We start from the raw sequence: 144,179 nt of genomic DNA, 5'->3' as shown, positions 1-144,179 counted from the left end.
TGAGAAACCCCCTATTTTCTTGTTCCAGTAGTATAGTCTGAGACACCCCCTTTATTCTTGCTACAATGGTACAGTCCTTAAGCTTGTCACATGGTATCCAGCCATTTTACAGTTCAAGCTCCATGAGGTTAGAGAGAAGGTAAAGGCTTTGAGGGCTGGAGCAATACAGTTTTTGACCGTGTTCGTTTAAACGTGTTTTGCTTTGTAATTCTGTTTGTAAGGTGTTACAGTAAACAGTTTAAAGACAAAGTTACGTTTTAGAACGTTTTATTTCGACACGCGTCTACTCGTTGTTAAAAGCCTCAAAGCTCAGTGGCTGCATGTTTGGAAATTATGAAGTGCCACTACATTAGTCAAAAACTAGCTCCCTAAGAAGGAAAGGACGGAATTGTCGGCGAACGTATACATGAATGGTCACGGAGCCAGACGACAATATAAGAAAGCGAAGGTACAGTGACTGTTACTTGCCTTGTTCATTCTATTGAGAAGCTAAATAAGAGCTGCGGGTAAAATGGCCGAGGCCTTATGGAGCCGTGAGGAGCTTCCCCCAGCCAGAAGGATTGTTGGCCAAAAGAGGGAAGTAAAGCTCACCCCAAAGGCAATGGAAGAGAAGTTACATAGAAGAATAGGTGCAAGGAGGGCTAAATTAGCTCAGATAACTGGAAAAATGAAGATAATTGATTGTCTCATGAAAGATAATGCTAACATTAAGAAAGTTGAAGACATAATGCATTATGATTTCTCCAAGTTGCATGAAGAATTTAATGTACTCAATGAAGATGTATTAGCACTTCTGTCTGAAGAAGAGGGAAACGCTGATCAGCACAACTGGTTTGATCTTAAATCATCCAGCATTAAGGACTATGTCAAGGCCACAGAACAGTGGATGTTAAAGATTCATCAAGATGCTGATACAGCAGAGAAAGATAAAGATGACGATGAAGTCAGACCAGATGATAGCATTTCAGAGACTTCAGCCAGACTGAGCAAAAATCGAAAAGAAGGTAGCTCTGTTTCTGGACACAGGTCAGTCGCTTCTACCACATGCTCGTCGCGACGCATGAGAGAGGAGGTTGAACGGGCAGCGTTGATGGCGCGCACAGCATCTTTAGTGGAGAAGCAAGCTCTTGAACGGGAAGAGGCCCAACTGCAGGCCCAACTGCAGGCCCAACAGGCCCAACTGCAGGCCCAACAGGCCCAAGTGCAGGCAAAGAAAGAACAGCTGGAGCTAAAAACAGCTATTGCGGTCTCAGATGCCAGGTTGAGTGTGTCTGAAGATTATGAAGGCTCACAGGATGGCATGAACGAATACTGCCAGTCAATGTTGTCACACAGAGTTGGATCCAGGGCACCTTCAAGAGTTAAAAGAGAGTCTGAAGGCCATCTCCTGGCATTACAGCGTGGAAGAGAGGCCTCTCCACTAACAGGAGCACGTGATGCTACCCCAGACGTCAGACGGTCTAGACTAGACCCTGCTGATGACCACCAGAGGCCTGAAGACACAGGGAGAAGCCTATACCGAGTGATGCAACGTCAGAACGAAATTACAGAGATGCTTGTAAAACAACAGAATCTGTTTCGACTCCCTCAAAGACACATACCAGTGTTCCAAGGCAACCCACTCAAGTATAAGCCCTTCATCAGATCCTTCGAACAAGCCATTGACTCCAAAACAGAGAGCAGCAGTGATAAGTTGTACTACCTGGGGCAGTACACCAGTGGTAAACCACAAGACCTGGTCAGAAGCTGTGAACACATGAGACTGGACCGGTGATACATAGAAGCCAGGAAGTTGCTGCAGGAGCACTATGGTAATGAGCTGAAGATAGCCACTGCATATATTGAAAAGGCTACCAAGTGGCCACAGATCAGATTGGAGGACGGGGAGGCACTGAACACATATGTTCTTTTTCTCATAGGATGTCGCAACACCATGGAGGATGTTGAATTCATGGAAGAGATGGACAATCCTATGACTGTGAGAATCATCATCTCTAAGCTTCCTTACAGGATGAGAGAACAATGGAGAAGAACAGCCTTTGAGATAATGGAGAGACGGAAAGGTAGAGCCAGGTTTGCAGACTTAGTGAATTTCATAGACAAACAGGCTAAAATTGCTAGGGACCCATTGTTTGGAAACATCCAGGATGTCAGCCCGACTACTGATGGAAGAGTGAAAGCCAAGCCTGCTGAATCAAAGACTCTCAGGAAAGGTGGTTCCAGGGGAAGCAGCTTTGCAACTACCGTCACTCAGGCTGGGGAAGAAAAGTCTCAGAACTCATCTCCCAAAAAGAGCAGCACAGTTTCGCCTGCTAATGCCTTTCAGAAACCATGTTTATTCTGCCAGAAGAATCATACATTGGATTTCTGCAGTGACATCAAAGCACAGCCACATAAAGACAGAATCGAATTTCTGAAGTACAGTGGCCTATGTTTTGGCTGTCTCTCTCAGGGGCACCTGAGTAGAAACTGTAAGCAAAGAACAACATGCAGAGAGTGCACTCGGAAACATCCCAGTCTGCTGCATATCCACAAAGAAGAACAAGTCTCTAAGAAGAGTGAAGAAAACAATACCGACGAGAAGGTTGTTTCAAGTGCTCTGGTGTCGCTGGACCAGAGACTTGTGGATTCACTGGGGCCGGTGACAGTGATTGTATTCTTGCCATCGTACCTTTAAAGATCAAGTCTAAGAGGAGTGAGAAGTTTGTGGAGACTTACGCCTTCATGGATCCAGGTAGTTCAGCAACGTTCTGCACAGAATCACTCATGCGACAGCTGAACGTTAGAGGCAGAAGAACAGAAATCCTATTACGCACCATGGGTCATGAGAAGTCAATGCAAAGTTATATCCTGTCAGACTTAGAAGTGTGTGGACTTGAAGAGAAGGACTTCATAGACCTGCCTAACGTTTTCACACAGAGGGAGATTCCTGTTAGAATAGGGAACTTAGCCCTGCAGAAGGATGTGGAGAGATTGCCTTACCTGGAAAAGGTGCGTCTCCCATATATTGAAGCAGAAATTGGCCTATTAATTGGAACCAATGCCTACAAAACTATGGAATCATGGCAGGTGATAAACAGCAAGGATGACGGACCCTACGCAGTCAGGACAGCCCTTGGATGGGTAGTCAATGGACCGGTAAGGAGAGATGATGGCAACAAGTCGAACAAGGAGGAACGACAAAATGTCACAGTTAATCGCATCTCTATCGCAAGCATTGAAGAGCTGTTGATACAGCAGTTCAACGCAGGCTTCTCCGAACGCAACTGTGAGGAAAAGACAGAGATGTCACAAGAAGACCATCAGTTCATGGATTTGATGACAAGGTCTACACAGTTCATTGATGGCCACTATCACATTGGTTTGCCACTGAGAAGACAGACCGCGAAGATGCTGAACAATCACTGCATAGCAGAGCAGCGCACTATCAGTCTAAAGAGAAAGCTGAACAAGAACCCCGACTTTCACGAAGACTACAAAGGCTTCATGAGAAACATCATAGCGAAAGGCTATGCTGTAAAAGTGCCCGAGGAACAATTGAACAGAGAAGATGGAAGGGTCTGGTACATTCCTCATCACGGGGTGTATCACCCAAAGAAGAAAAAGATCCATGTAGTGTTTGACTGCGCCACCTCATTCAGAGGAACTTCACTGAATGACCAGCTGCTTCAAGGTCCTGATCTTACTAATACCCTCATTGGCGTCTTGACGAGGTTTAGACAAGAGCTCGTTGCCATGATGGCAGACATAGAATCAATGTTCTACCAAGTCAGAATCCCTGACGAAGATACTGATCTTCTGCGTTTCCTTTGGTGGCCAGATGGCGACGTTAGTCAAGCTATGGTGGAATGTAGAATGGCTGTACACTTGTTCGGAGCCACATCATCTCCCAGCTGTGCAAGCTACGCTCTCAGAAAAACTGCAGAAGATGGCAAAGGCAAAGCACCATCAGAGGCTGTGGAGACAATCTTCAGAAACTTTTACGTTGATGACTGTCTGAAGTCCGTGTCAACAGAAGACGATGCCATTGCACTGTCAAGAGACCTTAGAACTCTGTGTTCGAATGGAGGATTCCATCTGACTAAGTGGATAAGCAACAGCAGAGCAGTTCTAGCTTCTATCCCAGAAAAGGAAAGAGCCACTGAAGTCAAAGATCTGGACCTGAGCCACGATGTCCTTCCTATCGAGAGAGCTCTTGGTGTACAATGGTGCATTGAGTCAGACACATTCAACTTCAGAACAATGGTGAATGAAAGACCATCCACAAGATGAGGGATTCTCTCCGTGGTCAGTTCCATCTACGACCCTCTTGGATTCCTGGCACCACTCATTCTGCCGGTGAAGCTGATCCTACGAGAGCTGTGTAGAGACAAGAGAGGATAGGATGAAGATATCCCAGAAGGTCAAGCTCAGAGATGGCTCAGACGGTTGACAGATTTGCAACAACTTTCTAGCTTCAACGTCAGTAGATGCATCAAGCCTGTGAGTTTTGGAGTTACAAAGATGGCTCAACTACATCATTTCTCGGACGCCAGTGAGGACGGCTATGGCACGGCTACTTACCTCTTGCTGACAAATCAACAGGGCCAGAAACATTGTGCCTTCCTCATGGGGAAATCCAGGGTGGCCCCACTGAAGCAGGTCACCATCCCGAGACTGGAGTTGACGGCAGCGGTTGTTGCAGTTAAAGTTGACAAGGTGATGCGGAAAGAGTTACAGCTCCCACTAGAAGAATCTGTCTTCTGGACGGATAGCACGACGGTGCTGAAGTATATAGAAAATGAGAAGATACGCTTCAAGACCTTCGTAGCAAACAGAATTTCATCCATTAGAGAAGCTACACAACCATCTCAGTGGAGGTATGTAAACACCTCATTAAACCCAGCAGATCAAGCCTCACGGGGATTGAAGGCTGAAAACTTCATGAGGAGTGAAACTTGGATACAAGGCCCAAGTTATCTGCTGGAAACAGAAACATCATGGCCAGAAAGACCAGATATGCCAAGTCAGATTGCTGAAGACGACGTCGAAGTCAAGAGATCAGTCACAGCAAATCTCATAACTACGAAAGAGAACTTTGACACAGTGAACAAGCTTGTTAACCATTTCTCAGGATGGCACCAGTTGAGGAAAGCAGTTGCATGGCTTCTAAGGTTGAAAGAGTTGCTGCTACACCTGAGCGGTAAGAGAAAAGAGTATCGAGCCACTATCCATCAGTCTGAAAGTAACCCTGATAAGCAGAGAATGCTTCTACAGCAATATATGCACCAGCACAAAACCACATTGGGTAAGAATTCATTGACCGTGGAGGATTTGGCCAAGGCTGAGATGGAGATAGTTTGCTTCAGTCAAAGACAAAGATATCCAGAAGAAATCGAAGCTTTACAGCGAAATACTCCAATCAAGAAAGGTAGTCATATCCACAAGCTGGACCCTACACTGCAAGATGGAGTACTGAGGGTGGGAGGGCAACTAAACAAATCTGCTATGCCAGAGGAGGCCAAGCATCCTGCTATCCTTTCTAAGGACCTCCGGGTTGCTACTCTCATTCTTCAGCATATACACCAGAGTATTGGACACAGTGGGAGGAACCACGTGCTTGCAAAGCTAAGACAAAGATGTGATGAAATATTCCATTCATCACTGCCTGTGACTGTGGTCGGTTTCAGTGTCATTTCCCTTCCCCCAGTCCTCATTGTATTGTTTATTGGAATGTGCTGGAATGTGCTGTGTGTGTAGGGCTCTGCCCATACCTGGCCCCTTTTGTAAGCTAGCTCAGTCTGGCCTCAGTCTCCAGAAGGAAGATACCTCTCTCTCTTACGTGTTACTTTCTAAGTTAATAAAAGTCTTGTTTTGTTTCGCTAACATCGAGTCTCGGAATTATTGAGGCACATCAAAAGATACTGGATTCCAGGAGCTAATTCTGTAATAAGAAAAATACTCTCTGAATGCATTGTTTGCTGACGGATACACGACCCTGGAAAGACCGATCACAAAGCTCTGCCTGCTACAAGAAGCAGCGTGAAAGGTTCCTGAACAAAAGAAGTGGACATTTATATTGTAAATATGTTGAACTCATTAGTTTATGACTCTTAAGAATGTTTGAGTAATTGATATGCTTCATGTGCCTAGTCAATTAGGGGCCGGAATGTAAGAGTCATGAAAGTTTAAGAAAGAAAATACTTTAAAATATTGGTTAAATAGTATAATACAGTTACTTTACCTGACTGACTTATTGTATTGAGAAACCCCCTATTTTCTTGTTCCAGTAGTATAGTCTGAGACACCCCCTTTATTCTTGCTACAATGGTACAGTCCTTAAGCTTGTCACATGGTATCCAGCCATTTTACAGTTCAAGCTCCACGAGGTTAGAGAGAAGGTAAAGGCTTTGAGGGCTGGAGCAATACAGTTTTTGACCGTGTTCGTTTAAACGTGTTTTGCTTTGTAATTCTGTTTGTAAGGTGTTACAGTAAACAGTTTAAAGACAAAGTTACGTTTTGGAACGTTTTATTTCGACACGCGTCTACTCGTTGTTAAAAGCCTCAAAGCTCAGTGGCTGCATGTTTGGAAATTACGAAGCGCCACTACAATTACCTATAATATTTCATTTCAATTATTTCAATCTTTACTATATTTGCTACTGCATACTAGTTTTTTAGAAGTAATTGCAGTATATAATTTAAAGCATCTGTTATTTGCACCTAAGAACTCAAAAAAAGATCAGTAAAGTAGATAATGTGCAGTATAATCACAGATAAGTAAAGTCCTCAGTGTCTGTTATTATTGAAAAGGAATTATGTGTGATATACATCAGTTCATTAATGATATAGTAATAGATTTTCCACACATATGGCACGTTCTCAAACAGCTGCACAAAGGATCTTTCATCACACCATTAATTTGATAGGAAACTTGGTAAATAAGACCTTGGGATTGAGTTTCCACTTGTTTGCCTGAGTAATATCAGTGCAATCTGGGTGGACTCGGCTGAACCAGTGCAAAAGATGGGGGAATTTTAGACGTAAGTGCATTGCGCCCAGAACCACTTACATTCGTGTTTCCCCCAATCTTTTACGCTGGTTCCAGATTCAATTCGCCCAAAGCAGGCCCTGCCCACACAGGGCCACGGCCCACAGTTCGAAATTGTGAGATTCCGCCAATTGTGCTGGCTCGGGAAGGCTCTTCAAATTGCACTCATTTTCTTAGATGCACCAGCACGAGTAGGCACGTCTTAAAGTTTTTTATATCAAAAACTGACTAGTGTAAACCAGTGAAACTATTAAATGGGTCACTATAGTTTTTTTTAAGTCATGTTCAGTGATTTTAAATCAGGTTACTCACAGGTGGAGGACTGGACACCTTTATTAAATTTAATGCTTATTTTTGTTGATAAACCCATTTTCAGCTGTATTAATAAAACTACACCAGGTTACCACTCTTAAATACATCAAGGAATGCTTTTTAATGGAAATAAAATAAATGATTATGTTCTGTTACGCTGCCTGATTGTGCTGGTTAATGGAAGGTTTTACATTTGTGATTATGCAAATGAGTTTTAGCGGAAACTTAAACTGTAACCTAACCATCACAATTAAAGTGCGTTTTGGGTACAATTTCTCCCATGTCTTTATTTTTTTTGTAAACACTTCTAAGTAATAGAAATTGAGATCTATGAGGAACGAAAAAAAATCCTTCAGAACTTCATTTTAAACTTATATTGTATACAACATGTTCCTCTGGAGACACGAGGGTGAATGAGGATGTATCTCTCACTAGTACAACCCTGGTGCTTGCTGAGAGAGCTGGACTGGCATCTTAAAACTGCCTCTGGTAAGGCATAGGAGGCTTGTGAACAAAATTGGGGTGCACAATATATAAGGGAGGATGACAGCATAAGTAGGAATTTGGTTAAAGGACAGAAAACACAGTGGCCTAGAAATTCGGTTGGTTGCTCCAGCGATTAGCGCCTAAAGAGCCCGAGATTTGGGGCGTTACCCAATTTTCGGACGTGCGCAGTGATCCTAGCGCATCCTGCCATATTGAGTAGCCTGTTAGCGCTGGTGCTAAGTCTTTGTGCCCGCTTGTGGGCGCAGCCAGATAATTACGTCATTTCATTGTGCAACGCCTTTTTGGCGCCCCGTACCGGGAATTCAGTGGCGCCCCCCTCCGTTCCGCCTGGCGCTATTAGTGACAGTTGGATGGAACGTTACCAGGTCCTTCTCGGACTCGGGGGGCGCTCTTTAAAGGGGACAGCACTAGTATAAAACCGGCAGCCATTTGGCTTGGCCATACTGCTCGCTGCTGGAGAGAGTTGCAGACCTTCAGTTACACAGACTTGTTCTTATTGAGCCAGAGGAGCCTTGGGACCTTCAGCCCTGTCCAGAACAGTTGGATCCAGAAAGCTGACTGCGTCTTACTCGTCGGCCAGAATAATGGGAGCTGCTTTGGAGAGGAACGTCATCCTGGCTGAACAACTGGCAAGGGCACAGAGACGGAGGGAGAGAGGGCCGGGATTGGCCAGAAGGAGGAGGGCCAATGGACGTCGCCAAATCCGACCATACGCTGCCAGGGTTTTCAGGCAGCAGGTCTCCTACCTTACCATGTTGGAGGAGCAGTGTCTGCGAAGGCTCAGATTTGGTAAGGATGTTGTCACTGAGCTGTGCCACCTGCTTGCTGGGGATCTGCAGCCGCGGATACGGTGCAGGACCTCTCTGTTGGTGGCCGTGAAAGTCACTGTTGCGCTAAACTTTTACGCCAGCGGATGATTTCAGGCAGCAGCTGGGGATATATCAAATATCTCTCAATTTGCGGTGCATTGCTGCATCCGACAAGTGACAGCTGCCCTCTACAAAAGGAGGCGCGAATTAATCACCTTCCCTGTGACCCTGGAGAAACAGGGGGAGCGCGCACAGGGCTTCGCGGCTATTGCGGACTTCCCCATGGTGCAGGGGGCCATTGATTGCACACACGTGACTTTGTGGGCGCCATTACAGAATCCGGTGGAGTTCCGTAACCGAAAGGGGTTCCACTCCCTTAATGTGCAGCTGGTCTGTGATCACCGGCAGATGATCATGGAGGTGAACGGCAAACCTCAGTGGCTGACCTTTTTGAGGCCCCGGCTCACCCACGAGGCTGGCTTCTGGGCGACAAGGGCTATCCTCTCTGCCCACGGCTCATGACCCCGCTCCATTTGCCCAGCACCCCGGCAGAAGAGCATTACAACAACAGCCATCAGGCCACCAGGAACATTGTGGAGCACACAATTGGTGTGCTGAAGCAGCGTTTCCGTTGTCTGGACCATTCGGGGGGCGCCCTACAGTACTCGCCGGAGCATGTGGCGCGCATCGTTGTTGTCTGCTGCATGCTCCACAACCTGGCCATTCGACGCACCCAGCCAATGCCAGCCGACCCTCAAGGTCCAGCAGAGCAGGCGGACGAGGAGGAAGAGGAGGAGGAGCATGTGGGCGAGGAGGATCAGGAGGAGGAGGAGGAGGAGGAAGATGGGAGGGCTCCAGAAACTGGAAGGGCCGTTCGTCAGAGGCTCGTAAGGACTCGGTTCTAGGCCCCTCAGACGGAATGGTGGCTGTGATTCGAACAGCGCCCTCCGGTTAGCTGTAAGCCTATGAAGGCCTCGATGATTGTAAATAGTGTACAGCTCGATTGTAAATAAAAAGTTTTCTTTATTTTCAAACAAGTGCTTCCTTCCAGCATGACAACGTAATGGTAACAGAAATCATAACTAACAAACTAACAGATAACTGTCTGGCAACCCGACGAAACTAACCAAACCATAACAAACAAACACAGCAGGTGTGGACGGCCTTAAATCCGGAAAAAGAGACGTCTTAGCACCTCCCTCTACTGGTGACCCCTTGATGGAAACCGACTCCTCTTAAGAGGTCGGCCCCTTCCCTCCCTGCAGCTCCTCCGTAATTGGAACCCAGTGGCTGCGTCAAGGCTGGGGGACGCCTGCTGAGTGTCTGGAAGCACTGAAGCCCCTGAGGGACGGCCTGGATGACCTCTGGGCTTGGAGGTCCCGCAAGCAGGCTGCTCCAACTGGGCATGTCTGCTAGCAGTCTGCCGCGCAGGTGGTGGCAACTGCTCTGCTGACGTGCCAGCGGTGGCATCAGGACTGCTCACATGCAGAGAGAGGACACCTGCACCATGGTCGGCCGAAACACTAGCACTCTGACGGGGCCGCACAGGATCATACGCCACAATCGACTGCTCCACAGATTCATGGCCTGCTATGGTGCTGCAAGGGCCTGGGGTGATCCTGCCTGATGCAGCTAGGGTGGCAGCAGAGAGTGTTCGTGTGGCCTCAATTTGCGTGTGGACGAGGCCAGCAAGTGACTGCGTGGCAGCAGTGAGGACCTGCGTGGCAGGTGCCAGTGCTTGGGAAAAGCCATGGACAGTCCTTTCCACTGCTTCGGACAAGGCCTGGATAGACCTTTCCACTGCCTCGGACAAGCCCTGGACAGACCTTTCCACTGCCTCGGACAAGCCTTGGACAGACCTTTCCATTGCTGGGCCGAAGCCCTGGACAGACCTTTCCATTGCTGGGCCGAAGCCCTGGACAGTCCTTTCCATTGCTGCCCCAAAATCCAGCACACTCTTTCCCAGTGTGTCGATTGACTCAGGCAGCTTCCCCACTGCAGCCATCAGCTCAGTGTGCCTGAGCCGGGCCTAGGCGCTCATCTCGGCAAGGCTACGCACCTCCTCTGCACTCTGTGCAGCAGTCATGGTGGCCTGCCTCGCCCTCCAGGGAGACGGCCCCCGAGCGTCCCTACCCCCCGCGCGTTGCTGCAGGCTGCTGGTTCCTGCAACTGGCTCCTCATCAGAGCACCCCCCCCTCCCCTCAAGGGAACTACTATCCCCAGTCTCCAGATGTGGTGGCTCCCCTGAGGCTGGCACGGATGGTCCGGCTTCCTCCTGGTCGTCGCCTCCGGAGGCACTGGCACTGGCAGCTTGAGGGGCCGGCTCCCGAGCTTGTGATGCAGCATCTGAAAGCAGGGAGGTTGAAGAGTGGCTTTAGCAAAAGGACAGTTTGGCAGCATGGGATGCAACAGTGCGGCAATGCTATGACATGGCTCCACATTGAGAAAGCATGCTGGCGGGGGAAACAACTGGAAGGTGACAGCTGTAATAGTAGAGAACCTTACCATTGCTGTGGACAATGGGGTCGGCAGCTGCAGTGGTGACAGGACCACTCAGGCGTCCTCCCACAATCTGGTGGACTCTCTCCTCGAGATCCATCAGAGGCTCCAGTTGAGGACGGCCTCCTCTGGTGCGAAGCTGCTCCTTGCGGTTTCTCGCCAGCTTGGCCTGCAGGGCAAAGGACGGGAAGTGATGTTACATGATGCCATGAATTATGATCTCATGCCCCCCATGGTGGAACAGCCCTTACATGATGCCCTGGGTTATCATCTCATGCCCCCCATGGTGGAACAGCCCTTACATGATGCCCTGAGTCAAATGTGCATGTGTGTGACCAGAAAGGGCCATGGGTGCTTGCTGACAGATGGCCAGTGGGGCATAACGCACCCTGTAGCCATAAAGTCAGGTGCTAATGGAGGGATGCATAAGTTTACATTAACTCCACTCACCCTCACGACCCGAGTGAGGTCGTTGAATTTCTTCCTGCACTGCACCGGGCTCCTGGTCGCCATGCTGCTGGCGTTGACCCTCTGAGAAACATCCCTCCAAGCTCGTTGGTAGTCCTTATGATTAGGCCTCCTGCCATTGTCGGGGTAGAGGACATCTCGCCGGCGCTCCACTGTGGCCACCAATTCCTCCAGAGTCTCATTGGTGAAGCGCTCTGCTCTCTGCCTCACCCTCTCCATATGCTCCAAGTTTTTTGCACCAGAGAAGGGCCTGCGCCGATTTGCAGGCCTACAAGGCGCAGACTGTGGATGCTGGAGCTGCCTGACCCACCCCTTTAAGAGCTGGCCGGCGCCTGGAAGTCTCGTGGTCATGGGTAATTGAGAGCACCTGCGGCTGGACGCCCCGATATTGGGTGTCGAGAAGTTGCGTCTGGCTATAAAATTTGCGCTCCGCCAATTCTAACGCCCCAAGCGGGGCTATACCCAATTTCTAGGCCAGTAGTTTTTAATGGGTCTTTTTCAGGAGGGGCATAAACAGTGGTATCTCCCACCTTTGCTGTTGAACCTGATCATGTCCTCATCCAACATTCAAACCTGCACCCTTTCTAGAAAGAGTCACTGGATAGAAATGCTGGTTGATTTTTTTTACCCCCTCCCTTAGCCCAGGGACACTGAGGGTTGTACCACCAACTGAGATCCAGTAACTCAGCATAGCATTTATACCTGTGAGCACTTCGGTTGTGAACATATAGGCCCTGAAATTCCATGGAGGTGGTCCCCGTCTCCCGCCAGAACTTCGGCAGGAGACGGGCAGAACCGCCAAGGAAATGGTGTAAATGGCTGTTAACACTGTATCCCTGGGGGTTCGGCCAGTCTTCCACTGAAGTCACAACAGGCAACCAGGAAAACCTCTAAGGAATTACATGGCCAAACTCTCAGCTTTCTATAATTACTACTGCGTACCAGCTTTTATATAATGGAAAAATATCAGAATAAGCTTTCTTTATGTGTTTTAAAAAATGAAAATGAATTAAGACATCAATTAGATGAGAAGCAGTATAAAGAGGATAGAATTTTGCTCCTTTTGGAAGGGAATGAAATGTATTAGCCGTTGGTTCATTAACAATAGTAGATATCCCGGACATACGGTTCTCAAATAGCTCTGTAGACAGATTGAAATATATGTGGCCTTTTATAAATGACTAGATGTTTTTCTTGCGCAACATTTTCATTAAATAGAAGTTAGGAACTCTTTTACACAGTTTGCAATAGCCCAATTCCTGTCATTGTTTATTCAACATATTTTATACAGACCCGTCCAAGTTTAATTTATGTCACATATTCACCTCCATGCAGAAAAAGGGTTGTATGATAGCAAACATAATAAACAGAATTTAGATGGGATTATTCGACTATACCAGCTCAAAGGGCCACTTTATGTCTGCTAATCTAAACTAACTACTAATGAATGGAGTTGCAAATGGGGGCGGGGGGTGGGGGATGTAGAGATGACTTTCATTTACTGAATTAGAGTTGTGTGTTCTAATCAAACAGTCCATCAAATAAAAAATTCCGTCCTAAATCTGCCCTGCCAACACCAGATGTCAAACTTATACACGGACCATGGGCCTAGAAATCTGCTCCCGTGTGCCCACGGCTTGGGTGTGTGCCAGGTGCAGAGGAGGTAAAAAAAAACAGCGGCAGTGATCTTGTGCCCATTGTGCTCTGATTTGAATCAGCCCGATGGTTTCAGATGGGATTGCACTCATTACATTCTGCACTTGGGGGTGTGGGTGCTTGTAGCCCCAGGAATTCTGAGTCTTCGCTCCATTGCTAATGCTGTGCGCCTTTAAAAGTTGGAACAACGCACACTTCATTGCACTTTTGGTGGCTTATTGTTTATGTGGATTTTTCAATGGTTGTATTTTCTTTGTTTAGAATTGAGATTTTGCTCCCCTACCATTGAAGATAGTTTGCTTGAAATAGGCAGCAGCACCCCATTGGTAACATGGGCATTCCTTTCAGGATTTCCCTGTGCCATTAGGGAGACAGTGGAGGAGGTGGAGGAGGAGTTTTATAGCCTGGAGCAGAGGCAGATGGTACTTCTCTGATGAGGACTTCAGAATGGCAGGCCAGTACGTCCAGGGAAGGTTCTGCCAGGAATTCCAAGGGTTTGAGATCTGATGCGCCTCCTCCAGCTTGCCAAAGCTCCCTTCTTGTCCAACATCCAATACTGGATGAGCAGAAATTTCCTCCAGCTAAATATTGGGAAAACCGAAGCCATTGTCTTTGGTCCCCGTCACAAACTCCGTTCCCTAGCCATTGACTCCATCCCTCTCCCTGGCAACTGTCTGAGGCTGAACCAGACCATTCGTAACCATAGTACAGGAAACTTTGGTTTATCCGGAGGTTGTATGGCCGGAAACTTTGCTCTAACGGCAGAAATCAGCAGCCGTTTTAGTTAGTTTTTTTTTCTTCTCCTAGCATTCTGTTAACAGGCAGGCTCTGGAAAGCGTCTTTGTAGCTTAGCAACAGCTTCAGAGACGCTTCAAGGTACGGGCCGAGTGTTTACGAGCTGTTGCTGAGCAACAGTGTTTGTTGTCAAATATGCTTCAACGTTGACTTTGCATGTCCGGCACCTTTGATAGATCGGCAACACGCCGGTCCCGTCTGTAGTGTATGTACTTTGCAGAAGGAACTATACTCTGCAGCCCCTGTATACTGCAGTACCAGTAGTGACCACCCCTGTATATAAGCCTGTGTAGTAACTTTGCATAGTTAGTTCCAGTTTGTCTCCACTCAGTAAAGAACTGTTATAACCAACTCCTGCAGTCCGTGTCTCAATTACACACGGACATAATACTGGCGACGAGCAGATCCGAACTTACCTACAGTCTGCACCACCTCATGGGGATCCATCCCTGAAGCGAAGTTGTCAGAGGTCGAGGCCAGAAGAAAGAAAAAAATAAAATAAAACAATCAGAAGAAATGGGCGTCGACCGTGGGCAACCGCCTCTGATTCATTAGAGTGAAAGATTTGCAGGAGAGGCTGTCGAGAGCGGGGCTTGGTTATCCTGTCGATGGTGTTCCAGCTAATCGGGCTGGTGGCAGGTAGTACACTGATCCTTCCTGGGCTGTGGCGGGCTAGAGCTCAATCAGGTGGCTTTTCAACGGGGCCGAGCAGCGTTGTCGGGAAGAGGAGAGAGAGAGAGAGAGGGTGGAGCACACAGGGCGCGGCCGGTGCTACAAAGCCGGGCAGCGTACAGACCCGAGAAGAGGGAGGAAAGTGTCCCGCAGGGTTGCTCCGACGACGGGGAAATAAAAGAAATTAGAAGCGCAGAAAGCCGCGAGGAGCTGCAGTTTGCCACGGGAACCACGGAGAGCGGCGTTAGCAGCAGCGTGGGGGGAAGTGCGCGAAGACCATAGGGCGTCACCATCAAGGCATAAAACGCCAGCAACAGCGCTAGCAGCAGCGGAGAAGACGGAAAGCGCGGGAGGCGCCATTTTGTTAAATCGGGGAAGAAGGCAAAGCACGGGAGGCACCATCTTAGATTTCCAAGATGCTGAAGACTGGCAATATCACTGCCTTCGATAATGCAATAGAAGACTGGACCACGTATGTGGAAAGAGTCGAAGTATATTGCGAGGCAAACGAAGTAGCCGATGAGAAAAAGGCATCGGTACTATTAAACTTAATGGGCGCAAGAACGTACGGCCTATTGCGGAACCTGATTACTCCAGCCAAACCGATGGTGAAGAGTTTTAACGAAATTGTTGATATCCTACAGGAACACCTAAATCCTACACCGCTGCTGATAGCAGAAAGATTTAAATTCCACAGGAGAAATCAGCATAAAGATGAGAGCACTATATAAATGCAAGTTGTTGTTGTTCTATTGTGGGCTTCAATTACAAAGAGATTGCTGAAATCCTGACTGCGTCCTAAGGCCTGCCGTAGCTACGCTTTTGGCCACCATGCTTCCCATGAGAAGAGTGCAAGCAAACAGTGTGCAAAGTGGGTATTGGGGGAGTTTTAATAGCCGTGCCCGCCGTCTATGGAATGTTTCCTCGGAAGGTGAAGGGTGTGTCTTGCATGAATCGGGATTGCCTTGTGCCCGAATTCATTGGCTGTAAAGCACTTTGGGATGTCCTGAGGTCGCGAAAGGTGCTGTAAAAATACAAGTCTTTCTTTCTTTCTTCTTTCAAAGGGTAAGGAAACATCCCCTGTGAGTGTGTGGTGGGTAGAGTTATGTGTGTGCTGCAGGCATGCCACTGCAGCACAGTCTTAATAGGTAAGTGTAGGGCTCACTTACCTTGGCAAATTTCATTGGGGTGCTGAATTTCTCCCTTGTCTGGGAGGACGATTTCTTTACTGCTGAAACTGCACTTCTTCCCAGGCAACCCTGACTGAGGAGGGAGAAGCACGCAACCAGAAATGGCAGGTTCTCCTTGTCATCACTGCCCCATCAGCATGACCTGCCAGGCTCCCTCAGAGAAGGGAGCTGTCCTTCCTCTCCACTGTGAATTGTCTGACTCCTAGCTTCTCTCAGCAGAATATGGACAGGAAAGAGCAGAATTCAATCATTTGCAGACAGCAGAAGATGCTGGTAGAGCTTTAAGGAGCTGCGCTGGGACTTTTACTGTGCTGCGTAGGAGATCCTGCTCCTTCCCCCACACAGCCCTTCCACCCCCCTCACTCGCCCCCTGCAGCCACTGTGCTCCTCGTGCTTGACACAAATTCCACTGGTAACACATTTGTGTGAAAAAGCGGACAGTAGATTAACCAGAAAGGTCCCCTGTGTGGGCCAGTGATATGCCAGAAACAGAATAGATCTAGTTAATAAAATATCTAAAATTCAGTGAATGCACAGGATAGCATAAAATGTATAAATTATCTCAAAAAGTTGAAGGTAATTCAATTCCAAAGTGCACTGAAGAGGCTTTGATGGAAAAAGTGACCTGAGCAACTTAAATTAACTGGTTTTAGAGTGCCATCTGGTGGTAGTTTTAATTAAATACCACACGTTTGGGCAGAGACAGCATTTTAAACTTTAGTGAATTTTATGCTAATCAAAGCGAAGGGTATTGGGGATTGGAACACTCTCTAATTCTGGCAGCCAGTGCCAGTAACCAGTACTCCCAGGTCAAGTATTGCTTAATTAGATGGAAAGCAAAGCTCTCTCCACTTTGCTTGGACAACATGCCTCAGCATCAACCTTGGAAAAGCACCCAAAATGCACCGTTGTGACATTTTACCAATTAAAAATGAACTTGCATTTATATAGCGCCTTTCACGACCTCACGGCATCCCAAAGCACTTTACAGCCAATGAAATACTTTTTTGAAGTGCAGTCATTGTTGTAATGTAGGCAAACACGGAAGACAATTTGCGCACAGCAAGGTCCTACAAACAGCAATGTGATAATTGATCAGATAATCTATTTTTTAGTGACGTTGGTTGAGGGCTAAATGTTGATAAATATTGGCCAGGCCATAGGAAATGAAAATCGGGCAGGGTGTACAATGGACGCCCGAGCAGCTCCCGCCCGTCTTCTGCCGCTGCTGAAAGTTAAAATCAGCCCTATAGATACTTACTTGGGAAGTGAGGGTATTAAAAGATATGGAGAAAGGGTAGGAAAATTAGATTATAAGATAAAGAGCTGCTGTGGCTAATAAAGTGACAGAGCAGGCTCGATGGGCCGAAAGGCCTGCTGATGGGCCTATGTTCCTATGAAAGGATCTGTAGCAAGATGGATTTTCACAGCCAATGATTCGACAAAAAACACATCAACATGTGATTTGGGTTCACTAATAGATCCATTGGTGGAGAAATTCAGTACCGTAGCACCTCGAGTTAGTGCCTGGTGGGGGCACTAACGGGGCGCTGAGGCAGTAGCGCTGCGGCGAGATGAATCTAATGCCGCCACTATGAGTTAGAGCCGGGGACTTCAGTGCCAGGCAGATTGTGACGTCAGTGAGTGTGCAATGCTCACTGGGCACCCGATCTGTAAAATTGATTATCGCCCCATGCCTTAGCGCCTTGCCCCGACAGTGACAGGGAAAGGAGGCGTGAAGCAGTTGGTAGCTGGCTCCAGGGGCGCTACTTAAAGGGACCATGAGTAATGAGTCACAGCTGTCAGGTTAGTGCTGTTTCATTGCTTCCTTGTCAGTTTGAGATTGTGCAACAGTTTAAATCAGTCATTTAAAGGTTGTTTAGTATCAGGAGTGTTGTGGCTACTAAAAATTAGTTACATTTATTATCACAACATATCAAAGTTCTACACTTAGTTACATTAATGGGGGCTATACTGGCAGTAGACCTCACCCTCCAGGATCTACGGCAGAGGGAGCGCAGGCAGCAAGAAAGACTGGAACATGTGACCAGAGGGAGGAGGAGGGCCATCAGGGCTATCAACAGGAGATCTTACCCTCCGAGGGTATTCCAACAGCACTTCTCCTACCTTCAATTAAGCGAGGAGCAGTGTATTAGAAGGCTTCACTTCACCAAGGACGTGGTCACAGAACTCTGCCACCTCCTGCAACCAGATCTCCAGCATCAGACCAGGGTGACCATGGCTCTCTCAGTGACAGTCAAGGTCACCGTCGCCCTTAATTTCTTCGCCAGCAGATCCTTCCAGTTTGCAACAGGAGATATAGCTAACATCTCGCAGTTCGCCGTCCATCGCTGCATCCGGGAGGTCACAGAGGCTCTCTACAGTAGGAGAAGGGATTACATTTCCTTCCCCATCACCAGAGAGAAGCAGGATGAGCATGCATGTGGCTTTGCTAGGATAGTGTGCTTCTCCACGGTGCAGGGCACCATTGATTGCACCCACGTGGCTTTGTGGGCACCGTATAACAACCCCGAGATCTTCCATAACCGCAAAGGCTACCACTCACTTAATGTGCAGTTAGTGTGCGACCACACACAGTGAATTTTCAAAGTAAATGCCCACTATCCTGGTAGCAGCCATGATGCCTTCACCCTGCGCCAGACCGGTGTGCCAGCACTCTTTCAGCCACCACATCAAGCTCGCGGCTGACTGGTCGGAGGCAAGGGCTATCCACTCTCCACCTGGCTCATGACTCCCCTCCGCAACCCTAACATACCTGCTCAGCACTCATATAATGACAGCCATGCTGCCATCAGGAACATCATCGAGCAGACCATCGGGGTGCTCAAGCAATGGTTCCGCTGCCTTGATTGCTCGGGAGGAGCCCTCCAGTACTCGGCTGAGCAGGTGTCCCATTTCATTGTGGTCTGCTGCATGCTCCACAACTTGGCCATCATGAGGCCCAGCCTTTGCCAGCAGGGATTGCGAGACCGCCTCAGGAGGAGGAAGAGGGAGAGGAGGAGGATGAGGAGGAAGAGGAAGACGAGGAGGACGAGAATGAGGAGGAGGAACAGGAGTGAGGGAGGAGAAACAGGAGCGAGGGAGGAGGCAGCCACTCAATCGGCCTTCCAGAAGAGCTGTTCCTTGACCGCCTCATCAGACTGCAATTCCAATAAATTAAACCCCAGATCCCCATTGCTCATCACATCCCCATCACCCCATCCCTGTCACAAGCCATATCATAGTGCAAAGCTGAAATGAGAAACACCACAAAATCATCCAAAGCCAATTAATAAATGTATCAAAAATCAGTTAACTCATATTTACAACAATATTAACTATTCACTCTTGTGCAATCCCTTACTACCCCTCGTTACTGTGTCTTTGCCTACTCTAGTGCTCCTACGAAGTGTTGGCCCAGTGGCTGCAGCAGGGCTGGTGGAAGGCTGCAGAGTGTCCGTGCGGGAGACTTCAAATGGCCTTGCGGGACACCCTCGACCAGCTCTAGGCCTGGGAGGCCCGGCTGTAGACTGCATCATCTCAGCATGGGCGGCAGCAGTCTGGGATGGCTGGATGACAGGCAGACAAGGGCAATGGCAGATGGCAGTGGTGGGAGCAGGAATGCTGTCATCCTGAGAGAGGACAGCAGTTTCCTGCTCCACTGACCCACTGCCACTCCCCCGTGTTGCTGGCCTGCTGCGACACCGTGAAAGCCCCGGTCGACGGTGGTAGACCCAGCCACGATGGCAGCAGTCGGAGCTTGTGTTGCATCAAGCTGAGACAGCATGAGAGCAGTCTGAGATTGGATGGCACCAACCATAGACTGTATTACAGCACTAAGACGTTGCGTTGCTTCCACCTATGCTGCAATGGAAGCTGCCAGATCACCCATCACATGCAGCATCAGGTCTGGGTCGCCACGGTTTCTCCAGCACTCTATTTTCCAGCACAGACAGTGGTTGGGTGTCAGCTTGTCCCCTGCCTGTGCGTTCCTGCACCCTCCTGTTGTGAGCCACCTTGGCCTGTAAGAGAAAGGAAAGTTTGTGAATGAGTGTGGAGCAATGTGTTTGGGTGATGTGCCTGCCATGATTGTGTGCAAGGTGTGAGATGTGGGTGTAAGCGTTGGTAGGTAGAGATTGTTGGTGGGTGAACGCTGGGGGTGTGATGCTTTGGCCAGTGTGTGCAGACTGTGGTTCAGATGGTGGTATGTAGCTTTTGTTGAGGCTTTGACTCACCCTGACCACCCGAGTGATATCGTTAAATTTCTTCCTGCACTGTGTGTGGGTCCTGGTGACCACAGTGCTGCCTGAGACATGCTGGGAAGCCTCCCTCCACATGGCACGGAAGGCTTGCGGCGAGGACCTCCTGCCACTTGCCGGGTAGAGCATCACCCTCCGTCTTTCCACAGCTGACACCAACTCCTCCAATGCTTGTCCAAAAATCTGCGGAATCTCTCCCTAGGGCGTGGATCTGTCATCATGACACATGCTTGAGTCATCCAGCTCCTTCGGCTTGGCCTGCTCCTGCTTGCTGACACAGGTTCACAGCTAGCAATGCTGAGAATGAGGATCTGCAGCAACAATGAACCTCCCCTTTAAGAACTGGAAAGAGCCTGTGGCAAAGATGACTTGCAATTAGACTGCACCTGATATTGGTTAGCGCTTTGAGTGTAGCGCCACTGAGCTAAGCCATTAACGTTTGCTTTAGCACTCCAATCCTTTCTTTGAGCGATGATACTTAATTTTGCGTGCAGCGTGATTCATTAGTGCCTGGTGCTAAATCTCAAACTTTTCTGAAGTTACCACCTATTCCTGGGCTATAATGAATTTCACCCCCATTCTCTCTACTACTTATGTAGTAATAATGTTGTGAAATGTCAACACATTCATAATTTTGTTAAAGTTTTAGTCCGGCTATTAACTTCTGTTTTTGCAGAATGGTCCTGACACAATCCAGTGATGTTAGTCACTGAAGGCATTTTGGTCTTTTCCTGCATTGCGACATAACCAAACCGTCACATTGACCAAATTACAGAAGTTACAGGGCTACTTTTATCATATTAACGTCAGGAAATTATAGGTCATTTATACTACAGCCTGCATCAGTGCCAAGTGGTTTCAGCTTCACTTTGACAAATGCCGTGATTCAAGCGTGAAGCCACCCCAAGTATAGTTAGGCTGGAGCTATATTGCACTTGATGCAAACTCAAACTAATGTGAGACATCCTCCTAGAGAGGAGTTCACACCACAAAGATTTATGTTCTCTATGGCATCCCATGTTATACCTCCACAGACATTGATGCATACTCAGAATGCTTCACATCATGTGGCCACCTTGGACAAGAGTGTGAGACCACCAGCACAAGGTAGTCTCGCATTGCTTAGGCTTCACACCCACTGCAATACAACTCGAGATTGTGCGAAGTAAAATTTTAAAAATCTCGATTGGCCTGTCCCAGAGATTCCATTTTTAATCTTAGAACTAAAAAAAAAGTTGGCTCTCTAACATTAAAATTTAATTTGTTTAAATGCCTGTGAGCAGAATTCTGGGAAAACATGCAATGTACAGAGCATGTTTCTTTTGGCTAGAGAGTGACATGGAACAGGTATAACTCCAGTCTGCCAACCCCACATTGCTCTCGATCGGTATCAATTTCAAACAGGCCCTGTACTATAATGGTGCCCTTATATAATTTGATTGTCAACCATACAAGGTTCAAATTGAACTTCTAAAAATTACATTTCACTTGAACTTGAAGGTGACATTTAGGATTTGTAGAATGTGCTTTCACCCAGTGAAAATGTTTGCTGTCGCGTTCTCCAGCGTCACGGGTATTTTTTTGTTGAGTTGAGATTGAACCACTTTCAGTGTCTTTGGAGCTTTGAACGCTGAAATCAATTTGCTTTCTCGCAGTTCCTTTTGAGGTTGGTAATATGATATTCATAGTCCTGAGCCATTCAATAATTTTCAACATTTTGTTGATTGTTTTGCTATCATGGTTTATATAGTATTGTCCATCTGGAGTAAGTAACATTGTTTGAGTTCAGAAAATGTTGCATTGCATTTTAAGAATTGTTTAAGTGAAATAACTGGTGCTCAGAGGTGTGCAGGAGAATAATTTCCTTTGTGTGCTGTGCTCCGATTCTGGCCTCTTGCGCACCCTTGATTTCCTTCACTCCACCATTGGCAGCCGTGCCTTCAGCCGTTTGGGCCTGAAGGTCTGGAATCTCCTCCCTAAACCTATCTGCCTCTCTCTCCTTCTTTAAGTCGCTCCTTAAAACCTACCTCTTTGACCAAGGTATCTGTCCTAATAACGCTTTGATGTGGCTCGGTGTCAAATTTTGTCTGATTACACTCCTGTGAAGCACCTTGGGACATTTTACTATGTTAAAGGCACGATATAAAGGCAAGTTATTGTTGTTGTTTATAAAGAACAAGTTTACATTTTTGTTACATGTAAGGAAATATTTCCCTGTGGTTATCTCTGTCACCTTCTATCCCCCATTTTATTCTTTTACTTCCTGTCGCATATCATCCTACATTTATTTGTATTTATTAGCATAATAGACTTCATTGAGGTACTTGCTTTGAATAACTTTAACTTTTAAGTGGGTGCCTTAGCCTATCACAAGTTATATGAAATTACAGTAGTTATCTTCTAAAAACAATGATTTCCTGAAAGTAGATATTCCATTCATTAATAACTCACATGCTAATCATAGAATCATACCAGCACAGGAGGCCGCCATTCGGCCCATCGTGCCTGTGCTGATTCTTTGAAAGAGCTATCCAATTAGTCCCACTCCCCTGCAAATTTTTCTTTTTCAAGTATTTATCCAATTCCTTTTTGAAAGTTACTATTGAATCTGCTTCCACCAGTATTTCAGGCAGTGCATTTCAGATCAAAACAACTCGCTGTGTAAAAACATTTCTCCTCATCTCCCCTCTGGTTCTTTTGTCAATTACCTTAAACCTGTGTCCTCTGGTTACCAACCCTCCTGCCACTGGAAACATTTTCTCCCTATGTACTCTATCAAAACCCCTCAAAATTTTGAACACCTCTATTAAATGTCCACTTAACCTTCTCTGTTGGAGTAGGCCTTTGGCGTAGCGGTAGCATCCCCGCCACTGGGCCAGAAGGCGTAGGGTTTCGAACCCTGCTTCAGACAGTCCTGGCAAGTGGAGTCGAAGCTCCGGCTCTAAATTCTGGGTTGACATCCAGCGGGATACTTGCGTCCGTGGGTGTGGGTGGCCCCCCCCCTCGTATGGGTTGTGGGAGCCTGTAAAACCCTCCCGCCATAGGACTAACCATCCTAATGGCTGGTACAAAGATGGTTACAGTCACGGAAGGAGTGTTAATCGTGGCCAGAAATCCTTCCACCACTTCATACAGGGAACAGTGTGAAGACACATATAACAACAACCGTCTCTGCTCTAAAGAGAACAATTCCAGCTTCTCTAGTCCCTCCAGATAACTGAGGTCCCTCATCCCTGGTGCCAGTCCAATAAATTTCTGCACTCTCTCCAAGGCCTTGACATCCTTCCTAAAGTGTGTTGCCCAGAATTGGACACAATACTGCAGCTGAGGCCAAGCCAGTGTTTTACAAAGGTCTAGCCTAACTTCCTTGCTTTTGTACTCTATGCCTCTATTAATAAACCCAAGGATTCCATATGCTTTTTTAACAGCCTTACCAACTTGTCCTACCATCTTTGAAGTTTTGTGTACATAATGGAAGTCTCCCTCTACCTTCTTCCATTTCTTTCACAACCATCTGTGAGCCATTGACATTTTGCTGTATTTTTCCACTGCTTTAGTGTAAGTGCCTTGGCCCAATGAAATTGTTCCCTTTATTTTCACTTCAGTGTGTTTTGCTATTGGTGTTGAATCAGAAATCAGATCTCTGCAAATGGATGGAAAGCAGCAATTATTGATCAACCAATATTAAGAAAGTGCATGGATAATATAACCAGTCTGAGAGATGGAACAAGTAGGAAGACAGGAATGTAGAGGTATGTGCCAGATCTTCCCCATACTTCAGGGGCACATGGCTTACATTGAACATCAAACCAGTTCTTTACATGGTATGCCTGTTCTACTACTTTATTTATGCCAATATAACACTTTCTTTGGGAACAAAGTTTCAAGCTTTCACTGCCTTATAACAATGATGAAGCTTGAAACTTAAATTACCAATGTTATCACATCCCTAAGACACAAACAAGTTCAGAAAAGGTCATAGAAGGGTTATCCTGTTCATAAAAGATGTGGTATCTACTTAAGGAGAGACTGGTGATGCTGAACCCATGAGCATATCTATTGCAGACTTCAAATTTGTAACAGACTAAAATTCAGACACTGCCCTGTATTTTATTTCCCGTCTTCAGTCAAAAGCAAAGTAGTGAACACTCATGTTGCAGAACCAAGTCATTGCTTTCAGTTAAGGATAAAACAATATTTAGAATCTTAATTGGTAGAATGTAAGAAATTGAGGACTTGAAATTATGACCCTATCAAATACTAAATGTGTTCATGTGAAATTCCATCCTCTACTAATCTGTTTTTAAAAAAGTGAGTTAAAGCCTCCATTAAAATAGCAGAGAAAGGAATTTCATGTTAAGCATCCACGCACTGGTATCCTATAATGTAACAAAGCCAGAAATTAATGGGCCTGAACTTGCGGTCAGCAATGAAGCCAAGGAGTACGCCGCTGACATTGTAAGTAAATCCACACCTAGCTCGTGTGATCTCCCCTTTGAGAACTTCCTTTAAAACGCTGCAGAGTTCCGTGCAGCGCTCTCCCCCACAGAGCCCAGGAGCACACCATTGTGCGTATGCGAACCTGGGATCATGTGGGGCGGTGGTTCTTTTACTTCTTGATTCTTAGCAGATGAGCTTTTCTATAAGCTATTCATTTGGGTCTCACCAGCTGGTGTTTCTGTGCTTAGCTTCAGCTAGCAGCTGACTCTGATGGCAAAAATTAACCAGCACCATTCGATTCATTTGATCTACACCACTAGACAAAGTGGCTGACATAATCATTGCCAGAGCCTGTCTCAGCACTGTAGCGCGCTGACATTTACTAGTGTTTCATACGGCAACGCATTCTGCAACCAAGATTTGTACACGCACGGAACTGCATTAATCATCATGCTTCACTCTTGAACGGGGATAGGAAACGAGTTCATGTTCTGGCTGGGAGTTAATGACTGACTCAAGATCATTCTGTGACATGGTTGTTACTGTAGATAGAGAGACAGTCACTCTCCTTGGTGGCGTATATTGTACAAAATATCTAGGTCAATTTCCTCAGTAACTACAGCACTAAACATAGCACCTGGTGACACATGTTTGGGATATCAAAAATAAAAATGCTTCCGTTCTTATTATTTAAATTGAAATAAAAATAGCAATCTACAATGATGGTTCTAAATTGGCATTTGCTGATTGTAAGCCATTTTCTTGCAGGATACACAGCCTTACAGGGCTATGTACAATACACAATTGATAATACCTACTAATTGTGTTGTGTGTGAGAATTTCACTCCCAATAAAAAACCTTTTCTCTGGTCCCCTTACGCTGTGCAAACAGACTTCCTGACCCTGCTTGCACAAGACTTAAAAATTGAAAGCGTAATTACTTCGGAGTAGGTGGGCAATTAGCCCAACTTTTCGCCAGCATGGTGATTTCTATCAGGAGGTGAAAGACGCAGCGAAGCCTCTGTGTATTCGTAACTTGACAGATCACAAGTTCGGGATTTAGCGCATGAACTTGCAGTCAGTTTCAAAGACAGTATGACAGCGAACGCTAACAGTTTGCCATCATGCTGTTCGCAATTTCAGGGCCAGTGTGTCTACTAGTAAGAAACTTAATTAATTTGTGACACTCCTCAACCACATTTAAAAGGTGTAGCTTTAAAACTCCCCCAAAGGGTGACTAAGTCCTACAATGTCAATTCAGATTTTGTGACATCTACTTGTCACAAATAAAGATCTAGGTGATTCTCCAAAAACAAGTTTTTTTCTCTCATATATGTAATAAGTTTATTTCAACAGCAAAAATACAAGTTACACACTAAAGACAATACAACATAAATTTGTGCATATATTTTTTACAGAAACGTATTCTAGCTGACAGCACAAGTACAAAACTAATTCTTGCCCTGGTGACAGCTATTGCCAATTTTCCTGCAGTAACAAATGGCATTAAAAAACCTGCAGTAACAAATGGCACATGGATCACAGCAAGGCAGAGTATGACCGAAACAGGACTCCAAGTGTCGGACACATCTCCTGGGTGAACGCTCTGATCTGTCTATCTCCAGTGCATTGGGTATTACCTGCAAGGGAAAAACAATTAAATTTAAAGATTAGGAAATCACAGCTACATACCATTTCTTCATATTGCAGCATTGGAGTAATTAATAAACAACTACATTTAATAGTTAAACACTAAGGGGGAAGAAATTCGGTTGGTTAGCGCCTCCCGTTAGCACCTGGCGGGGGCGCTAACAAAGTAGCGCCGGGTTGAGGCGAATCCAGCACCGCACGCCAAATCCGGTCGCCCCTTAGCGCCGCCGCTAACAATTAGCGCCTGGGACTTTAGCGCCAGGCAGATCGTGACATCAGTGAGTGTGCAACACTCACTCAGCACCCAATCGGCTAAATTGAGTTGATAGCAAAATATTATATTTTGCTATACAAAGCTATACAAAATACCAGTTCTGATGAAAGGTCATCAACCTGAAACGTTAACTGTTTCTCTCTCCACAGATGCTGCCCTGGCCTGCTGAGTTTTTCCAGCATTTTCTGTTGTTATTTCTGCTAAATTGATTATTGCCCCCTGCCTTAGCGCCTTGCCCCGACAATGACAGGAAGAGGAGGCATGAAACAGGCAGATGGCAGCTACAGGGCCGATATTTAAAGGGATCAGTCGCAGCTGTCAGGTTAGTGCTGTTTCGTTGCTTCCTTGTCAGGTTGCGATGGTGCAAGAGTTTAATTCAGTCATTTAAAGGTTCTTTAGTATCAAGAGTGTTGTGGCTACTAAAAGTTTGTTACATTTATTCTGACAACATTTCAAAGTGCTACACTTCCTTACATTAATGGGGGCTGTACTGGCAGTCGTCCTCGCCCTCCAGGATCTACTGCGGAGGGAGCGAGAAGGATTGCAAGATGTGGCCAGAGGGAGGAGCAGGGCCATGAGGGCTCTCAACAGGAGGCCTTACCCTCCGAGGGTATTCCGACAGCACTTCTCCTATCTTCAATTCAGCAAGGAGCAGTGCATTAGAAGGCTTCACCAAGGAGGTGTTCACAGAACTCTGCCACCTCCTGCAACCAGACCTCAAGCCTCAGATCAGGGCGACCACGGCTATCTGCGACAGTCAAGGTCACCATCACACTCAATTCCAGCGGATTCTTCCAGTCTGCAACAGGAGATATAGCTAACATTTCGCCGTATATCGCTGCATCTGGGAGGTCACAGAGGCTCTCTACAGTAGGAGAAGGGACTACATTTCCTTCCCCATCACCAAAGAGAAGCAGGATGAGCATGCATGTGGCTTTGCCAGGATAGCATGCTTCCCCACGGTGCAGGGCACCACTGACTGCACCTATGTGGCTTTGCAGGCACCTCATAACAGTCCCGAGGTCTTCCCTAACTGCAAAGGTTACCACTCACTTCATGTGCAGTTAATGTGCAACCACAGACAGCGAATCCTCAATGTGAATGCCCGCTATCCTGGCAGCAGCCACGATGCCTTCATCCTGCATCAGACCGGTGTGCCAGCACTCTTCCAGCCATCACTTCAAGCTCGCTGCTGGCTGGTCGGAGACAAGGGCTATCTGCTCTCCACCTGGCTTATGACTCCCCTCCGCAACCCCAACACTCCTGCTCAGCACTCAATGAAAACCATGCTGCCACCATAAACATAATTGAGCAGACCATTGGGGTACTCAAGCAATGGTTCTGCAATCTTGACCGCTCGGGAGGAGCCCTCCAGTACTTGCTGGAGCGAGTGTCCCATTTCCGTGTGGTCTGCTGCATGCTCCACAACTTGGCCATCATGAGGGCCCCGCCCTTGCCACCAGGGATTGCGGGACCACCTCAGGAGGACGAGGACGAGGGCAAGAAGGAGGAACAGGAGCGAGGGAGGAGGCAGCCACACAATCGGCCTTCTGGAATAGCAGTCCATGGCCACCTCATCAGACTGCGGTTCCAATAAATTAAACCCCAGATCCCCATTGCTCACCACATCCCCATCATTCCATCCCTGTCACAGGCCATATCACAGCACAAAGCTGAAATGAGAAACACCACAAAATCATCCAAAGCCAATTAATAAATGTATCAAAAATCAGTGAACACATATTTACAATAACAATATTAGCGATTCACCCTTGTGCAATCCCTTAGTGCCCCTCGTTACAGTGCCTTTGCCTACTCTACAAGGTGTTGGCCCAGTGGCTGCTGCGTGTCCATGCGGGAGACTTTGGATGGCCTTGCAGGACGCCCTCGACCAGCTCTGGGTCTGGAAGGCCCGGCTGTAGACTGCACCATGGACGATAGCGGTCTGGACTGGCTGGATGACAGGCAGCAACAAGGGCAATGGCGGAGTGCCAGTGGTGGAAGCATGAATGCTGTCATCCTGAGAGGACAGCAGCTTTCTGCTCCACTGACATTCCCTCGGGGCAGCACCTCAGCATCACTACTAATCTGCTGAAGCACAGATTGCTAGCCTGCTGCGACTCCGTGAAAGCCCCGGTGGACGCTGGTCGACCCAGCCATGATGGCAGCAGTCAGAGCTTGAGTGGCATCAAGCCGAGACTGCATGAGAGCAGTCTGAGATTGAATGCCACCAATCATAGACTGTATTACAGCACTAAGACATTGCGTGGCTTCCACCTGTGCTGCAATGGAAGCTGCGACATCGCTCATCACACACGGCATCAGGTCTATCTCGCCTCAGTCCCTCTGGGAGTCCACCATCCTTTGCAGACTGCTAATGATGGGCTCCATAGTGCGCGCAGAGCTCTGTGCAATGTTGGAGGTGGACTCCTCCACGCTCCTTACCATTGCAGAGTGGCTCTCGGACACCCTTGCCATTGCACCAATCATCTCCATGTGCATGCCCATCGCCCTTCTTCTAAAGGCCTCCCCATCGAGATCCTCATCAGAGTCCTGTGCAGCAGCACTCGCACGAGAACTCGTCCTCCAGGGAGCTGGCTCCCGAGCTACCCTTTCCCCCTGGCCTTGCTGAAGTCCACTCATCCCCAGTGCATCACACTGTGCAGATCCCGCTACTATACTAGCCTCAACGCGTAGTGCCAGTATCTGAGCTGGTGCCTGCGGGTGAGACATGCAGTGACGCAGTGTGTACCTCCTCCTCCTCTTCTCCCGCCTCGCTCTCTACAGTGCCCTCAGGGACAGGCTGCTCAGGTGCTTGCTCATTATCTGAAAGCATAAAGGCATAAGATTCGGGTTAAGGTGAGGGGAGGGGGCAGGAAGGGAGAAAGGCATGCATACAGCATCATTAGCTGGAAAGTACGAAAGGCTGGTGGGGTGAGGGGGAAGTGGAATGTGAGAAGAAGGAGTAGGGATGAACATATCGTTGTTGTCCCCAAGGGGGTCAACGTCGCCGGTGGCCATGGCGCCGACCACCTGGCGCCCAATGATTTGCAGCACTCTTTCCTCCAGCTCAGAAAGTGGCTAGCTGTCAGGTTGTCCCCCTCCTGTGTGCTCCTATTCTTTCCTGTTGTGAGCAACCTTGGCCTGCAAGAGAGAGGAAAGTGTGTGTGTGAGTGTGGAGCAATATGTGAGTGCTGGGGGTGTGGTGCTTTGGGCAGTGTGTGCAGACTGAGGTTCAGATGATGGTATGTAGCAGTTGTTGAAGCATTGACTCACCCTGACCACCTGAGTGAGGTTGTTAAATTTCTTCCTAAACTGTGTGGGGGTCCTGGGGACTACAGTGCTGCCCAAGACCTGCTAGGCGACCTCCCTCCACACAGTGCAGAAAACTTGCAGCAAGGGCCACCTGCTGGGTAGAGCACCACTCCCTCTTTCTACAGCAAGGACCAAGGCCTCCAATGCTTCACAGAATCTGCGAGCTCACTCCCTGGGCCGTTGATCTGCCATAATGACACCTCTCTCCTTGGCCTTCTGCTGCTTGCTGAGACAGCTGCAGAACTAGCAATGTTGAGAATGAGGTTCTGCAGCATGATTGAACCTCCCCTTTAATAACTGGAAAGAGTCTGTGGCAATGATGACTAGCGATTAGACTGCACCTTTGCTTAGCGCTTTGAGTCTAACGCCACTGAGCTAGGTCATTAGCATTTGATTTAGTGCTCCCATCCTTTCTTTGAGCGATGACACTGAATTTTGCATGCAGCGAGATTCATTAGTGCCTGGCGCTAAATCTCAAATTTTTCAGAAGTTAGCACCCATTCCTGGACGATAATTAATTTCACCCCATATTATATACATACACACACAGCATACAAATATACAGGATCGGAGAAGATCATTTTGGTGCATCTAGTCAACCTCAGAGTTAAAAAAAAGCACACAGTTCACTACCTATATCCCGGAATTCTCGCCAAATGCCCGACTGAATCACTCTTTAAATTACTGATGTTAATCAGCCTTGATTGCCTTCCAGGGCAACTATTCCAAACATTTATCACCCTCGGTAGTTTTTTTAACTATCTGATCTGTCCACTTACTTCCCTCCTTCCGAGTGCTATTACAGTAAATAGTCATTCAGGGTTCAACTTGCCAATACCTTTAAGGATCTTAAATATCATGTTTCAGGATTTTGACGATTTTTCCTCACAGAAAACAATTGGAAAGAAAAGTTACTTTTAATGCTGGGTTGTCACCTATTTTATGCTTTTCTACCTTATTGACCAACCTCCTTTACTGCAATGTATTAAAAAGTCTGAATAAAATGTTCACTGTGGTCTTCCCTTTATCCAAAAGCTCTGATACCTCCTCAAAGAATTCTAACCGGTTTGCCAGGCATGTTCTTCCTGCTACAAGACCATGCTGACTTGCCCGGATTATTTCATACTTCTCCAGGTGTTTCACTATACCCTTCCTCAGGATCGTGTCTAAAATTTACACAGTACAGATGTCAGGCTCATCAGCTTATAACTTCCAGGACAACCTTTAGCACTTTCTCACCAATCGTTTGGTACAACTCTCAATTCTATGATTCCCTAATGATCCCCACCAGAATGTAATCAATTTCATTGGCGGTTTCCTTAAGTGCCCTTGCGTCCAGGCTAGGGCCCTGGGCCTAATCCTCTTTCAGCACCTTCACTTCCCTATCAGTAGTCACTATTGTCCTTAACATTTCCTCCTCATTTCTCTATAAATCAATCCTCACTTCCAGGAGCGAGTCAGTGGCTTCTTCCGTGAACACAATTATTCTGGATAGCTGCCATATCCTGGCAGCCCGATACCACATGCCCATTGGTACCTCTCAATGACTACTATTTCCTTGGTGCTGTTGACTCCAGATGTATTTGTACAAGCCTTTGAATTTGCTTTTATATTCCCTTCAATCTTTATCTATTCTTGCCTGTATAATTAGGCACACCATTAGGCTCCTCATCCACCAGCTTAAACATCCACTCTCTCCACCACTGGCTTACCGTGGCTACAGTCTGTCCTATCTACAGGATGCACTGCAGCAAGTTGCCAAGGTTTCTTCAGCTGCACCTCCCAAACCCGCGACTTCCACCACCTAGAAGGACAAGGACAGATGGTGCATGGGAACACCATCACTGCCAAGTTCCTCTCCAAGCCACACACCATCCCGACTGGGAAATATATCACCATTCCTTTATCGCTGTTGGGTCAAAATCCTGGAACTGCCTCCCTAACAGAACTGTGGGAGTACCTTCACCACATGGATTACAGCAGTTCAAGAAGGCAGTTCACCATCGCCTTCTCAAGGACAACTAGGGATCAGCAACAAAATGCTGGCCTTGCTAGCGACGCCCATATCCCAAGAATGAATTAAGAAGTGTTTTTTTAAGTCTTCACCCTATCCTTGCACTCTACCACTGAATCCGAAGCTCTAACTTTGAAGAGTGCATTCCTTTTTGCCCTTATTCCTTATTGTTTCCCACAATATAGGTTTCCTTTGTAAATCCTGTATTGTGTATTTCAAAGCATCTAGTTCCTGAATATCTGACTGTAGACCTCCAACCCACACTTGCCTAGCTCATTGGTTACCACGTGACCCACAGCCACTGGCTGCTCCACCTCCCTTGCCAAAACTTTGTCTGGATTGTTTACTTTCAATGCTGAACTTGCTCTATCTCCTACTTTTGCCATTTATAAATTTGATAAAAAGATTTATAAACAATTACATAGAATATTTAAACATGATCCTTTGGAAAACTGTTCTCTCATTAATCAGACACACCCCATTAAAATCCACCCCTTTTCTAATATAAAGAAAGAGAGAGTCTGAAAATGTTCAGTTGTTCGGCTTGAAAGTGGCACCGTTTTTAATTTTGTTTTACTTTCAACCAAAACGGCACAGCTTCGAGAGAAATTACTATTTATATTAACAAAATTTAATATTGAAACATCACAAAAATGTGTACCCTGTTGGGGGAGAAAAAAGGATAATGGAAGAATTTCACAAGACCTTACTCTGTGTGCTGATCCTTTACCTTCCAATATAAATAAGCAGTGTGTATGAAATTTTTAAAACTGCAATTTGTTATGAAAAGTCTAAATTTATATGTAATAAAAATGGAATCAGTTTATTATACAGCAATGGTTGCAGTGTTTTGCTTTGTTGATGGGTTTACCTCAGGATCCAGCATGATGTTCTCCGACACATGATCCTCCTCAACTAAATCTACAGCTCCATCCAATGCAGGCCCTGCCAGTGGACCTGGGTTACAAAATCACAACGTTAAAATCATTTGTAAAATCCCCTATGTTGTTGTTTGTGCAAACACAAATTATGGAACATGAAACTTTAATTCGGTCGATTGTACTAAATCTTATTAAAAATAAAAACTGTCTCACAAATCATTTTTTTTCCTACCAGAACAATTAAGTTGTAGCTTAAAATAATGAGAGCCAGTTAAAAGAAGTGTTCGAGACCATCAGCATCTTCCCAGCAGAATATGGGGGGGGGGGGGGAAAGAGAGAAGCGGACAGAAGGGAAATCACAAAACATGACTAAGAGAAAAGCAACAAAAAAAAGATAGAGACAGAATTTTAAAAATCTGACAAAGTAAACCAGAAGAGCAGAGAGACAAGAGAAAGACAGCACCCTTCGACTGACTGTGAGCAATAACATAGGAGAGCCACTAGCCGGTAAATTGAAGTTTAAGGGTTAGTTGTCAGTTGATATATTTGAAGCTAATGTTGTACAAAAATAGTACATTTTTAAATCTGGATATCAGAATGTAAAGTTAGGGACATCCAAGGTAAGTTATATATTGCTATTTAGAACACAATGCTCCAACGGTCGACCTACCTGCAAGCGGTGAGAAGGTCTGAGTTCCTCTAAATACACAGAGCTACAGGTTCAGTTCCTCCTGTTTGAAAATGATTTCTAATGTAAGCGCAAGTTCTTTATGTGGACTCGGTACCGTGCTCACCTCCCGCTTCCCAGTTGGAGCCATGAACCTATTCACTGTTCTGGATCCCTTCGATTGCTGAAATGCAACTGCAATCAATTCCATTTCCACCTCCAATTGTGGTTTAAGGGGCGGATATTTACTCGCTCGGAGAGCCTCGCTCCAAGACTAGCGCAGTCCACACGGAGTTAGACAGAGACTGTTAATACACACCTGCGGCGGACAGTAGAGTCTTGACCCTGCTCAGAAGAGCAAGGTCGGTGTACGTGGCCGAATCCAGCTCATCCTCCGCAGTTCTGGTGGGACCAGAGGTGAGAACGATCTGAACCATCTGCAGAGCGCAGCAGCACAGCAACACGGCGTTAAACATGATCCCTAGGGGGGTAAAGGCACAACACTCAACTGGAAGAAACACCCCGCCCTGGACACAGGTCTGTTTCTATTGATGAACCATACACTGTACAATAAAGATAATTTATCGATCATAAGTATATAATGCATTTGCTAAAGTTTGATTTAAGAAAACACTTCAAATAAACAACCTCCATTTACCAAAAAAGAATATTTTAAGAAATGAAAGCAAACTTTTTTGTCCACTCACTGGTTGCTGAACAATGCCGCCTGCTTTTGGGATCCTGTGCTCACAGCCCCCGCTTTATATCCGCTAGATGCACTTCAGCGTCACAATGACGCCAGCACCAAAGGGGGAGAAGCGGGATTTGCATCCACCTCACACAACCCCCTTAAAGTTCACTAATTTAGATGATTAATGTCAGCCTTGACTCAGTAGTAGCTCTCTGCCTCTGAGTCAGCAGGTTGTGGGTTCAAGCCCCACTCCAGAGACTTGAGAACAAAATCCAGGCTGACACTCCAGTACAGTACTGAGGGAGTGCTGCACTGTCGGCAGTGCCGTCTTTCGGATGAAACATTGGCCCAGATTTTGAGGCGGTAATAACGGTGAAACTCTCAGCGTTCGCTGCCATTACCCCTCTGAAACTGACAGCAACTTAAGGATTTAGCACGTGCGCAGATAAACACGGAAATCCTGAAGTTGCGGTCAGTCATTCACTGCTGCACCACAGGTTGCGCTGTGGAACTTCCAGAGCCAATAATCAATTCAAATCACAGGGAAGGACGAAAACTTCCCCTACTGCACTTGAAGATTGCTGTTAAACCGCACCCCCACCCCCAGAAAAAGTTAAGCCTTGTTGAAATAGGGACAACTAGGATTTTAATGGCGTATTGACTGCCAAACAACCATTCTGGCCCTGAAAATGAATTTTATATTCGGGAATGTCAATTTTTTCCATTAATATAATGGCCCAGTAATTCGGGTCCCAACGCGTGAGTACGGACGGGGTACTCACGCGTGGGCCCGTTGGAAGTGCCAGATTTCAGCATGCACAGCGCATGCGCGGAAAACGGGCATTTCCTCTCCTCTGAACCAAGGAATTAAGAGGCGGTTCCCGTGCGACGTTTCAGGCAGCGCGTACGCGTTGGACTTCGCTTTTTTGACAGGTTTGTCCATCCGTGAAGGCCTCCACTTTTTACGAATGAAAAAAGCAGACGTAAGGACTTAGTTTTAAAAGGTAAGTGGTCTAATAATTAAAGTTAGAATTTTTTTTCCACAGGTTTATTATTTTTTAAGAATTTACAGTAAGGTAAGTGTATTTTTGGACCCAATTTCTTGAAAAAAAAATTTTGGCAGAAATTTGAATAATTGTTTAAAATAGTTTTTTACAGTTATTAATAGTTTATTTAATTAGTGGGATTTTTTTTAACTTTTATTTGAAGTTTAAGTACTGTTTTGGGCGCCCGTAGTTTTCATGAGTTTGACAGGTCTTATGTCTAACTCATGAATGGACTTTTGCAAACTCCCATTGGTTGCCCAGTGCTCACGTGATCCCAGCCAGCTCATCGCACTAAGTACGCCACTGGATCACGCACGCACAGCGTGCCGGGAGCTGAACCGGGCCACAGACCGAAAATCCACGCAGGCCCAGTCTTCAAATGTCAGCGCGATATGTAAGTGTAGGTCGGGGGCTTGCACCCGCAGGAAGCCCCCGACCCGAATTTCTGGCCCAATGAAGAATTACATGGTATTAAAATATTTTTTTAATGATATTTCAGCTTCTACCTTAATCTTATGTGTATGTCCCAATCTTTGTTTCACTCTCTGTAAAATTTATAAAAAGTCAGTTAGAATCTGCATTTTACTTCTGGTTTGCTGTCTGTGAGCATTCTTCAATGTGATTGGCTACTCAGCCTGTTTGATGACATTACTGTTGCTGGAGATTCGCTTGATTTGGCACCAGGTTTAAACTAAGGTCAGGAGAGCTGAAATTCACACCACAGAGATAGCTAGATCTTTGTGGGCAGTTTTCTTCGAGGTCTGACCGCAAATTCCGGGCTATTAAACCAAAGCCCCAACTGTCCTCTCAGGTGGTGTAAAATGTCCCGTGGCACTATTTGAAGGGCATGGGAGCTCTCCCCAGTGTCTAGACTAATGTTTATCCCTCAACCAACATCACTAAAACTGATTACCTAATTTCAAATGAATTTCAATATAGATAAGTGTAAGGTCATGTATTTTGGTAGGAAGAATAAGTCAGTCTTGTTCTCTGTTTTGACTATATAGTTCAGCATTTTATTTGCCTTGTTGATTGATGTTAAACACCATCAAAGTCTACTAATACCTCTCAGTCTTTTTCAACTTCACCCTCAGATATTTTGACACCTTTCAGGGAGTACTATGACATACATTTCTCTTCTTATTGCAGGTATAATATAAATTAAGTTCATTTGTGTTGTGCCTAATCCTTGATGCCTCCATGGTAGAGTTAATTGATGGGTTATCACAATGGTTTAGGAACCATTGGCTGTGAAATACATTGTTTTTTGAAGGGAGTAGAGTAGAAATTATAATTTTGTCCTAAAATAATGAACCCAAGATTTTAATTTTAATTGTTTTACCTTTAATTAATGTACTCTTAGGGGTCAATTTTCAGTGTGCCATGAGGTGGGCTTTTAGGTGTGCGGGGGGCTAAAATCCCGAATTCAGGGGTCCCGACACCATCCCGCCCAAAATCCACCTCCACTTAAGTTTCAAAGGAGGCGGGAAGGGATTAGTGCCAATTAACTGCCTGTTAACAGGTAGTTAACAGGCAGTTTTTAGCCTAATCCCTATTTTGAAGGTTGTCGTGTGGGATTCCCGATGGCTCCAAACCACGCCAGGTTAGAGGAGGCGGGCCGTCGGGTTGAAGGACGTGGAGGGGTCGAGATGTCGGTGTTCAGGTGAGTGATGGGTGCATGAGTGCAAAGGTAAGTGTGTTTGGTGTGTCTAAAGTGTGTAAAGAAGTTTAAATTACCTGTACTTACCTTCACAGCCTTCCTTCCTCTAGGCTTCGGGAGTTCATCATTCAGCCGGCACTGAAAGCAGAATGGCTGCGATCTGTCAAAAGTGACAGCCTGCAGCTTTCAGTGCCAGCTAGATTTCTAATTGAGTCTGCGTAGAAGGACTCAGGTTAGAAGTAATAAGAACATAAGAAATAGGAGCAGGAGTAGGCCAATCGGCCCCTTGAGCCTGCTCCACCATTCAATAAGATCATGGCTGATCTGATCCTAACCTCATATCTTCTATCACTCTGCATCCACCCGAACCCATGTGATCTCCCGGGAGAGGCGAAAAACCAGATAAAGACCCAATGGCCAATTTGGGAGAAAAAAATCTGGGAAATTCCTCTCCGACCCATCTAGGCGATCGAAATTCTTCCAGGAGATCACTCTGTCCCTATATTTTCTACAGTACTTACCTTCTGTAAAGGCGATCTCCACCCCAGCCAGGAACAGGAATAAAACCATCTCCTGAAATCTAACAGAATTAGAACACAGTAGGAGCAGAACAAGGCTACACGGCCCCTGGGCCCACTCCACTACCCACAGGGCCATGACCATTCCGAACCCAGACTCATGTCCAATTTCCTGCCCGCTCCCCGTAACCCTTAATTCCCTTTACTTCTAGGAAACTATCTATTTCTGTTTTAAATTTATTTAATGATGTAGCTTCCACAGCTTTCTGGGGCAGCAAATTCCACAAACCTACCACCCTCTGAGTGAAGAAGTTTCTCCTCATCTCAGTTTTGAATGAGCAGCCCCTTATTTTAAGATTATGCCCCCTAGTTCTAGTTTCACCCATCATTGGGAACATCCTCACCGCATCCACCCGATCAAGCCCCTTCACAATCTTATATGTTTCAATAAGATCGCCTCTCATTCTTCTGAACTCCAATGAGTAGAGTCCCAATCTACTCAACCTCTCCTCATATGACCACCCCCTCATCCCCGGGATTAACCGAGTGAACCTTCTTTGTACTGACTCGAGAGCAAGTATGTCTTTTCTTAAGTATGGACACCAAAACTGTATGCAGTATTCCAGGTGCGGCCTCACCAATACCTTGTACAACTGCAGCAATACCTCCCTGTTTTTATATTCCAACCCCCTAGCAATAAAAGCCAACATTCCATTGGCCTTCTTAATCACTTGCTGCACCTGCATACTAACTTTTTGAGTTTCGTGCACCAGGACCCCCAGATCCCTTTGTACTACAGTACTTTCCAGTTTCTTGCCATTAAGATAATAACTTGCTCTATGATTTTTCCTGCCAAAGTGCATAACCTCACACTTTCCAGTATTGTATTCCATCTGCCAAATCTCTGCCCACTTACTTAGCCTGTCTATGTCCCTTTGCAGGTTTTTTATGTCCTCCTCACTCACTACTTTCCGTCCCATCTTTGTATCATCTGCAAACTTTGATATGTTACACTCGGTCCCCTCCTCCAAATCATTAATATAGATTGTAAAGAGTTGGGGACCCAGCACTGACCCCTGCGGTACACCACTAGTTACTGGTTGCCAATCTGAGAACGAACCATTTATCCCAACTCTCTGCTTTCTGTTAGAGAGCCAATCCTCCACCCACGCCAGAATATTACCCCCAATCCCGTGATTTTTTATCTTGAGCAATAATCTTTTGTGTGGCACCTTGTCAAATGCCTTTTGGAAGTCTAAATACACTACGTCCACTGGTTCCCCTTTATCCACCCTGTATGTTACTTCCTCAAAAAACTCAAGCAAATTTGTTAAACATGACTTCCCCTTCATGAAACCATGCTGAGTTTGCCCTATTAAATTATGTTTATCCAAATGTCCCGTTACTGTCTCCTTAATAATGGACTCTAACATTTTACCAACCACAGATGTTAGGCTAACAGGTCTATAGTTTCCAGCCTTCTGCCTACTACCCTTTTTAAATAAGGGTGTTACATTAGCAGTTTTCCAATCTGCCGGGACCTTTGCTGAGTCCAGTGAGTTTTGGAAAATTATTACCAATGCATCCACAATCCCTACCGCTACTTCCCTCAAGACCCTAGGATGCAAGCCATCAGGTCCAGGGGATTTATCCGCCTTGAGTCCCATTATTTTACCAAGTACCACTTCCTTAGTGATTTTAATCGTATTTAGTTCCTCCCCCCCTAGAGCCCCCTGTTTGTCCAGTGTTGGGATATTCTTAGTGTCCTCTACTGTAAAGACTGATACAAAATAATTGTTCAGTGTTTTTGCCATCTCCATGTTTCCCACCATTAATTTCCCGGTCTCATCCTCTAAGGGACCAACATTTACTTTAGCCACCCTTTTTCTTTTTATATAACTATAGAAACTTTTACTGTCTGTTTTTATATTTTTTGCTAATTTACTTTCATAATCTATCTTCCCTTTCTTAATCAATCTTTTTGTTATTTTTTGCTGTCTTTTAAAGACTTCCCAATCTTCCATCCTCCCACTAGATTTGGCTACCTTATATGCCCTTGTTTTTAGTCGGATACTATCCTTAATTACTTTACTTAGCCACGGATGGCTATCTTTTCTTTTACACCCTTTTTTCCCTCAGTGGAATATATTTTTTTTGGAAGTTGTAAAATAACTCCTTAAATGTACACCACTGGTCATGTACCGTCTTACCCTTTAATCTATTTTCCCAGTCCACTCTAATTAATTCCGCTCTCATACCTTCATAGTCTCCTTTATTCAAGCTCAACACGCTTGTTTGAGATCCAACCTTCTCACCCTCTAATTGAATATGGAATTCAACCATGTTATGGTCACTCATTCCAAGGGGATCCTTTACTAGGACATTTTTAATTAATCCCGTCTCATTACACAGGACCAGATCTAAGGTTGCTTGCCCCCTGGTCGGTTCAGTTACATACTGCTCAAGAAACCCATCCCTAATACACTCAATGAACTCTTCCTCAAGGCTGCTCTGCCCAATTTGATTTGTCCAGTTAATATGATAATTAAAATCCCCCATAATTATAGCTGTTCCCTTATTACAAGCCTCAACTATTTCCTGATTAATACTCCGTCCAACAGAGTTGCAACTGTTCGGAGGCCTATAGACTACACCCACTAGTGTTTTTTTCCCCTTATTATTCCTTACCTCCACCCAAACTGTTTCACTATCCTGCTCCTTTGACCCAATATCATTTCTCTGTATTATAGTGATTCCTTCCTTTATTAACATAGCCACCCCACCTCCTCTCCCTTCCTGCCTGTCCTTCCTGATTGTTAAATAACCTGGTATGTTTAATTCCCAGTCATGGTCACCCTGCAGCCATGTTTCTGTAATGGCCACAAGATCATACCCATATGTCATTATTTGTGCCGTTAACTCATTCATTTTGTTACGAATGCTACGTGCATTCAGATAAAGAACTTTCAAATATGTTTTGTAACACTTAGTTCCTGTTTTTTCCCTTTTTAGTACTTTACTTTTTACTCCATACCTTCTGTCCCTTCCTGACACATTCTGTTTTTTAATTCCCCCACTGCTACCTAAGTCTATGACCTTCTCTGTTGTCATTTCTATTATTTGCTCTCTAGAAACCTCCCCCCCACTAATTAGTTTAAAGCCCTCTCTACAGCCCTAGTTATATGATTCGCCAGGACTCTAGTCCCAGCACTGGCCAAGTGGAGTCCGTCCCAACAGAACAGCTCCCTCCTGTCCCAGTACTGGTGCCAGTGTCCCAAGAAGCAAAACCCATTTCTCCCACACCAATCTTTGAGCCACGCATTTAACTCTTTAATTTTATTTATCCTAGCCAAATTCGCTCGTGGCTCAGGTAATAACCCAGAGATTATTACCCTTGAGGTTCTGTTTTTTAATTTGACCCCTAGCTGCTCATACTCCTTTAACAGAACCGTCTTCCTTGTCCTATCTACGTCGTTTGTACCAACATGGACCACGACAACTGGATCCTCCCCCTCCCACTGCAAGTTTCTTTCCAGCCCAGAAGAGATGTCCTTAACCCTGGCACCAGGCAGGCAACACAGCCTTCGGGACTCCCGCTCTTGACTGCAGAGAACCCTATCTATCCCCCTAATGATACTATCCCCTACCACTACAACATTTCTTTTTACTCCCTCCACTTGAATGGCCCCCTGTACCACGGTGCTGTGGCCAGGTTGCTCATCCTCCCTGCAGTCCCCGCTCCCGCCCTCACAGGGAGTAAGAACCTCGATCCTGCTGGACAAGAACAAGGGCTGCGTCTCCTTCAACACTACATCCTGGATCCCTGTACCTTCCTCACTCGTAGTCACACCGTCCTGTCCCTGACCACGGACTACATCTGCAGTAATTAACTTCATAGGTGTGACCATCTCCTGAAACATAGAGTCCAGGAACTTCTCCCCCTCCCTGATGTGTCGCAGTGTCCGAAGCTCGGTCTCAAGCTCCATAACATGGAACTTGAGTTCCTCTAGCAGCAAACACTTGTCGCAGATGTAATCACCGTTAGCCTCAATGGGGTTCACCGGCTCCCACATCTCGCAACAGTAACACATCACCTGCTCCATTCTATATAATTAATTAAATTTCTTATTATTAGTTATGAAGACCCTGCCCAGATATATATGATAATATCACACCACTATTCAATAGGACTTACCAACTTAAAGGTATGAAAGAGAAGAGAAGGAAGAAAACCAACCAACCAGCTGATCACCAACCTCCTCCTTGAATACTGTCTGTGGAGCCTGTTTGGTTGACTCGTCTCGCTGCTCCGCCTCCGCAGTGCTGTCTAAGCCTGGGAGTGGGGAACAAAACAGAGCAAAAAACACACCCTCACCTCCCACTTATCCGAACTCTCCCACTTAGCAAAACTCCAACAGCACTCAATGCACAAAGCACTCCGTTCACCGCACTAGCCCCTCCCCTTTTATACCCGGATTCTACTTCCTGTTTAAACTGCCCAAGAGTTTAAAAAACCCTTAAAAAATTAAACTTACTTCAAATAATTGACTTCTTAACACACTAAAATTCACAAAATACACTTAAATGACTTTTCTCCCACTTAGCAAAACTCCAACAGCACTCAATGCACAAAGCACTAGCCCCTCCCCTTTTATACCCGGATTCTACTTCCTGTTTAAACTGCCCAAGAGTTTAAAAAACCCTTAAAAAATTAAACTTACTTCAAATAATTGACTTCTTAACACACTAAAATTCACAAAATACACTTAAATGATTTTTCTCCCACTTAGCAAAACTCCAACAGCACTCAATGCACAAAGCACTCCGTGCACCGCACTAGCCCCTCCCCTTTTATACCTGGATTCTACTTCCTGTTTAAACTGCCCAAGAGTTTAAAAAACCCTTAAAAAATTAAACTTACTTCAAATAATTAACTTCTTAACACACTAAAATTCACAAAATACACTTAAATGATTTTTCTCCCACTTAGCAAAACTCCAACAGCACTCAATGCACAAAGTAAGACTGTCAGTGTTTGACAGCTTCAAACAGCTGTGAAACGCTGATATTTCATCTGTCAACACGTCTTGACAGATGAAATTTCAGTCTGTGACGTCACCTGTTGCCGGGTGGCTCTTAATTGGCCTGCTGAGCCTGCTGGGCGGGCTCAACAAGGTCAATCAAGGGAAAATCGCGTGGATTGGCCGGACGTCGATGGAGGCGGGACTAAAACCCGAAAGTTGTAGTCCCGCCTCCTTCCCGACTTCTGAATGAAAATCCAGCCCTAGTGTTCCTATGTTTCTATATACTGTACTACAATTCTGTAAGCTGTCCATAGTTGCTTTTGTGTTCCTATGAACAGTTATACCCCTATAAATATACTGCAGATAACTGATATCTAGTGTTAGCCAGTAAGTGTGGGGATGTAATGCCTGAATTTCTCTATAAAGCAACATAGAATCATAGAATGGTTACAGCACAGAAGGAGGCCATTCAGCCCATCGAGCCCGTGCCGGCTGTCTGCAATAGCACTTTAGCTAGTCCCACTCCCCCGCCCGTTCCCTGTAGCCCTGCAAAAAAAATTCCCTCAGGTACTTATCCAATTCCCTTTTGAAAGCTATGATTGAGTCTGCCTCCACCACCCTTTCAGGCAGTGCATTCCAGATCTTAACCACTCGCTGTGTAAAAAAGTTTTTCCTCATGTCGCCTTTGGTTCTTTTGCCAATCACCTTGAATCTGTGTCCTCTGGTTCTCAACCCTTCCGCCAATGGGAACAGTTTCTCTCTATCTATATCTACTCTGTCTAGACCCCTCATGATTTTGAATACCTCTATCAAATCTCCTCTCAAGCTTCTCTGCTCTAAGGAGAACAACCCCAGCTTCTCTAATCTATCCATGTAACTGAAGTCCCTCATCCCTGGAACCATACTTGTAAATCTTTTCTGCACCCTCTGTAAGGCCTTCACATCCTTCCTAAAGTACAGTGCCCAGAATTGGACACAGTACTCCAGTTGAGGCCAGACCAGTGTTTTATAAAGGTTCGTCATATCTTCCTTAACCTTCATCAGATGGTCACCGGAACAAACTATTTTGGACTCATTCCATGCTGCTGTTAAGTGAGAATAGCAATGCACCCAGGATGAATAAACCTGGCCAGATACAATACTAGGCTAGTTAGCTCTCTGTTACTGTAGATAATAATGCTACAGGATAGTGGAAAAATGTGTTGGTGTAAAATGGCTGGGACACAGCAATACCAAGTGATTTCACCTACCAAATCTGGACACTCTTCTGCCTTACATCCTCACTATGGCTGCTTTTACCCTCCATAAGCCATAATCCTGGAAAGCCCCCTAAATGTGCCACTCTCTGTGTTTTCTTTTAATTATTATTAATTCTCGGGATATGGGTCTCACTGGCAAGGTCAGCATTTATTGCCCATCCCTAGTTCTCCTTGAGAAGGTGGTGGTGGGCCTTCTTCTTGAACTGCTACAGTTCGTGTGGTGTAGGTGCTCCCAAATGCTATTAGGTAGGGAGTTCCAGGATTTTGACCCAGCGCCGATGAAGGAACATCGATATATGTGTAATTCAGGATGGTGTGTGATTTGGAGGTGATGGTGTTCCCATACACCTACTGCCCTTGTCCTTCTAGGTGGTGGAGGTCATGGTTTTGGGAGGAGCTGTCAAAGACACCATGACGAGTTGCTGCACTGCATCTTGTAGATAGTACACACTGCAGCCACGATATGGTGGTAGTGGAGGGAAATAGATGTTTAATCCGGTGGATGGGCTGCCGATCAAGCAGACTACTTTGTCCTGGATGGTGCCAAGCTTCTTGAGTGTTATAGTAGCTTCATCAATCCAGGCAAGTGGACAGTATTCCATCACACTCCTGACTTGTGCCTTGTAGATGGTGAAGAGGCTTTGGGGAGTCAGGATTTGAGCCACTCACCACATAATACCCAACCTCTGATCTGTTCCATTATCCACAGCATTTATGTGGCTGGTCCACTTGAGTTTAAGGTCAATGGTGAACACCCCGCCCACCCAGGATATTAATGGTGGGGGATTCAGTGATGGTAGTGCCATTGAATGTCATGGAGAGGTGATTAGACGCTCTCTTGGTGGAAATGAAGATTGTCTGGCACTTGTGTGTGGCACAAATGTTACTTACCATTTATCAGCCCAAACTTGAATGATGTCCAGGTCTTGCTGCATGCGGATACGGACTGCTTCATTATCTGGGGAATTGCGAATGGAGTTGAACAGTATTCAATCATCAGTGAACAGCCCCACTTCTATCTTTCTGATAGAGGTAAAGTCATTGATGAAGTAGCTGAAGGTAGTTGGGCCTAGGACACTGCCCTGAGGAACTCCTGCAGTGATGTCCTGGAGTGTGATGATTGACCTTCAAAAACCACAACCATCTTCCTTTGTGACAGGAATGACTCCAACCACTGGCGAGCTATCCCCCTGGTCACCACTGACTTCAGTTTTACTAGGACTCCTTGTTGCCACACTCGGTCAAATGCTGCCTTGATGTCAAGGGCAGTCACTCTCACCTCAGGAATTCAGCTCTTTTATCCCTGTTTGAACTAAGGCTGTAATGAGGTCTGTAGCCAAGTGGTCCTGATGGAACCAAAACTGAGCATTGGTGAGCAGGTTATAGGTGGGTAAGTGGCACTTGATAGCAAAGTTGATGACTCCTTCAATCACTTTGCTGATGATTGAAAGTAAGCTGAGAGGGCAGTAATTGGCTGGGTTGGATTTGTCCTGCTTTTTGTGGACATACCTGGGCAATTTTCCACATTGACGGGTAGATGCCAGTGTTGTAGCTATACCAAGACAGCTTAGCTAGAGGTGCAGTTAGTTCTGGAGCACAGGTCTTCAGCACTACAACCGGGATATTGTCAGGGCCTGTAGCTATTGCTGTATCCAGTGCACTCACCCGTTTCTTGGTATCACGTGGAGTGAATCGAATTGGCTGAACACTGGCATCTGTGATGGTGGGGACCTCAGGAGGAGGCCAAGAAGAATCATCCACTCAGGACTTCTGGCTGAAGATGGTTGCAAACGCTTCAGCCTTGTCTTTGCACTCATGTGTTGGGTTCTGCCCTCATTGAGGATGGGGATTTTCATGGAGCCTTCTCCTCCCATTAGTTGTTTAATTGTCCACTACCATGTACACCGGTAACTGATAATCATTCCATTAATCATTTACTTATTCCCCATAACCATTTACTTATTCCCCTGTCAGTGGAGAGCTTTTTTTTAATGTTTCAAAATATACAATCAGCTGACTATTTGACTAGATATTCAAGTCAGAACCATTCCATCAGATGATCAGAGTTTTACATGTCCACTACCAAATTGCTGGATAAAGACTCCCCTTTTGCTTCATGCTGTCCAAGCGGGTGTGGGGGTAATGCTCCTTCACCACTGTCACACAATTTTCATCGTAAAATAACGGCAATTACATGGACTACTTTACTTGAGAAGACTAATGGCAGAATAAGTGCACTTCATGGATTTCAAATACAAATATATTTTTAAAACACCACAAGAATGTAAGGTGGAAAAGGTCACTGTACCTCTGCTTTCTGACCAATTCAGCTAGACTAACACCTTTAAATTGAAAATGATTAGAAATCCATTTAGAACTGAAAAGGGAGTTTGTTTTCTCTGGCATGTGATTGAGGTAATTATTTTTTCCGCTAGATATGGATATGTAAGCGAGTGTTTAATGAGAGTGGACCTGAAAGATACTTTGTTGCTATCATACAATGTAATTCTGAAATCCATAAACAAAACTTAAAGGGTCTGATTCATCTGTTCAAATATGTATTGATTTATCTTTAACACATTATATACAATGGCCGAGATTTTGAGGTCGGTATGACAGCGTATTCTCAGAAGTACTTTCCAAAAGATGTTTGACAAAGTGCCACATAATAGGCTTGCCGGCAAAGTTGAAGCCCATGGAATAAAAGGGACAGTGGCAGCATGGATATGGAATTGGCTAAGTGACAGGAAACAGAGAGTAGTGGTGAACGGTTGTTTTTCGGACTGGAGGAAAGTATACAGTGTTGTTCCCCAGGGGTCGGTACTTGGACCACTGCTTTTCTTAATATATATTAATGACTTAGATGTGGGTGTACAGGGCACAATTTAAAAGTTTGCAGATGACACAAAACTTGTAGTGAACAATGAGGAGGATAGTGATAGACTTCAGAAAAACATTGACAGGTTGGTGAAATGGGCAGACACGTGGCAGATGAAATTTAACACAGGAAAGTGTGAAGTGATATATTTTGGTAGAAAGAATGAGGAGAGGAAATATAAACAAAATGGTACAATCCTGAATGGGGTGCATGAACAGAGAGACCTGGGGGTATGTGTGCACAAATTGTTGAAGGTGGCAGGGCAGGTTGAGAAATCAGTTAAAAAGGCTTACAGGATCCTGGGCTTCATAAATAGAGGTATAAAGTACAAAAGTGTGGAAATTATGATGAACCTGTATAAAACACTGGTTCGGCCCCAACTGGAGTACGGTGTCCAATTCTGGACACGACACTTTAGGAAGGATGTAAAGGCCTTAGAGAGGGTGCAGAAAAGATTTATGAGAATGATTCCAGGATTGAGGGACTTCAGTTACGTTGATAGACTGGAGAAGCTGGGGTTGTTCTCCTTGGAGCAGAGAAGATTGAGAGGAGATTTGATAGAGGTGTTCAATATCATGAGGGGTCTGGACAGAGTAGATAGAGAGAAACTGTTCCCATTGGCAGAGGGGTCGAGAACCAGAGGACACAGATTTAAAGTGATTGGCAAAAGAACCAAAGGCAACATAAGAAAAAACTTTTTTACGCAGTGAGTGGTTAGGATCTGGAATGCACTGACTGAAAGGGTTGTGGAGGCAAATTCAATCACAGCTTTCAAAAGGGAGTTGGATAAGTATCTGAAGGAAAGAAATTTGCAGGGCTACGGGGAAAGGGCGAAGGAGTGGGACTAGCTGAAGTGCTCTTGCAGAGAGCTGGCACGGGCTCGACGGGCCGAATGGCCTTCTTCTGTGCTGTAATCATTCTATGCTACTATGATTCTATACGCTGTCATACCGCCTCTGAAATGGACAGCAAGTTTGGGATTTCTGCATGCACTTGTGCATGCGCTAATCCCAAACTTGCGATCTGTCAAGTTCCGACTTGACAGATGATCCGCACCAACATGGAAATCCTAATTGAGTTGAACTGCCCAGCAATTACGTCTGAAAATTTTACAGCTGGTGCAAACAGGCGTAGCAGCATAAGGGGATACCAGTCAATAAAAAAAGCTTCCTTTTGATGCTTTCCTTTAGCTGTCTGCAGACTTTGACACTTAAACAGGATTTAAAAACAAATCAGTTCAGCAATGACTATTATTGCATTGTATGATCTTGCTTTATTATAAGGGCACCACAGTAATCTTACTTTCTCCCTTTTTCCAAACTGGAACCAGCTGGCCATGAACCATCTACAGCCAAGTGGGTAGACAAGTGACTTGCTCCCTGGCCTTTCTCCAAAGCCACTCCATTTGAGTCACTGGAAGGTGTACAATCTGATTGGAGCGCCGGCCCACGTGACCCCAGGTACGCTTCCGCACACGGTGCACCCCTGGGATCCGTGGGCCACTACTCTGCGCTCAACACTGCACTGTCTGACAGCAACTTTTCATTTGGGGCCTCGCAACAGGTAAGTGAGCATTCGGTTCGGATGCCGGTAATGCATTCCTTAATTGCGTCGCTGACAGTGTGTTTGGCGTCAGGAGAAATCATAACATCAGCATTATACCATCTACTTTCAGGATTATTTACACCTATCCCAACATACAACATTTGACTACTGCTGTCATCTCCTCTATTCAAAATTGAAAAAGAGGCACAAAAATTAAACAGAGCATCTAAATTAGCCTAACATAAAAACGTAAGAAATAGGAGCAGGAGTAGGCTATTTGGCCCTTCAAGCCTGCTCTGCCATTCAGTAAGATCATGGCTGATCTTCTACCTCATCTCCACTTTCCTGCATTATTCCCATATCCCTTGATTCCCTTAATATTCAAAAATCTATCGATCTCTGTCTTGAATATACTCAACAACTTAGCCTCCACAGCCCTCTGAGGTAGAGAATTCCAAACACTCACCAGCGTCTGAGTGAAGAAATTTCTCCTCATCTCAGTCCTAAATGGCCGACCCCTTATTCTGAGTCTGTGACCCCTGATTTTAGACTCCCCAGCCAGGGGAAACATCCTCCCTGCATCGACCTTGTCAAGCCCTGTAAGAATTTTGTATGTTTCAATGAGATCACCTCTCATTCTTCTAAACTCTAGAGAATATAGGTCTAGTCTACTCAATCTCTCCTCGTAGGATAATTCCCCATCCCAGGAACCAGTCTGGTGAACCTTCGTTGCACTCCCTCTATGGCAAGTATATCCTTCCTTAGGTAAGGAGACCAAAACTGTACACAATACTCTAGGTGTGGTCTCACCAGGGCCCTATATACTTGCAGTAAGATGTCTTTACCCTTATACTCAAATCCTCTTGTAATAAAGGGCAACATACCATTTGCTTTCCTAATTGCTTGCTGTACCTGCAGGTTAATGTTCAGTGATTCGTGTACAAGGACACCCAGGTCCCTCTGAACACCAACATTTTCCAAGCTCTCACCATTTAAAAAATACTCTGCTTTTCTATTTTTCCTACGAAAGTGGATAACTTCACATTTCTCCACATTATATTCCATTTGCCATGTTCTTGCCCACTCACTTAGCCTGTCTATATCCCCTTGAAGCCTCCTTGCATCCTCCTCACAACTTACATTCCCACCCAGCTTTGTATCATCAGCAAACTTGGATATACTGTATTACATTTGGTCCCCCTCATCCAAATCATTGATGTAGATGTAGATTGTGAATAGCTGAGGCCCAAGCCCTGATCCTTGCGGCACCCCACTACTTACAGCCTGCCAACCTGAAAATAACCCTTTTATCCCTACTCTGAAGTTAGATACAAAATATTTGTTTAAAGTCTCTACCATTTCCTTATTCTCCATTATAATTTCACCTGTCTCAGCCTCTAAGAGACCAATGCTTACTTTTGCTACTCTCTTCCTTTTCACATACATGTAGAAGCTCTTACAATTTGTTTTTATATTTCTTGCTAGTTTACTCTCATTCTATTTTCTCCCTTTTTATCAATTTTTTGGTCATCCTTTGCTGGTTTCTAAAACTCTTTCAATCCTCAGGCCTACTACTATTCTTCGCAACATTACAAACCTCCTCTTTTAATCTAATACTTTCCTTAACATCTTTAGTTAGCCACGGATGGATCACTTTTCCCGTGGAGTTTTTATTTCTCAATGGAATGTATATTCGTTGAGAATTTTGGAATATTTCTTTAAATGTTTGCCACTGCTTATCTATTGTCATACTATTTAATCTAATTTCCCAATCTACCTTAGCCAACTCGCCCCTCATACCTATGTAATTGGCTATATTTAAGTTTAAGACTCTTGTTTCGGACTGAAGTATTTCACTCTTAAACTCAATGTGAAATTCGAGATTTAGAATAATGACCATTGATTATTACCCCTTGTTCCCTACTAATGGTGTACTTTAAAAATTTGATTGAGGAGTTCCTCCTTTCTCCTCCTAGCAATTCTCATACTTGGGGCACTTTATCAAATATCTTCTGAAACAGCCATCACATTGTAATCATTCAGGATGAGGCTCAGTCATGATGCACTGCATGGTTGAGTAGTCTACCAACACTTACTGCCTAGGCTCTTTACTGGAGGGATCATGTTGCTTTTGGTGCCATACCCAATGTGAATCAGTGTCTTCAAAATGGGAAGGGAAAAAAGATGAATGAACAAGTAAATGGTTTTATGCACAGACTAGCTATAGTTAAATAATATAACTGTATTTTAATGAATCCATGGAGACAAGAGAAAACCTTATTTGGCAACTGAACCCCAGAATGTTTTGTTTCTGCATCTTTGCATCACAGATGGTTGGTATGTCAACAATAACGCAGTAGTTCCAAAAAATATTTAACCTTTATATAGATGGTTGGCATGTCAACACTAAATCAATAGTTTGAGTAAATACATTTCCTGACATTTTGTATAATTAAGCCCTAATGTATATTGTATACTGAGTCCTCGGAGCAACAAATTATCTTGGCCTTCTTGTCAAATTGGCTGTAGATGGAAGACCCTAATTTGTAAATATTCAAGAATGAACGGTAATTTCCTGCTCTTATTTATTGTGAAAGGCTAAACATGTTGAAATTATTAAACCAATATTAGGGTGTGTTCCAGTTGCTGATTCACACAGGAAGTGAAAGAAAGCAATCTTGCATGGGGTTTCAGAAATATTGAAAGGAGAGTAAATTTACAAAACTGTTTTTATTGAGAAAGTAAAACTAATGGAACCAAAGTCGTTAGGTAAAGTAAGCCATATCTTATTTGTGGACATCTGTCCATTTAGTTTGGTTTGGTTTGGTTTGGTCCAGGTTAATTTCAGACCACACTGCTCAGAACCAAATTACTTACTGTATGTGTAAGAGATCATTCAACAAAGGCATTGAAATCCATCTGCACCAAATATGTACAAACTGTTTTATACTTTTTAGAATTTTTTTTTGTAGGGATTGTGCTGAATGTGAATGGCTCAGGCTAGAACATTGCTATACTTTTGAGCATATTGTATCAGCATCAAGCATACCTTAGATATATATAACGTAAGCTAGACTTAGAATAAAGTTCCCCCTATTCTACCCTGACAATGCATCTTAATCCTACTCTCAGATGAGAACCTCATATTGGATCGCTGCAGTTTTTTTATTACCCATATCAGCACAGTTATTGGCTTTCTGAGTGAAATGGAGAGGTTTTGTGTTGTAGATTTGACCCAAACAGAAATGCTATTGAGACTTGATGTAGGTGAAGAGACCAAGTTATCTCTTTATTTGAGTAGTAACAAAAATAGTTGTTGCTTCAGGTTCCTTTATTTCTTCAGTCAGTATGCAAAGCACTTTACAAGCAGAGGAAATTAAACAGATATGAGTACAGAAATGTAGACATGCACTTCACTATTCCCTCACTCCACTAAACTTTCTAAGCACAAAATGTCTTTTTATATGATTCTTGTCCATTTACTAAACTTGAATCTGCCTCTTCTCCCTTGGTTGGATTCCTTCTGTCACCTGACTTAACATGAGATTTAGTAATCTTCCCATGGTGTCCATGCTGAACCAAGGCCCAAGCCCCAAGCCACGTAGCGTCCCTTATCGCGTCTGCTCCCAGAATGTTATCAGTCTGCTTTTCTGTATGAACAATGAAGTCTTAGTTATTACACTCTCTGCAGCTGCATGTCCAATCTAGTTTCCTAGGCAACTGTCGTTAAAAAGCTCTTCTTTGGCAAGTTTTTTCAAGGTCCAGACATGGGCCTAGAAATTCAGTATAGCCACGTTTGGGGCGCTACAGCCGGGCGGCTGCTAAAGTTTGCGCCCGGCGCAACTTCGCGCCACCTTCGCCGATATTCAGTGGCATCGCCCCAGGAGGTTGCTGCTGCGCTAAAACAGGCGATGCACGACTATCATTAGGCGCTAAGCCGGCGGCCCGGGCTGAAACCCCCGAGGGCGGGTGCAGCGCAGGTGCGGCGAGCTGCTGATTGACGGCAGACACTCTGGCGCCGGTGAGCTCTTAAAAGGGGGAGGGTGGATTTGTTTTTTTGAAAGGCCGAGACTGGTGTATTTGTGTTTTTTGAAAGGCCGAGACTGCTCGATTTGTGTTTTTGGGGGGGGCTTCTCTCCATTTGTTTGTTATGTGGGAAGGGCACAGAGGTATCAAAGTAATAAATGTTCTTAAATCGCACTGTCCATGCTTTCTTTTGGAAGTCCTGGTTGCCCTGCTCGGCTGAGGGCTTGTGGAGCGGCTACATTCATCTTGTGCCAAGCCATTCCCTGAGAGGGGGCCTAGAACCGACGTTCAATAAGCCGCCGACGGGTGGCCCTTGCACTTTGTGCCTCCCTCCTGTGCTGGTCCTCCTCCTCCTCCTCCTCCTCTGGTGGTCCTCCAATGTCTGGTGGCAGTGGCTGAGTCCTGCGGATAGCCAGGTTGTGCAGCATGCAGCACACGACCATGAAATGGGAGACTCGCTCAAGTGAGTACTGTAGGGCTCCTCCGGAACGATCCAGACAGCGGAACCGTTGCTTCAGGACGCCGATTGTTTGCTCAATGAGGTTCCTGGTTGCTTGATGGCTGTCATTGTATCCCTCTTCAGCAGGGGTGCTGGGCGCACGGAGCGGGGTCATCAGCCAGGTGCACAAAGGATAGCCTTTGTCCCCGAGAAGCCATCCTCGTGGGTGAGGCTGGGCCTGGAACATGTCTGCCACAGAAGTCTGGCGCAGGATGAAGGCATCGTGGCTGCTGCCTGGAAAGCGGGCATTGACAGCTAGGATGATCTGCATGTGGTCACACACCAACTGCACGTTGAGCGAATGGTAGCCCTTCCGGTTGCGGTAATCCTCGGCATGCTCTAGAGGTGCCCGCAAAGCCACATGCGTGCAGTCAATGGCGCCCTGCACCATGGGGAAGCCTGCTAATGCTGCAAAGCCCATTGCACGCTGTTGCTGCTTGACAAGGGCCATGGAGAAGGAGATGAACTGACGTCTCCTTCTGAAAAGGGCATTGGTCACCTGGCGGATGCAGCAATGTACCGCAAACTGGGAGATGTTGGAAATGTCCCCAGCAGCGGATTGGAAGGAGCCGGTGGCATAGAAGTTGAGAGACACCGTCACCTTCACTGCCACCGACAGAGACGTCCTGCTCCTCAGATGTGGCTGCAGATCTCTGCGAAGCAGGTGGCAGATCTCAGTGACCACCGCCCTTCGGAATCACAGCCTCCGAACACACTGCTCGTCAGACATGTTCAGATATGAGAACTGCTGGCGCTATACCCTGGGTGGGTAAGACCTCCTTTGCCGACGCCTGTTGCCTCCTCTCCGTCTGGCCATGACTGCCACTCTCTCACGGCGTCTCTGAGCCCTTTGAATGCAATGGAGAAGGCCAACGTTTGCACCCATTGCAGCCCCCATTATATGTTTCCAATCAATGAGATGGCTCTGAAGTTAAAGACAAGTGCAAAGCTGTGGCCTGAAGCCACAAGTACCTGTGCGAGTGTTGAGCCAAACCAGAAAGCTCTCTACCTTTGTCTCTCTGCAAAGATCCGTCTCTCACAAAGAAGGATTGTTGCAAAATGGCTGCCTTTTCTACTGCAGGAGGAGTGCCCTTTAATTTGTGCCCCCCGTGCCCCGCAGCGACTGGGAACCATTCCCCTCTACCAGTCGCTAGGGGCGCCAGGCGCACAATAGGCCGGCACCACTGAATTTCCGGTTTGAGGCGCACAAAGGGCGTTGCACGATGAAATGACGTCAGGATCTGCGCGCGCAGCTGAGCGCGCGCAAAGGCTTTGCGCCGCCGCTAAATCTTAACTGAAGTTGGGGAGAGGCGCAGATCGCGCTGCGCCCGGCCGCTAGCCGCCTAGCGCCCCACATCTCTTCCTCCTAAGGCGCTAGCGGCTGGCGCAAACAACTGAATTTCTAGGCCATGGTCTTTCAATTATGTTTCTGTATGTTACGTTAACTTTTAATCTCCCAGCAAGCTCTCTGCCAAGTTAGTTCATTTGGCTCACAAGTTAATTGTAATTACCTATGTGAATATATAAAGAAAATACATGTTAATAAACAAATGTGCACTATCTTGTAGTGTTTGCTCCCTATACTGTATGCTAAGCTAGCCTTAATATCCCATTAAGCTCTCTGCTTCTTCCTTCTCCACGTTTCCACATGTCTCATGTTCCAACAAGACTGACCAAATTTATTTCACTCAAGACATTTACAGCCAACAGAGTGATGAGACATTCCTTGCCTTAGTCTGGACTAGATTCAAACCCAGGCATCAACAGGTTAAACAGAAAGAACATTGATAGATTAGGCGCGTAAGTGAATCAGCTGGAATTCAATGCAAGAGTGAGTTAGTACAATTTGGAAGTAAGAATGGAAGATGAAAATACAGTCAAAATGGGGAAGCATTGTTGGGGTAGATAAGCAAAAGCATTTAAGAGTCTGTGTAATTAAGAATCAACTCATAGGTTCAAAGAGCCATCAGATGGACTAATATAATGTTAGACTTCATTATAAGGTATAGAATATAAACCAAAGAAGTTCTACCAGGTAAGGCGTACTAGTCTCCAGTCTGGAAGGAGAGAGGTAAAAAGTAATCCAAGTGTGATGTCACCAGAAAGCGGGTAAGTGATTGGTTGGTAAGTATTTCTCCCTTTTAAGCTTAAATCTCTTTGTTTTATAGTTTCTAAGGTGTGATATTCACCATCTAGAATCGGGGCAGAGGATATTTAAGAATAATATTAATAAATGTAATTAATTACATAGAATGCTGCAATATGTGGGAGCTGGTGAACACCATTGATGCTCACAGTGATCACATTTGCAATAAGTGTTGGCTGCTCGAGGAACTCCGGCTCCGTGTTGAAGAGCTGGAGTCCGAGCTTCAAACACTGAGACACATCAGGGAGGGGGAGAGTTACCTGGACTCTGTGTATCACGAGGTAGTCACACCAATTAGATTAATTAATTCAGATGTAGTCCGTGGCCAGGGTCAGGATGGTGTGACTAGAAGTGAGTCAGGTACTGGGATCCAGGAGGAAGTGTTGGAGGAGCCGCAGCCCTTGCACTTGTCCAACAGGTTCGAGGCTCTTACTCCCTGTGGGGACAGGAGCAGGGACTGCAGGGAGGATGAGCAACCTGGCCACAGCACCGTGGAGCAGGGGGCCATTCAAGTGGGGGGAGTTAAAAGAAATGTTGTAGTGGTAGGGGATAGTATCGTTAAGGGGATAGATAGAGTTCTTTGCAGCCGAGAGCGAGAGTCCCGAAGGCTGTGTTGCCTGCCCGGTGCCAGGGTTAAGGTCATCTCCTCTGGACTGGAGAGAAACTTGGAGTGGGAGGGGGAGGATCCAGTTGTCGTGGTCCATGTTGGTACCAACGACATAGATAGGACAAGGAGGGAAGTTCTGCTGAGGGAGTTTGAGCAGCTAGGGGCCAAATTAAAAAGCAGAACCACAAGGGTAATAATCTCTGGATTATTACCTGAGCCACGAGCGAATTTGGCTAGGACAAATAAAATTAGAGAGTTAAATGCGTGGCTCAAAGACTGGTGTGGGAGAAATGGGTTTTGTTTCCTGGGACACTGGCACCAGTACTGGGGCAGGAGGGAGCTGTTCCGTTGGGACGGGCTTCACTTGGCCAGTGCTGGGACTAGAGTTCTGGCGGATCATATAACTAGGGCTGTAGAGAGGGCTTTAAACTAACTAGTGGGGGGGAGATTCCTAGAGAGCAAGTAATAAAAATGACAACAGAGAAGGTCATAGACTTAGGTAGCAGTGGGGAAATTAAAAACCAGAGCGTGTCAGGAAGGGGCAGAAGGTATGGAGTAAAAGGTAAAGTAATAAAAAGGGCAAAAGCAGGAACTAAGTGTCACAAAACATCTTTGAATGTTCTCTATCTGAATGCACGTAGCATTCGTAACAAAATAGACGAGTTAATGGCACAAATAACTACATATGGGTATGATCTTGTGGCCATTACAGAAACATGGCTGCAGGGTGACAATGCCTGGGAATTAAACATACCAGGTTATTTAACGATCAGGAAGGACAGGCAGGAAGGAAGGGGAGGTGGGGTGGCTATGTTAATAAAGGAAGGAATCACTGTAATACAGAGAAATGATATTGGGTCAAAAGGTCAGGATAATGAAACAGTTTGGGTGGAGGTAAAGAATAATAAGGGGAAAAAAACACTAGTGGGCGTAGTCTATAGGCCTCCGAACAGTGGCAACTCTGTTGGGCGGAGTATCAATCAGGAAATAGTTGAGGCTTGTAATAAGGGAACATCTATAATTATGGGGGATTTTAACTATCATATTAATTGGACAAATCAAATTGGGCAGGGCTGCCTTGAGGATGAGTTCATTGAGTGTATTAGGGATGGGTTTCTTGAGCAGTATGTAACTGAACCGACCAGGGGGCAAGCAACCTTAGATCTGGTCCTGTGTAACGAGATGGGATTAATTAAAAATGTCCTAGTAAAGGATCCCCTTGGAATGAGTGACCATAACATGGTTGAATTCCATATTCAATTAGAGGGTGAGAAGGTTGGATCTCAAACAAGCGTGCTAAGCTTGAATAAAGGAGACTATGAAGGTATGAGAGCGGAATTGAGTAGAGTGGATTGGGAAAATAGATTAAAGGGTAAGACGATACATGATCAGTGGTGTACATTTAAGGAGTTATTTTACAACTTCCAAAAAATATATATTCCACTGAGAAGAAAAGGGTGTAAAAGAAAAGACAGCCATCCGTGCCTAAGTAAAGAAATTAAGGATAGTATTCGACTAAAAACAAGGGCATATAAGGTAGCCAAATCTAGTGGGAGGATAGAGGATTGGGAAAACTTTAAAAGACAGCAAAAAATAACAAAAAGATTGATTAAGAAAGGGAAGATAGATTATGAAAGTAAATTAGCAAAAAATGTAAAAACAGATAGTAAGAGTTTTTATAGTTATATAAAAAGAAAAAGGGTGGCTAAAGTAAATGTTGGTCCCTTAGAGGATGAGACCGGGAAATTAATGGTGGGAAATATGGAGATGGCAAAAACATTGAATGAATATTTTACATCAGTCTTTACAGTAGAAGACACTAAGAATATCCCAACACTGGACAAACAGGAGGCTAAAGGGGGGGGAGGAGCTAAACACGATCAAAATCACTAAGGAAGTGGTACTCGGTAAAATAATGGGACTCAAGGCGGATAAATCACCTGGACCTGATGGCTTACATCCTAGGGTCTTGAGGGAAGTGGCGGTAGGGATTGTGGATGCATTGGTAATAATTTTCCAAAACTCCCTGGACTCGGCAAAGGTCCCGGCAGACTGGAAAACTGCTAATGTAACACCCTTATTTAAAAAGGGCAGTAGACAGAAGGCTGGAAACTATCGACCGGTTAGCCTAACATCTGTGGTAGGTAAAATTTTGGAGTCCATTATTAAGGAGACAGTAACAGGACATTTGGATAATCATAATTTAATAGGACAAAGTCAGCATGGTTTTATGAAGGGGAAGTCATGTTTGACAAATTTGCTGGAGTTCTTTGAGGAAGTAACGTATAGGGTGGATAAAGGGGAACCAGTGGACGTAGTGTATTTAGACTTCCAAAAGGCATTTGACAAGGTGCCACACAAAAGATTATTGCTTAAGATAAAAAATCACAGGATTGGGGGTAATATTCTGGCATGGATAGAGGATTGGCTATCTAACAGAAGGCAGAGAGTTGGGATAAATGGTTCATTCTCAGACTGGCAATCAGTAACTAGTGGTGTTCCGCAGGGGTCAGTGCTGGGTCCCCAACTCTTTACAATCTATATTAACGATTTGGAGGAGGGGACCGAGTGTAACATATCAAAGTTTGCAGATGATACTAAGATGGGAGGGAAAGTAGTGAGTGAGGAGGACATAAAAAACCTGCAAGTGGACATCGACAGGCTAAGTAAGTGGGCAGAGATTTGGCAGATGGAATACAAAACTGGAAAGTGTGAGGTTATGCACTTTGGCAGGAAAAATCATAGAGCAAGTTATTATCTTAATGGCAAGAAACTGGAAAGTACTGAAGTACAAAGGGATCTGGGGGTCCTGGTGCACGAAACTCAAAAGGTTAGTATGCAGGTGCAGCAAGTGATTAAGAAGGCCAATGGAATGTTGGCTTTCATTGCTAGGGGGATAGAATATAAAAATAGGGAGGTATTGCTTCAGTTGTACAAGGTATTGGTGAGACCGCACCTGGAATACTGCGTACAGTTTTGGTGTCCATACTTACGAAAGGACATACTTGCTCTCGAGTCAGTACAAAGAAGGTTCACTCAGTTAATCCCGGGGATGAGGGGATGGACATATGAGGAGAGGTTGAGTAGATTGGGACTCTACTCATTGGAGTTCAGAAGAATGAGAGGCGATCTTATTGAAACATATAAGATTGTGAAGGGGTTGGATCAGGTGGATGCGGGGAGGATGTTCCCGATGATGGGTGAAACTAGAACTAGGGGGCATAGTCTTAGAATAAGGGGCTGCTCTTTCAAAACTGAGATGAGGAGGAACTACTTCACTCAGAGGGTGGTAGGTCCATGGAATATGCTGCCCCAAAAAGCTGTAGAAGCTACATCATTGCATAAATTTAAAACAGGAATAGACAGTTTCCTAGAAGCAAAGGGAATTAAGGGTTACGGGGAGCGGGCAGGAATTTGGACATGAGTCTAGGTTCGGATCGGTCATGGCCCTGTGGGTAGCGGAGCGGGCCCAGGGGCTGTGTAGCCTGATCCTGCTCCTATTTCGTGTGTCTAATTCTGTTAGATTCAGGAGATGGTTCTGTGATAGTGGATTGGTGGTTAGGATCAGATCAGCCATGATCTTATTGAATGGCGGAGCAGGCTCGAGGGGCCGATTGGCCTACTCCTGCTCCTATTTCTTATGTTCTTATGTTCTTACTGCAATTATACAGAGCAGTGCTCAGATTTCATTTGGAGTATTGCATTCTCATTGCCAGGAATTTTCTCTTTGGATTCTCCCGATTGGCTGCCATAACTTCAGTGGGAGATCGCAGCAATCAAGTTTACGCTTCTGTTCGGGGTTTCCACCAATCTTCTGCTGAAGTTATAGTAACTGATCAGGAGAACCCCTGAGGATATTCCACTGCCTATTTGATAAAGGATACAATTACCTTGGAGAGAGTCCAATGATGCAGTAAGGCATATTCACTACAGGTGAGGCATTTAATGAAGGGAATTAACAAAGTAGATAGAGAATGACTCCAAGACTGTCACTGACCTCATCTCCTCTGGTGATCTTCCCTCCATGGCCTGCAACCTCATTGGGGAGACCAAATGCAGATTGGGTGACCACTTTGCTTTGGGGGGATTGTCCTATGAGGAGAGATTGAGTAGACTAGGCCTATATTCTCTAGAGTTTAGAAGAATGAGAGGTGATCTCATTGAAACATACAAAATTCTTACAGGGCTTGACAGGGTAGATGCAGGGAGGATGTTTCCCCTGGCTGGGGAGTCTAGAACCAGGGGTCACAGTCTCAGAATAAGGGGTCAGCAATTTAGGACTGAGAGGAGGAGAAATGTCTTCACTCAGAGGGTGGTGAATCTTTGGAATTCTCTACCTCAGAGGGCTGTGGAGGCTCAGTCGTTGAGTATATTCAAGACAGTGATCGATAGATTTTTGAATATTAATAGAATCAAGGGATATGGGAATAGTGCAGGAAAGTGGAGATGAGGTAGAAGATCAGCCATGATCTTATTGAATGGCGGAGCAGGCTCGAAGAGCCAAATGGCCTACTCCTGCTCCTTTTTCTTATGTTCTTATGTTCTTAACACCTCAGTTTAATCCACAAGCATGACCCCAAGCTTCCGGTTGCCTGTCCCTTTAATTCTCCGCTTCACTCCCACTCTGATCTCTCTGTCCTCGGCCTCCTACACTGTTCCAATGAAGCTCAACGTAAGCTCAAAGAACAGCACCTCATCTTTCAATTAGGCACTATACAGCCTTCTGGACTCAACATTGAGTTCAACAATTTCAGATCATAACTTCTGCCCCTATTTTTTCAGACGGCAGCTTTTGATGATTCTGCTATTCCCATTTACACCTCTTCTAGAATCATCTTCTGTTTCTTTACTTGTCCCATTGCCATCTCCTTTGCCTTACACCATCATCCCTTTTGTCATTTAATCTCTATTGCTTTCCACCCTATCACAGACCTTCCCTTTTGTTCTTTCCTCCCCTCCCCCCTTTCTCTGCCTCTGCACTTACTTATAACCAGTTATATCTCTAACTTTTTCCAGTTCTGATGAAAGGTCATCGACCTGAAACGCTGACCAAAATTTGCTTACCTCAGCGGGTCCGGTGCGGGCGGTCGGCGTGGTGGGTCTTGACCCCACTAGTGGCTCCATCCTGCTGCTGAAAATGACTTTCCCTTAATAGGGCCAATTAAGCCCGCCTAGCACTTACCCGGTCCAATTAAATGGAATGGGTCTCGTGACGTCAATCATGCCTCGTTTTCAGCCGGGATATTTAAAGGGACCTTGACCACATTAGATTTGACGTTTAATCTAACATAGTGCTGTCAGTGTACTACAGCATTGGAGTGCTGCAAACACTGACAATGACTGCACAGAGGCAGAGGGCTGCACCCAGGTTCTCTGATGATTCCCTCCATATGCTTATGGAGGGAGTCAGAGCACGCAGGGATGAGCGATAGAGACCTCCCCAGGAGACCAAAAGAGCATGGTTACAGATTGCAGAGGAAGTCACCAGCAGGGATTGTTTAGGTGGATTAAAAACAGAAAATGCAGGAAATACTCAGCAGGTCAGGCAGCATCTGTGGAAAGAGAAACAGAGTTAACATTTCAGGTCGATGACCCTTTCGTCGACCTGAAACGTTAACTCTGTTTCTCTCTCCACAGATGCTGCCTCACCTGCTGAGTATTTCCTGCATTTTCTGTTTTAGAAACATAGAAACATAGAAGATAGGAGCAGGAGTAGGCCATTCGGCCCCTCGAGCCTGTTCTGCCATTTAATGAGATCATGGCTGATCATCCAAATTCAGTACCCTGTCCCTGCTTTCTCCCCATAACCCTTGATCCCTTTAGCCTTAACAAATATATCTAACTCCTTCTTGACTATATTTAATAAGTTGGCCTCAACTGCCTTCTGTGGTAGAGAATTCCACAGGTTCACCAGTCTCTGGGTGAAGAAATTCCTCCTCATCTCAGTGCTAAATGGCTTACCCCTTATCCTTAGACTGTGACCCCTGGTTCTGGACTCCCCCGCCATCGGGAACATCCTTTCTGCATCTAGTCTGTCTAGTTCTGTTAGAATTTTATAAGTTTCAATGAGATCCCCTCTCATTCTTCTAAACTCTAGCGAATATAAGCCTAATCGACCCAATCTCTCTTCATACGTCATTCCTGCCATCCCAGGTATCAGTCTGGTGAATCTTCGCTGCACTCCCTCCATGGCAAGAACATCCTTCCTCAGATAAGGTGACCAAAACTGCACAAAATACTCAAGGTGTGGTCTCACCAAGGCCCTGTACAACTGCAGCAAGACATCCTTGCTCCTGTACTCGAATCCTCTCGCTATGAAGGCCAACATACCATTTGCCTTCTTAACCACCTGCTGCACCTGCATGCTTACCATCAGCGACTGGTGCACAAGGACACCCAGGTCTCGTTGCACTTCCCCTTTTCCCAATCTATTGCTGTTCAGATAATAATCTGTCTTCCTGTTTTTGCCACCAAAGTGGAGAACCTCGCATTTATCCACATGATACTGCATCTGCCATGCGTCTGCCCAATCACCCAACCTGTTCAAATCATACTGGAGTTTCTCTGCATCCTCCTCACAGCACACACGCCCGCCCAGCTTTGTGTCATCTGCAAACTTGGAGATATTACATCTAGTTCCCTCGTCTAGATCATTAATATATATTGTGAATAGCTGGGGTCCTAGCACCGATCTCTGCGGTACCCCACTAGTCACTGCCTTCCACTCGGAAAAAGACCTGTTTATTCCAACTGTTTGCTTCCTGTCTGCCAACCAGTATTCTATCCAAGTCAGTACCTTACCCCCAATCCCATGTGCTTTAACTTTGCATGCTAATCTCTTATGCGGGACCTTATCGAAAGCCTTCTGAAAGTCCAAAATACACCACCTCCACTGGTTCGCCCTTATCTATTCTACCAGTTACATCCTCAAAAAATTCCAGTACATTAGTCAAGCATGATTTACCTTTTGTAAATCCATGTTGACTTTGTCCGATCCTGTCACTGTTTTCCAAGTGCTCTGCTATTACATCTTTTATAAAGGGCTCTAGCATTTTCCCCACGACCGATGTCAGGCTTACCGGTCTATAATTCCGTTTTCTCTCTACCACCTTTTTTAAATAGTGGGGGTATATTAGCTACCCTCCAATCCATGGGAACTATTCCAGAGTCTATAGAATTTTGGAAGATGACCAGCAATGCATCTACTATTTCTGGGGCCACTTCCTTAAGTACCCTAGGATGTAGATTATCAGGTCCTGGAGATTTATCGGCCTGCAATGCCATCAATTTCCCTAACACCATTTCCCTACAAATACTGATTTCATTCAATTCCTCCCTCTCATTAGACCCTATGTTCCCCGACATCTCTGGAAGGTTATTTGTGTCCTCCTTTGTGAAGACAGAACCAAAGTATGTATTTAATTGGTCTGCCATTTCTTTGTTCCCCATTATAAATTCCCCTGATTCTGACTGCAAGGGACCTACACTTGACTTCACCAATCTTTTTCTCTTCACATATCTATAGAAGCTTTCACAGTCAGTTTTTATGTTCCCTGCAAGCTTACTCTCATAATCTATTTCCCCCCTCTTAATTAGTCCCTTTGTGCTCCTTTGCTGAATCCTAAACTGCTCCCAATCCTCAGGTTTGCTGCTTTTTCTGGCCAATTTATATGTCCTCTCTTTGGATCTTATGCTATCCCTAATTTCCCTTGTTAGCCAAGGTTGAGTCACCTTTTTTGTTTTATTTTTATGCCAAACAGGGAGGAACAAATTCTATAGTTCATCCATGCGATCTTTAAATGTTTGCCATTGCCTATCCACCGTCAACACTTTAAGTAACATTCCCCAATCAATCCTACCCAACTCGCACCTCATACCATCGTAGTTTCCTTTATTTAAATTCAGGACCCTAGTCTCTGAGTCAACTACTTCACTCTCCAGGAATTCCTCCTCCACAGTTTTGTTACTAATTTGGTTAGCCCAATCTATATGTAGATTAAAGTCACCCATGATAACTGCTATGCCCTTATTGCACGCATCTCTAATTTTCCATTTAATGCCATCACCAACCTCAGCATTACTGTTTGGGGGTCTGTATACAACTCCCACTAATGTTTTCTGCCCCTTGGTATTTCTCAGCTCTACCCATACAGATTCCACATCATCAGAGCTAATATCCTTCCTTACTATTGTGTTAATCTCCTCTTTAACCAGCAATGCTACCCCACCTCCTTTTCCTTTTTGCCCATCCTTCCTGAATATTGAATACCCCTGGATGTTGAATTTCCAGCCTTGGTCATCCTGGAGCCATGTCTCCATAATTCCAATTACATCATATCCGTTTACATCTATTTGCGCAGCTAATTCATCCACCTTATTATGAATGCTCGCCGCATTAAGACACAAAGCCTTCAGGCTTGTTTTTTTAACACTCTTAGTCCTTTTAGAATTATTATTTACTGTAGCCCTGTTTGATTTAAACCCTTGATTTCTCTGCCTTCCACTTTTGCTTTTCTCCTTCCTGTCTTTTGTTTCTATCCTTGCTTCCCTTTCCTCTGCCTCCCTACACAGGTTCCCAACCCCCTGCCATTTTAGTTTAAACCCTCCCCAAAAGCACTAGCAAACACTCCCCCTAGGACATCGGTCCCGGTCCCGCCCAGGTGCAAACCATCCAATGGTTCCAATGTCCCAGAAATTTGAATCCCTCCCCCTTACACCCTTCCTCTAGCCACGTATTCATCTGAAATATCCTTCTATTTCTAGTCTGACTAGCATGTGGCACTAAGATTATGACCTTTGAGGTCCTATTTTTTAATTTACCTCCTAACTCACTATATTCAGCTTTTAGGACCTCATCCCGTTTTTTACCTATATCGTTGGCACCTATATGCACCACAACTGGTTGTTCACCCTCCCACTCCAGAATGCCCTGCAGCCGCCCCGAGACATCCTTCACCTTTGCACCAGGGAGGCAACATACCATCCTGGAGTCTCGTTTGCGGCTGCAGAAACACCTATCTATTCCCCTTACAATAGAATCCGCTATCACTATAGCTCTCCCACTCTTTTTCCTCCCGTCCTGTGCAGCAGAACCACGCATGGTGCCAGGAAGTTGGCTGCTGCTGCCTTCCCCCGATAAGCCATCTCCCTCAACAATATCCAAAGTGTTATATCTGTTTGAGAGGGGGATGGCCACAGGAGACCCCTGCACTACCTGCCTGAGCCTACTACTCTGCCTGGTGGTCACCCATTCCCTTTTGCCTGGGCAGCCTTTACCTGCGGTGTGACCAACTCCCTAAACGTGCTATCCACGATGTCCTCAGCATCGCGAATGCTTCATTATGTATCCATTCGCAGCTCCAGCACCGCAATGCGCTCTGTCAGTAGCTGCAATGGATATACTTCCCGCACACGTGGTCGTCAGGGATACAGGAAGTGTCCCTGATTTCCCACATAGCGCAAGAGGAGCATGCCATGGGGCCGAGCTGTCCTGCCATGACTTACCCTTTAATTAATTTAAATTAAATTAAATCAAATCAATACCACTAATTACACTACAATTAAATGATATACTCAAGGGCCCTTGGCTACTAGCACTCCCCGATACAGAACAGAGACCTTAAAAACTATAACCACAAAAATGAAGACCTTCTAAATTTTATAAACTATTAATCTTAACTGTCAAACTATAGAGTAGTAGAAATACTCACCTGGCCGTACTCACCCAATCAGCTGCTTCCTCTTGCCCGCGTCACTTTTTGAATCGTGACGTGGCTCCGGAACGCCGCCGTCGGTCTGTGAGGTTGGTAAGCCTCTGAAAGAAAGCCCGCGAAAGTGCGTTTAAGTACTCACTGTACCGCCGCTCTCTGCTCCTCCTGACACTGGCCTCTGTAAAAAAGCCCGCGAAAGTGAGTTTAATTACTCACTGTACCGTCGCTCTCTGCTCCTCCCGACACTGGCCTCTGTATAAAAAAAAAAAAAAAAAGCCCACAAAAGTGAGTTTAAGTACTCACTGTACCACTGCTCTCTGCTCCTCCCGACACTGGCCTCTGTAAAAAAGCCCACAAAAGTGAGTTTAAGTACTCACTGTACCACTGCTCTCTGCTCCTCCCGACACTGGCCTCTGTAAAAAAGCCCGCGAAAGTGAGTTTAAGTACTCACTGTACCGCCGCTCTCTGCTCCTCCCGACACTGGCCTCTCATGTTATTTCAGATTTCTAGCATCCGCAGTATTTTGCTTTTGTATTTATGTTTAGGTGGACCTGGGTGCAGAGCCGTAAATGTTTCAATTATCTCATTAGATCAGGAAACATTAGTACAAAGCCACACTCAACTTCATCCTGCTGTGCCTCTCATCACTTCCCCATCACTCTGCCTTCCCTACCCTACTCCTGCACATCCTTACTCACACCAACATACCTTGCACATCCACCCATCCCTCTATTGCTCTCCACATTATCACATCCCCATCTCACGAGCCACCGCTCACACTCACATTCATCCTAGTGCAGTCAACCAACTAACAACACACAAGGGTAGCCACTTGGGTCTTTTATCCAATGTTTATGCAAAGTTTCTGTTAATGTGGTGTCAAACACTTTCCGGTCTTGGACAAATCCGCGTGCACCTTTGGAAGTGGCTTAGTGAGTTGCAGTGAATGGTGAGACATAATGGCACCCCCTGCAATGGTGATGAGTGTGAAAGGAATGGCTCGGTCATTGTAGGGATGCTTTATGGTGTTGGTGTGGGGTGGTGTCAAGCTGGCGCATCATGTGGCAGCCATATGGGTGTACAGCGTAGAGTTAAGTAAATCAGGCCATGATGAGGCCATCCCTGGCCTCCAGGCAGCAATGTGCTCAGGTGCTGATCCCCTGTGTCCTGTGCAGCATCAGGTGATGGCGGAGAAGGTTGGTGTTGTTGTTGGTGCTGCTGGTGTTGGGGCTCATCGTGGTCCGATTCTGAGGACCAAGGTGAGACGGTATAAAGGACACCCATGTTGATGGAATAGAATGCAGGCGAAGTACAGATGACAGAAGCAATCTGTCAATGGTGTGAGAGTTCTTCCAATGAGGTGAGACTGGATGGAGACTTTGCTGGAAAGACTTGCAGCCTGCAGAATCTGTGCTGGAAATGGATTGAGCAACAGCTTCTGCCTGAGGAACGTGATCACCGTCAGGTGGGAGCTTTTACTGTACATTTGATGCTGTCAAGTAATCAGCTGGAACAATGACCACGGAACTCCCGCCTCAGGTTGACAGACGTGCTTCCCGAGCAACATGGTTGCCGTGGCCATGCTGTTAAATTTTAAAAGTAAGTTAAAAAAGCCTGTTAAGGGTCTAACAACTAGCTGTTAATCATCTCAATTGGGTCGCCTGCCCCTGCCGGTCGGGTCGGTTCTGCAATGACAGATGCACCTGGGGGAAAGGCGCATGGGGGCGGGATGACAACAGGTTCCTGACCCGCTGTCAAAAATAACAACTTTCCCACCTGACCTGCCACCAATCGTGCCCGCTACCTCCCCAGAAAATTCCGTTTGTTACCTCTGTTTCTCTCGCCACAGATGTTGCCTGACCTGCTGAGTATTTCCAGCATTTTCTGTTTTTATTTCAGATTTCCAGCATCCACAGTATTAGAGAATGACTCTTGTCTTGTAGGGGACTCCAGAACAAGAGGGTATATTCTATGAATTTTCGTTCCTGGTGTGACTCTTAGAAAGATAAGGAGTGAGCTGGCTGAGGTGAGGTGGAAAGGGAAGTTGTCGCACAGGATGGTAAATCAACAATGGGATAACTTTAAAAAGTAGGCGGCAAAGGTGCAGATGGAAATGACTTTATTTTTCAGGATGCCGTGGATAAATAAAGAAGTTAGAAACAAACTAAAGTTGAAGAGGAAAGTATATGGGACCTATAGGTGTGATAAAAATAATAAAGTTAAGAAAGGAATGAGGAAAGAGGAAATTCAGGACAGAAAGCAAGAGAAACTTTTTTTTACACAGAGGGTTGTGAGGCTGTGGAATGTGTTAAATCCGTGAATCTTGATGTATGGTGTCCTTCAATAAATAGACAGAGACTGCAGAGGAACAATCAACGGTGTTTACTGGATGAGGGTTACTCTAAAACTAACAGTACAAATCCCTACTCAGGGTTTATATACAGGTGTGGTCACTGCCGGTACTACAGTATACAGGAGCTGTAAAAAGTAGTTCTCCCCTTAAAGGTACATGCACTACAATTCCTCCCCTTTTAGATTAACAGTATCATAACATTCATTTAACAATTAAATATCAACTAATTGCAATTAACACTTTTAACATGCAACATTAACTGAAAATAGTCTATTTATAAATTCAGTCTTTGGGGAGGCTTCCTGATCCTTTCTGGATAGCGCCTTTCCTGAGTGTCTTGCTCTTGGTGCTGAGGCGATTCTGGCCCCCTGTCGTCGGTTGGTTCATCAGCTTCCGATGCTACTGTTTCTGGGGTACATGCTACCAGTATGTCGGGTTCATCACCAGGTACGTATGGGCGAGACATGGGGTTGACTCGTTCCTGTGACTCTAGGATCTGGTCAACATGGCGTCTCACAATGTTCTCCCTAACATCCACTGTGTACATTAGTGGCCCCTGCCGTGTGCATATCGTTCCTGGTTGCCATTTCTCTGTTCGGTAGTCGCGGGCCAAGACTGGTTGCCCTACATTGAAGCTCCTTGTCGGCTTCTCATTGATGTGCTGGAATTGCTTATTCTCAACATCTCTTCGTACATTTGGTCTGAGCAAATCCATACGAGATCTCAACCTTCGGTTAAAGAACATCATGGCCGGGGTCTGGTTGGTGACTGCATGTGTCGCATTTCTGTAAGCTAACGGGAAATTGTCCACCTTGTGCTGCAGTGGAATGTCGTCAACGCACATGGCCCTTACTGCTTTCTTAAAGGTTTGTACGAACCTCTCAGCCAATCCATTTGTGGCTGGATGATACGGGGCGGATGTGTAATGCTTTACCCCATTCCTCTTCATAAATCTTCGAAACTCCTCGGACACAAACTGTGGTCCGTTATCAGAGCAAATCTGCTCTGGCAAGCCGTTCCTGGCAAATATGGTCCATAGGACTGCAATAGTTTTCTCCATGGTGGTGGAGGACATTTTGATGACCTCAGGCCATTTCGAGTGCGCATCCACAGCTATTAAAAACATTGAGTCCATGAATGGACCAGCAAAATCAATATGCACCCGTTGCCATGGAGATGAGGGTCACTCCCATGGGTGTAGAGGGGAATGTGGTGGTGCATTTTGGACCTTCTGGCATCCTGAGCAGCTCTTTGTCAGGTCCTCGATTTGCTGATCGATCCCCGGCCACCACACATAAGCCCTAGCAAGGCTTTTCATTTTCACCCCTCCCAGATGGCCTTCGTGAAGCTCATTGAGCACTCTCTCCCTTAACTTGGGTGGAATTACCACTCGGGATCCACACATCAAGGTCCCCTGGCATACTGACAGCTGTTCTCCTCTGGATGAGAACGCTGGCAACAGTGAGTCGCCATGTGTTGGCCATCCCTTCACCGTCAAGTCATATACCCGAGACAGTGTCGGGTCATTTCGGGTCTCCTTCTCTATATCAGCGTTAGTTACAGGCAAGCGTTCAATTATAGTCGAATGAAATATTTCGACAGGCTCCACTGCTGGTGCTTCCTCCGCATTAGGCAGTGGTAGGCGTGATAGCCCATCAGCGTTTCCATGCTGTTTTGTGCCCTTATACTCGATTTCATATTGGTTCGCCCCTAGAAAAAGGGACCATCTTTGTAGCCATTGCGCAGTCATCACCGGAACGCCCTTCTTTGGATTAAAGACGGAGACAAGTGGTTGGTGGTCAGTCAGCAAGGTGAACTTCTGCCCGTGCAGATAGTGGTTGAACTTTTTCACTCCCCACACTAGGCTGAGGGCCTCCCTGTCAATCTGGGCGTAGTTACGCTCGGCTGAGGTTAGTGATCGTGACGCAAAGGCCATTGGCCTCTCTGAGCCGTCCGAGAATTTGTGCGACAGCACCGCTCCAATGCCATAGAGTGATGCATCACATGCCAACCTAATTGGTAGTGCTGGGTTGAAATGAGCCAACACCTCTTTGGATGTGATCAATTCTTTGCTCTTCTGGAAAGCTCGTTTACATTCGTCATTCCACTTCCATGGTACCCCCGTTTGCAGTAGGGTGTTCAGTGGGTGTAGTACAGTAGACAAATTTGGCAAGAACTTATGGTAGTAGTTCACCAGCCCAAGGAACGACCTCAGTTGTGAAACATTTTCCGGTGCTGGAGCCTTGACTACTGCCTCAATCTTTTCAGGGGACTTATGTAACCCCTCTTCATCAATAACGTGGCCACAATACGAGATCTGCTTCTGGAAAAACTCGCATTTGTGGCGATTAGCTCGGAGCCCATATTCCTTCAATCTAGTGAGCACCTGCTCCAGGTTGGCGAGGTGATCACTGTCATTTTCGCCCGTGACCAGGATGTCATCCAAATAACACTGGGTCCCTGGAATCCCTTGCAGGACTTGATCCATTGCCCTTTGCCAAATAGCCGGAGCTGATGCTACCCCGAATACCAGCCGGTTGTATTGGTAGAGACCTTTATGAGTGTTGATCGTGAGGTACTGTTTCGAGGCTTCTTCTACCTCCATTTGCAGGTACGCCTGGGCCAGATCAATCTTAGTGAAGCGTTTCCCTCCAGATAGCGAGGCGAAAATATCTTCAATCCGCGGAAGCGGATATTGTACCGTGTGAAGGACTGGGTTCACTGTCACCTTAAAGTCCCCACAGATGTGAACCTTCTTTGGTTCCCCAGGCGTATTACTCAATGACCTCTTCATCACAGGAACGATGGGTGTAGCCCACTCGCTCCAGTCCACTTTGGACAGTACTCCTGAACGTTCCAAACCTTCCAGCTCTGCTTCGACGGCTGGGCGGATCGCATAAGACGCCTTAAAAAACTTTGGGCTTGCATTTCCCTCTATTTTGATCGTCGCTGTTATGCCTTTTGGTGTTCCGAGTTCCTGCTGGAACACTTCTTGTGCGTCAGTTAGCATTTTTGACAGTTGTCCAGGTGTGACGTCGTCATCCTTTTTGGCATCTACTGTCAGTGCTTGTATGGAATGCCAATCTAGCTGTATCTTCCGGATCCATTCACGTCCTAGTAGTTGTGGTCCTCCCTCTGGCAATACATATAGGTCCATTTTTGGTGTTTCCTTGCCGTTATATATAACGTTCACCCTTATTTTTCCTTTGGGGTAGACTTTTTGCCCCGTGTACGTCTTCAAGACGATCTCTGTATCTCTCAAGGGTATATGTGAGAATAGCCGCTTGTAGTCCCTTCGGTTTATAACTGTTAGGGTTGATCCTGTGTCCAATTCCATTTTCACTTGGACTCTGGCTATCTTGAGCGTGACCCAGATAGTTTGGTGATCCTCCGTTTTGATCACATTATGTAGTTTCAAACAACCCAGCTCCTTGCTTCCGGAGTCTGTATCCCTTTTCTGTTCGTCTGAACTACTCTCCGTCACCTTATGTACCTTCTTGTACTTCTCCTGTGGAGATTTCTTGCTGCTGGTTTTCTTTTCCGACCTGCAGACTCTTGCTATGTGTCCTATTTTTCCACACTGTCTGCACACTTGGTCCTTGAACCAGCAATCCTTATGGTCGTGTGTTGTTCTGCCGCAGCGATAGCACTTCACTGTTCCGTATGCCATTTCATTTGTGCCATATTCTTGCGGTCTCCGTTGTATCTCAGCTGTGCCCCGTGCTGCTGTCTCATGTGATACTGCCATGCTGAAAGCCTTGTCCAGCGTAAGATCCTTTTCTGATAGAAGCCGTTTCTGGGTTCCTTCACTTTGAAGCCCACACACGAACTTGTCCCTTAAAGTATCTGCTAGTCCCGTTCCAAACTGGCAGTGTTTCGATAGGTTGCGCAGTTCTGTTAAATACTCAGCATTACTTTCATCTTTATGCTGGTTCCTTTTGTGAAACTTAAATCTGTCTGCTATCAGCAGCGGTGTGGGGTTTAAGTGGTCCCGTAGGATTGACACTATGTTTTCAAAATTCTTTTCCGCTGGTTTCTCTGGGGTTACTGGGTTTCGCAGTAAGCCATACGTTTTTGCACCCATTGAATTCAACAATACCAGCGCTTTCTTGTCATCTGGCACTTCATTCACCTTGCAGTATACTTCAATGCGTTCGACATATGTCATTCAATCTTCGACTTCATTGTCGAACGCTGTGATACTGCCACTCTTCGGCATTTTTTTGGGGGTTTTTTTTGGTGTGGTTAGGCCGGCTCAAAATGGCGTCTCCTGCGCTTTCCTTTCTTCTCCGCTGCGGCTCAAAAATGGCGTCTCCCGCGCTCTCCCTTCTTCTCCGCTGCAGCTCAAAAATGGCGTCTCCCGCGCTCTCCCTTCTTCTCCGCTGCGGCTCAAATGGCATCTCCCGCGCTTTCCTTTCTTCCCCCGCGGACGCTGCTCAGCCCTTGAACACCGGCCGCGCTCTGCGCATTTTCCTGCGCGCCTCTCTCGTTGACGCCGCTTGGTCCTGAACCCCGGCTGCGCCCGTGCGCTCTACCCTCTTTTTTTTTCCGTCGACGCCGCTCGGTCTTCAACCCCGGCTGCGCCCTGTGCGCTTTACCCTCTCTCTTACACCGTCGACGCTGCTCGGCCTTCCCCTGTGCCGTCGGTCGGCTCCAGCTGCCGCCGTCCGGGAAGGGTCTGCGCCGTACCTGCTGCCAGCCCATCTCGCTGAAGTCTCCGCTGGATGGTCGACGCCTGTGCCCCTGGAATCGGCCTTCTTCTGCAGAGTTGCAGGTAGGTTCGAATCGACTCGTCGCCAATGTTAAATCCGTGAATCTTGATGTATGGTGTCCTTCAATAAATAGACAGAGACTGCAGAGGAACAATCAACGGTGTTTGCTGGATGAGGGTTACTCTAAAACTAACAGTACAAATCCCTACTCAGGGTTTATATACAGGTGTGGTCACTGCCGGTACTGCGGTATACAGGATCGCTGTAAAAAGTAGTTCTCCCCTTAAAGGTACATACACTACAGAATGCACTCCCGGAGTTAGCGATGAAAGCATATGATCTTAAAATTCTAAATAAGCCAGTTAAAGGCAAATCAGGAAAAAAATTCTTCACACAAAAAGTTGCGACAATGTGAAATACACTATTGCTTTTTCGGCTATATGACATCCAATGACATGAGCGATATTTGCAAAAGCCCAGGACTGACTCTTGCCTTTTAAAATTGGTGATGACTTGGGCCCACTCCAGTTGCTTTTTATCATGCCCAATGCAAAATTTCAGTGCTATAGTTAGGTAAGCCCTTGTTCCCAATGAACCAAATGCATGACCTAATCTAGGATAGCAGAGTGAACTATTAATCTTTTTACTGTTAATAATTGCGCTGGAAATAGTATTGGATCTCACTGTGTATTTTTGACTTCACCGATTGATAGACCACATGTCTCAAGCTGAAAACTACAAACGAAAGGGCTGATTTCTATTGGAATATCAGGGACTGTGGAGCCTACGATTTCCTGGCTATGGTCCATGAGGAAGGCACTTCATCCTGAAATTAATTTCAAAATACAGCACATTACTGATGAACTGTACAGTCGAGTCACAATATGTGTTAGGTAAGTTTAGCCTAGTAACTAATTGGTAGTTACCGTAATATCTGGTGTACGTTTTGTGCCATGCAATTTTGTTTGCTAAACATATGGGTGAGAGGGCAATTCAAATTTAAGTAGACAAACCAAAACTGCAGCCCCAGAGTTAGATGAGTTATTTATAATGTGCATTTTATAACATTATAGGCATGCGAGTGAGGAATTAGGAATTAAGTGTAAACTGAAATGTTCAAGATCAAGTAGCTAATTTTCAACCATTTTATAATTGAAGGGTGCTGCTCACCATTCTGCTCACGGAGCGTTCCGAATACCTGTTGTTTGCTTACTAAGGGCTCAAAAAGTGTTTCTTGGTTGCCTAATGTCCAAGTAGTGACTATCCTCCCTAGGTTGAATGGAGAGAGGAGATAAGTGCCATCCCTCAGGTATCAGGTTGGCTCCAAGATAACACATCAGGCCATGGTGATCCTGTGTAGCAGACTTCATAATCTGATACCCAAGTCAAAGGTCTACAGTGCTTCAGAGCACTGTTGCTGATTGACCAGCCATTGGTGGGATGCATAGGATAGATGGAGGCTCGGATTATTTCCTCTTAGTTGCAGGCAAACCAGTGCCCCAACAGGTAAGATTCTCCAAGCTGGACAAGCAGTGAACATTTACCAGTGTCTATGCTGGTAAGCAGTGTAGTGTTAAGCAGACAATCTCAGGCAGTACCTCTAAGCATAACGAAGTTAAAATACAATGGTTATATTCATTAAACAGTTAAAACGGTGAATGAGCTGTTGGTATAAAACCTGACTAACAGCACAAGGTTATGAGGTGATAAATCTCGCAGGGGCCTTGCTTCGAGCATGTGCAATTCCACTCTGAGAAAACTCTAACACCTGACTTCTAATTCCTGGCTTATATACATTAAAACACACCCTTGAAAAGGCTTCCTGTAAATAATGTTCTTTGGCCTAGAAATTCAGTGGCCTGCGCCACCAGTTTGTGCCCAAAGAGGGCTTTTGCGCCACTGTGCAAACCTACCGCGATATTTAGCGGGGCGCTAATGGCGGCGTTAGCCAGTAGCGCTGCGCCGCCACCGATGACGTCATCGGTGTGCGCAGCACCCCGCTATCGCCCCGCTGACCATATTTGGTTGCTGCCGCCTCCCCCGCGCCGGCCGCAAACAGCGACCGGTACACGGGGCCTACCTGTGCCAGTAGTGGGGCGAGTTAAGGTGGAGGTGCGGCCGGCCGCTTTTTCGGCGGCCGCCTGCCCGCACCTCCATCCCCGGCCTCCTACACCCCCCCCCCCCCCCGCGGCATTGCCGGCTGTTTCCAGAGAGCCCGGCACTTCTCCTTGGTGCCGGGCTCATTTGCCGGCACTCGCGAGCGGGGATCGCGCTGTTGCAGGCACCTCCCCCTTAAGAGTGAGAGGAAGGCCTGCAGTACCGCAGGCTGCCGTGCCGCAGCGGGTGGCGCTGCGGCACTTAGCACGCCGATATTCAGTTTCAGCGCCCCAAGCGGGGCGCCGAAACCCTTGTTTAGCGGCCGGCTTCCACTTGGGGCGCTGAAACTGAATATCCCGCTGGCGCAAGTGGCTCCGCGCGCAGCGGTAATTCCGCCGCCCAGGCGACCTGGGCGCCCCTAACTGAATTTCTAGGCCATAGTCTCTTGCCGAGCAGCCATCTGTTCTATGACCTCATCCGAGATAACACACACCGTAGCTAACCTCCCAGTCCTCCCTAAAACCATCCCATAAAACATAAGATAACAAGAATGCCTCCTTTCCTTGGAACATTCCAAGCACATGCTCAACGAGGCAAGGTTCCAATCTTTAGCTGTTTAATTAAACTACTAAATGTTTTTTATATAATGCCTTTATCTAAAAGGGAGGCTTTATTCTTTAAACTAGAAGCTTTACTCTAAAAATAGAAGCTGTCTTCACATACGTAAGCCTGCAAAAGCACTTTGCTTACATATCTGGAGAGCACTGCGATGGATTTCTGTGCATGTCAGATACTTGGCTGACCAAAAACCTGATAAAGGGTCCTATCTAAAAAGGTTATAGTATCGTTCTCTTTCAGACACTAACTGATTTGCTTTGTATTACCAGCATTTTCTGGTTTCAAGTTGATTTGCCTGATGCCAGGTTGTAAGTGACTGGAGGATTTATTTTATTATCCGTGGTACTTCTATCACAAAAACAGAAATACATCATTAGTACGTTAATAATAAAAAAAAATTAGTTTACTCGACAATTTGCCATTAAGAAGTTGTCATTAAAGCCAGTGAGAGAAAAACCCAGGCTTCATTTATTTGTTTATGGTTAGTCTGTAGATGGCAGTCAAATATAACAGTTCTTGTAAGGAGAGGGAACAAAATCACAATCCTGCATTGCCTTGAAAGAGAGAATGCATTCATAAATACAAAGGTGAAAATAAAAATGGATAAATGTTGTACATAAAAATACTTCTTCAAATCACTTTATAAACAGACACTAGCCATCTCAGTACTTCTTTGGTAGTCTCTTTTGGGGGGACTTTCTCCCAGGTCCGTGCTAATCTAACACTGTCTCTTACATTGTTGTAAACGGATAAAGTGGTTGGTGTCATCCTTTCTTTGTGTAGACCTCTTTGCTTGGGTGTTCTTGTTGTTTTTCAGGCAGATATACTGCTGAATTTCACAGCAGTCTACCTGGGACAACCAGAGATGGAACTGGTGAGTTAGGATCCAAGCAACACTATAGTCTGATGATCTCAGAGGACCCTATGGCAATAGGATATTATGTCTAATGTCTAAGAAGATATCAATCTGGCGTACAGGAGGAAAGGTGCTCTGGTGATCATTGATCAGTATTCAAACTGGCCAGCAGCAAGGGGCAGACATTGAGGGTCAGACTGAAGTGCACACAGCCACAAATTGACTGACTGAGCAATTAGTTAACATCAGAGGATGAGGGAGCTCCCGATCTTTTCTGGGGGAGTGGGAGAAAGAAATTGATCCAGTGCTGGAGCCTGAGGGAGGGTTACTAAATCTGCAGACTTTCTGTCAGAGGTTGCATTAACAGCTGTCTATAGAATTCATGCTGGAGGAAACATTCATATTGAGATTAGTTTATTAGGAAGAGTCATTAAAGTTCACGTCAGCTTTACCTTTCATCCTCAATTTGACACTCTGTGCTGCCATCTCACTAACTGTGTGAAGGGATCGTATGTTGACAGATGCTGACTATATGGAGGAAAATACAGTTCCAGTGCTATTTAGTATTTATATTATTTCTGCTATTTAAACATTACCTATTCTCCATCTAAGCACTTTACAGGTCATTGTATTTCTTTTCCTGTGTGTGTGGTCGTTGTGCTTTCTTCATCCTTCCCCTTCTTGTTCCTTTATAAATGCTGTTCATCTGTACTATCTTCCCGTTCTGAGGAAGGGTTTATATTCAAAATGCCGACTTTTGTTCTCTCGACAGAGGCTGCCTGACCTGCTGAGTGTTTCCAGCATTTTCTGTTTTTGTTTCACATTTCCAGCATCTGCAGTGTTTTGCTTTGCACTGTCGGAAGTGCCGTTTTTCGGAAGAGACATTAAACCGAGGCCCCGTCTGCTCTCTCAGGTGGACGTAAAAGATCCCATGCACTATTTCGAAGAAGAACAGGGGAGTTATCCCCGGTGTCCTGGCCAATATTTATCCCTCAATCAACATAACAAAAACAGACGATCTGGTCATTAGCACATTGTTTTTTGTGGGAGCTTGCTGTGCGCAAATTGGCTGCCACATTTCCTACAACAGTGATGACACTTCAAAAGTACTTCATTGGCTGTAAAGTACTTTGGGACGTCCAGTGGTCGTGAAAGGCGCTACATAAATACAAGTTTTTTTTTATTGAAACAGCTCCACTTGTTTCAAAAGGTTTGCTTATCTTTTCAACAACAACTTGTATTTATATAGCGCCTTTAACATAGTAAAACGTTCCAAGACGCTTCACAGGTGTATTTTAAGACAAAAAAATTGACACCGAGCTACATAAGGAGAAATTAGAGCAGGTAGCCAAAAGCTTGGTCAAAGAGGTAGGTTTTAAGGAGCGTCCTAAAGGAGGAAAGAGAGGTGGAGAGGTTTAGGCAGGGAATTCCCGAGCTTAGGGTCTCGGCAACAGAAGGCACAGCACCAATGGTTGAGCGATTCTAATCAGGGATGCTCAAGAGGGAGGAATTAGAGGTTCAAAACCAAAAACAACCATTATTTGCATTAAATTCTGGGAGTTGCAAGACAATGTCTCATCTTATGGCAACAGTTTGCAATCACAACCACAAAAAGAAATTAAATAGACGAGCATAAGATTTGTTTGCAAAAAATCGACCCGTTACAGTCCAAACAGACCCAGTTGCCCCAGCACTCGCGCTACAGCGCGATAATGCGCATGCTCGGTGTCTGCCGGCTGAGCAAGCGGTGCGCAGCGCATGCTCAGTGTGGTGCGGGCCAGCTGACTGGTCAGGTGGTGCAGCAGCGGCCGGGTACCTGCTCCTCGCTCCAGCGACATGGGCTCTTTCAACGAACTCTACTTCAATGTGGACAACGGCTACCTGGAGGGGCTAGTGAGAGGTTTCAAGGCTGGTATCCTGTCGCAGGGCGACTACCTGAACTTGGTGCAGTGCGAGACCCTGGAAGGTGAGCGAGTCAGTCCTGGAGTCAGGGGCCTGTTGCTCTTTGGCGAGGCCCGGGGGGTGGGTGACAGCGGCCTGCACCCCGCTCCTGCGGCCCCCCGCAAGAGAACGATCCCAGCCGCGGTCCTTTTTTCTGCAGCGCTCGGGGGGAAATTGCAGCGGTTTTGTTTTGCTATGTGTGGAACGGTTGATGGCGTTGGACTGAGCCTTGCTCCCGGGCCGCTGGATGAGGCCTCCCTGTTGCTGTAGCCGGGAGTGATGTATGGAGGGTGTCGAAGGGGGAAAGGCTTTTACGTTTAATTTCTGTTTTGACAGTGGGCTGTAGTACTCGGGGAGCTCAAAGGTCAGTAATTTGGGGCCTACCTGTATGTATTTACGACGTGAATTTGTTCAAAGCGTCAGCATTGCCATTTTGATATTCTGGGGGTTGGAACCGCTTTAATATACATTTGACAGCTGCACATTGCTTCCTCGTGTATGCAACGGCTCTTAATCATTGAAGGTATGAGTTAATTATGCTTTTAGGTCGTATGAAATTAAATTATTGGGGAATATAAAAATAAATAAAGTATTCGACAGATACATAAATAACGCACCAGGATAGGGCCACTAAAGGATGCACAAGATAAACTCTCAGGTAATGACAGCGAAATGGCAGAAATATTGAATAGTTACTTTGCCTCAGTATTTACCAAGGAAAGTAACGAAATGGACATGACATTACAAGAAGAAATTTAAAAAATAAAGTAATTTATGTAAGTAAAACAGCATTCTTTGCACCTGAGAAGTGGCAATTATTTCTTGTCCCAAACTTTGTCTATTTCAGAATATGGTGCTCTTTTAAGAGTGCTGGAAATCAAAGTTTAAGTGAAGGGCAGTGCAATATGAATGCTATCTCCTGATCATCAGTGGCAAGATAGTTTCTTTTCCACTCTTTCATAGAAAACAAAAATGAGAAATGAGAATACAGTACTGTATATCAATTTTAGGAAAGGGACTGTTATCCTGGAATTGAGGATGGGTCAATTGAAAAGTTTGATCTATGGGCTGGTGTTGAGATTGATCTCTCAACTCTAAGTTGCCTGATGACATTAAAAGTGATTGCATTTTACTAAATGTTATGCACTTTAAACATTTATAATGTACTTGAAAGTTTTACTTTGAATGTTAATATGTGAAGAGAAAAAGATTGGTGAAGTCAAACATAGGTCCCTTACAGTCAGAATCAGGGGAATTTATAATGGGAAACAAGGAAATGGCAGTCCAACTAAATACATACTTTGGTCCTGTCTTCACAAAGGAGGACACAAATAACCTCCCAGAGATGCCGGGGAACATAGGGTCTGATGAAAGAGAGGAACTGAAAGAAATCAGTATTTGTAGGAAAATGGTGTTAGGAAAATTGATGGGACTGAAGGCCAATAAATCCCCAGGGCCTGATGGTCTACATCCCAGGGTACTTAAGGAAGTGGCCCTAGAGATAGTAGATGCATTACTGGTCATCTTCCAGAACTCGATAGACTCTGGAACGGTACCCATAGATTGGAGGGTAGCTAATGTTATCCCACTATTCAAAAAAGGTGGTAGAGAAAAAGCGGGGAATTATAGACCAGTAAGCCTGACATCCGTAGTGGGGAAAATGCTAGAGTATTATAAAAGATGTAATAGCAGAGCACTTGGAAAGCAGTGACAGGATCGGACAAAGTCAACATGGATTTACAAAAGGTAAATCATGCTTGACTAATCTACTGGAATTTTTTGAGGATGTAACTGGTAAAATAGATAAGGGAGAACCAGTGGATGTGGTGTATTTGGACTTTCAGAAGGCTTTTGATAAGGTCCCACATAAGAGATTAGCGTGCAAAATTAAGGCACATGGGATTGGGGGCAAGGTATTGACTTGGATAGAGAACTGGTTGGCGGACAGAAAGCAAAGAGTTGGAATAAACGGGTCGTTTTCCGAGTGGCAGGCAGTGACTAGTGGGGTACCGCAAGGATCGGTCCTAGGACCCCAGCTGTTCACAATATATATTAATGATCTGGACGAGGGAATTGGATGTAATATCTCCAAATTTGCAGACGACACAAAGCTGGTTGGGAGGGTAAGCTGCGAGGAGGATGTTGGGAAACTCCAGTACGATTTGGACAGGTTGGGTGATTGGGCAGAAACATGGCAAATGTACTATAATAATGTGGATAAATGTGAGGTTATCCACTTTGGTGGCAAAAACAGGAAGGCAGATTATTATTTGAATGGCAATAGATTGGGAGAAGGGGAAGTGCAAAGAGACCTGGGTGTCCTTGTGCACCAGTCGCTGAAGGTAAGCATGCAGGTGCAGCAGGTGGTTAAGAAGGCAAATGGTATGTTGGCCTTCGTAGCAAGAGGGTTCGAGTACAGGAACAAGGATGTCTTGCTACAGTTGTACAGGGCCTTGGTGAGACCGCACCTTGAGTATTGTGTGCAGTTTTGGTCACCTTACCTGAGGAAAGACGTTCTTGCCATGGAGGGAGTGCAGCGAAGATTCACCAGGCTGATACCTGGGATGGCAGGAATGACGTATGAGGAGAGATTGTGTCGATTGGGCTTATACTCACTGGAGTTTAGAAGATTGAGAGGGGATCTCATCGAAACCTATAAAATTCTGTCAGGTCTGGACAGACTAGATGCAGGAAGGATGTGTCTGATGGCCGGGGAGTCCAGAACCAGGGGTCATAGTCTAAGGATAAGGGGTAAGCCATTTAGGACTGAAATGAGGAGGAATTTCTTCACCCAGAGAGTGGTAAACCTGTGGAATTCTCTGCCACAGAGGGCGGTGGAGGCCAGTTCATTAAATATATTCAAGAAAGCATTGGATATATTTCTTGAGGCTAAAGGGATCAAGGGATATGGGGAAAAGGCAGGGACAGGGTACTGAATTTGGATGATCAGCCATGATCACGTTGAATGGCGGAGCAGGCTCGAAGGGCCGAATGGCCTACTCCTGCTCATATCTTCTGTGTTTCTATGCCATTCTTTACTTCAGCAATGTAGCAAATTAATTTGCTCTCACTTCCTGCTTCTGAAAATCTCAACTGATGTTGAAATTGAAAATTGTCAGCTACATAGCAGTTGCATGTTGCGTGTCTGATCAAGCACATAAATTAACCGTTTAAACAATGTTAAAGCATTTTGTTAATTTGTCTTGTTATAGATCACGAATTGGCATGCAAAGCACCAGTGAATACAATTCTATAAATAGCAGGGATGTGGTGTATTGTGTACAAAGTCACTAATTTTCAAAGTGCAGTGTGTGTGTATTGAGATTTATAAGATGCTGTGGAATAGAGAAGGAGCACTGTTTTGAGTTAAATCATGACAACAGAACAAGGGTAGATGGGTACAAACTGGTAAAAGGACAAGTTCAGGATAGTGTGAGATCAATATGCAGCATGGTGTTGTGGGAAAGTTGGCGGAGTCAAATTCTGGAGTCTTTCAAGACAGTTAATTACTGTGGTGGTGGGAGGTTTTGGTGGAAGACTGAGCAGAATGGCCTCCATCTGTACCTGGTATTCCAGTCACCAAATCTAAATACTATCAGGATTTATCCGAATCAAATGAAATTTATTATGCAACAGGAACTGCATTCCATGCATGCTAACATGCTGTAGTGGCAGGATGTGTCTATATGCTAAATAACAGCAGAAAATGCTGGAAAAACTCAGCAGGCCAGGCAACATCCGTGGAGAGCGAAAGAGTCAACGTTTTGGGTCGAAACCCTTCTACAGAACTGAGAGAAAAGGCAGGAAATGAAACAAAAGGCAGTTTGGGGGGCTGGGAAATGGGGGAGGGGATGAAAGAAGAGACATTGAGATATTCAAGGTGAGACGAGATAGTAATAGGACAGGTAAAGAAACAGACAATGGCTCTAGATGAAGTGTGAAATGCGCTGGCAGAGTGAAAGACAGCTGCCATGTGGGAGAGAGAAAAAAAGGAAAAGTCACAAACCAAAAGTGTGGATTAAAAATATAAAAATATAATAGGGGCCGAGGTTATGATCTGAAATTGTTGAACTCGATATTGAGTCCGGAAGGCTGTAAAGTGCCTAATCGGAAGATGAGGTGCTGTTCCTCGAGTTTATGCTGAGCTTCCATGGAACAATGCAAGAGGCCGCAGACGGTGAGGTCTGATTGGGAATGGGACGGTGAATTGAAATGACAGACGACCGGAAGCTCGGGGTCACCCTTACGGACTGAACGGAGGTGTTCCGCAAAGCGGTCACCCAATCTGCGTTTGGTCTCCCCAATGTAGAGGAGACCACATCGTGAGCAGCGAATACAGTATACTAGATTGCGAGAAGTACAAGTAAATCGCTGTTTCACCTGGAAGGGGTTTTTGGGGCCCTGGACAGTGGGAAGGGGGGAGCTATAGGGGCAGGTGTTACATCTCCGCTTGCATGGGAATGTGCCAGGGGAAGGGCTGTTTGGGGTGATAGAGGAGTGGACTAGGGTGTTTCGGAGGGAGCGGTCCCTACGGAATGCTGAAAGGGGAGGGGAGGGGAAGATACGTTTGGTGGTGGGATCACTTTGGAGGTAGCGGAAATGCCGGAGGATGATCCGTTGAATGTGGAAGCTGGTGGGGTGAAAGGTGAGGACAAGGGGAACCCTATCGTGGTTCCGGGAGGGAGGGGCAGGGGTGAGGGCAGAAGTGCGGGAGATAGAACTGACACGGTCGAGGGCAGTGTCAACCACGGTAGAGGGGAATCCTCGGTTGTGGAAAAAGGAAGACATGTCTGAAGCACTGGTGTGGAAGGTGGCATCGTCGGAGCAGATGCGGCGGAGACGGAGAAACTGGGAGAATGGAATAGAGTCCTTACAGGAGGAGGGGTGGGAGGAAGTGTAGTCCAGGTAGCTGTGGGAGTCAGTGGGCTTGTAGTGAATATTGGTCGATAACCTATCCCCAGAGATGGAGACGGAGAAGTCGAGGAAGGGAAGAGTCAGAGATGGACCATGTGAAGGTGAGGGAAGGGTGGAAATTGGAGGCAAAGTGAATGAAATTGTCTAGTTCGGGGCGAGAGCAGGAAACGGCACCGATAGTCATCAATGTATCAGAAAAAGAGGTGAGGGAGGGGACCCGAGTAGGACTGGAACAAAGATTGTTCCACATAGCCCACGAAAAGGCAGGCATAGCGGGTACCCATGGCAACACCTTTGATTTGGAGGAAATGAGTGGAGTTAAAGGAGAAGTTGTTCAATGTGAGAACAAGTTCAGCCAGGCGGAGGAGGGTGGTGGTGGATGGGGACTGGTCGGGCCTCTGTTCTAGGAAGAAGTGGAGCGCCCTCAGGCCATCCTGGTGGGGGATAGAGGTGTAGAGGGATTGTACGTCCATGGTGAAAAGGAAGCGGTTGGGGCCAGGAAACTGGAAACTGTTAAAGTGGCGGAGGGTGTCCGAAGAGTCGCGGATGTAGGTGGGAAGAGACTGGACAAGGGGAGAAAAGATAGGAAGAGATAAGTTCCGTGGGGCAAGAACAGGCTGAAACGATGGGTCTACCAGGGCAGTCCTGTTTGTGGATCTTGGGAAGGAGGTAGAAGCGGGGTTGGGGAACTATGAGGTTGGGACCCGAATAGGACTGGAACAGAGTGTGGTCTCCTCTACATTGGGGAGACCAAACGCAGATTGGGTGACTGCTTTGCGGAACACCTCCGTTCAGTCCGTAAGGGTGACCCCGAGCTTCCGGTCGCCTGTTACTTCAATTCTCTGTTCCATTCCCACTCAGACCTCACCGTCTGTGGCCTCTTGCATTGTTCCACGGAAGCTCAGCATAAACTCGAGGAACATCACCTCATCTTCCGATTAGGCACTTTACAGCCTTCCGGACTCAATATCGAGTTCAACAATTTCAGATCATAACCTCGGCCCCTATTATATTTTTATATTTTTTATCCACACTTTTGGTTTGTGACACTTTCTCTCTCTTCCCACATGGCAGCTGTCTCTCACTCTGCCAGCACATGTCACACTTCTAGAGCCATTGTCTGTTTCTTTACCTGTCCTATTACTATCTCGTCTCACCTTGAATATCTCAATGTCTCTTCTTTCATCCCCTCCCCCATTTCCCAGCCCCCAAACTGCCTTTTGTTTCATTTCCTGCCTTTTCTCTCAGTTCTGTAGAAGGGTTTCGACCCAAAACGTTGACTCTATTTCTCTCTCCACGGATGTTGCCTGGCCTGCTGAGTTTTTCCAGCATTTTCTGTTGTTTCGGATTTCCAACATCCGCAGTATTTTGCTATCGTGTCTACATGCTGATGACTACCCATATGTTTGATCTCTGTCTCTTTCAGAGAATGTTCCCACCTTTTTATTTACTGTAACAGTAATTGTATATTTTGTGTAGTGGAATACTGAGGATACATCAAGTGACTTATTGACAAAAGAACTGAAGGCGTTGGGTTCACCTCACAGATGGCTTCCTTGGAGATGTAATATCTCCAAGTTTGCAGACGACACAAAGCTGGGTGGGCGTGTGTGCTGTGAGGAGGATGCCGAGAAACTCCAGTATGATTTGGACAGGTTGGGTGATTGGGCAGAAGCATGGCAGATGCAGTATAATGTGGATAAATGCAAGGTTATCCACTTTGGTGCCAAAAACAGGAAGGCAGATTATTATCTGAATGGCAATAGATTGGGAGAAGGGGAAGTGCAACGAGACCTGGGTGTCCTTGTGCACCAGTCGCTGAAAGTAAGCATGCAGGTGCAGCAGGCGGTTAAGAAGGCAAATGGTATGTTGGCCTTCGTAGCGAGAGGGTTCGAGTACAAGAACAAGGATGTCTTGCTGCAGTTGTACAGGGCCTTGGTGAGACCACACCTTGAGTATTGTGTGCAGTTTTGGTCGCCTTATCTGAGGAAGGATGTTCTTGCCATGGAGGGAGTGCAGCGAAGATTCACCAGACTGATACCTGGGATGGCAGGAATGACGTATGAGGAGAGATTGGGTCGATTGGGCTTGTACTCGCTGGAGTTTAGAAGAAGAGGGTATCTCATTTAAGCTTATAAAATTCTAACAGAACTGGACAGACTGGATGCAGGAAGGATGTTCCTGATGGCCGGGGAGTCCAGAACCAGGAGTCACATTCTAAGGATAAGGGGTAAGCCATTTAGGACAGAGATGAGGAATTTCTTCACCCAGAGAGTGGTGACCCTGTGGAATTCTCTACCACAGAAGGCAGTGGAGGCCAATTCATTAAATATATTCAAGAAGGAGTTGGATATATTTCTTAAGGCTAAAGGGCTCAAGGGATATGGGGAAAAGGCAAGGACAGGGTACTAATTTGGATGATCAGCCATGATCTCATTGAATGGCGGAGCAGGCTCGAGGGGCCGAATGGCCTACTCCTGCTCCTATCTTCTATGTTTCTGGTGCTGATTTTAGCATATCACTAAGGGTGATGTGTTGCAAAAAATCATCATCACCCCTTGTTTTGGAACAGGCAATATATATGAAAGAAATTCCCATGTTTATGTATTTTTTTTTTTTTTAAACGGTCAGCATTGAAACAAACAATGGAAGTAGGATTATTCAATCTGTTCCTATGGATTTAAGTAGTGAGCCCAAATTGTTATTAGTAAAATGGTCGAGTAGTAGAAAAGTAAACTGTAGCTTGTAATTTGTGGCGGCAGCCTTTTGCATGTCTTTCCATTTGTGATTATAGCAGCCATTACAAAACTGAAATAACCAAAGTCTAATTAATACAGTAACTTGTAATGCTGAGTTGAATATTTGCCATAGATGTATGCATAGTGCCAGCAGACAGGATTTCTAGGAAAATAGAATCATAGAAATTTACAGCACAGAAGGAGACCATTCAGCCCATCTTGTCCGTGCCGGCTGACAAAGAGCTATCCACCCAATCCCACTTTCCAGCACTTGGTTTGTAGCCTTGTAGATTACGGCACTTCAGGTGCATATCCAAGTACTTTTAAATGTGATGAGGCTTTCTGCCTCTACCACCCTTTCAGGCAGTGAGTAACAAACCCCCCACCACCCTCTGGGTGAAAAAAATTCTCCTCAACTCCTCTTTAAACCTCCTACCAATTACTTTAAATCTATGCCCCCTTCTGCTAAGGGAACTAGGTCCTTTCATTCCACTCTATCTAGGCCCCTCATAATTTTATACACCTCAATTAGGTCTCCCCTCAGCCTTCTCTGTTCAAAGAGACAAAATTAAAGGCTCTTTATCTGAATACTCGCAGCATTCATAATAAGATAGATGAGTTGACGGCATATAAATAGGTATGATCTGATGGCCATTACAGAGATGTGGTTGCAAGGTGACCAAGGCTGGGAACTAAATATTATGGGGTATTTGACATCTCGGAAGGATAGGCAGAAAGGAAGGTGGGGTAGCTTTGTTAATAAAGGATGATATCAGTGCTGTGGTGAGAAATGATATTGACTCAGAAAAGATCAAAATGTAGAATCAGTTTGAGTGGCGATAAGAAAGTAAGGGAAAGGGGTCACTGATGGGCGTAGTCTATAGACCCCCTAACAGTAGGACAGAGTATAAATCAAGAAATAATGAGGGCTTGTAAGAAAGGTACTGCAATAATCATGGGTGATTTTAATCTTCATATAGATTGGACAAATCAAATTGGCAAGGGTAGCCTTGAGGATGAGTTCATAGAATGTATTCAGGATGGTTTCTTAGAACAATACGTTGTGGAATCAACCAGGGAGCAGGCTATTTTAGATCTGGTAATGTATAATGAGACAGGATTAATTAATCTCGCTGTAAAGGATCCTCTAGGGAAGAGTGATCATAGCATGATAGAATTTCAAATTCAGTTTGAGGGTGAGACACTTGGGTCTGAAACTAGTGTCCTACACTTAAATAAAGGCAATTACAAAGGTATGAAGACAGAGTTGGATAAAGTGAACTGGGAAAATAGATTAAAGGGTAAGACAATAGCTAAGCAGTGGCAGACATTTAAGGAGATATTTCATAACTCAGCAAAGGTTTATTCCTGTGAGAAAGAAAGACTCTACGAGAAGGATGAACCATCCGTGGCTAACTAAGGAAGTTAAGGATGGTATCAAATTGAAAGAAAAGGCATACAATGTTGCAAAGATTAGTGGTATGCCAGAGGATTGGGAATTTTTTAGAAACCAGCAAAGGATGACTTAAAAAAAAAAAGAGGGAGAAGCTAGATTGAGAGTAAACTAGCAAAAAAAATATAAAAACAGACAGTAAGAGCTTCTACAGGTATATAAAAAGGAAGAGAGTAGCTAAAGTAAATGTTGGTCCCTTAGAGGATGAGACTGGGGAATTAATAATGGGAAACGGGGAAATGGCCGAGACTTTGAACAAATATTTTGTATCGGTCTTCACGGTAGAAGACACTAAAAGTATCCCAATAATTGATAATCAAGGGGCTATAGGGAGGGAGGAACTTAAAACAATCACTATCACTAGAGGAAAAAGTACTTGGCAAACTAATGGGACCAAAGGCTGACAAGTCCCCTGGACCTGATGACCTGCATCCTAGGGTCTTAAAAGAAGTGCCTGCGGAGATAGTGGATGCATTGGATATAATCTACCAAAATTCCCTGGATGCTGGAGAAGTCCCAACGGATTGGAAAACCGCAAATGTAGCTCCCCTATTCAAGAAAGCAGGAAACTATAGGCCAGTTAGCCTAACATCTGTCAGTGGGAAAATGCTGGAATCCATTAATAGCAGGACATTTAGAAAATCATAATACAATCAAGCAGAGTCAACATGGTTTTATGAAATGGAAATCGTGTTTGACAAATTTACTAGAGTTCTTTGAGGATGTAACGAGCAGGGTGGATAAAGGGGAACCAGTAGATGTGATGTATTTGGATTTCCAGCAGACATTCGATAAGGTGCCAAATAAAAGGTTACTGCACAAGGTAAGAGCTCACGGGTTGGGGGTAATAAATTAGCATGGATAGAGGATTGGCGAACTAACAGAAAACAGAGAGTTGGGTTAAATGACATTTTCAGGTTGACAAACTGTAACTAGTAGGTTGCCACAGGGATCAGTGCCTCCACTATTTACAATCTGTATTAATGGATGAAGGGACCGAGTGTACTGTAGCCAAATTTGCTGCTGATACAAAGAAAGGTGGGAAAGCAAGTTGTGAGGAGGACAGAGTCTGCAAGAGATATAGATAGGTTAAGTGAGTGGGCAAAAATTTGGCAGATGGAGTATAATGTGGGAAAATGTGAGGTTATCCACTTTGGTAGGAAGAATAAAAAAGCAAATTATTATTTAAATGGAGCGAGACTACAAAATGCTGTGGTATAGAGGGATCTGGGGGTCCTTGTACATGAAACACAAAATGTTAGCATGCAGGTACAGCAAGTAATTAGGAAGACAAATGGAATATTGGCCCTTATTGCAAGGGGGATGGAGTATAAAAGTAGAGACGTCTTGCCACAACTGTGCAGGGCGCATGTGAGACCACATCTGGAGTACTGCATGCAGTTTTGGTTTCCTTATTTAAGGAGGAATATACTTGCTTTGGACGCAGTTCAGAGAAGGTTCACTAGGTTGATTCCTGAGATGAAGGGGTTGGCTTATGAAGAAAGGTTGAGCAGGTTGGGCTTATACGTATTGGAGTTTAGAAGAATGAGGTGTGATCTTATTGAAACATGTAAGATTCTGAGAGGGCTTGACAGGGTAGATGCAGGGAGGATGTTCCCTCTTGTGGGGGAATCTAGAACAAGGGGTCGCCCATTTAAAACGGAGATGAGGAGGAATTTCTTCTGAGGGTTGTGAATCTTTGGAATTCTCTCCCCCAGAGAGCTGTGAAGCTGGAGTCATTGAATATATTCAAGGTGGAGATAGACATATATTTGAGCTACAGGGGAGTCGAGGGTTATGGGGAGCGGGCGGGAAAGTGGTGTTGAGGCCAAGATCAGATCAGCCATTATCTTATTGAATGGCGGAGCAGGCTCGAGGGGCCAAATGGCCTACTCCTGCTCCTATTTCTTATGTTATGTTTTTAAAGAAAATAACCTCAGCCTATCCAATCTTTCCTCATAGCTAAAATTCCTCAGCCCAGGCAACATCCTTGTAAATCTCCTCTGCACCCTCTCTCGTACAATCACATCCTTCCTGTAATGTGGTGACCAGAACTGCACGCAGTATTCTAGCTGCGGCCTAACTAGTGTTTTTATACAGTTCAAGCTTAACCTCCCTGCTCTTGTATTCTATGCCTCGGCTAATAATGGCAAGTATCCCGTATGATGCCGTAACCACCTTATCTACCTGTCCTGCTACCTTCAGGGATCTGTGGACATGCACTCCAAGGTCCCTCTGATCCTCTGCACTTCTGTGTCCTACCATTTAATGGCCCTGAAATTAGGATCGGGGGCTTGCCATGCGTGCAAGCCCCCGATCTGCACTCGCCCTGCACGCCGACATCTGAAGCCCGGGCCTGCTTGCATTTCCTGTCACAGGCCTGGTTCAGCTGTCGGCGCGCTGTGCTTACCTGATCCAGCGGCGTAGTTAGTGCGATGTGCCGGCTGGGATCAGGTGAGCACTGTGCAGCCAATCAGGGGAGGGGAAACTCATTCATGAGTTTTGACAGTAAGAGCTGTCAAACTCATGAAAAGTATGGGCTGCCAAAACACTACTTTAACTTTAAATAAAATTTAAAAAAACATCCCACTGATTATATTAACTATAAATAAGTTTTTAAAAATGTTTTAAACAATTAATCAATTTTTTGAAAAAATATTTTTTTTTAAAAATAGGGTCTAAAACTAAACTTACCTTACTGTAAATTCTTCAAAAATAACAAACCTGTGGAAAAAAAATTTCTACATTGTACTAAAAGCCCACTTACCTGAAAAACTAAATACTTACGTCTGGTTTTTCCACGCGTAAAGACCGGAGGCCTTTACGCTCGGGCAACTCTTTTGGGGGGGGGGGGGGGAAGGAATTTCACTGCGCACGCGCTGCCTGTGCAGTCGCGCGCACTCTGCCTCTTAACTCCTTGGGTCAGAGGACAGGAAATGCCGGTTTTCAGCGCATGCGCTGTGCATGCTGAAAACTGGCAATTCCTCCGGCCACACGCGTGAGTACCCCGTCCGTACTCTCGCGTTGTGCCCGGAATTACTGGGCCATTGTGTATTCCCTTGCCTTGTTAGCCCTCCCCAAATGCATTACCTCACACTTCTCCAGATTGAATTCCATTTGCCACTATTCTGCCCACCTGACTAGTCCATTGATATCTTCCTGCAGTCTGCAGCCGCCTTCTTCATTATCAACCACACGGCCAATTTTTTGTATCATCTGAAAACTTCTTGATCATACTCCTTACATTCAAGTCCAAATCGTTGATATACACCACAGAAAGCAAAGGACCCAGTACTGAGCCCTGCGGAACCCCACTGGAAACAGCCTTCCAGTCACAAAAACACCCTTCGACCATTACCCTTTGTTTCCTGCCTCTGAGCCAATTTTGGATCCAACTTGCCACTTTGCCTTGGATTAGTTATCCTCTTGCTCTTAATGGCCCAGAAATTCGGGTCGGAGGCTTCCCGCGGGTGCAAGCCCCTGACCTGAACTTACCTTGTGCGCCGGCTGTTGAAAAGTAGGGCCCCGTGGAATTTCGATCGGGGCCTGGTCCAGTTGCCGGCACGCAGTGCTTGCGTATCCCAGGGACGCAGTTAGTTCGATGTGTCCCCGGGATCACATGGGCCATGGGCAGCCAATCGGAGCAGGGAATGCTCCATTCATAAGACTTATAAATACTACGGCCCCAAAAATAGCATTAAACCTTCAAATACATTTTTTTTAATCACATTTTTTAAATAAGCTATAAATTACATTAAATAACTTTTAAACAATAATTTAAATTTTTGAAAAGAATAATTTTATATTCTAACAGGGCTAAAAATAAACTTACCTTGCTTTAAAGTATTTAAAAATAATAAACCTGTGGGGAAAAATGTTTTAATTTAAATTAATTCACCACTTACCTTGTAAAAAGCAGGCCTTATGCTTGCTTTTTAAATGTGTAAATCCTGCAGGCTTACCCTCCTGGGAAAACCTGTAATAAAAAAAAAACCTAAGTTTGATGCGCACACGCAGCCTCCCCTGCGCATGCGTTCGACCTCTGAACCTCTTCGTTCAGAGGAACGGAAGTGCCGGTTTCCCGCGCATGCGCAGTGCATGCAGGAAACCGGCACTTCCATCGGGCCCACGGGTGAGTACCCAGCACGTACTCACCTGTGGAGACCTGAATTTCTGGGCCCATGTATTTATAAAACATCTTTGGGTTTTCCTTGATTTTACTTGCCAATATTTTTTCATGCCCTCTCTTTGCTTTCCTAATTTCCTTTTTAATTTCACCCCTGCACTTTCTATACTCCTCTAGGGTTTCTGTAGTATTGAGCCCTCGGTATCTGTCATAAACTTCCCTTTTTTTCTTTATCCTACCCTGTATGCCCCAAATACATGGGAGCTACTGTTACGATGAGCAAAATTAGACTATTTAGACTGTGGTTCATTTGTGATGGGTGTCTGCTGGGGAATTGACCATTGGTTCTGGTATCTAATGTCAGCATGTTGCACTCCCAGGTGTATGTATGGGGGGAGGGTATTGTAGGTAAAGAGCAGAAAGCACCTCGTCTCAGTGGGAAGTAGTCCTGATCAGTATCTCCTGTACATGGAATAAAGTTCATATTTGTACATGGAATGAATCCATGTTCGAGTCATAGTCATAACGGCACAGGAGGAGGCCATTCGGCCCATTGATTCCATGCCGGCTCTCTGTAGAGCAATCCAGTCAGTCCCATTCCCCTGCTCTATCCCCATAGCCCTGCAAGTTTATTTCCCTCAAGTGCCTATCCAGTCTCCCTTTGAAAACATTGAGTGTCTCTGCTTCCACCACTTCCATCGGCAGCGAATTCCAGGTCCTCACCACTCGCTGCGTAAAAAAGTTTTTCCTCACATCCCCCTTGTATCTCTTGCCCAAAACCTTAAATCTGTGTCCCCTAGTCCTTGTACCATCAACTAGTGGAAACAGCCTTTCCCTATCTAGCCTATCCAAACCCGTCATAATCTTGTACACCTCTATCAAATCACCCCGCAACCTCCTTTGCTCTAATGAAAACAAATCCAGCTTCTCCAACCTGACCTTGTAGCTAAGATCCCTCAATCCACGGAACCATTCTGGTAAATCTCCTCTATACCCTCTCAAGGGCCTTCACATCCTAAAGTGTGGTGACCAGAACTGGACTCAATACTCCAGTTGTGGCCTAAACAGCACTTTATAAAGGTTCAGCATAACTTCTCTACTTCTGTACTCAATACCTCTATTTATGGAGCCCAAGATCCCATATGCTTTGCTAACCACTCTCAATATGTCCTGCCACCTTCAGGGACCTATGCACATTAACTTCCAGGTTCCTCTGTCCCTGCACACTCTTTAAAACTGTGCCATTAAGTGTATATTGCCTCTCCCTGTTCCTTCTGCCAAAATGCATCACCTCACACTTCTCTGTATTAAATTCCATCTGCCACTTGTCTGCCCATTCTGTTAGCCTTTCTGTGTCCTGTTGCAGTCGATTAGTATCATCCTCACTGCCACCCCCCTGCAAGTTTGGTGTCATTGACAAATTTAGAAATTCTATTCTGTATTCCAATATCCAGGTCATTTATATATATCAAAAAAAGCAGTGGCCCCAGCACGACCCTTGGGGAACACCACTGTCTACCATCCTCCAGTCTGAAAAACAGCCATTTACCAAACTCGCTGTTTTCTGTCCTTAAGCCAATTCCTTATGCAAGCTGCCACTGACCCACCTATTCCATGAGCCTCAATTTTGTTAACTAGCCTTCTATGTGGTACTTTGTCAAATACCATCTGAAAATCCATGTAGACAACATCCATTGCATTCCCTTCATCAATCCTCCCTGTTACTTCATCAAAAAATTCAATTAGATTAATCAAACACGATCTGCCTTTTACAAATCTGTGTTGGCTCTCCTTAATTAGCTTAAACCGCTCCAGGTGCCTGTTAACTTTTTCCTTTATTATTGTTTCTAAAACTTTACCCACCACTGATGTTAAACTGACCAGCCTGTAGTTACTAAATTGTCATTATACCCTTTCTTGAACAATGGTGTTGCATTTGCCACTTTCCAATCCTCTGGCACCTCCTCCGCATCTGGGGAAGATTGGAAAATTATGGCAAGCCCTTCTGCTATCATCTCCTCCCCCATTCCCTTTGCAACCTGGGATGCAAGCCATCTGGACCAGGCGACTTATCCACTCTAAGCATACCCAGCCTTTCTAGTACATCCTGGCTATCAATTTTCATCCCTTCCATTGCTTCTACCTTTTCCACTTCTACTGATATTTTGTCAGCATCCACCTCCTTAGTAAACACCAATACAAAGTACTCATTGAGTATTCTAGCCTTGCCCTGCGCCTCTAAGCATATATCACCTTCTTTGTCTCTAATAGGCCCCACTCCGCCTCACATGCCGGTAGAAGATTTTTGTGTTGCCTTTTATGTTAACTGCCATCCTACTCTCATAGCCAATCTTATTTTCATCTTCACTTCCCCTCTCAACTTACTGTATTTGGTCTGGTTCTCCCTTGAAGAAGTCACCTGACAGTCATCATACACCCTTTTTTTGTTTCATCATCTTCTCTAACTCCCTCCTCATCCTCTTCTCTAACTCCCTCCTCATCCAAGGAGCCCTTGCTTTGGTTCCCTGGGTGAAATGTGATTTAAATACTGTAGCCAGTGATTAACTGGCTGGCATTTTGTTTATGCCACAGAAGTGGACTAATGTTATAAGTTTAAAAACAAGGCAGACTGTACTGCGTAGTGGGAGTGCCAAGGGAGCAGTTGCTGTCTTGTATTGGGTTTTCTGCAGTGCTTGGGTGATCAAGGAATGGTTGGCTGTTTAAATAATCAGTGTTCTGGCATATCTATATGAGAAAAGGTTCTTTTTTTAAAATTATTGTGGACTGAACAACACAACCTGTGGTATATCATTATACAATATCATTTGAATGTTTAATTCCAGGAGTGGTAAATCCTCTATATTGGTTGGACATGACTTTTACATTGTCTAAAGATGTCCAAACCTGGGAATCTTTACACAGTTATCAAGCTGCATAAAGATGCAAATTGCCTGCCAAATTTTCAAATCCTGTCAGAAAGAATGCAGAGAATTACAATTAATTCCTTTTGCTGCATGTTTTTTTTTTACAATCGTACATGCATCTTGGTTGAACATGGAATGCTGAGAATCTCCTGGAAACTGGTTTGGAGGAGTTACTGATTAATTCAACATTTGGAGGTTGAATTAATATGCCTGCAGTTGAAGTCGAAGTGCTGCTGGGTTAATTATTATGCCGATAATTCAACTCAATCATGCTAGTAGGTTTCTTTGTTTTACATTTTTTAAATTTTGCAATTTGTATGGGACTTTTGTGCAGCTGACTGAACGTTTCACGGAGGTAACCAGGAAATGTTTACATATTGGAGAGGGTCTGTATGGCAGGAGATACTGGGAGCTAAGATAAGTGAGCAGCAGGAGGATTTTTTGAATGTGCCACAAGAGGTTATTTTTAAATGTACATGTTTGATAGATTGAAGGGCTACCAGGTTGCCTGAAGGAACCAAGGAGGGCATGGTTTTACTTTTAGTATAGTAGGTACACTGATGTCTGTGGACAGTGTGCTGTCTTATATTCATTATTATGAAGCCTATCTTTGAATATTGTAACATCCATTACACTTACAAGTAATCGGGGCTCCCAAAAGAGCCATTTTTTTCCTGTGATCATCAGAAATATAACTTGTTTTATATTTTTGTTTTACCAGTAACATGACAGACATCAGCTAGGATGCTCAACTCTACAGTGGGAAATGTCATTGTTGAAAGACTAAGAATTATATCACATCATAAATCAAAGCTGTGCCCACTGGTTGCATAAATTGGGGTTTAGAAGAATGAGAGGTGATCTTATTGAAACATACAAGATTCTGATGGGGCTCGACGAGAAGATGTTCCCCTCATAGGGGAATCTAGAATAAGGGTTGCCCATTTAAAACTGAGATGAGGAGAAATTTCTTTGAGGGTTGTAAATCTGTGGAATTCTCTGCCCCAGAGCTGTGGAGGCTGGGTCATTGAATATATTTAAGGCGCATATAGACAGATTTTTGAACAATATGGGAGTGAAGGGTTATGGGGAGTGGGCAGGGAAATGGAGCTGAGCCCAAGATCAGATCAGCCATGATCTCATTAAATGGCGGATCAGGCTCGAGGGGCCAAATGGCCTACTCCTGCTCCTATTATGTTCTTAAATGGTTTTTCCAAGGACTTGTATGATTTCAGTAACAGTTGTCATGGCAAACACCAGCATTTCAGTAATCTGCAGCTGACCACCGGAAAACAGACCAAATGCAGATTGGTTAACCGCTTTTCCAGACCCCTCCTTTTAATCTGCAAGTGTGAACCTGACCTGCCTATGGGTTGCACTCCTGCACTGCTCCATCTAAGCTAAACACGCACTTCAGGAACCGTATCTCCTTTTTCTCTAGGGCACTTTTCAGCCATTGACTTGAACTTGACTTCAACAACTTCAGTCTTTAGCTGTCTCCTTGATTTTTTTTCCCCCCTTCTCCTCATTACCTTTTACTGGCTTCTCCCATCCACCCAGGAGCAGTTATAGTCACCTATTCTAAAGCCATTTTGCAGTCTGACTGAGATGATCATCATTGTATATAACCAAGCATTTTTAATTTCTTTCCAACCTTTTAAAATATGTTTGCAGGCTACTAATCCTGTAAGCACATCCGTATTCTTGACCATTAACCGCCATTCTGCCTGCACTACACCAGTTCTAAAAAGTGGTCTCCACCCAAACCATTAGTTTAGCTTTCTTTCAAGTGCTGACTAATCTATATTTCTAGTGTTTCTGTTTACTTCTGATTCCTAGCATTTTCTTTTCTTCTGTATTATACACTGAATAATACCTAAGAATGACATTAAGACATGGATGACTAAAGAGGTAAGGGACAACCTCCAACTAAAAGAAAAAGCATACACGAATGCAAAAAAAGCACAGATCCTGGCAAATGGGACAGATACAAAGAATAGCAAAGGGTGACAAAACAGGTAGTTGGAGCCACAAAAAAGAAGCATGAAAAGAAACTTGCAAGGGATATCAAAATCAACACACACAACGTTTACAATTATATAGGAAAAAGAGGGTGGTTAAGAGCAATGTGGGCCCCTTAAAAACTGATAATGGTGATATAAATGAAAATAAGGAAATGGCGGTCATGTTACTTTGCGTCAGTATTTAAAATAGAAGAGGATAGCATGCCAGAGATCCCAAGGAAACTAATATTGCATCAGGGATGAGGACTAGGGTTGTAAAATTCCGGGAATTTTTAAGAGGAAACATTCCATGGGAATTTATGGGAATTTTGAGTGTTTTTGCACACTGGTGGTTTTTGTCTCTAGACTACCCTTTATCCGAACTTCCGAAAACCGAAACCCTCTAAAAACCGAAGGTTTTTTCGGTCAGCGTAAGTCGTGCGCACGACATGACCAGAGTGGCGCACGACTTACGCTGAGCAGAGGGTCAGCGTAAGTCGTGCGCACGACCCCCCCGCGGAACCACCTGACTCTCTTCCAAAGGCTCGAAAGCAACAAGAGCTCTGAGCCCGCGACGGTGCTGGCCCCTGTTCCGACCGAGCACGACGACCTGTTGCATTCCAGGCTAGCAGCGACGGACAAGCCACGACTGCGGACCCCCGCCGACGCCGACCGACCCCTCGCGGACCCCCACCGACCCACCTTCCGAAATCCGAAATTTTCCGAAAACCGAAACACGGCTGGTCCCGAGGTTTTCGGATAAAGGATAGTCTACCTGTATTATCTTTGTCATCAAAATAGACATACTGTTCCATACTAATAAAAACAGGCTTTCAAAACTTTATTTAGGCTATAATTTTGAACTTTACTGAACCCCCACAAAAAAGACCCATCTAAAATAAAATAGAGGGTCAGCTTATTTGGCCTGTAGTCCTTATTTTGTCCCTTTTTGAGTCTTCTACTCATCATTGCTCCTCCTGATTCTCTGACTCTGGCTCTGACATGTCCACTTCCTCCTCTGTCAGTGTCTAGCTGTGTGGTGGACACTTCTGTATCTGGCTCAATAAGTTGTAGGTTTGCCCGGATAGCCACCAGTTTCTCCACTCTCTTGTTAGTCAGCCTGTTGTGCACCTTTGTATGCACATTCCCAAAAAGTGACCAGTTTTGTTCAGAGGCCGCTGATGAAGATGGGATTTGGAGTATCACCGATGCAATGGGTGACAGGGCCTCCGATGCACAAAGTCCCTTCCACCAGGTATGTGCACTGATATGCTTGCATGATTCCCATATCCCGTCCCCATTCCAAAGACCTTGCTTGGTAGAGAACTTTGCCAGACTTCCCAGAACTTTGCCCACGTCCAGATTGAGGTGGCGTGAGAGAGTAGAAATCACACTAAGCGCTGTTGATCTGTTCTCCAGAAAGTATTGGTCTCCCAACATGCTTTGGGTCCAGCATGAATCGGCTTGACACAAAATTCTTGACGCGTCTGCATGAATTGAACTATTGCCTTCTCCTCTGCTTTGAGCAGCAGGGATGTGGGTAGGGCAATGCTGATTTGTTCTTTTAAATCAGCAAAAAGCCTGAACATCGGACAAGACAGCGTCATCTCCTTCAATCTGAGCAATTGCAGATGCTACTGGTGAGAGTAGTTTAAGGCTGCTAACCACTCTCTCCCAAAACACATCATCCAGCAGTATTTTCTTGATGGTGGTTTCCATATCCCCAGACTGGGATATTGCCATTTCATGCAGCGACTCCTTACCCTCCAGAAGGTTGTTGTACATTATGACAACGCCACCCCATCTAGTGTTGCTGGGCAGCTTCAGTGTGGTGTTCTTGTTCTTTATCGTTTGCTTAGAGTTGTAGGTTGCTGCAACTACCTGTTTTCCCCTGACATACTTAACTTGCTTGGCTCTCTTGTACAGTGTTTCCATGGTTCTTAAACCCATGATGTCCTCGAAGAACAGGTTGAGCCCATGAGCTGCGCACCCAATAGACGTAATATGAGGGTAGGCCTCCTCCACTTGAGCCCAAGCAGCCTTCATATTCGCAGCATTGTTAGTAACTACTGTAAAGACCTTTTTGTGATCCAAGATCGTTGATGACCGCTTTCAGCTCATCAGCAATGTATGTGTCTGTTGTCCTTCGTGTCTGTGCTCTTGAACACTGGGAGAGGAGTGGAGACAATGTAGTTTATGATGCCCTCCCCTTGTACATTTGACCACCCATCTGAGATAACTGCAACACAGTCTGCCATCTCTATCGTTTCTTTGAGCTTTCCTTGGACTCTGTTATACTCAGCCTCCAGCAAATAAGTAGACAAAGCATGTCTGGTGGGAGGACAGTATGCAGGGCGAATAACATTGAAAAATCTCTTCCAGTACACATTGGCTGTGAGCATGAGGGGTGAGCCTGTTGCATATACAGCTCGAGCAAGGCACTCATCTGCATTCTTCTGGCTATGGTTATCCATTGTGTCAAAGAATCTTCCAAGTGGGCCAGGAGATGCTGAATGTGAACCATCATCTTCTTGAATGGAAGCAGAGGAACTCTGGGCTGACTGCTGTGAGCTTTGAGTGAAGTTGTTGCATTTGGATAAATGCTACTGCATCTTTGTGGCATTCTTTACATATGGCTTTGTATAGTGTTTGCACATGTACACAGTCTTTCCATCTTTAATGCCTGGGGTAAAATGCTTCCACACATCCGATGGTAAACGTGGCATTGTTCTTTGCAGAGAAATAAAGGGCATTCGTCTCTGTCGAACTGCGGTCGATCAGCATGATTGCAACAGGGTGAGTAAATTTTTCCTGATGCTCCATGTGATGGAAGCATGACCTGTGCATGCATGACGCTACATCACCAATAGAGGGAGCTAATCGCTCATCCACCCAATCAGGACACATTTGTTCACAGTCACACTCAAAACTTGTAATTATTAAAACAAGCCAAGTAAGATAAACATATATTGATTAAGAAATTCCTTAATAATTAAGATTCCATCTCTGTTAGTAATTTTGAGAGGACCTGTGGGGGAAAAAAATGAAAGAAATACAAAAAAAAAACAATTATGCTAGCATGTGCTTTGGGCAAAATTCCCAAGCTAAACTTCCCGTGGAAAATTTCTGGAAATTTACCGGAAACTTTCCACCCCTTCGCAACCCTAATGAGGACTTGCCTAAATGAACGTAAGTAAAATAACAGTAATGAAGAAAATAATGGCACTAAAGAGTGACAAACCCCTAGGACCAGATGGTTTTCATCCCAGGGTTCTAAAGGAAGTAGGTGAGAACATTGCAGATGCCCTAACTATTATCTTCCAAAGTTCTCTCCATTCAGGGAACCATTCCTTTAGATTGGAAAATTGCGCATCACTCTACTATTTAAGAAAGGGGTGAGAGGGAAACCAGGGAATTATAGACCAGGTAGCTTAACAGCAACAGAAATTATTAGAGTCTATAATTATGGATGGAGTGACTGAACACCTTGAAAATTTTCAGCTGATCAGAGAGAGCCAGAATGGATTTGTAAAAGGTAGGTCATGCCTAATGAACCTGATTGAATTTTTTGAAGAGGTGCCTAAAGTAGTGGACGGGGGAATGTCTATGGATGTTATTTATATGGACTTCCAGAAGGCATTCGATATAGCCCTCATAAGAGACTTCGCTAAAGTTGAAGCTCATGGAACTGAGGGGAAATTATTGACCTGGTAGGAGACAGGTAAGAATAATGGGCAGGTACTCTAATTGGCAGGATGTGACTAGTGGCATCCAATGTTCCCTGTAAAAAATTTTGGTGCGTGGCCTCTTTAACTGGCTGCGCGGACCATTCAAATTTTTGGCCATGAGTGTTTCTCCCATGTAAAAGCTGGTTAGCGGCCTGCGCAGGACCTCCAGACCGCTGTGCGACCGCGCAGCTTTACAGGAACGTTGGTGGCGTCCCACAGAGATTTTTGCCGGGGCCTTGACGATTCACTATTTATTAACGATTTGGATGACGGAATAGAGAGCCACATATCCAAGTTTGCTGATGACACAAAGATGGGCGGCATTGTAAATGGAAGCATAAAATTACAAAGAGTTTAATGGATTAAGTGAATGGGCAAAACTGTGCCAAATGGATTTCAATATAGGCAAGTGTGAGGTCATCCACTTTGGACCTAAAAGGATAGATCAGAGTACTTTCTGAATGGTGAAAGGCTAAAAGCAGTGGAGGTCCAAAGAGACTTGGGGGTCCATGTACATAGATCATTAAAATGTCACGGGCAGGTACAAAAAATAATCAAACTGGCTAATGGATGCTGACCTTTATATCTAGAAGACTAGAATACAAGGGGGTAGAAGCCATGCTACAGCTATACAAAGCCCTAGTTAGACCACACCTGGAGTACTGTGTTCAGTTCTGGGCACCACACCGTAGGAAGGATATATTGGTCTTGGAGAGAGTGTAGCGTAGATTTACTAGAATGATACTTAGACTCCAAGGGTTAAATTACGAGGAGAAATTACACACACTAGGGTTGTATTCCTTGGAATTTACAAGATTAAGGGGTGATTTGATCGAATTTTTTAAGCTATTAAGGGGAAATGATAGGGTAGATAGAGAAACTATATTTCTGCTGGTTGGGGAATCTAGGACTAGGGGGCATAGTCTTAAAAATTAGAGCCAGGCCTTTCAGGGGCGAAGGTAGGAAACACTTCTACACACAAAGGTTGGTAGAAATTTGGAACACTCTTCCGCAAACGGCAATTGATGCTGGGTTAATTGTTCATTTTAAATCGGAGAGTGATAGAAGTTGGGTCACAGATCAGCCATGATCTCATTGAATGGCGGGACAGGCTCGAGGGGCTAAATGGCCTACTTATGTTCCTAAGGCTCTCTGGTGCAATCCAAAACACACAACTATCCAATTGTCCATTGGTTTAAGAGCTCAAATCTGAGTAGGAAGGCATAGCTTTAGATGCTTTTCCTCGTGTGTAGGGTGCTGGATGGGAGGAGACTTGTGTGGAGTATAAATGTTGTGTATGTACCTTTAAGAGAAGAACTGATTTTGTACTGCAGTACTGGCAGTGACCACACCTGTATAAAAAGCCATAGCAGGCTTCTGTACTTCAGTCTTAAGTTTACCCTCTGTTCAGTAAATATCTGTTTTATTGTTCTCCTGCAGTCCGTGTATTATTGATACTCGGACACTACACTGGCGACGAGCAGGTTCGAACTCACCTGCAGTACTGCATCACCTCACGGGGATCTTTCCCTGAGAAGAAGCTTCTTGGAGGTCGAAGTCAGAGCAACGGGCGTCGACCGCGGGCAACCGCCCAAGGATCCATCGGAGTTGGAGAATTGCAGGAGAGGCTATGGAGAGCTGGGCTTGGCTCCCCAGTCAAGGTGTTCCAGCAAATCGTGCTGGTAGCAGGTAGTGCGCTGACCCTTCCGGACTGCGGTGGGCTCGAGCTCGATCGAGCGGCTCTGCAAAGGGGGCGTGCAGCGTCGCCGGGAGGAAAAGAGAGAGAGAGAGGGTGGAGCGCACAGGGCGCGGTCGGTGCTCAAGAACCGGGCAGCGTAGAGAAAATAAAACGAGGGGAAGGAAAAGTGAGACGCGCCGAAGCTGCGGGTCGCCGCCATTACCCTGTAGAACGCTAGGAGCAGCGTGGCAGCAAGGGGAAGAAGGAAAAGCGTGGGAGGCGCCATTTTATTCCATTGGGGAAGAAGGAAAAGCGCGGGAGGCGCCATTTTATTCCATTGGGGAAGAAGAAAAAGCGCGGGAGGCGCCATTTTAAATCACCCAAGATGCCGAAGAGTGGCAGTATCACTGCTTTCGACAACGAGGTAGAAGACTGGACCACGTATGTGGAAAGAGTTGAAGTGTACTGCAAGGCAAATGAGGTGGCCGATGGAAAGAAGGCGTCGGTATTATTAAATTTGATGGGCGCGAGAACGTACGGCCTATTGTGGAATTTAATTACCCCAGCTAAACCAATGGAGAAAAGTTTTGAAGAGATTGTTAATATCTTACAGGAACACCTAAACCCTACACCGCTGCTGATAGCAAAGATTCAAGTTCCATAAAAGAACCAGCACAAAGATGAGAGCAATGCTGACTATCTTACGGAACTATGCAAGTTATCGAAGCACTGCCAGTTCGGAGCAGGACTGGCAGACACCTTACGGGATAAGTTTGTCTGCGGGCTCCAGAGTGAAGGAACCCAGAAACGGCTACTTTCGGAAAAGGACCTGACGCTAGAACAGGCTTTCAGCGTGGCAGTATCCTACGAAGCAGCAGCGCGGGGAGCTGCAGAAATACAACAGAAACCACAAGAATACAGCGCTAACGAAATGGCGTATGGAGCAGAAAAGTGCTATCGCTGCGGCAGAACAACCCATGAGCAGAAGGACTGCTGGTTTAAGGACAAAGTATGCAGGCAATGTGGGAAAATGGGACACATAGCAAGAGTCTGCAGGTCGGGAAAGAAAACCAACACTACAAGAACTACTAAGGAAAAGTACAAGAAAGTAAAAAAAAATGACAGTAGTTCGGAAGATCAGGAGAGTGATAATGACTCCGGGAGCAGGAGACTAAGTTGTCTAAAGTTACACAACGTGATCGCGAAGGAGGATCACCGAACCATTTGGGTCACCCTCATGATAGCAGGGTCCCAAGTAAAGATGGAATTGGATACAGGATCAGCCCTAACTGTCATGAATCGACGAGACTATGAGCGGCTATTCTCACACATACCCTTGAAGGACACGTCCATTGTATTGAAGACATACACGGGGCAAAAAGTCTACCCCAGAGGAAAAATAAGTGTGCCAGTTAAACACAACGGCAAGGAAACACAGAAACTGTATCTATATATACTACAAGATGGAGGACCACCATTATTGGGACGTGAATGGATCCGAAAAATACAATTGGATTGGCATTCCATTCAGGCGCTAACTGTGACTGACAAAAAGGATGATGACGTCACACCTGGACAACTGTCAAAAATTCTAACTGACGCAAAAGAGGTGTTCCAACAAGGACTTGGGACTCTAAAAGGAGTAAAGGCAACGATAAAAATTGAAGATAACGCAAACCCAAATTTCTTTTAAGGCCAGACCGGTACCGCGATCCGCCCAGCCGTTTAAGCAGAACTGGAGAGTCTGGAGCGTTCGGGTGTGCTGTCCAAGGTGGACTGGAGCGAGTGGGCCACACCCATCGTTCCTGTAATGAAGAAATCATTGAGCAGCACGCCTGGGGAGCCAAAGAAGGTTCGCATCTGTGGGGACTTCAAGGTAACTGTGAACCCAGTCCTGCACACAGTACAATATCCACTTCCATGGATAGAAGATATTTTCGCCTCACTATCTGGAGGGAAACGCTTTACGAAGATTGATCTGGCCCAAGCGTATCTACAAATGGAGGTGGAAGAAGCATCTAGGAAATACCTCACGATAAACACTCACAAAGGCCTTTACCAGTACAATCGACTGGTATTCGGGGTAGCATCAGCCCCGGCTATTTGGCAGAGGGCGATGGAACAAGTCCTGCAAGGGATCCCGGGGACCCAGTGCTATTTGGACGACATCCTGAATACGGGCGAAAATGACAGTGAACACCTTGCCAACCTGGAGCAGATGCTCACTAGATTACAGGAATATGGGCTACGAGCCAATCGCCCCAAATGCGAGTTCTTCAGGAGACAAATCTCGTATTGTGGCCACATGATTGATGAGGAAGGGTTGCATAAGTCGCCAGACAAGATTGAGGCTGTAGTCAAGGCTCCAGCACCGGAAAACGTGTCGCAACTGAGGTCGTTTCTCGGGTTGGTGAACTACTACCATAAGTTCTTGCCGAATTTATCTACAATTCTGCACCCACTGAACGCCCTGCTGCAAACTGGAGTAACATGGAAATGGAGTGATGAGTGTAAGCATGCCTTTCAGGAATGTAAATGCCTAATCACTTCAAAAGAAATATTGGCCCACTACAGCCCAACACTACCGATTCGGTTGGCATGTGATGCGTCTCCCTACGGCATTGGAGCGGTGCTGTCACACAAATTCCTTGACGGTTCAGAGAGGCCAATAGCTTTTGCGTCGCGCTCGTTAACCTCAGCCGAGCATAACTACGCCCAGATTGACAGGGAGGCCCTCCGCCTGGTGTGGGGGGTGAAGAAGTTCAATCACTATCTGCACAGGCAGAAAGTCACCTACTGACTGATCATCAGCCCCTGGTCTCCATTTTTAACCCAAAGAAGGGCATTCCGGTGATGACGGCGCAACGGCTGCAAAGATGGTCACTTTTTCTAGGAGCACATCAGTACGACATAGAGTACAAGGGTACGAAACAGCATGGAAACGCTGATGGGCTGTCACGCCTACCATTGCCTACGGTAGAGGAAGCACCTGCAGTGGACCCTGTTGAGATATTCCATGCGACCATAGTCAAATGTCCACCTGTTACAAACTGAAGTATAGAGAAGGAAACCCGAAATGACCCGACCCCCTCTCGGGTCTATGATTTGACGGTGAAGGGATGGCCAGCACATGGCGACTCACTGTTGCCAGCATTCTTGCCAAGGAGAGAACAGCTGTCAGTGTGCCGGGGGACCTTGATGTGTGGATCCCGAGTGGTAATTCCACCCAAGTTGAGAGATAGATTGCTCAATGAGCTTCATGAGGGTCATCTGGGAGGGGTAAAAATGAAAAGCCTAGCCAGGGCGCTTGTGTGGTGGCCGGGAATCGATAAAGAAATCGAGGATATGACCAAGAGATGCACAGGATGCCAGAAGGTCCAAAACGCTCCACCACAGGCCCCGCTACACCCATGGAAGTGGCCCTCCTCTCCATGGCAACGGGTACACATTGATTTTGCTGGCCCATTTATGGACTCAATGTTTCTAATCGCCGTGGATGCCCATTCGAAATGGCCAGAGGTCATCAAAATGTCCTCCACCACCACGGAGAAAACTATTGCAGTCCTACGGACCATCTTCGCCAAGAATGGCTTGCCAGAACAGATTTGCTCCGACAATGGGCCACAGTTTGTGTCCGAGGATTTCCGGAGGTTTCTGAGGAATAATGAGGTGAAACATTACACATCTGCCCCATATCACCCAGCCCCAAATGGATTGGCTGAGAGGTTTGTTCAGACCTTTAAAAAGGCAATAAAGGCGATGTATAACGACGACATACCACTACAACACAAGGTAGATAATTTCTTTGCTTACCGGAATGCGACACATGCAGTCACCAACCAAGCTCCAGCCATAATGTTCTTCAACTGAAGGCTAAGATGTCGCCTGGATTTGCTCCAACCAAACATAAGACGAGATGTTGAGGATAAGCAATTCCAGCACATCAATGAGAAGCCAACCAGGAGCTTCAAGATAGGGCAACCAGTCTTGGCCCGCGACTACCGAACAGAAAAATGGCAGCCAGGAACAATATGCACACAGCAGGGACCACTAATGTACACAGTGGACGTTGGAGAGAGCATCGTGAGACGCCATGCTGACCAGATTCTAGAGTCACAGGAACAGCCAAACCCATACCACGAGCATGTGCACCTGGTAATGAACCCGAAGTACAGATTGCGTCTACCTCAGAAGCAGTGGTATTGGAAGCTGACGAACCAACCAATGACAATGAGCCAGAATCGACTCCGCCGCAAGAACAGGATACTCGAGAAAGGCGCTATCCAGTTAGGATCAGGAAGCCTCCTCAAAGACTGAACTTATAAATAATTATTTCAGTTGATGTATATAGTACAGAGAAAATTGTAATTGTAATTAGTTATTATTTAGTTGTTAAATGAATGTTATGTACTGCTTATCTAAAAGGGGAGGAATTGTTGTGTATGTACCTTTAAGAGAAGAACTGATTTTGTACTGCAGTACTGGCAGTGACCACACCTGTGTAAAAAGCCATAGCAGGCTTCTGTACTTCAGTCTTAAGTTTACCCTCTGTTCAGTAAATACCTGTTTTATTGTTCTCCTGCAGTCCGTGTATTATTGATACTCGGACACTACAATAAACACCAGCACAGATTAGTTGGGCTGAACACCCTGTTTCCGTGCTGTATGTTCTATGTAATTCAAGCTGCAACTGCAGTCTTCGTGTGAAATGGTTTTCCTGATGTTGTAGTATAAATGCCATTTGAATTCAGAGTAGGGCCTGACCTGACACACCTTCGTTTTGGAGTCAGTTTGGGCCATGTCACCTGATTTACATTAGAGGTTAACTTTTAAGTGAAGCTGAAACACTAAACCTGTAGTGCAAATACACTGCTAATCTCATCTCTTGGTTCAGGTAACTAATAAACTGCCATGAATTGTCTTGTAATAGATCCCAGCTGTTCATAATTGTATAGGTGTGCAACATTTTCTCAGATGTTAAAATATATTAAAATTTGAGTGCTTTTTGTTAGTACAGCACTGCATGAGGAGGTTGCTCATAGCCAAAGTGGGCTGCAATGCTCCTGAAAGATGTTCTGATTCTTGAACAAAAGCAGCTTTGTATTGACTATTGGTTACAATTGAATCTTTATGATGCCTGAATGTTTGATTATAACAATACCTTGAATTTATATAATGCCTTTTAATGTAATCAAAAAATGGAAGCTGAGCCAAAGTAGTATAAAAGGTGACCAAAAGCTTGGTCAGAGCTGGGTTTTAAGGAGGGTCGTAAAGGAGTTGAGGAAGGCACAGAGGCTGATTTGCTTAGGGATGGAATTACAGAGCATGAGGCCTAGGTGGCAGAAGACATTGCTGCCAATGCTAGGGTGAAGGGGAGGAAAGGAGGGGGGGAAATGCACAAGAGGCCAAAGCCAAAGGATCTAATAGTTTTTGGGAGATGGAGGGCTTGTAGGACTGATGGCCATTAGAGATGGGAAGGGCTGAGGCCACAAAGATATTTAAACAGAGAATTTGGAATTGGAGGTGTTGGGGGACTTGCGGTCAACTTTAGTCAGCGAGGACGGGGGTGATAGGCAAGCAGAACCTCCTGGGATAGGATATGGGCATCAGAGTTTTGGATGAGCTGAAGTTTACAGAGCGTGGAGGATGGGCGGCTCATCGGAAGAGTATTGGAATAGCTAAGTCTGGAGGTGACAAAGGCATGGATGAGGGCTTCAGCAGCAGGTGGGCTGAGATAGGAGTGAACGGGGGTGATGTTATGGAGGTGGCAATAGGCAGACTTTATGATGGAAAGGATATAGGGTTGGAAGCTCAGCTTGTGATTGCGTAGGATACAAAATGCAATTTAGATCTGCTGGAAGCAACATTATAAACCAGTCATGGGGGCCTGATGACCTTGTAATCTTGCCTCATGGCGTTTGGGCCTGCTTGTTGGGATAACTCTTGTGTTCAGTTGCCCAGTCCTTTTGATTCTATCCTGGATTGATGCCAAAGTAGACTCTGTAGGACAGTAACCCATTTCATGGAGTTTGTAAATGTCTGTTCAAGAACAGTAATGATTAAAGAATATGAATAATTACCTTATGGCAACGCAGCAGTCTGAAAGGAGACGTGGGAAAGTAAAAAACACTTTGTTCTAGAGCTTTGTTCTGTTTAATAATATGTTATATAACGCTATTTTTCATTTCAAAATATCCAATATGTATAATTATTTTGCAGTTGTTAGGATTCACATTTTAAGGCTTCTTTGAAGTTTTGCTTATAAAATAATTTCAAGATTACATCAGGACTGTGATATTTTATAGATTAGCCGATCTCCTGTGCCACTGCCCACAGAAAACCAGGATGAAGTGAATTTCTCCGTGTTAGTGATGCTTTAGGTATAGGTGTGGGGATCTGGAAGACTTCTGGAGCTCCATCTAGTGGTAGAAGAGTGCAGTTCCAGGCATGACTGCAACAGAATGTGATGCCCAATTGAGAGTGCAACATTCATAGCATAACATAACGTAGATGTTGCAAAGAAATTGTGGACTGACAGCAGGCACACAGAATTGTACTGTAGTCTCTGATCTCGTTATTATTTGTGTATTTGACATGCAATTTGCTAAGTAGGAGGGAGATAGTTTGGAAATGACGAGGCGAACTAGACAAATGAACAGCAAAGCATGTACTTCACAACTCTTGTCAGTATTAATCTTTGTGGCCAACACATTAGGATTCTGAAAACTTGAGGTAGAAGTGTGATTGACATCACTGAACAGAGGACCCATATTTAGAGGTGGCATCCTTGTGTACTAGCTGGAATAACTGCTGGAAGTAAAACAAATATAGTATTCAGTACAGTTCTCAGATATTCTTCTCTCTGGTGTAACTTAAATGGATCAATGTTGCAAGGTTTAAAATATATTTTTTGTAACCTAATATTTCAGATCCAGTTGATGACTGCACAGTGTTCACTTCCATTCACAACTCCTCAGATAATGAAGCAGTCCATGCCTGCATGCAGCAAGACCTGGATGTCATTCAGGCTTGGGCTGATGAGTGGCAAATAACATTCGTGCCACACAAGTACCAGGCAATGACTGTCTCCAATAAACGAGAGTCTAACCATCGCCCCTTGACATTCAACGGCATAACCATCGCCAAATCCCCCACCATCAACATGCTGGTGATGACCATTGACTAGAAACTTAACTGGACCAGCCACATAAATACTGTGACTATAAGAGCAGGTCAGAGGCTGGGTATTCTGTGATGAGTGTTTCACCGCCTGACTCCCCAAAGTCTTTCCACCATCTACAAGGCATAAGTCATGAGTGTACTGGATTACTCTCCACTTGCCTGGATGAGTGCAGCTCCAACAACACTCAAGAAGCTCGACACCATCCAAGACAAAGCAGCCCGCTTGATTGGCACCACATTCACTCCCTCCACCACTGGTGTACCGTGGCTGCAGTGTGTACCATCTACAAGATGCACTGCAGCAACTCGCCAAATGGCTTCGACAGCACCTCCCAAACCCATGACCTCTACCACCTAGAAGGACAAGGGCAGCAGGCGCATGAGAACACCACCACCTCCAAGTTACACACCATCCTGACTTGGAAATCTATTGCTGTTCCAGGATTTTGACCCAGCAACAATGAAGCAACTCCCTCCCTAACAGCACTGTGGGGAGTATCTTCACACCGACTGCAGCGGTAAAGGAGGCGGCTCACTGCCACCTTCTCAAGGGCAGTTAGGGATGGGCAATAAATGCTGGCCTTGCCAGCGACACCCACATCCCAGGAACGAATAAAAAAAATTTAAAAAAAAGTTGGGGGTATCATCTTCATGCAATTCTTGAAGTGGGAGGAAAATGACAGTCACCCCCTACTGCTCTCCTGTAGTGAACAGCAAAGAGTAATGGGAACCTATGCTAGGAGCAGAAAAGTTGTGATTCAACACAGTCTGAAAAATGCAGGAAAGGTGGAAGTCGTGGTCACTTTGGGTTGTGACAAAAATAGGCTTTTTTTGTCCTATTGGGCTTGTGCGTATATTAAAATGTCTTCTAACCTGCAGTTGAAATAGATTCTGTTCTGTTTTAAACTGGCAAGCTGTGAACCAAAGGCTTTCTTTAACAGGAGTTTAATTAACATCAGAGGTTTAAAGTGCCAATTTATGTATTCCGTGGCTAGCAGATGTTCATAGCCTCCTAAGCACAACTTTCTAACAGATCTTATTCTGTAGAAAGACTTGCATTTATATAGCGCCGTTCATGACCTCAGGACCGTACCAAAGCACTTTATAGCCAATGAAGTACTTCTGAAGTGTAGTCACTGTTGTAATGTAGGAAACGTGGCAGCCACTGTGCGCACAGCAAGCTCCCACAAGCAGCAGTGTGATAATTACCAGATAATCAGTGTTAGTGATGTTGATTGAAGGATAAAAATTGGCCAGGACACGAGGGATAACTCCCCTGCTTTTCTTTGAATAGTGAATAGTATCATGGGTTCTCTTACTTCCACCCGAGAGGGTTTAACTTCTCATCTGAAAGACGGCACCTCCGACAGTGCAGAACTCCCTCACTACTGCACCGAATTGTTGGCCTGGATTATATGCTGAAGTCTCTAGAGTGGGACTTGAACCCACGACCTTCTGACTCTGAGGCGAGAGTGCTACCACTGACACCTAAAGTAGAGAAAAATTAAACTTTTGCATTTATAATGCAAATACTTCAGATTGAAATGTTTTCTTTGAGTATTCTTTAAATGGCTACTTCATTTTACAGGAAACTTTCTGGTATCCGGCACTGACGGGACCGAGCTGGTGCCGTTAGATCAAAACTGCCATAGAAACCAGCGCTAATGTTAAAACATACGGAGCTCCGTGTGAAGCAACAAACCCTGTTGCTTAGCAACCGCTTCAAAACAGTCGGCGCAGCTTGCAAGCGTCTAGCTGAAGCTGTTGCTTAGCTACAGAGACGCTTGCAGAGCCAGGACTGGAGAAAAGAAGCAACGAAAAGAAAAAAACTTATCTGAACCGACTCCTGAATTTTGCCGATAGATAGAGCTTTCCGGACATTTAACCTCCGGATAAATGAAAGTTTCCTGTACCATGTTGGCACATTGGTTCAACTGGACACTGTGGCCCCGATCACCACGGATTTTCATTGAGCGAGTATTGCATTGTTTTGTCAGCCACCAACTTGTTAATAACAGCTGTTGTTCTGTGCTCATTTTAAACAGTGTGCTTTAACTATAACTGCACATTCCAAGGCCTAAAATTTATATTGACCCTACATGTGATGTAAATGCATAGCATCAAGTCTCAGTTTTCTTATTTGAACATTTAGCTTACTAAATGATAGTTATGTGATGGTGGTTTGATTGCCATTAGCCAATATCTGTTTGATGTTCTAACGAAGGGTCATCGACCTGACACATTAACTCTGTTTCTCTCCACAGATGCTGCCTGACCTGAGTATTTCCAGCATTTTCTGTGTTTATTTCAGATTTCCAGCATCCGCAGTATTTTGCTTTTGTATTAGTTTCAAAAACTACTAAATAGATTAATCATTATGTTGACCAGAACCTACTTTATGGTTTCACGGCAATCATGGCAATTAGTCACTGAAATAATTGAATAAATGGCAAGGGTATAAAAACAATAGAACATTCATTAGAATGTTACTGGGATGATAGATTATAGTTGTGACTTGGTAGACTTCAAGATTATGAAGCTGCTGAAGTAAAAAGTAATTGTTTTTACTCAGTGCTGATTGAGACATAATGTGGGCACAATTTTAATATAATTACAATTAAACAGGTTAGAAAAAATATCTTTACAGAGAATGGTTAGAATGTGGAATTCTCTGCCACAAGCTGAGTTCACAATTTTTTTTAGTTGCTTGCAAAAGAACAATATTAAAGCACATGGGGAGTGGGATTAGACTAGGTGATTCATAAAGAACACAAGCCTGGACGATGGGCTCAATGGCCTGTTTCTCTACTATAACATTCAATGCACATGAGGCATTTGCTGGGGAAATTTTAAATCTGCAAATTTTCTATAAATTTATATACTGTGAAACTCCAGATACTGCTTAAAATTAAAATGCTGAAGTATGTAGTATTCCATGTAGTTTTTAGGTTATATGACATATTTTGTGTACAGAATATTTAGCACCATCTGTGCCAACTTGGCACACTTGGTAACACTCTTGGTCAGAGGTTGTGGGTTCAACCTGCACATCAGGACTTGATCTTGTAAGCTAGGCTGACACTCAAGTGAAGTACTGAGGAAGTGTTGTCCTTTTTGTTTTAACATTTCATCCAAAGTCCCAGCCACCTACTCAGGTGGCTGTTCAAGTTCACATGACTGGATTCCAAGACCAGAAAGTATTTCTAATTTCCTGGCTAATATTCCTAATTGGCCAACACTGTTCAGGCTCTCCTGACTGTGTCTGGGACTAAACGTGTGCAGCATGACCATTGCATTTGTTTATATAAAGACAATCGCCCGGATTTTACAGGGCCTATGACACGGAGTATGCCGTCGTAAGTGCTCAGAATGGCCCCACAAGTTCTGGGTTTCCGCATGCCCGAAAACCTGGAACTTGCGATCTGTCGAGCTTTGTTTGGACAGATCTTTCACATCTGCTACAAAATCACTTTTCGCTGACAGAGTTGGCTATAGGCCCAGCGAATGCCCACGAACCCTTGCGCCTGGTAATTCTCATCCTTGTTTTCAAATCCCTCCATGACCTCGCCCCCTCCCTATCTCTGTAATCTCCTCCAGCCCCACAACCCCCTGCCCCCGAGATATCTGCGCTCCTCTAATTTTGCCCTCTTGAGCATCCCTGATTATAATCGCTCAACCATTGGTGCCCTGCCTTCTGTTGCCTAGGCCCTGAGTTCTGGAATTCCCTGCCTAAACCACTGCCTCTCTACCTCTCTTTTCTCCTTTAATACACTCCTTAAAACCTACCTCTTTGACCAAGCTTTTGGTTATTTGCCCTAATTTCTCCTTATGTGGCTCGGTTACAAATTTTTTTGCCTTATAATACTCCTGTGAAGCGTCTTGGGACGTTTTACTACGGTAAAGGCGCTATATAAATACAAGTTGTTGTGGATTTCCAATATGCTTATGGGGATGCCGTATGTAAATGGAATCCCCATAAGCATCATAGCAATCCCCCTTTTTGATTGGTTGACCAGGCCCACATGATCCAGGGAAGCTTGTGAACCGCATGCGCCCCCGGGATTCGTGGGCCTTTAGGCAGGCCGAAGCAACAGAGACACCAGGTGAGTTCGGATTTTTTTTCCAGTTCGGAGGCGTATTCTTGTATGCCTCAGACTGCAAATTCAGGGCCAATGACTGCAGACCAATAAGTAATTAATTAAGGAGCACTTTCAGATGTCAAATATAAGATGCAATACAAATGCAGCAATTTATTTTTTAGTGTGCTGAGGATTCTAATAGAACTATTAACTGCCCTAATATATGAAATGTGACATTGCTGTGCTGTAGAACATTTTTTTAAGTTCTGGGAGACAACATTGTATTCTCATTCGAAGTAATACATCTCACTTGTACTTCTCTCAGTGGCACTGGAATTCCAAGGGAGAGCTTTCCTGTCATAAATTGCAAATACACTATCCCTCCTCCAGAGGGCAGGAGTGCTGCAGCTCAGTACAACTAAAGTCAAATACAAATGGGTGCTGATCTATAAAGTATGTTTCATGCACTAAAACTAACTGCTAGTATACCATGCATACTGCCAGCATGACAATGATGTACTGTTGCATTAATGCTAATCCTCCTAGTGTCAGCCATGGCTCAGTGGTAGCACTCACCTCTGGGTTGTGGGTTCACAGTCCCACTCCAGAGACTTGAGCACAAAATCTAGGCTGGCACTCCGGTGCAGTACTGAGGGAGTGCTGCGATGTTGGAGGTGCCATCTTTCGGATGAGACATTAAACTGAGGCCCCGTCTCGGGTGGATGTAAAAGATCCAATGGCACTATTTCAAAGAGGAGCAGGGGAGTTCTCTCTGATGGCCTGGCCACTATTTATCCCTCAACCACGATCACTAAACTAAAGCAGATTATCTGGTCATTATCACATTGCTGTTTGTGGGATCTTGTATATTGGCTGCCGCGTTTCCTACATTACAACAGTGACTACACTTCAGGTACTCCATTGGCTGTAAAGTGCTTTAGGACGTCCTGAGGTCATAAAAGGCGCTATATAAATGCAAGTTTTTTCCCTCCCTTTTGGTTTGCCTTACAGAGAAATCCTCAAAGTGGATAACTTCAGTCATATGGTTGTCCTAAAACTCTGAAGAAAATAGTCAATAGTAACCTTCAAACCATGTCAAATCATCTGCCTGTATTCTGCTAAATGTGCCATGATACAGTATCCCTGCTGTAACCCTCCTTGTACATGTGCCACAACTGGGTTCAACTTGTCCATATTATAATTCTATAAACTACTGTACACCAAATTAATAAATGGCAATGATAGGACAGTAAACCAATCTGTTCTACCTGCATTAGCTGCTTTGATGCACCACTTCCAGTTTATGATGTCAGACTCAGTTGATTGAATTACAGCTGCTCTGTAATGTATTCTTGGCTATTTTCATTAATTCTATTTTGTAGGATAACACACCCTTAAGTTTTAAACTTTGTTCTGTGGGACTTTGTATTTCGAGGTTGGTACAGTTTAATAATCCTATCATTGGCTAATTGCTGTTAAACTGCTTGGTTGGCGATTCTGCCAATGGTGGCAATACTGGAAGCAATTGGTTCTGGGCAGAATACTTACGGGGTAAAAGTGTAAATATATTCTAAAGCATCTTTGTCTTTTCCTCTCTTTCAATCCCAAAAATTGAAAGAATTCTGAATGCTAATGAGCTTTCAGCTAAAATATTGTTTGCACTTATATTTTTACACATGTACTTTTTCTTATTTGGACTGTTCTTTATGACCACTACTGTGGCTAATAACTTTTGTGGGTCATTATTCCAGTATGTACTGGAAGTCAGTGTTACAAACACCTGCAAGAAAATTAATTTTCCTTTTTTTGTGATACTTAATCACAACAGAAATACTGCAACAGGATTTGTTGCAGTACCTGATTCTGTAGTGTACCCTTCTGTGCCATCCACTGTCTAGCACTAATAGATTTTAATATAGTCCCTTACTTTGTAACCCACGGCTGAAATGAGGTACAACAAAAATGGCACAATCCGATTTCCAAGTTACATTTCTTGCTAGTCTAACCCCAGAAGAATTGGTTTTAGATGAGTATGCAAAGTCTGATTTACAACCAATACATTACAATTTGGGAGACTTTGTATTGCACTCCTTGTTAATAGAAAGTTGCTTGTCAATACTTAAATAATTGAAAGCCAATTTATATTTCAGTTGGATTACCAGCTATTATAAAATGGAGGATAGTAGGTTGATGCTTTCTAAATGAGATTTTATTTTTTGGTTTTTATCCCAGGAGTTACAAAAACAGAAAATGCTGGAAACACTCAGCAGGTCAGGCAGAACTGTTCTGGTGAAAGGTCATTGACCTGCAACGTTAACTCTGTTTCTCACTCCAGAGATGCTGCCTGACCTGCTGAGTATTTCCAGCATTTTCTGTTTTTTATTTCAGATTTCCAGCATCCACAGTATCTTGTTTTTGTTATAAAACCAGGATTTTGCTAGTTATCATTTATGATGAGTTCTATAAAGTGATTCTCCAGGGAAGTAACAGAATCACATCCTACAAATACAGCACTAACACAAGTGTTAACACGCTGTTCTCAATATTTAATGTTCTCCTTTCAAAATACGTGCTGGAAAGCAAGCTGGAAGCCTCTGAAGAAAGATATGCATTTCTAATGGAAATGGCATCCAGATGTTCTGAAAGCTGTTCGGGGAAGGGAACCTTCAGAAGTTTAAAAAAAAAAAAAAAAACTTTCTAATGCCTTGGAACATGTGGCCATATCTAGAATCTATGGATTAATTGTAAAATTATAATGCAAGATTAAAGAAAAGTTCATTTTATCCATGTAAAATTTGTACATGATTCACAGCTCTTGGGCATGTAGACAAATCTGCTTGAGCTTGAAGGCTTTGCATTCTGTTAATTGTGTTCCAACACAGAGCAGTGCTACAAGCTTCAGAGAAACTCTGGAGGTTGCTTAGGATGAAGGAAGACAAAGAGAGTCTCTGGTGGCCTAGACGGGGATAGCTGAAGTACGATGTTTAGGGCTTCAAAAGTTGTAAAAATCGAAAGTGGGTTCCAGTTCCAGAGCGCACTTTAAAGAAAACAGACATTAGCATTTTTAATTAATATTTCTTCTCTTCCTTCTAATGCTTTGCACCTTTCCAAGGTTATTATTTCTGCAGTCGCTGCAATATTGAATCAGGCTTTGAAGATTAGTTTCTATAATTCCTCTGGTAATTTACTTTTATTTGGGAGATGGCAAGTTTCATAGCTGTATGAACAAGTGTAAAGCAGCAATAACTTGCATGTATATAGCAACTTTTTAATGTAGAAAAAGATCCCAAGGTGCTTCATAGAGGTGTAATCAGACAAAATGGACCTGGATCCAAAGAAAGAACTATCAAAAGAAGTGACCAGAAACTTGGTCAAAATGGTTTTGAAGAGGGGAGGGAGGGAATTTCAGATCATGGGGCCTAAGTGGCTGAAGGCACAGCTGCCAATGGTGGGGCAGAGTTGGAGGAATGAGGTTGGGGAATTTGTAGGTTAGAGATATGGAGGGACAAGGCTGGGGTATTTAAACACGAGGGTGAGAATTTCAATCGGAAGCATTAGGAGACCAGGAACCAATGTTGGTCAGTAAGGAGAGGAGTGATGGGTGAGCGGGACTTGGTGTAGGATACCACATGCACTGCAGAGTTTTGGATGAGTGGATGTTTACAGATTGTGGAGTGTAGGAGGCTGACCACCTTCTCTCCCCTCTCCCTGCTTGCTCCCCCTCTCGCCCCGCCTTGAAAATGTTGTTCTCAGACTCTGCATCCCACAATATTTTCCCCACCATTTGTAGCACAGCTTTCAAATCTTTCTATGGTCTTGCCCCTCCCTATCTCTGTAACCTCCTACAACCCTCCAAGAACTCTGCATTCCTCTAATTCTGGCCTCGTGCATCCCCCACTTCCTACGCCCCACCATTTGTGGCCATGCCTTCAGCCATGTAGGCCCTAAGCTCTGGAATTCCCTCCTCATACCTCCCCCTCATTCTCTCCTTTAAGACGTTCCTTAAAACCTACTTCTGACCAATTTTTTGGTCATTTTTCTTTGACTCCGTGCCAATTTTTGTCTGATTTCGGTCCTATGATGCACCTGAGATGGTTTACTACGTTAAAGGTGCTATATAAATTCAATGTTGTAAACGTCTCTTTGTCTTCCTTCCTTTTCCCCCTTTTCTGCCTTTGTAAACCATCTCAAAATGTATGGCCTGCTGAGTTTTTCCAGCATTTTCTGTTATTTTGGATTTCCAGCATCTGCAGTATTTTGCTATCATCAAAATGTATCTCTCTGACAAGGCTTTTGTTCACTTCTCCCTCCCTGGTTTGGGCTTTTGTCCTTTCTCAGTCTATCTTGAGCACTTTCGGATGTTCTATACTAAATGCAAGTTTTTAAAGATTGATTCCTCAACTGATGCAAACATTTTACTTGCCTTTACACTACAAGCTGTACACGTGACAGTTACAATTGTACCGCTCACGAACGAAGACCCGTGTTGGAAGCTATCTGAAGCAGATTTTTTTTTTGGCTTCCCTATCAAAGATAGCAGTTATAAACTGCCACCAATTGCATTAAATATATCCAACTTTAGCTCTTCTCATCTCTTATCTCTCTCCCCCTTGTTCAGTACATAAAATTAATATTTATAGGATGTTCTTTGTTCTGGCTTTTCTTTGGAAATGTTATTTGGTTTAAATTCTAACTCAGGAATTTTTAGCTTTGGTAGCTGGAGGCCGTGACACAGTGATACATCGGAGGGGATGGATAATCTGTGTTTTAGCTTCTTGCATACAGTTTATCATCCAAAACCTATACATTTAGCATTCTAATTGTGTATAACCTTGCTGGCATGACTGAAAAAGGCAGCACAAACATTTTAATGCTGAATTCTGAAAAGCTGAAGATTAATCAATGGGCAAAAACCCTCGGAATGTATTTATACTTGTAATAATCTTGATAAAACTGCACAAGACTGGGTGGAGCATTTTGATCTGTACAGTAAGTGTCTAGTTCCACACTCTCTCTGTGGGGCACTTGTTCTGCAGTGCAGAGAATTCCATATGCTGTATTTGAATTAAGGTTCCCCACTTTACTGCAATTCAATAAGCAAGCTAAGTAATTATACCTAAGTTTCTGCTGTTTTTTAAAAAAAAATATTGATAGTTCAAAAATTGTAATTTTTCTGGACCCTAGGGTAGATCTTCCTCCCCAATGGCAGTGCATAAGAGCTTGGCTGGGTGGAAGCCCTTGTCATAAAATTGGGAACAAGCTGCTCATGAATTTCTGTCCTTTTAAAATGAATGGATGGAAAATTGTACGCAGCTTGCGTCTATTGTTGCAATAAGGGCTTCTTTCTTGCCAAGCTTTTACGCACCAGTGTTGGGGGGGGAAAATCTTCTTTCTAAGCTCTATTTTAGCAGGAGTAAACCTATGAGGCACAGTCACTCCCTATTGGAGATGGGAACAAAGCCTATCTGTTGGTCACTTCTTGTCAGTAGTTTCAATCATTCAATTCCTGCTTAAATTGACATTTTAAGCTGAGGCTGTCTGTGTAGCCGCTCCCTCTCCTAGGACGCAGTTCAATATTCAGTAAAAATATACACTTTTTAGAAGACCTGTTTTAGACTTTGTCTTGTGTAACATTTCAGTACATGTCTTTTAAAGAATTTTCCATCACGATTCCTTCCAAGAATTTTGAAACTGAGCTGTCCAGGGAACTTAGTGGGTAAATGCAAACCCTGGTTTGGTACAAAGCTGAACAGACCATGAAGGCTTCATGTTTAATACCTGGTCTATGCTGAATTAACAGATATCGTCAGAGGCTGTGGTAGAGCAGCAGCTGTTAAAGGTTTTGCCCCGGACTGAAGAGGAGGAGAATGGAAATAGCTGTGATTCTTTCTCCTGATTGTTATTGTTAAGTCTGCAAGTGAGGATGTTAAATGAGGACAGGATCATGCTTGGCTGTGATGTCTGCATAATGTCTAGGTTTACACATGAAGAATATCAAATTAGGTGGTAGAGGGAGATTGCTGATGCTTACAAAACCATACCCCAGCTTGAGTTAGCACCTTCAGGGGAAGAGGGGGCCGTTAAGGAAAGTACAGTAAACTTTCTTATCCGGCACCTGTGGGACCCGGATGATGCCGGTTGATGAAAAATTCTGGATAACAGACAGGTATACCTACCACGGTGCTGCTTTTCCACTCACCATCACCACTGACTAACTCGGCCACCGCGGGAGACTCGGACTCGGCAAAACGAGTGCTGGGTGGATTTGGCAAGATTATCGGTCATTGAGGTGGTGTTTTGTATTGATATATCTCTTTTGCCGGTTATTAAAGTATTCCGGATGATAAAGTGCCATTTTAAACAAGAGTTTTACTGTACACCCTTTTCTGAATAGTCGGTGAGTTCTGGTGATATCCTTGGGGTTGCTGGTATAACAATATCAAGGAGATGAATTGATAGTCATTAAAAAAAAAATGTAAGATACCACTAAACTCTCGCCGCCAAGCCATTCTGTCTTTTTCCCATCCCTAATTTGGTACTTAAGTAGAAATTTTGTTTTAATTGGCCACCTTTTTAAAGGGATCCTGATGATGAGATTTCTTCTTTAAACTGTGTAAAGCCTTTATAATGCCTGTTGAACTGTTGTTGGGTTAAGCTTGTTAAATACTGTACTGCAGCTGTACTACTATCATTGGTAGAAAGTGACCCAAGCCGACCTGTTAATGTTCCACAGACGTTTTTTTTATATATGCAACAGTTCAATATAATTCAATAAAACTGGCTTTTGTCTGAATTTGTAAACCTGCATCTGTCAAGCTGAGTTAGTCACTCAGTATATAATCCTACAGCAAAGGCACAAGGAAGTGTATTCTGGCTTCAAATCGAGGGGAATGTTCCATAAACTTTACCTGAACCTTTGGTTTGGCCTGTAGAAACTACTGTTCAGGCTAACTTCACATGGATTGATTTGCCTCATGAGTAACATCATTGCACCTTTTTATAGGAAACAAAATACTGGGCCTATGAGTCTATTGCTGGGATAAGGGAGCCAGATTTGCCAGTGTTGGTGCTGGCAGCTGGCTTACAAACACCGGTCTCCTAGAATCTGACTTCAAAGTAGTTAACACTGAATAGACGTCTCCACACTGCTGCTGCACCTGTGTGTTTGGTACTATGGGATTGTTGTATATAGCATGAGTGCATAGTTAAAATATGGAGGGGGAAAAGCAAGGGCCTGGAGAGAGAAAAGAGGCCCCTCCCGTGGTCCACAGTAACAGTCGTGGCAGGATTGATCTCTTCACGTGAAACTCAGTCCATTGATGAATGGAACTAGTACATGGCACTTCCCAGTCTTAATATAACAAGTTCCTCTTTTACAGGATTTCTGGTAGACCTACAGATATGGGCAAGGTTGTTTTATTGGTGATGCAATCTGTAAACAGCTCCACTATATCTGATATTGTGCAACGTCTCAGAATCTTGCACAATATTTATCACTGTATGCGAAGGTTGCTGGTCTCTGGCTGCAGGAACTCAAGATTGTGCTGTTCAGGTTCTAGTTCCAGTAATGGGGTGAAAGCAAAATAGTTTTCATGATTATCTTAAGTTTGTTCTATGGGAGCTAGCCATCATTTTGATACTGTTGAAATCATAAAATATTTCATTTTTACAGCCATTTGCTAGTAATAATTGTACTTCTGTTAAAATCTAGTGAATATGGAAATAAACTAAAGGTGAGGGGAGCAGAAGAGGCAGGGGGAAACAATGGACTGAGTTTCACTGCAGACTGAAGTCAAGAGCAGGGTCATTGGAAAACCGCAGCTATGTTTTTATTGCAGAATTGCCAGTAATACTGCCCTGTGAAAGTCCCCTGCTGTGCTCTTTAATTGTAAACCTCACTCTTGATTTGGTTCATATTGTGGCAGCAATTACTGATCTTGTAATATGCCCATCTCCCCTTGTCCTGCATTTGTAGTTTAACTAAAAATGATCCAAATTGCCTTATTAATTCTGATTGGTACCACACCTTTGTTTACCTGTCTATGGTTCCATCTTTCAAGGCTGAAGTGAGTTTTACAAGCCTTTATTTATAACAATAATCTGATGCTATGGATAAGCTTTGTGGACCTTCTCTGTAAAGCTTGGATGCTTTCCTGTGACTCTAACAAAAGCAGTTATGAAAATGACATGTGACCTGCAGGCGATGTTTGATCAGGATGCCAAATGCTGTAGAGTATGTACTGGATAATAAATTTCTGAAATTAACAACCACCGGGCTTGTGTCTGAGCTTATTGAAGTCTAGTGGAACAAAGATATGGTGAAATTGAGTTGTTGTCCTGATTAGTGTTTGCAAATATGTTCTTTATTATAAATAGTCATCAAACTCGGTTTGGAACTGAAGCATTGCATCTTAGAAAGCTTGCCATTGGTACTAAAAACATTTTTTAACCTCAATGGGGTTACTGACTTGAAGGCATTACTGACCCTGCTTCCTGTGAGGAAGTTAAAGGACTTGTATTGTTGAAATTGACTGGGTAAATGATTAGTTCTGTACTACACCATCAACTGTGCTCTCTTTCCCCCCTCAAAGCATCCCCCTGACTTAATAGGAAAACCGCATTTTGTATGGCTCCCAGTCACCAGTAATGAACAACATATTTCTTTATGTTCAAGGTCATATTGTAGCTGAATGAGTTACTGTAAAAGTCAAAGGTTAGTAAAGCCACACAGCGCGCACTTGTTTAATCTAAACATTCACTCACTTTTTGTGTGTTTTTCTTTTCGGGTTCCTAACGATAAATGCTAAAAACAAAGTCCCAAATGAGAAGTGGTAACTGGCTGTGTTTTTTCATTTGTATTTGACTTAATTGCAACAATTGGCTTTTTTTGGCAGAATGGTTTATATAACCAGGGTTCCAATTACATTTCAAATTTGATTTCCAGATACTGTGGTTTCTTTAAACTTAATGCAAGCAACGCACTCCACTGAATAACATTAACTCTATAGAGGTTCCCTTATAATCTATACGAAGTTCAGTATTAAATTACATCCTAGTAACAGGGATGCATGCTGCATTGCTTCAGTTAGGATATTGGTGTTGGCCTGTCTCTGGCTATTGCAGCATTAAACTTCTTTCTTTGTTGTCTACATTCACCAACTCTTCAGCTACCTGTATCCCCAGGATTTTAGATAAAAGTTCTGGAGAGTTTGTGTCGTGGGTGCCTACTATATCTTGTAATCTTGAGGTTCATTTGGTAATTCATAAATCTCACTTGTACTTTACACACATGATGGATATCAGATGACAAAATGTGCTGGGCTTTCCCATAAAGCTCCACTGTTACTGTGCTGAGCTTGTAGAGCTGCCCAGTGGATCAATGTTTAGCCCACTGTGATTAGAAGTACTGTATGTATTATGCTAAAATTTTACGGAGTGTGCCCATTCAAATGATTTGGTTTAATGCATTTATTTGGGCTTATATCCTCCGCACCCCATGACTGTATGATGCAATCTCCTAAGCAATTTATGGAGATGCATAACTTTTAGGTCACTTTTTTTAGACTTTACGAGCTTAGCTCGATTGGTAGTGCTCTTACCTTGAGTTTCAGCCCTGCCGCAGACTTGAGCAAATAATCTAGGCCTTCAGTTCAGTACCATAGCTAGGGAGAACCGCATCGTTGGAGGTTCTGTCTTTCAATGAGATGTTAAAAACAGACTCCATCTGCCAGCTCAGGTGGACAGAAAAGACCCTATGGCACCATTCGAAGACGAGCAGGGAATTCTCTGTCAACACCACCAAAAACAGATTAACTGGTCATTAATTCTTTGTGACCTTGCTGTATGCAAATTAGCTCCTGTGCCTGCTTACATGCCCGAGTGAGTAATCCACTGGCTGTAAAGCATTTTGAATGTTCTGTGGACTTGATTAAGGTGCTGTATACATGCAATTGCTTTTTTCTTTCCCCCCCTTGCTGTCGCTCCCTCACTGGATCAAAATCCTGGAACTCACTAACTAGCAGCACTTTTTCTTATTCATTCGTAGGATTTGGGAATTGCTGGCAAGGCGAGTATTTATTGCCCATCCCTAATTGCCCTCGAAGGTGGTGCTGAGCTGCCACCTTGAACCGTTGCAGTCCGTGTGGTAAAGGTGCTCCCACAGTGCTGTTAGAGGGCATTCCAGGATTTTGACTCCGTGACGATGAAGGAACGGCGATATATTTCCAAGTCAGGATGGTGTGTAATTTGGAGGGGAACTTGGAGGTGGTGGTGTTTCCATGCACCTGCTGCCCTTGTCCTTCTAGGTGGTAGAGGTTTGGGAGGTGCTGCCGAAGAAGCCTTGGCGAGTTGCTGCAGTGTATCTTGTAGATGGTACACACTGCAGCCACGGTATGCCGGTGGTGGAGGGAGTGAATGTTTAAGGTGGCGGATGGGGTGCTAATCAATCTGGCTGCTTTTCCCTGGACGGTGTCGAGCTTCTTGAGTGTTGTTGGAGCTGCACTTATCCAGGCAAGTGGAGAGTATTCCATCACACTCCTTACTTGTGCCTTGTAGATGGTGGAAAGGCTTTGGGAAGTCAGGAGCAACGTTCCCTTTTAGCTGCGCAGCACTCTGCAGGTCCTGCGCAGCTGGTGAGCCAGCTTTTAAATTGAAAAAGCTATGCATGGGCGGAATTTTGAATGGGCCACATAGCCTGTTAAAGGGGCCGCACAGCCCAAATAAAAATTAATGGGAACATTGGTCAGGAGATGTGTTACTCGTCACAGAATACCTAGCCTTTGACCTGCTCTTTTAGCCACAGTATTTATGTGGCTGGTCCAGTTAAGTTTCTGGTCAGTGGTGACCCCAGGATGTTAATGGTGGGGGATTCGATGATGGTAATGCCATTGAATGTCATGGGGAGGTGGTTTGATTCGCTCTTGTTGGAGATGGCCATTGCCTGGCACTTGTGTGACGTGGATATTGCTTCCCATTTAGCCTGAATATTGTCCAGGTCTTGCTGCATGCGGGCATGGACTGCTTCATTATCTGAGGAGTTGCGAATGGAACTGAACATTGCAATCCTCAGCGAACATCCCCACTTCTGACCTTATAATGGAGGGAAGGTCATTGATGAAGCAGCTGAAGATGGTTGGGCCTAGGACACTGCCCCGAAGAACTCTTGCAGTAATGTCCTGGGGCTGAGTTGATTGGTCTCCAACAACCACCTTCCTTTGTACTAGGTATGACTCCAGCCAGTGGAGTGTTTTTGCCCTGATTCCCATTTACTTCAATTTTACTAGGGCTCCTTGATGCCATACTCCAAATCAAATGCTGCTTTGATGTCAAGGGCAGTCACACTCACCTCCCCTCTGGAATTCAACACTCTTGTCCATGTTTGGACCGAAGCTATAATGACATCTGGAGCCAAGTGGTCCTGGGAGATCCCAAACTGAGCATCGGTGAGCAGGTTATTGGCGATTAAGTGCCGCTTGATGACGCTGTTGACGACTCCTTTCCTTCCATCACTTCGCTGCTGATTGAGAGTAGGCAGATGGGGCCAGATTGAATTTGACCTGCTTTTTGTGGACAGGACATACCTGGGCAATTTTCCACTTCGTCGGGTAGATGCCAATGTTGTAGCTATACTGGAATAGCTTGGCTAGAGACGCGGCTAGTTCTGGAGCACAATTCTTCAGCACGACAGTCAGGATATTGATGGGGCCCATAGCCTTTGCTGTGTCCAGTGCACTCAGCTGTTTCTTGATATCACGTGGAGTGAATCGAATTGGCTGAAGACTGGCTTCTTTGGTGGTGACCTCATGAGGCCGAGATGGATCATCCACGCAGCACTTCTGGCTGAAGATGGTTGCAAACGCTTCAGCCTTGTCTTTTGCACTCACGTGCTGGACTCTGCCATCATTGAGGATGGGGATATTCATGGACCTTCCTCTTCCCCCATTAGTTTAACTGTCCACCACCATTCACGACTGGATGTGGCAGGACTGCAGAGTTTTGATCTGATCTGTTGATTGTGGGATGGCTTAGTTCTGTCTATAACATGTTGCTTCTGCTGTTTAGCATGCATGTAGTCCTGTGTTGTAGCTTCATCAGGTTGACTCTTCACTTTTAGGTACATCTGGTGATGCACCTGGCATGCTCTTCTGCACTGCTCATTGAACCTGGGCGTACAGGAAACTTTGTGCTATCCGGCACCGACGGGACCGAGCTGTTGCCGTTCCCTCAAAAGTGCCGGACACTCCAGCGCTAATGTTGAAAGATACGGAAGCTTCTGAGCTCCGTATCTGTCAACAAACCCTGTTGTTAGCAGCTTCTAAACAGTCCAAGCGTCTCTAGCTTAGCAACAGCTTCAGCAGACCTTGCAGAGCTTGACTTGAGGAAAAAACCTATGAGGAAAAAACCTAACGAAAACGGCACCTGATTTTTGCCGGTGGCTCGAGCATTCCGGACAGTTAGCCTCCGGATAACACAGTTTCCTGTACTTTCACCACACGGACTGCAGCTGTTCAAGGCAGTGGCTCACCACCACCTTCTCGAGGGCAACTAGGGATGGACAATAAATGCTGGCCATGCCAGCGACACCCACATCGTGAATGAATGATTAAAATATGGGTTTGGGCAATCTCAGCCTGAAGCCTCTAAGTGTAAGCCAACAGAGGAAAACTGCACTTAATTCGATGCATATAGGCAGCCTTGGAGGCTATAAGTTGGCTTTTGCACATTGTATGTTCTAAAGTTAGATTTAAGACACCTGGTGGGACAGAGTGAAGATAGTTCTAATATTGCTGTTCTGGGAATGCTTGCTGACACTGGGGTACCAGAAATGGGATAGTGTCCAGTGTTAACATGCCTCAATTTGATTGCCACAAAAAATAGGAGAAAAGGCAATTCTATTTGAGCTGATCTGTGCCATAAAATTGTATCCGGCACAGGAGAGAGACTGCAGGGAAAAAATACATGCAAAAGTGTGCCTTAACTTTTTGACCAGAAATTTATTTTCAGTTCCTTATCATTGCTTGGTGGTTCTGTGTCTTATATGGGGTGGAGAAGCTTGTGTCTCATGTAATATTTGGCAGTTCATTATGCTTACATCTTGTATATTACAGATCTGAAGCTCCATCTCCAGAGCACGGACTATGGCAATTTCCTGGCAAATGAGGCCTCCCCACTCACTGTGTCAGTGATTGATGACAAATTGAAGGAGAAGATGGTGGTTGAGTTCAGGCATATGAGGAACCACGCATACGAACCACTGGCCACCTTTCTTGATTTTATCACGTGAGTCACTGAGTTGTATGGGTGGGGGGGAAAAAGAACAGGAGAACAAATCTAACCTGAATATACCTTGCTTTTCAGGATAGTATTTGTACCATATTTAGTCTAGTTGTCTTGGCCAGCATTACTCCTTCAACTAACACCACCAAAAAACAGCAACTGCATATTCAACTCATTTGCTGTTTGTGGGATCTTGCACAGTTGGCTCTTGTTTACCAACATAACAGTGGTGAACATTTCAAAAGTAATTAATTGGACATGATGTGCTTTGGAACATCCTGAGGGTGTGATGAGGTGTAAATGCAAGATCTTTTGTGATGTTTTAGGCCCCACAAGGTCCTGTAGCAATATTTTTAGTGATACTGCCCTGAAAATACTGATTAACATAAAATGCTCTCAAAATACTCCTGTCTCACTGCCAAGTACCAAATTTTGCTTTAGAAATCAGAGCTTCCTATTCTGCTGGTTATGGTATTGTAACTCAGTTTTTGCAAACAAGTATTGCAAATTGGCGAAGTGTCAGTTCAGCAAATAAGTTTTTTAAAACCATAAATAAAAATACGTTTTAAAAACAGATAACATAATGTGTCAAGAAAGCTAGTATTTGCCAAAAGTACTCTTCCAGAACTCTTGAATGCTACTGCTACTTCCTATTGGGACGGTAACTTTGAATGCTAACTAGTCATCTTAATTTCCACTTTGGTTGAAGGCTAGTGACATTTCTATTACAACATTGCTCTTTTCAGGATGTGTGCTTAAAAAAAAAAAAAAAAAAAAAAAAAAAAAGTTATGTGCAGGAAGCACTTTGAAACAGAGTGCACCAAGTCTGATTAACTGAAATGGAGAAAGCTACTTTAAAAAAAAAAAAAATGGCTGTAGTCTTAACCACTGCACAACAGTTTGTAAATACTGTCCAGTATAAGTGGTATTGCTGAAAGGAGATTTTATCCATCGGATACTTTTAGCAACATCTACAAGATTAGAAACTGCCTGAAGTATTGTGCCATTTTTAAGTATCAGATTGAGGGGAATAGTAAGTAAAACAAGTGTACCTTTTTAAGTACTCCAGTGCAGGGAAGCAACTTCTATACTGATTACCTTCAGTGCCCTCTTTGCTGGGGCCTTCATAGCTCAACCTTTCAGAAACTCCCAACTTACTGAGCACTGTCTGCATCTTGTGCTCACTAAGTCATGCTCACTTTCACCCTGAAACTTCCTCCAACTTTGTCTGTTAGTGTTTTCTGTTCTTCCAATTTAGTCATTGCCGTACCCTCCATCTGCTCCACTATCAGTGGCATAGCCTATTCTCGAATTTCCTTCAAAAATGCCTGGTTACATCTCTTCCCAATTTTCAAAAACCTCAATCTATCGCTTTGACAATAGTCACCATCTTGACTCTTTTTTTCTTCCCCTTCCCCCTCCCCCAACTCAGTTATGTTTGGTGTCCTACTATGCCAAACCCCCTCCCCTGCCTGGTGAAGTGCCTTGGGGTATTTTGCTATGTTATAGTGCAACTTATTACATTCTGATTTTACAGCAGTATGATGGCATGCTTTAAAAAATATAATTGGGGCTTAAAACTGAGCACCAACTCCCTGTATAAGCTATAAATGTACAATTTTATTTTATACAGGTACAGTTACATGATAGACAACGTAATTCTCCTGATTACTGGAACATTACACCAGCGATCCATTTCTGAACTAGTTCCAAAGTGCCATCCATTAGGCAGCTTTGAGCAGATGGAGGCAGTGAATATTGCCCAGACACCAGCAGAACTTTACAATGCCATCTTGGTTGACACACCTTTAGGTAAGGTATGAGTCTTCAAGCATTAAAGAATTTAAAAGTTCTAATGAGAGAAGTTCAGCATTTGAATAAGTATCTGTATAACATTACAGTTGATCCAAGAACATATGTGCAAGCACCTTCTGTCATTAAAGTTCTGCTCATGATCCAATCTATTTTTCCCCTAACTATGGCAATGGCCCAGAACTTGCGGTCCTGATGACTGCGAACTGGCAGCATTCACTGTCATTTCGCCTTTGAAACTGAGGATTTAGCGCTCGCACAGCCTAACGCAGAAATCCCGAAGTTACAGTCTGTCATTCACTGCTCCTCCACAGGCTGCACTGTGGGCCCCCACCCCCCTGACCCCCCCAAAAGAGCCAGCAAACCGTGAAATCACTGATCTGACAAAAATTTCCCCTTTTCCAAACAAATATCGCTGTTAGAAACCCCATAAAAAGTTAGACCCATTCAGATGAGATGTAACTGGGTTTTTAACGGCGATCTGAGTAATACCTACTGTTAAACAAAGGTTATGGCCTGAAAAACTCATTTTAATTTTGTGGAGTGTCAAATTTATCCATTTAAATAAAAATAACATTTTTAAGAAACTCTTTTTATTTAAAAAAAAAAAAAAAAAAATATATATATATTTTTAGTTTGTTCATCTTTATTTCAGGTTTACCTTTTCCCGATGTGAGAGCCCAAATCTTTGTTTTGCTCTCCCATTTTTTAAAACGTTAGAATCAAAGGAGCTGACTCACTTCCTGGGTCTCGGTCTGTGAGAATTCTGCATTGTGATTTGCTGCTTAGACAGCTTGTTAACGTCACAGCAGCTCGCCAAACTTCTCGGCACAGAGATTGAGATCTTTGTAGGAAGCTTTGCTTCGCCACTGACCGCAAATTACGGGCCAATGTTTCAAGTTCTTCCTCGTGAGTTGGAACTTCGTATTGGGTTTCACAACTGCATTCGTTCTGTACATAAGTGACTGGTCCAAATTGTAAAATATTGGGGTTAGGAGAGTGCTGATGGTTACAAACCAGAGTAGGATGATTACTCATAAGAAATTACTGTGCATGTGAAAGCTAACCAAGCTGAGACAACTTGAACACTAAAGGAATGATGGTTAATTATGGTTAAGATGTCAGCCTGTGTGCAGTCTTTTATTTTATGTAGTTTCATTGAATGCGAAAATTGAGTCTGTTTTCTTTGTGATGGGTTACCTAATTACATAAGAACATAACATAAGAAATAGGAGCAGGAGTAGGCCAATCGGCCCCTCGAGCCTGCTCCGCCATTCAATAAGATCATGGCTGATCTGATCCTAACTGCCAATCCACTATCACAGAACCATCTCCTGCATCGAACAGAATTAGACACACGAAATAGGAGCAGGATCAGGTTACACGGCCCCTGGGCCCGCTCCGCTACCCACAGGGCCATGACCGATCCGAACCTAGACTCATGTCCAAATTCCTGCCCGCTCCCCGTAACCCTTAATTCCTTTTACTTCTAGGAAACGGTCTATTTCTGTTTTAAATTTATGTAATGATGTAGCTTCTACAGTTTTTTGGGGCAGCATATTCCATGGACCTACCACCCTCTGAGTGAAGTAGTTCCTCCTCATCTCAGTTTTGAAAGAGCAGCCCCTTATTCTAAGACTATGCCCCCTAGTTCTAGTTTCACCCATCATCGGGAACATCTTCCCTGCATCCACCCGATCCAACCCCTTCACAATCTTATATGTTTCAATAAGATCGCCTCTCATTCTTCTGAACTCCAATGAGTAGAGTCCCAATCTACTCAACCTCTCCTCATATGTCCATCCCCTCATCCCCGGGATTAACCGAGTGAACCACCTTTGTACTGACTCGAGAGCAAGTATGTCCTTTCTTAAGTATGGACACCAAAACTGTACGCAGTATTCCAGGTGCGGTCTCACCAATACCGTGTACAACTGAAGCAATACCTCCCTATTTTTATATTCTATCCCCCTAGCTATGAAAGCCAACATTCCATTGGCCTTCTTAATCACTTGCTGCACCTGCATACTAACCTTTTTTGAGTTGCATGCACCAGGACCCCCCAGATCCCTTTGTACTTCAGTACTTTCCAGTTTCTTGCCATTAAGATAATAACTTGCTCTACGATTTTTCCTGCCAAAGTGCATAACCTCACACTTTCCAGTATTGTATTCCATCTGCCAAATCTCTGCCCACTTACTTAGCCTGTCTATGTCCCCTTGCAGGTTTTTTATGTCCTCCTCACTCACTACTTTCCCCCCCCATCTTAGTATCATCTGCAAACTTTGATATGTTACACTCGGTCCCCTCCTCCAAATCGTTAATATAGATTGTAAAGAGTTGGGGACCCAGCACTGACCCCTGCGGAACACCACTAGTTACTGATTGCCAGTCTGAGAATGAGCCATTTATCCCAACTCTCTGCCTTCTGTTAGATAGCCAATCCTCTATTCATGCCAGAATATTACCCCCAATCCCGTGATTTTTTATCGTGAGCAATAATCTTTTGTGTGGCACCTTGTCAAATGCCTTTTGGAAGTCTAAATACACTACGTCCACTGGTTCCCCTTTATCCACCCTATATGTTACTTCCCCAAAGAACTCCAGCAAATTTGTCAAACATGACTTCCCCTTCATAAAACCGTGCTGACTTTGTCCTATTAAATTATGATTATCCAAATGTCCTGTTACTGTCTCCTTAATAATGGACTCCAAAATTTTACCTACCACAGATGTTAGGCTAACCGGTCTATAGTTTCCAGCCTTCTGTCTACTGCCCTTTTTAAATAAGGGTGTTACATTAGCAGTTTTCCAGTCTGCCGGGACCATTGCCGAGTCCAGGGAGTTTTGGAAAATTATTACCAATGCATCCACAATCCCTACCGCCACTTCCCTCAAGACCCTAGGATGTAAGCCATCAGGTCCAGGTGATTTATCTGCCTTGAGTCCCATTATTTTACCGAGTACCACTTCCTTAGTGATTTTGATCGTGTTTAGCTCCTCCCCCCCCCCCCCCCCCCCCCCCCCTTTAGCCCCCTGTTTGTCCAGTGTTGGGATATTCTTAGTGTCTTCTACTGTAATGACTGATACAAAATATTCATTCAGTGTTTTTGCCATCTCCATATTTCCCACCATTAATTTCCCGGTCTCCTCCTCTAAGGGACCAACATTTACTTTAGCCACCCTTTTTCTTTTTATATAACTATAAAAACTCTTGCTATCTGTTTTTATATTTTTTGCTAATTTACTTTCATAATCTATCTTCCCTTTAATCAATCTTTTTGTTATTTTTTGCTGTCTTTTAAAGTTTTCCCAATCCTCCCACTAGATTTGGCTACCTTCTATGCCCTTGTTTTTAGTCGAATACTATCCTTAATTTCTTTACTTAGCCACGGATGGCTGTCTTTTCTTTTACACCCTTTTCTTCTCAGTGGAATATATATTTTTTGGAAGTTGTAAAATAACTCCTTAAATGTACACCACTGATCATGTATCGTCTTACCCTTTAATCTATTTTCCCAATCCACTCTACTCAATTCCGCTCTCATACCTTCATAGTCTCCTTTATTCAAGCTTAGCACGCTTGTTTGAGATCCAACCTTCTCACCCTCTAATTGAATATGGAATTCAACCATGTTATGGTCACTCATTCCAAGGGGATCCTTTACTAGGACATTTTTAATTAATCCTGTCTCGTTACACAGGACCAGATCTGAGGTTGCCTGCCCCCTGGTCGGTTCAGTTACATACTGCTCAAGAAACCCATCCCTAATACACTCAATGAACTCATCCTCAAGGCAGCCCTGCCCAATTTGATTTGTCCAATTAATATGATAGTTAAAATCCCCCATAATTATAGATGTTCCCTTATTACAAGCCTCAACTATTTCCTGATTGATACACCGTCCAACAGAGTTGCCACAGTTCGGAGGCCTATAGACTACGCCCACTAGTGTTTTTTTCCCCTTATTATTCCTTACCTCAACCCAAACTGTTTCATTGTCCTGATCTTTTGACCCAATATCATTTCTCTGTATTAGTGATTCCTTCCTTTATTAACATAGCCACCCCACCTCCCCTTCCTTCCTGCCTGTCCTTCCTGATCGTTAAATAACCTGGTATGTTTAATTCCCAGGCATTGTCACCCTGCAGCCATGTTTCTGTAATGGCCACAAGATCATACCCATATGTAGTTATTTGTGCCATTAACTCATCTATTTTGTTACGAATGCTACGTGCATTCAGATAGAGAACTTTCAAAGATGTTTTGTGACACTTAGTTCCTGCTTTTGCCCTTTTTATTACTTTACCTTTTACTCCATACCTTCTGCCCCTTCCTGACACGCTCTGGTTTTTAATTTCCCCACTGCTACCTAAGTCTATGACCTTCTCTGTTGTCATTTGTATTATTTGCTCTCTAGGAACCTCCCCCCCACTAGTTAGTTTAAAGCCCTCTCTACAGCCCTAGTTATATGATCCGCCAGGGCTCTAGTCCCAGCACTGGCCAAGTGAAGCCCGTCCCAACAGAACAGCTCCCTCCTGCCCCAGTACTGGTGCCAGTGTCCCAGGAAGCAAAACCCAATTGTTTAGTAAGTACTGCTGAAATTTATACTTTTGGTTCTGTAAGTGAGTTGAATAGCAGTCTTCAGTGGGACTGCATACAGTCCTTCAGCTAGGATATACTTTAGCTTTTTATAAATTAGAAAAGTGACTATTGTGCTGCATGTCTAGGGTGCTAATGGGTTATGATACTGACCAGGAAGAACAATTAATCTATAAAAATAATTTTATAAAAGGGCAGGTGTACAGGTGGGAGTGCAGATTGGAGTTGAGATGGAGTTGCAGCCAAGCAATGGGTTTGAATTGAAACTATTTGCTATTGGCTTTCAACATGCCAGTACATTGGCTCCACAAAGGAGGAAATTGAGGACCTAGAGTGCTGTACAAAGAAGCTATGTAAATTGTAGTGTTTCTAAAACTAGTATGCAGTTAATTTTTAGCCCTCAAGAATAAAACTGTGATTATCATTTAGGCTTACAAAGGTTAGATATTCTTTTAAAAATAATAGCATCATTCTTGCAGCAAAATAGAAGCAACCTATTAACATAGTTTGACTATAGAGAGAGCATTGAGCACTAATTGAGAAAATGAGGGCATTTAAGAACTTGTACAAAATAGAATGTATTAAAGTACTGTACTGCACAAGATCTTGGACAAGGATTTTGTCCTCCTTGATCCTCAATTTCTCATCCGTTACAAGATGTGTAGTGATCTGCTAATAGTCCAGAAGAGAACTAAGCTTTTAGACGCGCTTTTGATTCTCCGATCTATGCTCCTAGGTAGTGTGAGGCACCGCCCAGGACCAGAGTCTTCGAAGAATAACCTTTGTGTTTATATAACTTGTTTTTCTTCGTAGAAAGCTGTTCGATTTACTGGTTATTGCTGCTAAGGGTGGACATAACTGCAAGTTTAGCAGTTGTGTGAGATGATTTCCACCCTGTGCCAAAACTAAACTGGCAGTGTAAATCCAGAGCAACTACCTGGCGGGGTTATGGCCAATGTTCCCTCTAATTTTTTTGGGGTGCGCGTAGGGTTGCAAAGGGGTGGAAAGTTTCCGGTAAATTTCTGGAAATTTTCCACTGGAAGTTTAGCTTGGGAATTTTGCCCAAAAAAATACATGCTAGCATAATATTGTTTTTTTTTGTATTTTTTTTTCCCCACAGGTCCTCTCTTAAAATTACTAACAGAGATGGAATCTTAATTATTAAGGAATTTCTTAATCAATATATGTTTATCTTCTTACTTGGCTTGTTTTAATAATTACAAGTTTTGTGTGTGACTGTGAACAAATGTGTCCTGATTGGGTGGATGAGTGATTAGCTCCCTCTATTTGTAATATTTGCATATCGAATTGTGATTGGCCTGCAGGCATCTGTAAGACTGCTATAGTTTTTTTAAGATCCAGGTTAGGGGTCCTGAGGGAAGTCATTTTGTTTTCTGCTGATGTTGTGATGATGCAGTAAGTAAATCAGACTTTATACCAAATAAACCAGTTACTTGAACTCTGTTGTCCTTCAATTTAAAATATACAAAATAATACACTATTGGTGATGTAGCGTTGTGTGTGTGCAGGTCATGCTTCCATCACATGGCGCATCAGCAAAAATGTACTCGCCCTGTTGCAATCGTGCTGATCGACCGCAGTTCGACACAGATGAATGCAATTTATTTCTCTGCATAGAACAATGCCACGTTTACCGTCGGATGTGTGGAAGCATTTTACCCCAGGCATTAAAGATGGAAAGACTGTGTACATGTGCAAACACTGTAGAAAGCCATATGTAAAGAATGCCACAAAGATGCAGCAGCATTTATCCAAATGCAACAACTTCACTCAAAGCTCACGGCAGTCAGCCCAGAGTTCCTCCGCTTCCATTCAAGAAGATGATGGTTCTCATTCAGCATCAGGCTCCTTATCAGCAACTCCTGGCCCACTTGGAAGGTTCTTTGATACAATGGATAACCATAGCCAGAAGAATGCAGATGAGTGCCTTGCTCGAGCTGTATATGCAACAGGCTCACCCCTCATGCTCACAACCAATGTGTACTGGAAGAGATTTTTCAATGTTATTCGCCCTGCATACTGTCCTACCACCAGACATGCTTTGTCTACTTATTTGCTGGAGGCTGAGTATAAGAGTCCAAGGAAAGCTCAAAGAAACGATAGCGATGGCAGACTGTGTTGCAGTTATCTCAGATGGGTGGTCAAATGTATGAGGGGAGGGCATCATAAACTACATCGTCTCCACTCCTCTCCCAGTGTTCTTCAAGAGCACAGACACGAAGGACAACAGACACACAGGCACATACATTGCTGATGAGCTGAAAGCGGTCATCAACGATCTTGGATCACAAAAGGTCTTTGCAGTAGTTACTGACAATGCTGCGAATATGAAGGCTGCTTGGGCTCAAGTGGAGGAGGCCTACCCTCATATTACGTCTATTGGGTGCGCAGCTCATGGGCTTAACCTGCTCCTCAAGGACATCATGGGTTTGAGAACCATGGAAGCACTGTACAAGAGAGCCAAGCAAGTTGTTAAGTATGTCGGGAAAACAGGTAGTTGCAGCAACCTACAACTCCAAGCAAATGACAAAGAACAAGAACACCACACTGAAGCTGCCCAACAACACTTGATGGGGTGGTGTTGTCATAATGTACAACAACCTTCTGGAGGGTAAGGAGTCGCTGCAAGAAATGGCAATATCCCAGTCTGGGGATATGGAAACCACCATCAAGAAAATACTGCTGGATGATGTGTTTTGGGAGAGAGTGGTTAGCAGCCTTAAACTACTCTCACCAGTAGCATCTGCAATTGCTCAGATTGAAGGAGATGACGCTGTCTTGTCAGATGTTCTCAGGCTTTTTACTGATTTAAAAGAACAAATCAGCATTGCCCTACCCACATCCCTGCTGCTCAAAGCAGAGGAGAAGGCAATTGTTCAATTCATGCAGACGCGTCAAGAATTTTGTGTCAAGCCGATTCATGCTGCAGCATACATGCTGGACCCAAAGCATGTTGGGAGACCAATACTTTCTGGAGAACAGATCAACAGCGCTTACAGTGTGATTTCTACCCTCTCACACCATCTCAATCTAGATGTGGGCAAAGTTCTGGGAAGTCTGGCAAAGTTCTCTACCAAGCAAGGTCTTTGGAATGGGGCTGGGATATGGGAATCATGCAAGCATATCAGTGCACATACCTGGTGGAAGGGACTTTGTGCATCGGAGGCCCTGTCACCTATTGCATCGGTGATACTCCAAATCCCACCTTCATCAGCGGCCTCTGAACGAAACTGGTCACTTTTTGGGAATGTGCATACAAAGGTGCACAACAGGCTGACTAACGAGAGTGGAGAAACTGGTGGCTATCCGGGCGAACCTACAACTTATTGAGCCAGATACAGAAGTGTCCACCACACAGCTAGACACTGACAGAGGAGGAAATGGACACGCCAGAGTCAGAGAATCAGGAGGAGCAATGAGGAGTAGAAGACTCAAAGGGACAAAATAAGGACAAATTACAGGCTAAATAAGCTGACGCTCTTTTTTTTATTTTATTTTAGATGGGTCTTTTTTGTGGGGGTTCAATAAAGTTTAAAATTATAATCTAAATAAAGTTTTTTGAAAGCCTGTTTTTATTTGTATGGAACAGTATGTCTATTTTGACGACAAAGATAATATAAGGGTCAGAGACAAAAACCATCAGTGTGCAAAAAAACTCAAAATTCCCGAAAATTCCCATGGAAAGTTTCCTCTTTAAAAATTCCCAGAATTTTGCAACCCTAGGTGCGTGGCCCATTCAGATTTCCGCACATGTGCAGAAACATTGAACGAGAGCATTGGTTGTGTTGCACCACTACAATTTGGAGTTTGAAAACCTTTGGCTCCCCTGAACACTTTAGACCTTTATATTCTCCCAATTAATAGCTTTTGGGAGACAGCTCTGCAGTTGCCAGGCATCTACAGAACTCTCTTCTAAACGGGGCAGTTAGTGTTCCAGCCAGGCAAGAGTCAGGAGTGTAAATGAGGTTCTATGTAATATGTTTTAAAATACATTTTCTTGCTGCAGGATTCTAGGGACCTGGGTGCGGAGTAAAAATGGTTTTGTGCATTTTGAAATATGATAACTGATAGACAGCTATAAATCATCCCTTCAGGATTTCTTTTTTAGTGACGGCAGTTTGGTTGAGAATTTTCAGCTTTTTTAGAATGCAAAGTGATGAGTGCAATGAGATTTTTTTCTTCATTTCAGCTGCATTTTTCCAGGATTGTATATCTGAACAGGACCTTGATGAAATGAACATTGAAATTATTCGTAATACACTGTACAAGGTAACTGCAAAGTAACTTGTACTTCTGAAACTTTAAATGAACTTCTATGCTCAACAAAGTAAAAGATGTCAGTGCTAAGAAATGGAACACATTCTCATCTTGGACAGCCAGTATTAGCATCCAATACTCATAGGTGGGTGTAACAAAGCCAGATTTGCAGTAAAATGCCCTCAATAATGTACAGTATCCATAACCTCGGAACACCACTAACAGTATACAATATGATTTTGCATTTCCCATAATCACCAAACCATATGGCCATTTTGGTGCCTATCATATCATATTTTGGGCAGTTTAGTGTGGTCATGAGAGGTTGTGACTGCTCAAATTCAATTCAATGTGAAACTTTCATGTTGGTGCAGCTACTGGTCACTGCATTTTGAGCTTCATAGGCAGTACCCTGTTTTCACTACCTGGGTGAGAAGCATGTGAACTATTCTTCTCCATTTCTAATCTGGGTATATTGGTATATATTGCCCACCTAGAATTTATGAAAGCTTTGTTTCAGATTAGTCAAGTGCATAATTTAATCAGTTAGAGGTAAGTTTTAATGTGACATGAACTGTAATAGAGTAAGTTAAAATTCTAACCTGCCAAAGCTCACTAAGCGCTCACATTAAGTATGGATACGTGAGTGAGGTGACAAAAGGCTGTTGGTGAGCATGGAATGATGCTTCAGTATGAATCGGCACCTTTGAGAGAGGAGGAGAAAATTCTAGTGGGGCAAGTTGGACCAATTTTTTAGCTGAATGTCGCAAAATCTATTGCAATTTAACCACAGTAGATTCACTCAGGGTGAGATTTGCTAGGTTGTTTCTACATGACTTTGGAAGCTTGTTGCTGTGTAATTGACTTGGCTGCTTCTTTTCTTACCTCAACACTACCAAAACCCTAAGGCATATCTTGAGTCATTTTACAAGTTCTGCAAGACATTGGGAGGTACAACTGCTGATGCAATGTGTCCTATTTTGGAGGTGAGAATTTTAAACTGCAGTGCTCAACATTCTGAAGCATTTTATTAATTTTGGTTTGAACTTGGTATATTAAGTCTGAAGATTAAAAGCCTATCCTGATTAAGTATTTTTTGTCAGTTAGTACAAACCCTGTATGTTGACTCATGTTTCCAAAGGTCTGATCAAAATGTGTAATGTCAGTTATAATTTCTCATTTGTATTGAAATTTGGGAGTTTTTAGATTAATGGAACTTTGTGTTTGCATTTCTGTTCAGAACAATCAAAGTAAGACTTAGAATCTACATCAGAGGTTATAAATTGGTGCCCAAATGGCTGAAATGCCTCATTCGCATGGCTACAGCTGCTTTACAGGAGGAGCATTTTACATTAACTTGTCTACTACTGGCTTAGTAATGAGTGATTTGATACAGGTAGACTACCCTTTATCCGGACTTCCGAAAACCGAAACCCTCTAAAAACCGAAGGTTTTTTTGTTCAGCGTAAGTCGTGCGTACGACTTACGCTGAACGAAAAAACCTTCGGTTTTTAGAGGGCTCCGGTTGCGGAAGTTCAGATAAAGGGTAAGTCGTGCGCACGACCCCCCGCCAGCCGCCGACCCCGCCAGCCCCGACAACCGCCGACCCCCCCGCCGGCCCCGACAACCGCCAGCCCCGACAACCGCCGACGCCCCCGTGGACCCCGCCAGCCCCGACAACCGCCGACCCCGACAACCGCCGACGACCCCGCCAGCCGCCGACCCCCCCGCGGACCCCGCCGGCCCCGACAACCGCCGACCCCCCCGCGGACCCCGCCAGCCCCGACCACCGCCGACCCCGACCACCGCCGACCCCCCCCCCCCCCCCCCCCGCGTACCCCGACCCCCGCCGACCCCGACTGATTACGCTGAGCGTCAGCGTAAGTCGTGCGCACGACCCCCCGCGGACCCCCGCCGACCCACCTTCCGAAATCCGAAATTCTCCTTTATCCGAAACTCGGCTGGTCCCGAGGTTTTCGGATAAAGGATAGTCTACCTGTATATACATAAAAACCCAAGCCTCCATTATAGGTGGTCATTAACTCAGTTTGTTTATTTTCTTTCAAAAGATCCTCTCTACAAAGTTTAAAATCTAATCTCTTCTCTTCCAAACCTTGACCACCCTGCTATTTAGAATTCTAGACACTTGCACACCTCATGTGGAAGTGGAATACTTTCAAGAATTTATTACTGTACAACATTTTAGGAATGTTTAATCTGACCCAACTTCAACCTTCTTAAGTGAGATTTAGCTTGTCTTTTACTCTTGTTTTTGTAAAATCTATTATAGTATAATGCATTAGTGCTACGCCAACTGTAAGCTGCAGCTAGAAGCTAATCTCTTGAGTAAAGTAGAAGTGATGCTGGATCCCTGTGCAGAGTTTCAGATGGAGTTGGGCACAGTTATACCTTGAGATTGAGAGGGATGAGATCAGATTTCATGTAACGTTAAACGGCATCTGCATAGATCACAAACATATTTCAAAGAGCAGGAGGCAGAACATTATCTGGGGTACACAGGCTGTAAAATTAAGATACAAAGTAACCACCTTCCCCAGTCGTGTTCACCCCTCCCCCTCCCCCAATAATACTGGTTAGTCTTGATTTGAGGTGTAGATAAATAAGGAAAAAAATTGTCTTTGGATTAAAATATCTCATCCATTAAATATTTCAATAAATATAATTTTTAAAGCATTTTGTGCAGCTGTGTAATTGGGGAAGCTGAATCAATTTCTGCAGTGCTGAAACCCTAATAATTTAACTGGGGTCTATTAATGTGGGTTTATATGCACTGCATTAAAACAAATTTTAATGTGGAAGCAAGTCATCCTCGGTTCTGAGGGACTGCCTAAGAAAGAGAGATGTGCACTGCAGATATTGTGCAGAATTGTATGTAGAAGAAACTGTAACCTATATGAGAAATGAATAGTGGAGTAATTTCTTTTCCGTAATGTTTAGTTTGAAGCAGACAGGCGGGCTTTCATCATCACCATAAACTCTTTTGGGACAGAACTGTCTAAAGAAGATCGAGCTAAACTGTTCCCTCATTGTGGAAAACTCTACCCAGAAGGACTTGCTCAGTTAGCCAGAGCAGATGACTATGAACAGGTGAAAACCGTGGCAGACTATTATCCAGTAAGTAGTGCTTATTTTTGGGTTGAAGTTTATGCTGTGAAGAATTCTAGAGTAATTCACGCAAGCGAAAATACTGACTAAATGTAAATAGCTTCTTCCATTGGACTAACTGGAAATTGTGATACAGATTTGGTGTCTGTTCCATTAACTAGCTTGCTTTTATTTCTACATTCTGCAATACAAATCACTTTCATGCTTTGATATCATAAGATATCACCATGTTTGCTTTTGTTATTTCAAAACACGCAAGTAATTTAATGTTTACAAGTAGCTAGAACAAACTAAATACACTTCAGTGATCCTAGGTTGAGCGGACTGGCTTAGATGTAGAATAAAATGAATATTCAACAAATTCTTATGTATTCTTTATTTCATGCACTTTAAATGCCCATTTTATAACTCCAATTGCAGTAACACATACTTTCACTATGTACTTCATATGTGATAATTGAGTTGAATGCCAGATTCTGACTGCACTGCTGTTTTTTCCCCCCTCAGGAATACAAACTACTGTTTGAAGGAGCTGGCAGCAATCCTGGAGACAAAACCCTTGAGGATAGATTTTTTGAACATGAGGTACATTATTTTAGTCACACTGCTAGGTTCAGAAGTTGAGTATTGCGTGAGGTGTTGCATTATATACTTTGCCCACTAATAGATGGTGCGTGGGCAGTGCCACAATATTCCTTGGACACCTAATGTATTTTACTGCATATTCATATTTAGAGCTTTGGCACAGTATTAAACAATTAAAGGTTGCATCAATTGGTTTAGTTTCTTTTAGTAATAAACAGGGTGAAGCATCACTCAGCAATGCATTTTTAGATGAATTGTGGGTTTATACCTTTATGAACAGGCAGCTTGACAACCACTTGATAAAGTAATAGACCTTTCCAGTTAACCTGTGGCAATCTCATTACAAGAGTTACTCTAGACTCCTTGGAAGGTGGCACTGTGGAGGAACCAGTAAAGATGTGAGGCTTCCTGGAGATTATAGGGTTCGTCCTGTCCCAGTCTGTTTGAAATGTTGTTGAGGAACTTGCAAGAATAGAGGCTTCAGTAGCCATTGACAAAACTGAGTCAGGTGCTCCTAAAGTGAATTAATGTTAGACCATAACTGGTGGAGCATGTCCTCAATAATTCTACTAATACTGAAAATTAGGTTCCCTGATCCTGATCAAAGCTGGGATTTAACCTGGGGACCATCACCTGCTTAGTGCTCATCCAATTCTGTACCATGAGAACTACATGTCACTGTCTTTATACATTGGTTGAAAACATTTAGTCTTAATAATTTGCATTGATGTAAGGGAACTTTTGTATTTAAGCAGTTTCATATTCTAAATTATGAACTGGTTTGCTGCATTTTGATGCAATCCAAATATTATGCTAATTGCAACAGCCAGCAGATGTTTAATGACCTGTAAACCCAGAGGTGACACTAAGTACATGTGAGAATGACTCTTGTAGAGTCTTTGTGTATTCAAGGAGCGATGTCAGGACATTTGCAGTTGAAGTTAGTCAGCACAGTGGATGGAGATGGGAAAAGGACTTTCCATTCTTTATGTATCAGCTGTTCAGTATCTGGAATTTAGAAAATGATGCAGATAGTCCCATGTGGCTGTTTAATAATCCTAAACCAATGTATAAGCACCAGTTAACCACCTTCTACTTTGGCCTTGAAGGGATGTTTATGCTGCCGGTTCCTGCCATGCAGCTCTTGCACGCTTGGAATGTTTAGCTACATTAAAGGCGCCAGTTGATGGCAACTCCGTGTAAACTTGCTGGATTTGTGAAGAACAGCAACTGAAATGACTTCCATTTATAATGGGTTTTAGCAACTCCAGCAGCTATACATTGGGGTTGTCCCCACGTACACAAGACCTGTGCATCAGAAACCAGCAAAGCAAATGCTCCTCTACTGTCAACTTAAAAGCAGCTCCTGCACTGAGCTCCAAGCAATCACTTGTAGATCTAAGTGTCACCTGTAGGTTTACATGTTGCTGAACACCTGCAGGATGGTGTGATTTGTGATCTAGATTTAATAAGTGAAGACTCCTGTGCAAGTACAGAGAGGTGTTGAAATGTCTTCAATTCATTTGTGAAGTATCAAACTCAAGCTGCTCTTCACATACAAGCTTATTGTACAGGGATATCAGTAAAGGTCAGGCAGCAATTGTCGTATCTGCAGTTCATGTCTGGCTTTGGAAGAAGTTTAAAAAAGGGATTTGCACCCTCCATTGCTCTTGGGTTTGCTTTCATGTATTTTTTGATTTAAAATGTTTTTGGGATCTACAAAATATAAGAATTCTAATCCCTGTACAAGCCTGACATTAACTTTATATTTAACTTTGGATTGTTTTGCAGGTTAAGCTGAACAAGTTGGCATTCCTGAACCAATTCCACTTTGGGGTCTTCTATGCATATGTGAAACTTAAAGAACAGGAATGCAGAAACATTGTATGGATTGCAGAGTGTATTGCACAGAGACACAGGGCCAAGATTGATAACTATATTCCTATCTTCTGAATTCCAGCTTTGCCACCAATACATGAAATACTAATTGCATTTATCTCCCTGTACTGTTTCTAGTTAAGAATGTTTTCATTTGTAAAGTGTACATTGAATTTCCTGGATATATTCCATATATTCCAGATTTTTTTTAAAGGCATTGCTGATGTTTTAACTTGTAATCTGCTTCTCCTTTGGAATAACACTAAGGTAATGAAACTAACTCCAGATCCTAGCTGCCCAATTTTTAATAGTCTGTGCAGCATTTGCAGGTTGATTTGCTATATTCATGAACATTGCTATTACCTTTGTTTAATTGTAATGTATTTTTAAAACGAATATTTTCCAAAAATGGTGTGGAAAAAATAGCTTTATGGCTTTATATATTTTTGGCTATATTACAAATTCTCGGAGTGCATTAACATCTTTATTAGAGTAACCTTTGCACGTCTTAATTGCAGTGCAAAATCAAGGTGAGCAGATGGATCAGAAGGTCAGCATTACCTTTTCGTCAAATATTTGAATCTCTTTATATAATGATTTCCTGTGATCGATGGTAGTCGTTTCTCTTGTAAGTGCAATGTTTTATTTTCAGAAAATGCTCCAAACAACATTCAGTAGCTAAAAATTGTTTTTTTTATGTTGAAGCGAAGTGTATGATGTAATTATTCTGTCACAGTAGTTCTGGAGCAATCACTTCTGCATGTGGTACTTTCGTATTACTCCAGCATTCACCATAAACTGTTTACATTCAGAAAAGAATTGCTGGCTGGGCCCATGTTCACAAAAGCAGTTTTGCTTGTTTGTCATGTTGAAGCATAAAATGGGAATTTTGAAAATAAATGGTAGATTCTTGAGTATGGACCTAGAAGTAAAGTATTTCTATGTGCAATTTGGTAATTCATGTGCAGTGTGTAGAAAACTCTTGTGTAATAATTAGGATGTGATTCTGATTAACTATTAATCTGAAATTTCAAAAAAAAATCCCGTGACTTGTTGACTGCTGTATATTGTATTTGTGATCAAGTCCTTTAATAAAGCGATGACTGCTTCCTTGCGGATGTATCCAATTAAAATTAAAGATTTAAAAATGTGAAACCAATGTAGAACCAGATGTTCAATAATGCAATGTAAGTAATGGTCTTTAAAATTATCCATTGAACAGTTTGAGAAATTTAATTTTAGTAAACTTATTTTCCATTATTCCTTTCTGTTCACCCTAAATAGGCTTATTTAAAGACGGGTCAATAAATCTTTGCTAACTATTATAGATGGTCTGGGTTTGCATTTATTTAAACAGTTTAAAATCCTTCAGTTAAACATTTGTGATCTTGGAGTTTATGTAGATCAGTCTGTAATAAGTCAATAGAATAAATATTTTCCCTTCATTTTATAGATTTAGCTGCACAGTATTCATGCAGTTCATTCCCTTTGGGGAATTAAAGTTCTACTTTGATTCATCTTCAATAAAGCTCCTTAATGCAAGAATATCTTGCTGGATTTTCTTTGCCTGCACACCTGTTTGTAAGATTCTGTTAAAATGCCAACTCTGGGAAACACAAGCCCTTTGGTTCTTTTCATTGACTTATTTTAGTGGGCTTGTAATGTGACTGAAGCAGGTAAAGTAACAACCCAACTTTCATTCTAATGTAGTCTCACTCCTTCAGATTTTAATTATTGGTGATTTAAAAAAAATCTATTTTTTAAACTTTTTTGTTTCTTATCTCTCTCTCCATCCCATCTTTCCCCCTCTTTATTTTGCTTTCTGTACATGATTTGGTATTGAATTAATAGTCTAACTTACACTTCCTGGTTCAGATTTTGCATGTCTTAATTCTTCAATCTGATTGGTTAAGGAGATACACAGTTGCTTGTCCAGTTCACATAGGTCCCAGATGCCCTGTAGTGGGCATCGTGCAGAAGTGGATTTCTAATCTCCGCAGGTTCCAGTGCCAAATCCCATAGAAAGTCTGTGGGTAAGTGTAATGAACGGCTGACGCTGTTTGTTCACCGCTGACTGCAAAATCTGGGCCATTAATATCTCCCTGATAACTATAGGAGGCCTGTTTCCTGGGCTTTTGTGTTATCAAACCAACTGGATTATTTTCTTTAAATG

General features: G+C 44.3%; 2 protein-coding genes across 7 annotated transcripts; one reads left to right on the top strand and one right to left on the bottom strand.

The window, feature by feature from the left end:
- Nucleotides 1-25,967: 25,967 nt before the first annotated feature.
- LOC147116402 (agouti-related protein-like) lies at nucleotides 25,968-41,766 on the bottom strand. 5 transcript variants are annotated; one of them, XM_085991293.1, is made up of 4 exons: nucleotides 41,549-41,766; nucleotides 33,758-33,919; nucleotides 32,762-32,847; nucleotides 25,968-26,277 (listed from the first exon to the last, which is right to left on the bottom strand). In XM_085991293.1, the coding sequence occupies exons 2-4, from the start codon at nucleotides 33,912-33,914 to the stop codon at nucleotides 26,089-26,091; spliced, it is 432 nt and encodes a 143-aa protein (XP_085847419.1). In that variant the 5' UTR covers nucleotides 33,915-33,919; nucleotides 41,549-41,766; the 3' UTR covers nucleotides 25,968-26,088. The 5 variants fall into 5 exon arrangements, with proteins under 5 accessions (XP_085847419.1, XP_085847418.1, XP_085847421.1 ...); XM_085991292.1 differs by having other exon boundaries at nucleotides 41,595-41,766; XM_085991295.1 differs by having other exon boundaries at nucleotides 41,610-41,766.
- A 35,653-nt stretch (nucleotides 41,767-77,419) lies between these two features.
- Nucleotides 77,420-143,331, top strand: LOC147116401 (V-type proton ATPase subunit d 1). Of its 2 annotated transcripts, XM_085991289.1 has the most exons (8): nucleotides 77,424-77,649; nucleotides 125,556-125,727; nucleotides 127,358-127,536; nucleotides 136,350-136,429; nucleotides 137,326-137,403; nucleotides 139,376-139,552; nucleotides 140,051-140,128; nucleotides 141,920-143,331. In XM_085991289.1, exons 1-8 carry the CDS (start codon nucleotides 77,520-77,522, stop codon nucleotides 142,079-142,081), a joined length of 1,056 nt encoding a protein of 351 aa, XP_085847415.1. In that variant the 5' UTR covers nucleotides 77,424-77,519; the 3' UTR covers nucleotides 142,082-143,331. The 2 variants fall into 2 exon arrangements, with proteins under 2 accessions (XP_085847416.1, XP_085847415.1); XM_085991290.1 differs by lacking the exon at nucleotides 137,326-137,403 and having other exon boundaries at nucleotides 77,420-77,649.
- Nucleotides 143,332-144,179: the final 848 nt, after the last annotated feature.

Source organism: Somniosus microcephalus, chromosome 6 (assembly GCF_052327205.1).
Source record: "Somniosus microcephalus isolate GS21.2 chromosome 6, FLI_Smic_1.0, whole genome shotgun sequence".
NCBI classification, from domain to species: domain Eukaryota; kingdom Metazoa; phylum Chordata; class Chondrichthyes; order Squaliformes; family Somniosidae; genus Somniosus; species Somniosus microcephalus.
This window is presented reverse-complemented; position numbering and strand designations above follow the sequence as displayed.

Coding starts and splice junctions, on each gene's coding strand:
- LOC147116402 (XM_085991293.1), bottom strand. CDS start 33,914: ATGTTTAACGCCGTGTTGCTGTGCTGCTGCGCTCTGCAGATGGTTCAG. Junction 32,848..33,757: donor GACTCTACTGTCCGCCGCAG/GTGTGTATTAAC, acceptor TTTGTAACCCAG/GTCCACTGGCAGGGCCTGCA. Junction 26,278..32,761: donor ACATCATGCTGGATCCTGAG/GTAAACCCATCA, acceptor TTTCCCTTGCAG/GTAATACCCAATGCACTGGA.
- LOC147116401 (XM_085991289.1), top strand. CDS start 77,520: ATGGGCTCTTTCAACGAACTCTACTTCAATGTGGACAACGGCTACCTG. Junction 77,650..125,555: donor GCAGTGCGAGACCCTGGAAG/GTGAGCGAGTCA, acceptor TGTATATTACAG/ATCTGAAGCTCCATCTCCAG. Junction 136,430..137,325: donor TTCGTAATACACTGTACAAG/GTAACTGCAAAG, acceptor CAAAACCCTAAG/GCATATCTTGAGTCATTTTA.